This window comes from Atractosteus spatula, chromosome 13 (genome assembly GCF_055471065.1).
Source record: "Atractosteus spatula isolate fAtrSpa1 chromosome 13, fAtrSpa1.hap1, whole genome shotgun sequence".
NCBI classification, from domain to species: domain Eukaryota; kingdom Metazoa; phylum Chordata; class Actinopteri; order Semionotiformes; family Lepisosteidae; genus Atractosteus; species Atractosteus spatula.
Window position 1 is genome coordinate 8,207,146 of NC_142718.1, and position 124,678 is coordinate 8,331,823.

At 40.9% G+C, this 124,678-nt stretch overlaps 3 protein-coding genes across 4 annotated transcripts; 2 read left to right on the forward strand and 1 right to left on the reverse strand.

The window, feature by feature from the left end:
- Nucleotides 1-2,533: 2,533 nt before the first annotated feature.
- On the reverse strand, nt 2,534-42,476 carry map3k2 (mitogen-activated protein kinase kinase kinase 2). 2 transcript variants are annotated; one of them, XM_088931027.1, is made up of 19 exons: nt 42,159-42,476; nt 38,091-38,132; nt 36,419-36,484; nt 34,639-34,711; nt 30,123-30,241; nt 26,759-26,799; nt 26,560-26,659; nt 25,938-26,051; nt 23,690-23,786; nt 22,364-22,494; nt 21,594-21,673; nt 20,843-20,910; nt 20,548-20,640; nt 18,896-19,105; nt 17,079-17,227; nt 16,514-16,645; nt 16,083-16,212; nt 15,005-15,182; nt 2,534-12,570 (listed from the first exon to the last, which is right to left on the reverse strand). In XM_088931027.1, exons 4-19 carry the CDS (start codon nt 34,691-34,693, stop codon nt 12,351-12,353), a joined length of 1,917 nt encoding a protein of 638 aa, XP_088787153.1. In that variant the 5' UTR covers nt 34,694-34,711; nt 36,419-36,484; nt 38,091-38,132; nt 42,159-42,476; the 3' UTR covers nt 2,534-12,350. The 2 variants fall into 2 exon arrangements, with proteins under 2 accessions (XP_088787153.1, XP_088787154.1); XM_088931028.1 differs by lacking the exons at nt 36,419-36,484; nt 38,091-38,132.
- Nucleotides 42,477-44,807: 2,331 nt separating this feature from the next.
- ercc3 (excision repair cross-complementation group 3) lies at nt 44,808-84,102 on the forward strand. The gene is made up of 15 exons (XM_088931206.1): nt 44,808-44,951; nt 52,738-52,940; nt 54,211-54,447; nt 55,186-55,235; nt 59,969-60,104; nt 60,267-60,434; nt 64,976-65,180; nt 69,850-70,164; nt 71,661-71,845; nt 74,195-74,397; nt 76,802-76,898; nt 77,561-77,678; nt 78,245-78,363; nt 79,316-79,465; nt 83,698-84,102. Exons 1-15 carry the CDS (start codon nt 44,924-44,926, stop codon nt 83,830-83,832), a joined length of 2,349 nt encoding a protein of 782 aa, XP_088787332.1. The 5' UTR covers nt 44,808-44,923; the 3' UTR covers nt 83,833-84,102.
- A 10,064-nt stretch (nt 84,103-94,166) lies between these two features.
- On the forward strand, nt 94,167-110,735 carry cyp27c1 (cytochrome P450 family 27 subfamily C member 1). The gene is made up of 9 exons (XM_088931161.1): nt 94,167-94,538; nt 97,629-97,819; nt 99,140-99,339; nt 99,907-100,116; nt 101,006-101,169; nt 104,297-104,463; nt 105,653-105,731; nt 106,550-106,753; nt 108,102-110,735. The coding sequence occupies exons 1-9, from the start codon at nt 94,236-94,238 to the stop codon at nt 108,216-108,218; spliced, it is 1,635 nt and encodes a 544-aa protein (XP_088787287.1). The 5' UTR covers nt 94,167-94,235; the 3' UTR covers nt 108,219-110,735.
- Nucleotides 110,736-124,678: the final 13,943 nt, after the last annotated feature.

Sequence of the window (124,678 nt, forward strand, 5' to 3'; positions counted from 1 at the left end):
TGAACTGACTGACAATGGTCTGTTTTTCTTCGTGTGCTTAGCTGGTACCCTTATCAAGAGTGACTCACAAAATATAGAATAAAGTACAAAGTTAATTCAAAAAGATTTCACTGAAATACAGTAGACATAAGTAAAAAAAAAAACAGCTCAAAAATGACAAAGAAATCAGACACAAGAAAGGCAAAGGGAATTACAGTACGTAACAGAGTGAAAATATTGCTCATTGAGCTTTAAAGATGCAGACAGAAATCATTGATTACAGTAAAGAACTTGCAGGGAACATAGATCAAAAACAGCTGACGGGAAGAAAATAAGGAACTACAACATCATGGAACCATTATTGAAATATAATGTGTACCACATACACATATACACTGAAATAGCTCAAGACATATGGAAGAATTAGAAATATAGAATTAACATCAGAGATGCTGGAATGTCTCAGGCCGCCTACATTTTGGTTACCACTAAGAACAGTCAAGCTGAACAGGATTCCTACTTGTAACATACTGTAGCACAGCAGCAGTTTACATACCTGAGATTAAAAAGGCAATTCGTGCTTGAATCTGCTTATTTGAAAGGTTGCAGTTCAATATTGTCTGCAGGCATGTGTTTTTTTTTGTATACGATTCAAGAACTGGCAAAAAAAGAAGCTTGAGCCCCTGTTGTTTTCGAATTCCAGTGTGTGTGCATTGTTTAACATCTCATGATGTGTCGTACTAAGGTGTAGCTCAGATAGGAATCTCATTGTCAGGTCTGTGAAGAAAAATGTCTTCTTCGCCCTGCCACATTCTAGTTAATATCTGTAACATCTCTTCCGCTGTGCAGAACCTATAGTAAAATAACCGATTAGATAATATATTTCATAAATTTTAATGGCCCTAAAAGTAGCCTACAATGCTATGCAGTAGGAAATACTGTATATCACTGCAAAGTTGAACAAGGTAATGCAGGATCTTAAGAGCTGTTTAGTGGGAAAAGTGTTACATTCAGATGTGCTGGCCTTGCTCTAGTGCAATGCGTTAGTCTGACACATTCTCAGTTTTTGACCGAATACATGCCAATCAGTATTACAGCTAATTTCATACAGGACATTGAATTCAGATGCTAATTACAACCTTCATTATTTATGAAATGAGCACAGTATAAGAAAATATGGGAAAAATGATCAATACCAAAGGCTTAACCCACATCCCTATTCTTAGGGTTTTAGGAAAGATAAGAGTGCAACATTTCTTAGCACATGGAGTACTAGTATTTTAAAAAAATAGGAAACAAAATATGTTCAAATAAGAAAGACAGTGTTAGCACCTGGTTTCAAGAAAATCTGAAGAAATATACCTTGTTTCTTGGACAGAGGTGGCATCATTGAAATCAGTATGGGTTCTAGATACCCCATATCCAATATTGCAAGACTTGTCTTTATGACCTTCACCCTCTTTCTACAGCCTGCGTCTCTGTAGAGTTCAACAGAAGACAACTCTCCACCGAGAACAAAAGGAACGACCTTATGTGTTGTAACTCTAGCCCATAGCACGGATCAAAACTGGGCTAAAAGCAGAGGAGCATTCATTTATTGTGTATATATAATTTCTATACCTAAAGCATTAATTGGTAGTGCAGTTTTACCAATGTTTTTCCACTTCCTTCAACATGATCAAACATACCTATTTCATTCCTTAGTCTTTCCCCAACTTTCTTTGGTCTATTTTCAACAATGCACGTACCAGCTTGTGCCCATACAGTACATCACTGACTCACCGAGGAGATCTACGCTGTCATTATTGATCATGACGTCTGTCTCCTTTTTGTAACTTTGTCCACCCAGTGTCTATTTTTTCAGAAATTACGAACAGAGGTAATAGTGTCAAGTACAGTCTTATGACACATTAACTGGGCCACTGTGACCCTGAATGGGATAAGAGGTTACTGAAAGTGATTGAATGTTGAATGAGTTGGGCCTAAAGGCCTTCTCTCATTTGTAAATGTTATGTTCTCAAGCATGTCAAGCAGACACTTGTAAAAAAAATAAGGCAAGGTACAATCTGGATCAATGTATTATAATGTATATTCTGAGAGATTTGGTGACCTGTTAAATAAAAATATGGAATAATCTATCAGTTTTAAGCGGATCTCTTAATAATACATTATTACAGTAAAGCTAAATGGAAAGCATACTAATTATCCCTTTGCAGTGTGTGGATTAAATCAGGCCAATACAAAACTGAGCTTGTAAGAAAAAAAAATTGATTCCCAATTAAGCAGCCTTTACTATTCAGATGTGTGTGACATAACAAACAGACCTATTGTGCTATTTATATTAAAATGATCATGCACCAGAGGTGAAGAAATTATTAAAAAGCAGGCATTAAGATCAGTCGAATGGAAGAAATTCACTGCTGACATCAGTGAACCTGTGAGACCCCCCCCCCCTGGGCACTGGACTGCTGAAAAGACAGACAAAAACATGACTACTGAGAATAAAAGAAAATAAGGTTTTGATCAAGAAAAAATCTGCGAAGAAGAAGACAAAAGGTGAAATAAATATTTTTATTATTATTTAACACTCTGCAAAGTGCCAGCTATCACAGATGTTCACCAGTCCAGACGGGCTACCTCTTTGAAAGCTTATTTTCTTGAAGTTCCACAAGGGGGGCTTTATCAGAAAAGCAACAGATCTGTTACTTCGACATTTGTGTACTAAATCTTGCAGATTTCGTCATGCATAAAATCAGTCTTAAAAAACAAAACAAAAATAAAATATATATAAAAAAAATATGCGTACCACTGATATACAGATTTGATATAAACAAGCTTATTGGTCACAAACCAAATATAATTATAAACATGGCTTCTTTTACAATAGATACAGAGAACAAAAGTGTGGGATATACATTTCAACTGTACCAGGAAGTGTAATTAAAAAAGTACCTATTCAATTTACACATTTATACATTTTTAAATGTCATAGTGGAAATGTGCACATGGAGTGTAAAACCTATTCGCTAACCATGGTGTTCTTACATGTGGAGTACATCAATTCTCCTAAACAAATTACAGTACAGCCATAGACATTCAACAGTGCATTCAATACTTGGCTGTCAGCAGCCCACCACCCCGAGCTAGCCAGAGCTAGTATAAAACGGTCTTTTTCTCCTAGAGCATGACAAAATTTAGACAACCTCTGGGCTTTAGGATAACCGTGATATTAACAGAAGACAACTACATGCAGAATCTGAGCTGACATCCAAAATGCCCAATTTGTAACGTTATGAAACTTTTCTATTCTTCCAGAGATTTTTGAAGGTGTTATGAATGCACACATAGACGGGTTATTTTGATCCAAGCGCAGAAAAAGCAATATTTGACTGTAATAAAATAGCAGTCTAGTGAAATCACTATTGGCAATTGGCTCTGGAACAAATGCTCAGCCTTAGAAATACATACTTCTGATTTTGCATTGTTGCAAAATCTGAATTAATTTTTAATGTAACCTATTTTGCCATAAGTGGTGTAATAATCTGCACTATAATAAATCTGTAACCCATCAGGGTCAGGTAAGTATGTTCTTTAATACCTGTAAGGTTAAGCCACCCACTGGAAACAAAAGGTTTTGATCATTTATAAAGAATGATTACAACATGTAAAGTAGTACATTAAGTTAATTTTTTTTCTTTGCGCTTATAATGTACCATACGGATTGTATCCATACTTAATTTCTGACTCGTTTTTCAAAACGGACTCTTCCTCTATTTTACGGACCTGCTGAAAGAGATATGTGAACAGCTGCAGATTGGGAAGCTGCTGACTCCAAGGTATCTTTACAACAAAGAAGAAAAATATCCCCAAAAAGGACACAGACATACAGACAGCATTAAAGTGCACACGCATACCCAGATTCCAAACACCCAGCATTAACTGGAAAGAGTATTAAATCAGTGTACAAATTATACAGTTTCAAAAAATGTGCAAAAAATTTGACAATAGAAAAAAAAGTCTGTACATACACTACACTCAATCGACATTGAGTAAAAATACATTTACATAGAATAACCATTAGATCAAATATAGAATTAAAAGCTTTATAAGAAAAAAATGTACAATGTACCCCTTGATACACTAAATATACAATTTGTTTACTGTACCTGGAGACTTTTTTGCACTCCAAATTAATATTTACAAGATTTCATGATCCACTCATTTTGTTCTCCAATAGGAGAAATGATTAAGTGTGTAATTAGCACTTAGTTCCTCAGCAAATCTAAAAACAAGAAATATTACATGTAAAAAAGCAATTGGCACTATTTAAGCACTCGTGAAGGTACAAGATGACAGCACTGGAAGCCGGGTAACCCATAAAAATGAAATTATAACAAGGGTCAATATTCTGTAGAGTGATACTACAAGACATAACATAAAAGAGTGCTTTTGGCATAACTGCAACAGTTTTTAAAATCAGATTTGTAGTGCTACTCTCCAGAATTTTTGCATGATAGAACAGCATCACACTGTATAACAGTAAAACCCACATTTAATGAGGAAAATGTTTTTTTGGGGTGGGGGTTTAATTCTTATTACTGTAAGAACTTTTTCTGACTGGAGAAAGGATAGGTGTCTTGTTGAAAATACAGGAAACGTCAATCACAAATGAAAAATTTGTTCAACACAAAACATTTTTATCTCTGATACATGTATTGTATATTTATCGTGACTTCAGTTTTTAGGATTAACTTTTGCTAATTCTGTTTCTCCCAAAGGGAATGGCCAATTCCCTTTATAGTTTTGCTGTTATGAGACACATATCTGCTAATTCCAGTTGAATCTGTTGGAAAGATAGCTTTTTTTAATCACTACCCAGAGAGTACAAAACTTTGTCTTTTCCAAGTCTGCCTCTAAGAACTGGAAGCACCATTTATTTAGCAATCAAATAGGAATTATTTTGTTGAAAGCCTTAAAACATTCCAACACTGTAGTGATTAAAGCAAGACCACATAAATGAAAAATGTGGTGAAAGTAATTGCTTCTATCTGTGTATTTGCATAGCATACAAAAAGACAAATCGCAATAATCCAATGTTTCACAACAGGCTAATATTAAAACAAAACTGTAAAATTGCATATTGGCTGGAACTTAGTGGATTCAAACATAACCGCAACTGTTAAGTGAGTTTTCTAAGCATTTCCTACTCCCTTCTCAATTAAGATGATATAATGGATACACTCCATATTAACAGGGGTCTACTTAAATTGAGACTACAATCTTTTCACACTCAGGCCAAAAATAATAGCAGATAAGTCCAAACTACAGTATGTAATGCAATACATGCGACAAAGTATTTCAAGCGGAACTACGAGAAGCTTAGAACTCACAAACTGTTGAGATCTGAGTCATAATATATAACAGCCTTTACTACAGTATAGACCAAAGCTAAGAAATTAAGCGACTTGAGTTGAAGCTTAGTCCTCCAAAATCTGGAAATGTAAAAGGAACTTTATGCTAGTGTGGATTTTGGGTAATGAATGTACAAAAGCAATCAGATCTAGTCAATCATTTTTCTTTGCATATGGAAAACTACCAGAAATCAGTGCATGCTTTCTCATGTACTCCATCCCCCGGTTTTACAGCTTGATCAATTCTTGATGGTTCTGAAAACCTCAAACCAATGTTTCTAATCACTGAAGCACTGTAGCCACAATACAAATCTACCCCAAATAGCCTGGGAAGAAAGTTCTTCCTGATTTTGTTTCCTTGGCAGAGACTACTCAGTACTTGGAGTGCTACCAGCCATTAAATATTAAGCAGGAATTTAAAGTACTTTAAATTCCTTGACATGGGACTTACAAAAATGCCCTTCAAGTAACAAAATAGGGATCTGTTGCAAAATGGAACAGCTATTTTCTCAGAGCATTAATTTCTTCATTTTCAGCTTTCGAGCCACATGGAACAGGGGCCAAAAAGATAAAAACACTCAAAAGTTTTAGCTTGGTCAAGACTGCAGTGCCTTGGGAATTTTGTTGAGATTAATTATCTATAGTTTGGTTAAATGCCATAAATTAAAATTATTAGGAATTTGGTAATATGAGAAAAATTCAGATAAACACCTTCATTTCTCACTTCATTTCCAAGGACACTTCTTACACCAGCTAATGTGCAGCTAATGGTAGCTTCACAGAAATTTAAATTGGTGTTTAATCTGCACATTTTCACATATTAGGCACAATGTCAATCGCTTATCTTTTCTTTCACACAAACAGAACAAAAGGTCATATTCGCAGTTCCACAGCTGCAGTGTAAAGACTTCCATCAGCTCGTATCACAGGAAAGAGGATGAGAAATCTGACGGAGGAAATTCTACGACACAAAAGGATCAAATTTAAGTCTTGTGCTCGCCAGTTCATGCAATGTCATCACAAGCGACTGTAAGGACATAAAATGAGCATGCAAGACGAAGAGCAATGACGCACGCAAGCATCTGGCTTTGCTGATGACTACCTGAGACATGCTTCAACCATGCCAAAGAACGACTTTCTTGGAAATGGAAGGTGGGATTCTCTCAACACAGTTAAAGACAAGCCTACATTTTCTCAGGACGATCACAGGAGAAACCTACTGTAAAAATGCTGATGGACTCAGTTTGGCAGCAATCCTATCTTGGCCTTAGTACAATCACAAGATATGAAATGTTTTGTTTTTTTTTAGAGTTTTACATTTTCATTCAATGTATTGTCCTTTTTTAAACGTATTTTACAGATGTGCATTAAGAAAGATTAAATATGACTCTAATAGATGTCTATTAAAATATTTTTACAATATAAATTATTGAACACCTGTTTTTTTTATTTTGACAATAGAAAAAGTTACTGGCATTTTTTAGCAGCATTATTGATTGTTTTTAAAGGTTTTAAGTGTGGTATCCAATAAATACTGCAAATTGAGTTATATAAACAAGTACTACGAAACATAAAACTTAAACACAACTTACTACTGCCCAATGTAAAAGAAGCAGCACGAAGGACATGAAATTTATGTGGATCACTGCAATGTTTTGTGGTTCCTGTACAAATGAAGACTATAGTTTTCTTGCGAACGTACTGGTTTGACAGTAATCATCAACACTTATTTACTGTGTCTCCCTACTGTCTGAATTTTTTTACATTCTTCTGCAATTGCTTTATGGGGGTTGAGCAGTTTTCCTTCATGACCAAATATTGGTAACTGCTCAAGGTACATCATTTGTGACTGCTACGCAAATATCCCATTTCCTAGCAATGATATAGGAAATTAATAGATTTGAAGTTCAAACACTGCGTCAAAAACACAAGTGCTGCCTCCTAATATTGGGGTCTAGGAGTACCAATTATGTTGTTTTACATGAATATTAAACACGAACACTTGGGTTAAATGTATTCGGAACATTGCTAAATTGAACATTAAATCTACTAAAATCCTACAAAATGAATTAAAATACATAAAGTCAGACCAAAGAGCATCTACAGTGAGTTTCGGAACGAAGTCACTTCACTCAAATCCCTTGCCACACGAAACATTTGAACTGAAGTTGGGTCTGCCACAGGAAGCCACATAAACAGCGCCATAAAGACTCATTCGTATATAAATAATTACACCTGTTCTGCAATTTTTACATTGCTTGACTTTTTGGAATGTGTGTATTATAGCAGTTTTACAACATTATAAAATAACAGTAGTAATAACAGTGGGAGGAGCAGTAGTATGGAGTTTATCACCTTGTAATTAGTAAGAGGTGGAAGACGTCATCTTCCCTAAAGCCATGAATTTGGATTTTGAAATCTTTTACTTATTCTCATGAACTCTTGTTTTGCTGGTTTGCCAAAATATCTTTCAAAATCCAGAATAACGAAACCTGGATCCTAATGTATAAATATTGAGGTTGGGTGTGGTATACAAGTGAAAACCCCTGGAGCTATAAAAAAGGCTGGAGGTTACAGGAATCACCACCCCAGACAAACAGTTATCAATAAAGCGATTATTACAAATTTGATTGTAAGTGTCAGTCTACCCCTTACATCTGCTTAGACTTAACATTCTCAGCAGTTCCTGACCTAGGAAATATCACCAGTACACCAACACTGTTGATATTTGGAGCGACTGAAAACTATAGACTTTGTTACGTATAAAATCACACATTATCTCTAGCGGCGACATGGCAAACAAACTCATTTTAAATCTCTTGGCTTGCGAGTAGCCAATATGTCATATGGGTGACAAGTGCTTCTTTTGCATCAATTATTGTTGAGTATCAAAATCAGTATAGAGTACAGTACAACAGACTTTGGCGCAAGACATGAAACAGAAGAACAAGCACTAGGAGACTGGTGTCGATCCGAGTTTTGTGTTGAACTCAAGCAACTCAGCTTTCATTCAGTCATGATCACGAACTAGTGTTCCTGCCAAATCCCCTTAAAAAGGTACATCACATCATTGCCTTGTTTCACACAAGCTCAAACTCCATGATGATTTAAACAACATTTTGAACTACAGCTAGTAATATTTCCTGATGGATTTCGACATTCATACAACTTGAAGGCTTTCGTATCCTTAAATCAGGCCCAAAAGAACAGATACTGACTTTACTGGGGCTGAAGGACTCAAGCCCTTCCCCTCAAATCAAGAAAATGCCATCCCCTATGTAAATAAAACTACAGCAGCAAAAGCAAGATTAAATTTGAACACCTCTCATTTGCAAATAACTTCCTGTATTACCTCACTCTTCTTTATAATTGTATAAGGGCCTTATACAATTTAGATGAATGAATTTGCTGGGTAGATCTTGTCATGTGATGTGTATGTTCAGAAAACTGTACAGCACTGATATTCCATGAGGACACAACTTCAAATATCATGCCTAAGGTCAGTTTTTTAAGATTTGCATTCTGGTTCATGGAAAACAGAAGATGCTAAGTGGGGGAAAAAAAAACAGCCAGGATCAAAATCCAAAATGAAAGAGATTCATCATACAGGTTATCAGGTAGATTGGATTATAACTCCAGGTCAAAAGGTCTTTTCTGGGGGGAGGATTGCTATAATACAAGCACTGGTCTCATCCACCTCTAAAGATAAAGATTCTTCACACAGCTTTTGTTCAAGAATGGTACAGCAATTAGAAAAAGGTAGGTTTGCAGGTAAAGGAAAATCTCCCTATACTAAAGGGGGACTAAAGTGTAATTCTTTTCAGTAAAGTATGTGGCATGTCAGGGTTTCACAACATGAGATGTACTAGAAAAACAGTCAAATCAGACAGCCTTTTAAATCCTAAAGCCAATGACATCCCTCCCAGCATAAATAACTTTAGAGAGAGAGGTTTGAGCCATCTGGTTACGAAAGGACTTAATCTATTTGTAATGAGAACAAAATGCTTTCATTTATGGCACAGAACAAACTGTACTTTGTAAATGAACAAAGGGTGAGCACAGAGCTCTAACTGCACCGCAACTGTTAACAAGAGAGCAAATATAAATGTTAATGGTACTGTATAGTTGAAATACAGGACGTTTATTCTTAATAACAGATTAAGTAGTAGTTAGATGTGTCTTAACTTTCTGTTATTGCTATGTGTAATCGAAAATGCTACAGTGGGTTGGATTCTCCTGGGATTTCATTCAAGTCAGTGCCCATAGCCACTCAGTCACTGAACTAACAGAGGTACTGGAACCACTTTCTGAAACAACAGATCTCATCTAAGGGGAGAAGAGTATCACAACTGTGCTACCATCACGTACCGTTTTTAAGCAGACTAAAAGAAATGCAGCGCAAATCAAGATCCATTTTTACCAGCTGTTCAGAAATTCTGGGTACCTGGTACAGTGCTTCTTTGGCGACTTGATCCAGAATTTAAAACAAAAAAGTAAACTTTAAAACACTGCATCTTTGCATACAATTACCTTTCACCTTTTTACCTTTCAAGAATGCCAACTTTGATTGGAATACATCTACCGGCCTTTGCAAAAATAACTTTGTATATTTATCCCTGGAACGTCTACTGGACATGACTTGACTCAGTTCAGCAAATAACCTTGAGACGTTGGAGCTATGACCTCTGACGATTCAAACTCAACAGCAGCTTTGGAATGCTCTAACCTATCAATGGAATGGACAATCCTGCATCTGTCAGGTGACATACAGCAGGATCTCTGCACGGAACTGGTTATACATCCAAATCGGCTCTTTCGGCTGTAGAGCTGAATGTGGAAAGCCAATATCATAAAGAGCACATACTGTATTTTAGCAAGGAACAGATTACCTCCTAAGATGCATATAAAAAGCATTAAAAAAATCACAACATTCCTGGAAATACAAATATCACAAGGATAGGTGTGCCTGACAAAAAACTCAGGATATGAATATGGCCTCTGACTTTATACTTTTCCTATTACATGTAAAAGAAACATGATAGAAATCGGGCTGGTTTGCTCCAGTCTTTAAACCTTTACTTATGGTACAGCAACTGAGCTCTTTACCAAGGTGCATCTGAAGACCCAAAGCACTGAGCTCTTTTGCTGTATTTCCAACATCTAGATGACTACAAACAGTAGTCAGCAAAGTAGGAAACAATTTGTAAACCTAATATTTCTCAGCGAGATAATAGGCTTCACAATAAATACACATACAATTATGAAAATAAGGGATTTCACAGCAGACACCTTTCCTTTCACCAGTTTTACAAAGTTCACCTGAAACCCTCTGAGAAGTGGATCCATTAGCAAGCTCTAGATAAATTTGTAAACAATTCAAAATGCAAAATGACTTATCTGTACTCTCTAAATGTTTAGTAACAGTAAATGCAGGGCTCGTGTAGCTTCCATGAGCAAATAGATAAATATTGTCATTGAACAAGACATTTCATACCATCTTAAATTGGTTGTGGTTATTATTTTAGAATTACATGTTGAATCCTTTACAAACCCTTTGATGCACATTTGTATACTTAGCATAATGCTGTATAAGGGGTTTTCAATGAAACAGACTAATTTGAAAGATAACAATGCATATATCAATAGGTAAAAGTTTTGCTTTGAACCCTGTCTTTTATTTTCATTTCCCCCTTGTTTGGCACCTGGTTAAAAAGACAAATAATGTTTTGCTACTGGAAGAGAAATTAAGGTCATTGCCACAATATACTGACAGGCACTAAAATCACAACTGTAAGTATTGAACCCAGTGGTATTTGTTGTCTTTTTAATGCCTCCCAGGATATAATATAATGAATAAACCTTAAAATTAGACTTCAATACATGGAATTGATGCCCTTCACACACAACAAGAAGGATACATTTGCTGCTGGCAAAATAGAATTTGTTTGAATATTCAAACATCAATGTCAAGGCTAGTGTCCCTATCCCAAGTTAAACCTGCAGAATGCCAGAAGTATGCAAGGTTACCATGCTGAAACAGAAAACTCTCAATCTGCACTATTATCTTAACTCTCTCTCAAGCCTGACACATTCGCAGACTTCACCGACACGCACTCCTGTTACCAAATGCAACATCTTTAAAGGCTTCATCTGTTGTTTTTGGTTATTAAAGCCAACCATTAAGTGTACAGGATTAACCTACAAAGGCTATCTAGTAACAATGACCGAAAACGCCAAGGACAGAATTAAAAAGACCAGATGCTGAAACAAACAGCAGTACAACAAGCAAATCACAGGTTGCTTTCAGTCAGCCTTAAAATCCATGTACCATCTGAGTTGGCAAACATTTATATGGACTGAAGTTTGGATGCAAAAAACTTGCATACCTTTCCAGTCAAGTTGTACAATAAAAGTAAAGATGTTTATGTCAACTCCTAGTAAGATACATGTTTTCAACTTTTAAGCTAACTAAACAGTCTCCAAAGATATAAAGGCACACAATAAGTAGTTTAAGCAGCAGACCTACGAAAAATAAAGAACGTGGGGGTGGATGCTAGAAAACAGTTTGTTGCTTTGTGTCGAAAAACCGCAGCGCTGATGCTTCAAAATGACATGATTTCTTCGCAGACACTTACAGTACCACATAGTCCCCAGGTTCAACAGACCATGATGAAACACATCAGATTATCAAACCAGCACTCCAGTGCTATCCCATCTCTAGAACTAGACAAGTACACAATGTGTTACAAGTGTTGAAAATACACTTCACAATATTTAGATTTTAGCAGGTGCTTACCCTTTTTTTTATTAAGGTGCAATGTTCCCTAAATCAGGCTGAGTAAAAGCCCCTCTTTGTCTTTTCTTGCAGGTAAAGAGGCTTCTGGGGATGCAAACAAAGAGAAAAGAGAGAAGAAAGTGCAGACGAGACATCTTCCCCCCCCACGCAACGGGGCGAGACTGCTAGTGCACGAAGATGTGGCGGAGGAGATCCTCTGCTGACGGCCGGAGCTTGGTCTCCACAAAGATGCGCTTCAGGAAGTCGCGGCAGTGATCCGAGACGTGAGGCGGCAGCTGGGGGTTCGTGGGCTGGGTGGCGATCTTGAAGATGGCGGCCATGGCCTCAAACTCCGCCCAGGGAGGCCTCTGTGTCAGCATCTCCACTACAGTGCAGCCCACACTCCTGCAACAGCGAGGAAGACATTAATAAAGGAACCGGAGCAGAGTGCCACACAACCACACTACAGAATTACCAGTTCATCTTGGGGTGGGAAAAGCTGCAAAAGGCTACTTGTACTGCAGGTGTTCACCCTTATCGTCATGCATCATCCAGTTTTGTTTCTGCTGTTCATATGCAGATCCCCTTTGGACATGCTCAACATCCCAAATTGCTATGTTAGTTTAGATTTCGAAATATTTAGCATTTCTATGATTAAAAACAGCTGTTTTCAGTTAGATTTAAGATCAATTGTAGGCATTTTATTCATGATCCAAAGTCAAAGAGACAGAAAGCATTCGTTCACAATATATAAGAAACTAAAGGTGAAGCTGTTGGAAGCTGTGCACAATTAAAAATAGACTTTAATTTATAGAATTATTAGAACTGCAATTAAAACAGTACTGATATTTGAATTAATCTGGATCAAAAGGTTTGAAACTTATGTAATCAACTGCATAATATACTGATTTCCAATAACTACCACCCCATGTGCTCTGAATGAAAACCTTACATTTGAAACATAACCCATATAAAGTAACGTATGATACCATGTTAATAGAACTGTGCTTTTTCATTAGAAAGTCTATACACTGACATGATGCTGCTTCGGAAGATCATATAAAGTAAGGTTACCTCAGAAGACCACCTAATTGTAGTCATATAACCAACAGTGCCCTCCAAAAGTATTGAGACAGCAAAGTCAAAACAGTGTAGAATTTTGTAATTGTGATGAGTCTCAATGATAAGTACAATTTAAGTTTTAATTCTGAGCAATTATATGCATACATGGGACCAGTCAAAATAGAAATGTGCTCTACTTTTTTGCTTGATGAGCAACTTGGTAAGACTGACTGTATTTTATGCTGCATGTGTGACCGCCGCGGTTCCGCGCGGGCTCGTGCTCTCGCCGCGAACCCGCGTCTCCGGCGTAACGCAACAGGGAACCAGCCGAGTGGGCTAAAGGAGACCTCCCTCAAGCCAGACGGCTGAGGTCCCTGCTACGCGCAGGGAGGGTGATGACGTCACCGTGGCCAAACTAGCTCCGCTACACGCGGAGAAGTAACACGTGCCAATTAAGTCCTGAAGCATTTTCTCTTCCACATAAACAGAATTCATTCCGCTTCTGATATCGCTTGTTTTAGCATCAATAAAGACAAATGAACTAGTTTCACTGGTGGCCATACGTGACCAGGCATCTTGTTTGTAAAGCACACACAATAGGATGATATTCTTTGGAGGACAGATCCTTTCTTCCTCCACCTTTTAACCTTTCCACCACTTTGGTAAAGATTTAACTGGGTCTCATCTGTTCCTAAAACTTGGTTCCAAATCTTTCCTGATTATTCTTTTTACTTCCAAGCAAATTCTAGTTTGGCTTTTCTGTCCTCGGAGCAGCCGGGTGATTTACATCTTGCAGTGGAGTGTTTGTAATTCTGCCATCTTAGTCTTCTGCCGTGGATTTTAATACCTTCACTCCTGCTCTCTGGAGGTTGTTGGCAATTTCACTGGTATTTATTATTTTAATTTGGTTATTTTAGGGTTTTCCCTGTGAGATTTTTTCTTGTATCAACTGAAGATGTTTTTCTTTACCGACTTGGTCTTTGCTGATTGGTATTTATCCCTTAGGTTTCATGTTTCTTTAGTATATTCTAAATTGTTGATTTTAATATACCCGGTTTCTGCGGTAAGGCGCTGATTTGAATTTTTCAGTTCAGTTCCTGATTATGTGCACTTCTTTTGCAGAAAGGACTTTGATATTCATTTTGGCTTTCACCTACCTGTTGTAAACACTAACATCTCATAAAAGACGAGGACCTAATTACCCAACAACAAACACCTGACCAATAGCATTCATCTGTCAATAATTTGTCCCAATACAATTGCTCCTTCAAAACAAAAAGATTCAACATTTTGCACAATAAAGTAAATTTGAATTGACTTTTTAAAAAATAAAATAAATCTTTCATAACTGCACTTATCCTTATTTTGAAGAGAACTGATTATTACCTCACATTGCAAATCAAAGCTAAGACTTCACTGTTGCATTACTTTAGGATGGCATGAGGGCTGCAATAGAATCAGGCAAAGTCGATGTTTAACCAGCAATCCGAGGAGGTTAAAATGGATTAGAATGAGAAAACTTATGGATTAATTTTTTTTTGTATTTGTGACTGAATAAACAAAGAAAAGTTTGGTGCAAGCTTAAAGAACACCACTAGCTGAAGGCATCGTCTTCCAATCCAATGCCTTCAATATTGCTTACAAATCAAAAGTTGCCTGATAAGACTATTTTGCATAGTCTTCCAACTTTTCAAGTACAATTCATTACCTAACCGTCTCCTCCACTTAGCTACTTTGTGATCAGAAGCTGTAGTAAAATGACAAAACTCCAACTCGCCAGATATCAGCTTTCCTCCCATAGCCCTCTCCACTGATCACTTCTGGGCTCATCCAGTATGGTGTGCCAGTTACTGACTTTATTCCTGTCCCAGATAAACAGATAGTCTGCAGCCGCCGGCTGGCTCCAAAATCTCCAAGCTTCACATTCCCAGCAGAATCCCGGAGGATATTTGCTCCTGATATAGCACAGAGACAAACATTTTAATATTCTTAGTCAACAGCTTATACCAACTTGTGACACTGACGGTTTCAACAGCAGAAGGCTACCGATCTTGATTTCTCCCCCTAACAAATAAGACATTTGGAGAACATTACTTCAAAAGCGACTCAAATGTTTCTAGAACAATCCTTATTCACAAATATAACAGACTTATAAGCCGAGAAATAAAAAACAGAAGTGTAAACTGCGAAGAGATAGAAATAATGTCACATATAAAAACAATACAATTCCATAAACAGTACCAAGTATTAAAATGTTTAAACTTTTCAATTTCAGTGTTAAGTTAATTTGTGAACTGAACAGTTGTAACAGTTAAAATGTATGAATAATGGGTACATTTTTGCATTTATCTTTAATATGAATTATTCTCCCTCATTTCCAAATAAGGAAACACCTTATACGACCTAGTTTATGTGAGAAGGAGAATTCATTTCTACAGAAATTATGAAAGGACAATGCAAAAAAGAAAAAAAAACAGAATGCCATGAAACAATATAAAATATTGGACCTTTGCTTTAAATGTTTGAAAATTATATCTACATGAGCATTTTCTGCTCTCTAGACAAGACTAAAACCACTGAAACCGAGGTTTTCTTTGTTCCAGTACCACTCTATAGAACTTCTTTAATATTTGGGATAAAATTAAAACTTAAACAATTAACTAGTGTTCATTGTTACTGTCGACTTTCATCATCTGCAATCTTAACAATACAGATATGAACGTATCAAGAAGATCTTTAAACATCTAACAGCTTGAAAAAATGAACAAAAAATGACAAAAGAATTAAAATATTAAACTAATTTATAAAACTGATGGCAAGCCCTGGGGAAACAATTCCTGTTTCCTCGCTTTCACCTTTGATATCTCGGTGTACAATCATGTTGCTGTGCAGATAAGACACTCCTTCAAGGATCTGACGGGTGTACTTTCGGGTGACGTTTTCGGTAAGTGCGCCGTATGCCTTCAGCTGGTCTTTTATTGAGCCCTGGAAATTAGGTGGTGAAAACAATCATTTTTACTGCAGTCCAGCAATACGACATGGGGTTGAAGAGCACAACTTTTTTTAAATCATGTTTTTTTTGCAAAACTCCCGTGAGCCTCACACAATATTTCCATCAGCAGGTGGCTTTATTGTACTGACAGATCATGTATCACGTCCAGCACATATATACGCAAGCCTTACAGTCAATTGTCTTTTTTTTTTAACATAAACATTAATATCTGTATTAAGCAACCTCAACCTGGTTTCCACAATGATGGCATACCACAATCAAACTATACATTACCCCTGGCATGTACTCCATGAAAATAGACAGAGTTCTTTCTTGAGTGTCCCGTAGGCATCCATAGTACTGTACGATCCTTTCATGGAAGAGATTCTTCAGCAGCTGGATCTCGCACTCTAGGGCACTCACCTCCTAAACAAAACAAAAAAAAAAACACAACATGTGGTCACAACACTTCGACAATCAGACAAACATTTCCTAAACTGAGAGGGAGAAAGATTAAGTGTCAAAGAAACGTGAAGTAATACTAAAACGTTTTCCGATAAAACTCACCCTAAGGGCACAAAGTCAAAATGCCTATTGATGCTAGGGTACAATCTCAAATTGTAGGTATATCCTTCCTTTACTTGTAACACTGCCTTTAAACAGAAATTTGTAATTGAGCTTTTATAACTCGGAAACAGCAACAATCACAACGCCGTCACCGTGATGCAAGAGAATCACAATATTTATTTTTTCTTTTTTGACCTACTCTCTGAATTTAAAGCTTTCATGCCTCTATGTTATTACTCCCCTTCAATTTGTCCTGAGAGAGCAGAGTTTCAGAAAGAAGTGTGGACCTCACCTTGCTGGTCTCTGGGCTGTCGGGATCGAACTGCACCTGCTTGACTGCCAGCTCGCGGCCAGTGTCGGCATCGTAGCACAGATAGACCCTGCCAAAAGCACCCTGGCCCAGGAGCTTCCCCAGGCGCCAGTTGGTAGGAGCCCGGGGAGCTGAGGCAACAAGAAAAAAAAATATAGGGCTCAAACAAATTCACTGCACAAAACATACATCTTCTAGGCTTTAAGTCACAAAGGCAGAGCTTTGGGAAAAAAAAACTTGAATTGAAACATCAGAACATAAAGGTTACACACGCAAGCAGGCCAGAGGGTTGATCGAGCCCGTTTTTTAATTAATAGTTCATTAAGCCAAGCATTTCATCCAGCCGTTTCTTAAACGGAAGCCAAACAAATGACGTGCCACCAGATGGTACCCTTTTGCAACACAACTGGGGAGCTTGTTCCATACTCCCACTACCCTTTGGCTAAAGCACTGCCTCCTGTTCTTGATTTTAAATGCACTTCCGTGTAGTTTCCATTAGTGCCGTACTGACTCACCCAATCTTGTACTCCAACTTATTTTTCCATATTTTGATATGAAATGTGAATTCCATGAATATGAAGTATTAATACATTAATAAGTAGGAATGTTTAAAAACACAGCAAATTTTAACAGAAATGTGCATCTGTTCTAAATGTTTTCAGTACAGAGCCAAAACACATTGCATGCACGAGACAGATGAAGTAGACGGAAATTTAAATTAAGGATATGATATGTACCCACAAAGTCTGCCAAAACCTCTAGGTGCTTTGGTTTCATCCCACAGTCTAAAACATTTTGACTGATGCTTAGACAGCTGGTAGTTCTGTTTGTTTTTTAGCCAGCAGCCATATCACCTTGCAACTCGCAACAGTCAACCCACTGAAGCTCACCCAGGGAGCCTGGTCAGTACCCGAATGGGAGACCTCCTGGGGAAAACTAAGGTTGCTGCTGGAAGAGGTGTTAGTGTGGCCAGCAGGGGGCGCTCACCCTGTGGTCTGTGCAGGTCCTAATGCCCCAGTATAGTGACCTGTACACTATACTGTAAAAAGGTCTCATGAGACGTAAAACTGAGGTCCTGACTCTCTGTGGTCATTAAAAATCCCAGGGCTTTTCTCAAAAAGAGTAGAGGTGTAACCCCAGCGATTTGCCTAAAAATCCCATTGGCTTTAACAGTAATGGCCTCCTAATAATCCCCATCTCTAAACTGGCTTCTACTCTGTTCTCCCCTCCCACTGATAGCTGGTGTGTGGCGAGTGTTCTGGCGCATCATCCAGATGGGGCAGCACATTTCTGGTGGAGGGGATCCCCATTACCTGTAAAGTGCTTTGAGTGGAGAGTCCAGAAAAGCGCTACATAACTATAAGGTAATATTAAAAACATTCTGGTAGGTTGATTGGCTTCTATGAAAACTGGCCCTAGGTGCGAGTCTGTGTTTGTGCTTGCGTCTGCCCTGTGATGAAGTGGCCTCCCGGGTAGGGGGTACCCCGCCTTGCGCCCACTAATGGCCGGGATAGGCTCCTGCACCCCCCGTCCCTGAATTGGAAGAAGCGGTTAGAAGTTGGATGGATGGATGATGGATGATGGATGATGGATGATGGATGATGGATGATGGATGATGGATGATGAATGGGTGGATGGGTGGATGGGTGGATGGGTGGATGATGGATGATGGATGATGGATGATGGATGATGGATGATGGATGATGGATGATGGATGATGGATGATGGATGGGTGGATGGGTGGATGGGTGGATGGACTCCAGAGTCGCGTGACTCAAGCCCTCCAGAAGAGGACTCACAGCGGCTAGGCGGGCTGATGTCCATGACCGTGAGAGTGGGGTTACTCTCGATGTCACTCCCCCTCCTGCGGCTCCTGCTCTCCTCAAACTCGGGGGTGAAGATGCTGCTGCCGCTGCTGGTGCTCAGGGAGTGGTCGGTGGGACTGAAGCTCACCGGAGAGCGGAAATTGTTACCCTGGGTGCGCCGAGCTCGAGGGAATGTCTTGCGCCCTGAGCAACACAAAAACCTTTGCGTTACATTCCAACACCCCAGGAAGATTCCAGGACTGAAGGATACAGTCTATGCAGGCTAATAAACTAGAGATACGTTTACTAAAAACTTAAAAAACGCTTTTCCTGGAGAAGCTTTTCTGGGGTTTTGAAAAGAATCATCGATCTGCACAGTGATCCATAATATTTTTTAATGGCGATATGATCATGTAAGAGCTTTAATTGCTATAGCTTGATTTCAGAAAAATGCACTGCAGAAGAATAAATGCTAATAGTCACAATGATATGCGATGTAAATACATTACTTGTATATAAAGCACAGTATTAACTTTCCTGTTGTCAATTACCATGCGTAAGGGATGCTTTAAAAGCTGGATGTTTTTCATCAGTTTTTCTGACACTAGAGGCTACGGCTTTTTTCAACAACGTGGCATTCTCCACCTCTGCAGCACTCACTTTTTTTTAAAGGGACGATTAAGTTAAAAGGGTGGAAAATTTAAATGAGGAAAGCTGCAGTCCCTCTTTGTTGACTGTGACAGCTAAATTTAAGAATCTAAGATTTTGTCATTTCTCTTTGATATGACACAGTTTATGATAAATATTTAATTTCAAATTCATTAGTTGTAAATAAAAAGTGAATGAATTATTAAATAATGAATCTGGTATAAACGCATTAACCATAATGAACAAAGACTGCTGAATGGATCACCTATGCCCTTTGCTAGGTTCAATTTGGCCTCGGTATACCATTGAATACAAAAATCAAAGTATGCAGAAAACACAGGCATAACATTGAGGTTTTATAGTAATTACAAGAGATTTGATGAACAGATACAGAATAGACACTAAATGTGTACTGTGACTTTGCTGCAGGTACATTTTAGTTTCTCAAAAATACTTCAGTGCAAAAATTGTTATAAATGTATTTCACAAAACCTTGCAGACTGAGACATTTTTGATCAAATGTGGCTTGTCAGTGTTAATGCAAACCACAAAAATCGACTATGCAATGTCTGAATACAGAGTAGAATATTGTATTTCTGAAAACCTCGCACCAGGCTAGTACTTTATTTTAAATAAAAGCCTTTGGTGAGCTAGAAGTACTGCATCCTACATTTATCAGCAGGTTCACTTGTTTAGAAATCTCACTGCCGTTTTCCTTTGACACCCTCTGCTTCTCACTGAAGTTGCTTCATCTCAGTGTATTTTCAACTTGGAGCACTATTGTCATTGACAAAGGTTTGACATATTCATAAACGCATAAACAGCCATGCATATTTGTTCTCTAGCTAGAAGTAAAAACTGTAATATTAAGATTCCTGCAGCCTCCTTCTATTGTAAATCTCATTATTTAAAGTCTATGCTGCGCCTGTAAATTAACATTTATGGGTTGGATAGCTTATAATGGATAGAATCGCAAGTTTTTTTATAAAGTAACTTGCCATCACTGTAGTCCTGATGATGAAATGAGATGTGGTATCGCCTTGGGTATGTTCCCCCCTTTCCGAATTTCTCAAACACAGGAATGTCGTAATCTGTAAAACAATATTGCAAATTTACAATAAAAAATTGCTCAGTGTGTAAAACTGTCATTATGACCTAAGACAAAACAGCGCATCTCGAAAGTACAGCACAGATCTGTCTACCAAAGAAAACGAAGAAAGGAACATCAAATCTAGATTGATCTGATTCAACTTACAAAGTGTAAAGAGTGGAAAAAAACATAGAAGTACTCACCAGAGAACTCTTGATGGTTATCGGGATAGCTCTGAGCTCTTGGCATACGTGATTTGGGGTAACTGTCACTGAAATAAAGCAAGAAAATGATTTATTTACTGTTCTAGAAAATGTTCCTTTACAGTCACAGTAATATTGTTTGGTCAATGCATGCTTTTTCATCAGGAAAAGCAGGACATGATCTAAACTGTGGCCTAAATAAATCTAAGCTTTACAATGTAGTCCAAACGTCACGACACTCGACAATGCTAAATCACACCACTACCACAGTTCTATGCTGGAGACAGCATACAACAGCAAAGACTACACACAGAAATGGGATTAATATTCCACTGCGGTATTAGTGGGTGTCATAAATACCCATGAGACACAGAAATCTTATTTTAATGACTTAAAGTTAGCTACGTGAGCACAGATTAGTAAATGAAGGAAAAGCTGGTCTGAACAGCATAGCTGGTAGAACATGCCAACCATTTGTTTGGCATGAAAATGCTGCTATAAGAAAAATTATTTAGTATTTGTGATACAACTGTTGTGTTTAAGAAGGGTTTTCTCTCTAGAGAGGTGTCTCAGTGGGTAAAAGGGTTGCATGCCTAAGGTTTATGTAGAAAAACGGCTGAATCACTGAGGTGGAGTTACATAAAACTAGTGCTACAGTATGTCAGCCATTTTTCAAATATGAACTGATTAACCCCAAGGTTACATATTGTTACATATTAATCAAGTCAAGTGATGTGACATAAGCTCTTACCTGTCCAAGGGGCTGTCCAGTGAAGGACAACTGCCCGAGGCAGAGTTTTCTGGGCTGCTCATTGATAATGGATCCAGCATCTACAGACGATGAATGAATATGATGATTAGATAGTGCTGTGGAATCAGTCCAGTGCGCATCACGATTCCAATATCATCTACTGAAAAATCACAGATTTTGTTATAGACAGACAGTGTTATAGAACACAAAGCTAGATGTAGGTTCCAGGATGATATTTTGTAAACAGTACAGAAATCACACAAACATATGGAATGTTACAAAATATAATGCACTTTCACAATATTGCCTTATGCTGTGGTGACTGTAATTTCAGTAAAGAGCTCAGTAAAACACATCCAGAACAATAACCAGAGTATGAAACAGGACATACACAAAAAAAAATGAAAAAGCTGGAACAGTAAGGACTGAGGAACATTAATCGGGGGTTTTAAACTCATGAGAGGATCGAGCCGATCTTCAATCAACTGCTTCCAATTTTGGAAACAAGGAATAGAAAAGGTTCAGAGAACACATGGGAATTATGATTTTTCAAAAAAGAGAACTGGAAGCACTTTTTTTTTTTTTGAGTTGGAAGAAAACCACCGAGCCATGTTGAGAAAGCTGGTTCATTGGTATTCCTCAAAAAGTCTACCGCTGAGGTGCCTGATGGATAAACAGAGAGTAAGCACAGGGAAATGGGCTGACACGTGACATGAGACTTAGCCTTTCTTGCATTCTATTATAGCACGGAGGCTTGAACTATCTATTACCTGGTCCATACTCTCTGGAATGAACTCCCCTTCGCTATTAATGCTGGTGAAGGATCCATTGCGGGCGACTTGCTGCTGGGCATCCGGTATATACCCTGGAGGTGGAGAGCTGCGGTCCGTGGAATGGGAACCTAGTCAACAAGACCACAGTTTTATTCTTTAATTGCATATTGAATACAACTCGCTGTTAAAACACAACAACAACAACAACAACAACACAAGCGCATATGCCACATAAACCCCTTAGTCAATCCTTTTGGAAAAAAAAAGTTTTTTTCATGAAAACAGCAGAATTGCATTGCTGAAACACAGAAAAGTGTGAACCATTTGATAGATGCTTTTAACACATTCTGCAAAACTTTTTTTTTCTTAAAATTGCTAACATTAATCATTTGGATTAGTCTCTTTATTTGCACTGACAGGCATTTCAGAGAAGTCCTGAGTATTATCTAGAACATACAATTGACAGAACACACATAATTAATTTTTGGTTAGATTACAGTGCTGGAAAATTTTGATCAACAATTATTTAGTGTCAAAGTATTTCCAGAATCTGCAGTGCATATTCGGTCTTCCATCTGGAGCTTAAGTGATTTACAGAAATGCAGTCATTTGTAAGAGGTTAGTATCAGTACAATGTAAAAGCTTATTTTTTATGCTCTTAGAAGAGATCCAAAAGGAGTGCTCTTATGTTTTATTTGGGAAACGGACCAATGATTAAATGTTAGCATAGTAGTCAGCTGAAATAAGGAACATAAGTATTACTTTTCAAAATCAATTCCTATTAAGAAACCTAGTTATATTGATTAAGTCTTAAAAGTTATGTTTAGTGTAAAACAGGATGCACCTGTTTTCTAATTCAAGGAACAACAAAAGGAGGCCTTGAAATGTAAGGCCTATTAGTACACATAAAAAAGATGAAACACTTTTTTGTATAAGTGTTCAACAAAGGACTGCAATTATACTATAATGCTTGTAAATGTCTTTTTTCTTTGAAAAGTAAAACGGATTAAAATCTAGTCTATTTTTTGTTGGAGCCAGCTAACCACAAAAAAATTGCTAGATACTCTACAAGGTAAAGGTGTGTGACTATTTGACAAAGGAGCTTATCCTTTTCTTCTTGTGCAAAGAACAGAACTGCAAAACTCAGAAATCTTTTAACTGAAATCATCTTATCTACTGTACTTAAATGTTTAAAAGATGGTAATAAATCTGTCTAGTTTTCAATGTAAAGGCAAACACGTCTCATTAGTTACATGGAAAAGAGTGTGAAATTTACAAAGCTGGAGAGTTAACAGATTTGTGAAATAACAGTGCTAAACTCACCAATTAAAGACAATGTATTTTTCTTTTCTGTCCCTCTAAACGTGGTGTTATCCAAGTCCTCTAACGATGTTAACAGTTCCATGTTATTTGTTGAACTCTGTAAATTAAAAAGGAAGCAAAAATGAAACATTGTGGCCTCCTAATTCTTGAAGTTTCGCTGAATATTTAGGAAACAAGAAGGAACAATAATCATTACTGCTGATTAGTATACAAACACTCAAAAAGATCCAACATCTTAAATGTCGTTTAGGGAGTCATATTTTCTGGAAATTATTTTCACAAATTGACACTGATGTGATCCATTTGTTACGGCCTTCTTCAAAACATTAAGTGACCACATGTACTCTGTGGATCTCCCTCAGGAGAAGAGGATCAATCAGAGCCATTAAGCAGCAATTAGTATTGACCTTGCCTTCTAAAGTAATGAGCGCATTTAAAACAATGTCAGGAAAATCTACCCCATAAATTACTGAACCACCAGAGCTCTTCATTATTGGGATCTCGTACTTAAGGATGTAGAGTTCTGTAAGTTGATGTCACAGGTGCACCAGTCTATTTGTTGAAAACATGGGGAAGGGTCTTTCATGTGAAAGGGTGTTTCATATTTTTCTACTGCTTGGTAGTCCACTGGCTGTGCTCTTTCCATCACTGGACTCACCAACATGTATTGTTAGGTGTTGGGTTTTTTGATGAGCACTTTGTGCACTGCAACACAACTACTGTATCCTGCATTGTGGAGCTCTCAGCAAACTGTTTTTCAAAAAACTTTGCTGTTTGCACCCCAGGTTGAAATCTGCAGCCAACTGATCTGCAGTTACACAGCCGTTCTGTCTCGTATTTTGAATTAATGCAAAGATATCACAATCCTGGAGTCAGTGCTTCAACCCACTTATGTCCTTCGCTGATGATGTCTTTCTCTTAGAGATTCATGCCGGCATCATTTTGAGCTGACAACACTGCTCGTGAAACATCGGCAAAATGAGCTGTCTCGATCACAGACTCACAAAAAGGGCCCCCACAATCGCTCTTCCAAAGACACTGGGATTTCGTCTTGAAGCTATGATTACAGGCAACCAGGCTTGTCCAGAATTTTGTACATGACTCTAAACATGCTGGGATGTTGTTTGTTTAATCAACATGAGCCAAACCTTTGCTTTCCATACACTATGTGCCCCTCATTTACCCAGGTGTTTCCATCTTTGTCTACTAACTGTACATTTTTTCATAATGTTCTCAATGTTATGAGCTGCCTGAGGCACTATACTGACCCAATACTCAACTGCTTTGTAAAATAAAGGGGTTGGTGTTCTTTATGAGAATATAGAGTATATAAGCATACAAATATAGTGCATAACACCAAATTTGTGAAATTCAGTGAAATTGTACCCTATAACCCTTATAAAACCCATCTACTAAGCTCTTATGCTAATTTAAGATATTTCATAAAAGTATTAAAACACTACATAAAAGTAAATAAGACTACAGCATAGGTGCTCTAACTAGCTCTTGTAGGCGTGCTTTACGAATTTGTCAAGAATAAAGCATTTTTTTCCCATATTTTTTATTTTTCGGATCTGGAAGTTTACTGTATATTAAAATTCTATATTTTGGAAAACATGGATCGATATTGACCTTTGCTTAGTTTTGAAGTTTAAGCTGCAGTCAAGTAAAACAATTTCTATTTTTTTGTATTCATTGAGTATTAAGAGTCAGGACTTAACATATGTTATTTAAAACTCATTTAAAATGTAATATCTGAGGTCCTTCTAAATTTCATACTAGAACCACTCTGTAAATACAGCCAGTTTCCATGGGCCACTGATCAGCACGTAAATATTTAATCAGTCACTTTAGAAACTGCAGTAACTGATTTGATAATACTGCTTTACTTTATATTGCTTGGGGATCCTAAGAGATGAAAGTAATGACAAAAAAAGTAATTATAATTATCAATGAAAACAAGCATCCATGTTCATGCAGATTACTTTTATTCCTATTTTTTTTCAGCAATCTGTCATTCATCATGCTCTAAACGACTTCGGATATAAAATCCTGATACAAAACAACTTATACTTATTGGAAGAGAATGAGGAGCTACACAATCTGCACAATGATGGAAGATTAATTGGAAGTGGCGTGGCTGTTTTTATTAACTGGTCCACCACACCTTTTGACAGAACTCCCCACGCTACAAAGGCATGACCTCCAGACCTCTGGAGTAAAACACTTACAGTCTTCTGTCTCGTACCTGATTGTTCCCTTGCAAGACTAACAGTATCTTCAAGCTTTTCATGTGGACGCTGCGATCCAGCAGCTCAATGGCCTTATCCAGGTCATCCTGCGTGGTCAGAGGTATAACCAGCTACAGGAAGAAAAGACGATGTCATAAGTTACGAGAGGCGCAAAGAAAGTCTCACACACATGTTTCGGTACTAAAAGAAATTACCCACAGGGGAATACATAAGACAGAGTGGGGGTATAAAAATATTCTCACATTAAATTTACCATAGTAGCCCCGACTAGCTCTGTTGGTAGAGCACGAGACTCATAATCTCAGGGTAGTGGGTTCCTGTCCCACGTCGGGCGCCAGGTCCTCCATGTTGGAGGTTGGGCACAAGGCTAACAACCCTGTCCCGTAACAACCCAAATGTTACAGAAACAGCAACAGGGAGTTGCTGCCCCTACATGCTGGAAGGCATAGGGTAAACATCCATCCATAGTAAATTGTAATGAAAAATAAACAAAAACAAGTAAAAAGAGATTTTATTAATATGTACTTTAATGTTAAAACTATTAGATGGTATACTTTATGATTATGCATTCTGCTTGAAGTGAGTGTGGGATTGTCGTTAGCTATTAAACTCATTTACCTCATTATTTGTGTAATGGAGGTCCATTGCCTGACCAAAGGCCACCTTTGCTTTAGAAAATAGGTCATCTAGTTTCACGGGGCGAGGAAACTGCAGAATTCTAAAACATAAGAAATGACATATAGAAACTATACTGTGCTCTTCAGGGAAATGTGGAACAAACGTTGCCTGCTTTTTCTGAAATAGATATATTACTTACCTTTTTTCTCCTCTATACTCAAACTTCACTCGGACATCATTCTGGGAATGCAGGACAAGACATGTGTTAATTGTACTGTATAAGTGAAGTCCTGCACCAAACAAAGTTTGATGATTGCTTTTTCAGATTACAGCTGTTTGTGACTCACACAAACTTTCCCACTGAAGCATGAACAGCAGTCCTCTTCAGAGGTTTAACATCACAGTTTTGAACAAAGAGTGAAATAAAAACAGATCAATATTGTCCTGGTACAGGTGTATGCAAAGTTTTGGGCCCCCCTGGTCAAACTGCATGTTGCACTTAATCTCTAAGTGAAAAGAAGTTAACACAACCTCTGCAGTACAACCCTAAACATGACATATTTCTGCACAGTTTAACGCACAATTACTATTTATTTGCTGAATTTAACAGATTGGAGGAACGTTCCAGATGATTCATTAATATATTTTAAGGCCTCAAAACTTGATTGACTCTTTAGGCCTTAAATTAAGTGAGTTGACCCTTCTAACCTCTCAGGATATTGTCTTACTCTCAACAACCATGGGCTCCTCTAAGCAACTGATTAAGGACTGATATCCTGGACTACTGGATCTTTTCTCCAAACTTTTGATGTGTATTAATATAATATGACAGGCTACTAGTTTTCTTTCTTAAAAGAATTAGGATCAACTGTTTTATGTTATAAGCTCACATAGTTTGGAACTGCCAACTGAGTGTTTTTCCAGGAGCTGACTAATTTCAAGACTACCCTTGGTACAGTAGCTGTTATACAGTCTCGTCATTGAAAAGTTTGGAAGCACAGATGGAGCTGAACAATAACGATGGTGTAGCCACAATTGCATAGACGTGCAAAGGTGTTTATTGCGAGGTATTGTGCTCTCAAAAGAGCACACACAACAAAAACACTGAGAAAAATAGCAATTAACCACAGCACTATATAACAAACTACATTTACAAAAATACATAGACTGATTACTTTCAAAAAGTAAATTGTTGCAAACGGCTCCTATTCAGAACTACTACACAAGCTTCCTCCCATCTTGTTCTCACCCTCCTTTCCAGAGGACAGTTCCCAATAAACACCTGTGCACTTCTATGCAACTGTAGCTGTGTCATTATTAGGCACTACTAAACCTTGCCATTATTAAACCTTGGGGGAATATTTGATTCTGGCTTAACATTCGACCCACATGTGCAGCATATAGTCAAAACATCTTTTTCTCACCTCAGAAATATCGCTAGACTACGCCCTATGTTATCAGTAACTGTGGCTGAAAAGCTGATCAACACATTTGTTTTTTCCCAGATTGACTACTGTAATGCTCTACTCGCTGGGGTATCTAAATCTACATTGAACAAACTGTCCAAAATTCAGCAGCCAGAATCCTGACCAGGTCTAGTGCAAGTGATCACATTACTCCTATCCTGGAGTCCTTGCACTGGCTTCCTGTCAAATTCCGCGTGGACTTTAAAATCCTCACGCTCACCTATGAGGCTCTGCATGGCTTGGCACCTCAGTACCTGTCTGAACTATTATCTCCCTACTCCCCACCTCGCAACCTTCGCTCTTTTAATTCTGGCCTCCTAACTGCTCCATCTGTGCTTCCACACCATTTAATAACGAGTCTGTGACATTCATGGTCTCAGCTGTGGGATTGCTCCAAACCTTGACAGCAGCACAATTGTGCACTGTTACTTCAGAAAATTGTGGACACAGTAAATGAGTGACATAACCCAGACTCAAGCCTGTAATTAAAAAAGCTTGTCAATCTAAACTCAATTTACTGGTCGAACCACTGGTGGAGTCCTGTCACTTTTTGTTTTTCAAACAATAGCCCAGAGTTGGAAAAAAAAAATTGTAATTTTGGTGTCTCAATATAAGCAAAGCTCACCTGACGTAAAACATTTTTCCGTTTAGATAATAAACACCAGGAAACTATAAATATTGTGTCGATTCAAATAGTGGTTGCAGTACTAGATTCAACAACAGCAGTTGGAAAAAAAAACACATGTAAACCATAAAACTTTGAATATGGTTGTTTACTTCATATTCAGAAAAACTGTTCTTTTGAGTGTGCAGAGATATTTCAGCGAAGAAAAGAAAAAAGTTTTTTTTTCCTCACAAATTTATTATCACAGAGAGAAAAGTACCAAGAAGCTACTTTTACAAAAACTAGAAAACAAACCTGCGAAGTTTAACTTTGGAAATTTTATTTATACACATCACTCTTTTGATATCACAACAAAATTAAATGCAATCTGGGTGAGGCAAACTTTGGTCAATAAAAAGTTTTTTAAGTGTTTCCAAAACCTTCCAAAACAGTGACACTTATAGTAACTGACTTAATTTTCCTCAGTATTAATGTGGTTCTGAATGGGGTTTGTATGTTCTCCCTGTTTTTGTGTGCAATTTCTCTGGGTACTCCACACAAGACATGCTGACCAGGTGAAAAGACGTTTCTAAAATTGCCCTCACTTGATGGATAGTTAGACTCAAGCTCATTGTGGTCCGCTAAGGCAGTGATGTTAAATCCTAGTCCTGGAGTAAACCTGTCTGCTTGGTTTTTTCCCCCAAATGAACCCTTAATGGTGTTAATTGGTGCCTGTAACAGGTTTGGAGATTACATATATTATTTTGAAGAACTTCAACACAATTTCAACACAGGAAATTGAGGAGAGACTGGATAAAGCGCTAATTGAGAATTTTCTGACCAAACAGCTCTTAAAATGTAATTAATTGATGAGGAACAGGCCCAACTGGGAATAACACAGCATCTGAAAACACCCTCAGCCAGCGTTTTCCTTCTGCTTTAGTCCAATTGGTTATATCTTAGTTAGCACACCTTAAAGAGGGCAGTTCTGAAACTCATTGATTAATACAAATCCCATTCAGCTTTTAAAGAGTTCAGAGCACAGAAGGCCAGAAATAGAAAACTAAAATAAATTAACCTCTGCTTAAGAAGTTGGGCGGGCGTAAAAACCAGAAGAGACTTAGGCAAGTAGTTAGTTTTAGTTTTGAAAGCAATGTTTCAATGCGGAAAGAAACCTAAACAAGAAGCAGTTAGCAATTAGCACAGGTGATTAAACAATCCCAGCAGACACTGGAATACCCCAGACCAGGACTAAGGTGCCTGTAACAGGTATAGAAGACAACTGTAAAGAAATTTACAGTGGTAAAAAAGAAATAGTAAAGAAATTACTAAAAATGGCTAGATGGGACAGAACAGAAATGGAAAACAGAAGCCCTATTTAGTTGTCGTTACATGCAGACCTAGCTCTGAGGCCTGGTATCTTAGGAGAAACAGTGTCTTTTCCTTTCCCAATATGACTGAAAATACCCTAAAGGAATGAAGGACAGGCTTACCTGATTTTTGGGAGATGACGCCTTGGGCTTTGCCAAGTCAGAGAGGGACAAGGCAGGGCGGCTAGCCTTGTGAAGCTCAGCTAGGTCCTGCATGATTGAGTTCAAAGCTTCCTGCTCATCTTGCGGAAAAGAAAAACACAAATGTAAGCAGATGAGCACTGCACAACCAAGTCCTTGTGATCCAAGACCGAGATTCTGTGCACTCACCACAAGAACAATTATACATATAGGACAAACATAGACCCAAACACAGCTTTCAAGAATGGGAAAATGACTGTGAATACAAATTAAATACATAGAATTAGAGCATTTAATAAGTTTTTTGAAGCCTGATATAAAGTACAACTAATACATAAGTCGCTTCTACCCAGATTCTGCACAAACGTTTATTTCACTACACTGCAATAATTATATATTTCAATTATTGATCAAACCAACTTGAAAGCATCACCGCCACCTAAATTGAGTAACGCTGTAAAACAGGTGGCCAATTCCAGTCTAAGAGACATGCAATCCAACAGATTTTTAAGTCTTTTGAAAAGTAAGCAAATAACCTCTATAAAAATAAGATTGGATCCGAGGAGCAGGGAAAAGCTGATAAACCCCATGCAGTTCTGCCAATAATTAGCTCAATTGGCTCATTAAGAGCTCAGATAGAATGAAAACGAGCAGAAACAGCAGTCACGCATAATTGGAGTTGAATAATCCTTCCTTGAAACCTAAAAAAACAGCCTCAAGCTTAGAACTAACACTTAGAATGTGAAATGTTGTCTCAGCTATTACAAAAACATAAGAGAAAAGCAGCACCTAAAATGACTTGATCTGCAGTGCTATCACTTTTATTTTAAAACTTTTAAGTTCTCATGCAAGTTCTTTAAGTTCTGGTTTGCACATTTCAGCTGGATATAGACCATGGTTCAGTGACTCACATTTCTTTTCTGCAAACACCACAACCTTTTAGAATAACACCTAAAAGCATTTTGTTACGCTCAGCCAAAATAATAGTGAACTTATTTTATGTTTCTGTTTATTTTTGTCTCCTCAATTTATTTGTGTATTTGAAGCTTTAAAGAACCATGACTGAAGTCTAACAGCATACTAGGAAGTCTGACGACTAATAGCATACTACAATGCTTACTAACAGCAGCATAAGTTTATTATATAAAAATCTTTATGATATCATTGTGTGTGTAATGTCCTCCTTGCCAAAATCTAAACCTGAAGACTTCTTCTCTCTGAAATAATGAAACTTCACAATAACATTCATTCATGAATTGGTTAAAAATACCAAAAAAATTAGATAGAGTGCTTGTTTTAAGTGTTTTACATTATTTGATTTCTTCATTTTTGATGCGGCTTGATTAATACATCATACAAGGATGCAGCATTGCAATAAGTGACAAATGGAATACAATGAAAGTTTAATTTCCCCAATCACAACTGCGATGTAAATATTTCTCTTCATAAGGTTTAGTCAATTTTGAATTTTGGGGTTAGGTTAGAATATAGTCCGACTTATATGGAGGATAACAGCCTCTCGGGTGAGCCTGAATTAAAATGAGAATGAATCACAAAACAAAATGGAAACACCGACAGCCATCTCTAGCCAGAATGCTGGACCATTTGGGGCACTGATTATGACTGGTGAAAACGAGGCATACTTATTGACAAGAAGCAAAAAACCACCTCAGCAGTCATCAGCAGTGCAATATTATCTTGAGGAACAGACTGAATCAATCTCCATGGGGCTTATTAAAACATTGATATGCTGTAGCAGTGACTGCACATAATGTATTGTACATCAAGGATGCTATCCAAAATGCATCACACAAATTCAGTATAATTTTCAAATGATTTTGCCTGGTTAAACTACAGTAACATTAACCATGATATGTATTCACTGACAAGTGCAGTATGCAATAAACACATCTCCTGGCAGCACTGGCTCATAAATAATTAAGTGGGAAACTATTGTTGTAGCACTTGAACAAACAACTCCAGGGTATTCTAAGATCTCGTTATTAATAACTGATCTGAAATATTACACTTGTCAGTTTATCGACTCGTCAAAAGCTAAAATTAGGGAGCTTGTTACAACTAGCTAATCCATCTGGATTTCCCATTGTTACGGATCATTCCAAATTGTCTGATAAAATAACTAATGTTGGTGAAGTTGTGAGCAACTAAGCCATGATCTAGTTAGGATCACAGTCTTGAAGTCCTGCTTTTACTGGTTTTGGGAAGACATAAAAGTTAAGCAAGAGCTCCATTTTACTAACCACTATCCCAAATCTGAAGCACTGGATACATCTCTGATGGAGCTGTTGCTGTTCCAAAATGCTGCAGAACCTCACTGTACTGAAAAGCCTAATGCTATACAGATTGCAGCTTAGCATGATATTTTATCTTTAATTCATACCAATACAAAGACACAAAGTTTCTAAAAAGATGCTTCCTTTTTATTTTTGTTCAAGTTAACTCCGGGGTCATCAACTTCCGTCTACAAATGTGTGTTTCTGTACACCCACAAACTAAGAACATACACATTTGTTTGCAACACACAAAATTAATAATACGTTTTTATTACGACACAAAGAAGCCTCCATATCCCTTATCCCTGAAATTCAAGAGGAGTTGAATCTTTCAACATTCGATGTTAACATTTGTAAGAACAGACTTTTCAGTAAAGTCAGAAAATGCTTTTCCTGACAACTGGAGATTTTGCACTTTTGCCTCGTTCCATGAAATTGGCCTTCTTACACACTACACCAACAGTGACTTCCAATCCATTTGTGAATAATCTGTCAGCAATGTCACATCCTATGAAAAACAACTTTTATAAAAAAAAAGTGGCTTGGATCTCTTGCATCATTGTAGGGGATCTAAATGCTTTGACTCCTCATAAAACAAAATCCCTAATATTTCAGATACCAAAGCACTAAAGCTGCTTTATTTAGTGACAAAAACAAGCATAAATAGGAAAAAAAAACAATTTTGGAGTCACAATCCATGCTGTTTGTAGGGGCAGCAGCATCACAAGCACTCTTCCCTAGCACAAATTTTCAACTTCCAAAATGGCATGAGATGCATGGGGTTGATAAGGGATTCATGCTTCAAATAAACCTGCTCATGTTATTTACCGTCAGAAACGTTTTAGTTCAAACTTCCTAACTGATTTGTGCAAGGTCGTCTTGTATTTATCTTAAAATCAAAGTTTTAAAAACCGCAAATGGACTCATTGTAACACATCGACATCTTGAAATGATACAAGTAATCGGTTTGTTCCCTGCTGAAAAAAAGAAGAAAGAAAACACAACGTTTCGGCCGTGGAGCCTTCTTCAGGTGTGAGCACCTGAAGAAGCTGGTTGCTCACACCTGAGGAAGGCTCCACGGCCGAGACGTTGTGTTTTCTTTCTTCTTTTTTTCAGCAGGGAACAAACCGATTACTTGTATCATTTCAAGATGTCGATGTGTTACAATGAGTCCATTTCTTTCTTTCTTCTTTCTTCTTTTTTGCAGCAGGGAACAAACTGATTCTTGTTCCTTTGCAGCCTACGCATGCTGACGCAGCTCCCCACCTGAACATCTTGAAATGTCTAATTATTAATAACATTTCTTTTTATTCCAAGTGCACCTTTCATCCCAAAAGCCTCCCAAAGTGCTTTATATACGGTGGAAGAACAGCATCCACCTGGATGAAGCACGGCACGCAACCAACATACACGAACACACAGCACTACACAGCACATTGGACAAGCATGTGAGCTATTTTTTCACCATATTAATGAAGGGAGAACCAGCTTTTGCACGTACAGAGAGATTTAACCAGGACGCCCCTACACTATCCACACTCCTACTCTTTCAAATAACAACATAATATCTTTCATCTTTAATGGACAAACAGTCTAGACTTCATTTCATCTCATCCAAAGGACAGCACCCCCACAGAGGACAGTACAGTGGCCTCGGTGGTCATATCGGAGCACTAACTTTGGAAATTCTGATCCAGAGGAAACAGGGACACTTCCTCCTCCATTAACACAATTTGCAGCAGCAGGCTGGTTTTCCTTACAATATAATGTGTTGATGTGTTTTCAATGAGTGAGGAAAGGAACGCAGGCAGAAAACATCAGGGCACTTTTGTCTACCAGTCAGTTCTTCTCCTTCAAATTCTGGCTTTGGGGAGATCAAACCAAAAAAAGTGTTCAAACAGGTGAACAGCAGAAAATGGATTTCTATCATCCCTTGTCACAACTATTCCTGCTGATAACCTTACGTGCCACTAAGTGAAACAATTCTATTTTCTTATCTTGCAAGTACAGACAACTGAGCTTTTGTCCTTGTTGAAAAGGGCTCCGTGATTTGTCACCCCGTACATGAACAACTGCTTTCAAGTATTTAGTCTCCCAGGTGACTTTTTTTTTAATGTCACTTTTTTATTCTGTGCCAAGAAAGTGCAAGTAATTAGGTCATTTCATGTGAAACGAATTTTTACAAGAATTTTTGTTCCTCTTACCCATCACGACAGAACGCTGAGGGACCCAGGGCTCAAGAAAAGAAGATTCTCCCATCAGCAGTCTCTTTTCTTCCTGAAGAACAGAGCAGTGAAGGTCAGTGAAAAAAAACTGAACCAATTTTAAGAAATGAAATACAAACACCTCAAATGAAACAGTTTCTATTTGAAAGTGCATTACTTTAATTGACGTGCTTTAAGGAATGTTACCTCAACCAAGAGGCCCAATGGAAGCAGGCTGACATTTACAAATAAGGAGGCAATATTTTTTAAGGGGTTGTACGTAGAGCTGGGCGATATGGCCAAAAACATTATCACGATAAAAAGTTTCATATCAGTCGATATCGATAATTATCACGATAAATGTCAAATCATTATTTCTTTCAAGTTTAAAGGCAGATTTTTTCTCCTGAGTGAAAGTTGAAGAAACCAGACAGGTAATTGGTAAATTAAACAACTTTTTATTTTAAGAACACAACAAACACTTGCCAAACAGCAGAAAAATTAAACAAATTTGTTGGCTGCCCGGTCTGCAACACGCACGCGCACTCGTGCAGTATATCATGTATATCATGGCAAACCCAATATATATATCGAACATTTGTTAAAATTATATCTCGGAAAATTATTTCGCGATAATTATCGTTATCGAATTATCGCCCAGCTCTAGTTGTAAGAATCTGGAACGTGCGACCCAGCTATTGTGCTGAGGCCAACACAATAGTTTATTTAAATCTGGAACAGGTCCTTGAATCATGTAGGCTATTAACAACATCCACTCAACCAATTTCTAACCACTTCATCCCCTTCAGGGTCACGGCATGGTCAGCCGCAAGTCACACACAGACATAAACACACCAGGGCCCACTTTCCCAGAAGCCAATTCAACCTAACAGCTAGGGCTGGGCGATATGGCCAAAAACATTATCACGATAAAAATTTTCATATCGGTCGATATCGATAATTATCACGATAAATCTCAAATCATTATTTCTTTTAGTTTAAAGTCTAAAGGTAGATTTTTTTCTCCTGAGTGAAAGTTGAAGAAACAGTTAATTGGAAAATTAAACAACCCTTTATTTTAAGAACACGACAACCACTTGCCAAGCAGCAGAAACATTAAACAAATGAATAGAGAGTATTCAAGTCTTTTTTTATGTCAAAATATGCATGAGTAAAATTTACAAAATAAATATCTTAATAGGGAAAATTAAATACTGCAGTGTGATAAAACACACATAGAAGATGGCTCAGACTGCAAAGTTTAAAGTGCTCTGTTTTATGTCTGATCGTAAAAAGCCAAAATATCTCCAAATTACCGAAGTTGAATGACATTTTCTGTCGACGACGTCATCGTCCTTCGAGCTGGTCGTTGGCAGCACTACATTCGCTTCAGTGTCGCTCATTCCTCCACTCTAACTACAGTCCTGTCAGCCACCACCGTGTGGGTAAACACCACCACGTTAGCGGCCCGGTCTGCAACACGCACTGCGCACTCGCGCAGTATTTTGTGCGCATGCGCATACCATGCGCAAAGCAGAAACATATATCGAGCATTTATCGAACTTTTGTTCAATTTATATCGAGGAAAATTTTATCGCGATAATTATCGTTATCGAATTATCGCCCCAGCCCTACTAACAGCACGGTCTTGGATCGTGGGAGAAAACTAGAGCACCTGAAGGACACTCCATGCAGATAGGCTCCAGGACAGCAGTGCTACCCACTATGCCACCGTGACGCCCACTTGATCTAAATGCACTGAACCTCTTGCTTGCAACACCTTGTAAGTTCTGATGCAGCTGGGTATCTTCTGAACGGGTCCGTGTCCAATCAGTGTTGCACAGTGCTGCAGCAGAAACGGTACTTCATTTGATGTTGTGATAAACACCTATTCATTCTGCTAGGAGGCTATTTCAAAACACTGCTAAACATTTAATAAAAAAAGAACAAAAATCACTCTCAATCGCTTTCAGCGGCTCAGGATCACCATTGTGACGTATGCACTTTGTACCTGCCCATGTTAAATGTCATTTGCCAAGTGCAAACCCAAGTCTTTTTGGAATTCTCTTTCTGCTGTCCTTCCACTTAAATATCTATCTTCTGCAAATGTAATTATGTTGTTAATTAATAATAATAATAATTGCTTACACTTATATAGTGCTTTTCTGGACACTCCACTCAAAGCGCTTTAGAGGTAATGGGGACTCCCCTCCACCACCACCAATGTGCAGCCCCCACCTGGATGATGCGACGGCAGCCATAGTGCGCCAGAACGCTCACCACACGCCAGCTCTCAGTGGGGAGGAGAGCAGAGTAATGAAGCCAATTCATAGATGGGGATTATTAGGGGGCCATGATTGGAAAAGGCAAGGGGGAAATTTGGCCAGGACGCCGGGGTTACACCCCTCCTCTTCTCGAGAAACACCCTGGGATTTTTAATGACCACAGAGAGTCAGGACCTTGGTTTTACGTCTCATCCGAAGGATGAAGTTAACTATACCAGAATCTAAACTGTTGATACAAATCTGCAAGAGCAATAATCCTAAAACATATTCCTACTTAAACTACTTTAACCTGCCCATTTACATGTTACAACACTAAGGGAACTTGTGGTTTGTTATTTGTTAACTAGTTTTCAATCCACCCTATTAGTTAACCTTGGTTCCCTAGGTAGCTTTTAACCCAAGAATTAACCTTTCACCCTTTTACCTTTCACCCTTAATAGGGTATACTATTCCAGTATCATTTGTAAAAACAGTACATTTAAATGATGACTTTTTGTTGTTGTTGTATGTGCTCAGCAGACAACAGGTATGAACGAAAAAATGAGTTCTGATGGATTTGATCAGAAAACAGCTTATGCTTGGAATACACAATTAAGGGCAGGTTTAGATGTATTTTACTTACGTTTTTGTTCGACTCACTTGCTTAACATACAGCAACATTTGGAACCATGTGGGTCAAAGTCCACATCTATGTTATTCAAGTATAAAACACTTAAAACTCCCAATTAATCCGCACATTAAAAATGTTACTCTCAAATACCTTTAACTTCTCAGCTGTTTAAAATAGTGAATTCACGGAAACACTTCAAGTATCCTGAAGATCTATATCTACCCTTCAGATTGCGCCTTCCTCAAGCATAGACTATCCCTACGGACTGCTTGTGAACGAAAATATACGGGGTTTTAAATGATCTAAAGCCACCTTATTTTGAAAGGCAATGACGATTCATGACAATAGGCTACTGTGTTTTTACTGAAACGTACAAGGTATCCAAAGTAGTTCACTTGGAGAGGCAGATAAATTATGACGGGGCTAACTTGCTTCTTGAGTTTTAACCCAGAAAAGCCAGCAGCCCCTCGTGTGAAGAAATAAATGTTTTTTATCCAAATGAGTGTTTTATTTTTAATGTTTAGGCCTTAAAACGGTCGGAAATAGATGCATCTTACCTGGAGAGACAAACTATTTGGCACAACATTATGCAGGAATGTCTAAAGGGAAGAGAAAAGATGACCGATGTATGCATACTTCATGACAGTTGCTCAGATTTTTGACAAGCCGAATGCGTAGCTATTTCGTTTTTTGGCAGTGACAATTTTGTATTAAGTTGTTCAACACTGTTCTTCTAAATTGGCTTCAATAATCTAAATCCACAAAGAATCTAATAATCCAATGTGCACGTGTTTGCTACATAATGCTTCTTTGAAACCATTCAGAACATAGTAAGAGATTTATTTATATAGCACACTTTGTTTTGTAAAGTCTCAGTCAGCAAACATATATATACAGTATAGGCTTGCACCCAATCACTCAGAACAAGCTGCAAAATAGTCACAGGGTAAACAGTATATTCTAATCCATGAGTGCATGAAGCTCTGCTTTTTCTCACTTGTGCATTAAAAAGTGAAAATCTATTGACTAAAGCACTAAAACGCTATACCTGAATTCAAATCATGCCAGTCCCAATCTCCATACTTTACTGCAACAACTCGATTTTTCCTCGTAATCACTGCATTCGCATTCACAGGGATAAGATGTGATTTTTTTTTCAACAAAGCAACATTTCTCTGGTGTACTGGAATCCAGATTTTGTGGGCTACCTGACAAAATGCCAGTGAAGTTAAAAGCCCTGAGCTGAAAGACAAGTTCAAAAACCACAATTCATAACATAACATCACTGTATTAGGCCTATACAAATTCTTGCATTAGGAATTTGTCTTTTCGCATACTCCAGCTTGCTCTCCATGAGACACACAGACAAGGAGAGAGAAGCTTGGGGTCAGAACGCAGGGTCAGCCACTGCACAGCGCCCCTGGAGCAGCTGGGGTTAAGAGCCATGCTCAGGGGCCCAACGGAGTAGGATTCCTCTGCCGGCTACGGGATTTGAACCGGCAACCTTCCAGCCACAGGCACAGATCCTTAGCCACAGAGCCACTGCTCCGCCCAAAGTAGTTCATTTGGAGAGACAGATAAATTATGACAGGGCTAACTTGTGTCTTGAGTTTTAACCCAGAAAAGCCAGCAGCACCTCATGTGAAGAAATAAATGTTTCTTATCCAAATGAATGTTTTACTTTTAATGTTTGGGCCTTAAAATGGTTGGAAATGGATGCATCTTACCTGGAGAGACAAACTATTTGGCACAACATTATTCAATCCCAAAATGTAGGACGTTCATGTTCTGGCACTGTCATTAATGAGAAGAAAGCAAATCTTTGCTCAAAATGTGTTCTAAACAGCACCAGCTGCATTGTGCCAAGTGAAAGTAAGTGTCTTATGTGCTCCGTTGGAAAGTGGGGGTAATTCTAATTGCCTGTAGAATTGTATTTGTAGCATCTGTCCATAAAAAGGATGACAAAACAAAATCAAATAATTACAGAAGAACAATACTTGCTTCTGGGTGGCACAGTAATGCAATGGCTCTCATTATTGCCTCGCAGAGCTAGGGACCCTGGGCTGCATTCTATACCTGGGGTACTTTCTGTGTGGAGTTGATATGTTCACGTGGGTTTCCTCCAGGGGCTCCGGACTGCTCACACAGTCCAAAAACATACATGAAGGTCAACTGGCCCCTGGGAAAACTGGCCCTGGTGCAAGTGTGTGCGTGTCTCTGTGGGTGTACCTTGCCTTGCGCCCATTGCTTGCTAATAATGCTCTGACTCCCCCGTGACCCTGAACTGGTTGAAGAATTATGGAAAGAAGACTTGCTTCTAGAACATGTAAAGGCTATGGAAAATAGAACTTAACTAGACCATCATTTGTAACAAGATTCTACGCAACAGAAAACTGATTTAGAAAACGTGGGCCTCGCTTAACTAAATTGTTAGAGCTCTTCCAATAAGAATCAATAATTGAGAAAAGCAGAGCACATGATATAATAATTAATAATTGCTTGCACTTATATAGCACTTTTTTGGACACTTCACTCAAAGCTCCCCTCCACCACCACCAATGTGCAGCTCCCACCTGGATGATGTGACAGCAGCCATAGTGCGCCAGTACTCTCACTCTCAGAGCAGAGTAATGAAGCCAATTCATAGAGGGGAATTATTAGGAGGCCATGATTGGTGAGGGCCAACGGGAAATTTGGCCAGGAAACCGGGGTAACACCCCTACTCTTCTCGAGAAACGCCCTGGGATTTTTAATGACCACATAGAGACAGGACCTCGGTTTTACGTCTGATCCGAAGGACAGCGCTTGTTTACGGTATAGTGTCCCCCTCACTATACTGGTTTATTAGGACCCACATGGACTGTAGGGTGAGCGCCCCCTGCTGGCCCCACTAACACCTCTTCCAGCAGCAACCTTAGTTTTTCCCAGGAGGTCTCCCATCCAGGTACTGACCAGGCTCACACCTGCTTAGCTTCAGTGGGTGGCCAGTTGTGAGGTGCAGGGTGATATGGCTGCTGGCCATATATGAATATTTAGATATTCAGAAGACATCTGCTAAACTTTGACATAGGCTAATTCTCAACTTGCAGTAAGCATTCATGGAAAGGCATGCATTTTGACTGAGAACTGGTTCTTAGGATGAGAAACAGTAAAGATAATGGGGAAAAGCTCAGATTGGGGTGATATTAGCGGAGTACTACGAGGATGTTGCTAACTTAAATCAACAGTTTAGGTTCTGCTGTAATTTGTAAACGTGTCCAGTTCTCGGGTGGTACTGAACATTTGAACATGCAGGATTGGCAAACACTGTTTAAGATGTAAAATGGATTTAAGATGACTTAGACAGAGGAACATGCAATTGCAGATGTGCAGAGTGTTACATGTAGACAGCAAATCCTACGCATATAATTAAACGAAGGGCTGTAATGTTAAAATTGTACAATGTGGTAGCAAGACCTCACTGACAATAGGGTACGATTGTGGTCGTCCTTCTACAAAAACAAAATTGCTGCACTAGAATCAGTCCAGCAAAGTGCAACCAGATATTTTCTTAGGCCCAGAAGAATGTTTTATACACCAAAGAACTGAATCTGTTCAATCTTAAACAACTCGGATTTGGGTTGATCCAGAAATTCAAAATGGTCAAAGGCATCGATAAAGCCAGCACTATGTGGTGTTTTACACAAAGGGAAGCGGGGGGCTGAAACGGGCCATCCAGCCCTGTCGTCCAAGCTGACACCCTGCCTTCTGTCGAGAAAGGGCTAGATAAAATCCTAGGATTAATTAGCTACTAAAAAAAAAACAAAATTAGGCCTAGATGGGCCAAATTGACTCCTCTTCGCTCATAGCCTCCTCGTAGTCTGAAAACTCTCGCTCTTTGAGATGTGTATGTAGGTACAGTTTAAAAGAGTACGACTAATAATTTATTTTCCTCTTACTTTAAGCTTTCAAATTGTTATCCTAGACCTTGCAATGCCAACTAAATAAACACTGTGATTTAACAACGAGGTGCGCGTTCTACGCTTTTTCCAAAGGGCTGCGTTTCATCCAATTCATGCAATTAACATTAGAATTAAAAAAAAAGGCATTTGCACAGAGCCACTACGTGACTTCGCAATGTCAATTTCCCAATGTTTCGCACATATTGAAAATACGGGACGACAATACGTCGAGTAAATGGTAAAATTACGGACAACTTTACAGCAAGGCGATACGTCAAAACGACAGCTGATGGTGCGAAATAACATTTCGGCAACCATTGTAATGTGCCAACAACACTTAAGTTGCAATCGCACTGTTCCAAATAAAACCGTAACCGCTTTTAACGATCCACTACGATTGTCTGTCTTTATGTCTCCGAAACGATTTACATAGATCCAGCAATCATTGAATCGCTCATCAAATGGACTGGTTCACAAGTTGACGTACAAAATCAGCAATCCCCGTTTTGACATTCTGGCAATGTAACTGAATTACAGCGAAGCCCACAGACCACGAATTTCTTCCATTTAGTTCTCCTCCACGTTCCAGCGTTTCTACCGAAACAGGCTCTCGCATATTTCACATTGAAGTGAATTAAATCTAAAACAGGGAGTAAAAGGTAGGCAATGTAGTCCTTTTATTACCTGGGGATCTTTGGTACCACTTCCTCATTCACAGGACCGGCTGGGAGAGCCTGGGCCCCGCTGATAGGCGAGTCCGCAGACGCCGAGGGTTCAGGAGTCCCGTGTTAACCTCCACTCGAGTCCGAGGCTGAAGCGCCTCCCCTCCTTTTTGGAACAGGCCGCGCTTCCTCCTATTTACTTGTTACTGTAAGAACCGTGATGAAACCGTTTTTTTTTTCCCACCGAGGAAGATAGCCTTCTAAATTATTAGCGCTGCAACGACATGACGAGCTTTTTATTCCATTAACTTTTCTTTAATTGATTTCTTTCAATGCTCACAACATAGCACGTTCTTGAGCAAATTCGCCGCCAGGTAACAGCAACACAAGAGTTTGAAGAATTTGCAGCACAAATCTTGTGATGTCAGAGGTAGTTTGTGTTCCGAGTTGGATTTCGTCATTGAAATTATGTGGGGTTCAGGAAAAGACGTTTTAGTCAAAATGGCACCTGTTTTAGGAAAATCTATTGGTTGTATTTACAATTTTAAGTGCTTTTCGCGTAATTTACTGTACATTGTTAATTATAAGACTAGCTTTTGGTACCGTGTGTATTATTTTACACTATAGGATGTTAATTCAATATACGACCTCGGAATATGAAACACAACCTAAATCTACAGCTAATAAGCCTCAATTATTCTACACTCTTAGGAAAGTCACGAATTCATCACATTCTACAAAACCAGTGGTACTCACAAAATAATTTACCCACCGCGGTTTTAAGATGTATTAACATTGTATTTTCAATGGTGCAGAATTTTTTCCATAAGAGATCGCATCAAAGGGAAAAAAATAATCTGAGAATCATATTATACTTCAAATACTTCGCACTACTTAAAATAATAGTAATTATTACCTGTATGTATAGAGAGATGTCATGTTGAGGTACTGATGTGACTTCTAAGATCTGATAACTCATCACTGGCAATCCACTGAAGCTCAGCAGGTGTGAGCCTGGGCAGTACCTGGATGGGAGACCTCCTGGGAAAAAACTAAGGTTGCTGCTGGAAGAGGTGTTAGCGGGACCAAGAGAGCTCTCACTTTGTGGTCTGTGTGGTCCTGATGCCCTTGTGTAGTGACGGGGATGCTATACTGTAAACAGGCGCCGTCCTTCAGATGAGACGTAAAACCGAGGTCCTAGCTCTTTGTGGTCATTAAAAGTGCCAGAGCTCTTCTCAGAAAAAAAGTAGGTGTGTAATCCCAGCATCCTAATCAAATTTTCCTTACGTATACGTATATAATTGCAGACCTGCATACCTAACCCAAGTCTCAGTGGAGAAGTGAAAACCCCAATTCGCTGGATCATACACACCCAGAGCAGATTTTAAACCCTGACGCCTACCCTTGGGATAAGCACCAAGAGGCCAGGATCTTGGTTTAATGTTTCATTCAGTGGTACACAGTGTCCCAAGTCACTATTCTGGGGGGCATTGGTTTGGAAATTCTGGTCCAGAGGGAAGAGCACCACCTACTGGTCCACCAACACCACTGCAGGGGCGAGATGGTCTTACTCAACAGGCCTCAGCTCTGAGACCTCTGAGACTCGGCTCAATAGTTGTAATAATCGCACATCTTTCTTTTTGCCAGGTCAAATTTCTGCCTTTTTTAAAACGATATCATTCGGAATGATTAGGAATTAATTTCCGTTTTTTACCATTTTAGTTCTGAATGCAACAGTAGAAAAAGAACATCACGTCCTAGAATGAAGGAAGGACCCTAGAAATGTTCTCCTATAAAGCATTGCCTTGAACTGTAGCAGAGAATATATACTAAAATATTCTAATGCTACTCCGCCCTTTAATGCTTATGAAAATAGAAATGCAGTATTACTTAAACGCCATTAAAAACCTGAAAATAACTAGGCAAAAAGCACAACGGATGTGTGTAAACGTTTTAACTTCTGATTGTAATTCGGGCAGTGTATAATTTGTTGTTGTTGTTGTTGTTGTTTTTTGTTCACATCTTTTTTCGGATGCACATTTCTCCTTTGTAATATTTGACGTTCAATAAGTAAGTTTGAAAAAAAAAACTGACTGCCGCAGCGGGAAAAAAAAACTGCAGTTCCTACATTTCTGGTTAGTGTCTAGGTCCGCTGACTTCAGAAATGAAAGAACAAGTTTGTAATTTTACCAGAAAACCTTGCATCATCTATAAATCTATAATATCTGTCCATGCAGAATTGAGACAGCTGTCTATTTTAATATCGATGGCTGAAAACACACCATTTTGGCGTGTGGCTGACGTTAAATGTATCAGAATAAGAACAGCAATTAGGTATTCGTTAGTAACAGTATTGCCTTAGAATGTGCTGTCGCTTTAAGAATAATATATTACTGTATGCATGCCCCGGTTATTAATTGACAGTAGCAAAAAAACTTTATACTTGGGATGATGCAATAAAACTTAATAATAGTATAAACACTAATTCCAGCACCTCAAATGCCACACTGTTGACAAGAACCACCAGAAGGTTTCCTTTTTTAAAAAACAGTTTCAAAGCAGTTTTCAAATACATATCTAACCTACAATCGACAGTCATTTCCCGGATTTGCTGAGGGACTTGAACTAACCGAGCATGCGCAATTCATTTAACAAATATGGCAGCCTCCGTTGTCGGATGTGTTGTGTGGCGTCTGTAGCGAATCGGCAGCAAAAGTCTTCAAGAATTTAAATGAAGAAAACCGAGTCGTCGTAATTAATCAATTGTAGTTGTGTAAGTCTAACATTATGGTGAAGAAGGACAAGGGAGGTCGAGGTGAGTTGTTGTCATTGAAGTTGCTATCTCTTCTGGTTATCATCATTGTTGTTGGTAGTACAGTAAACTCCCTCGGATCTGGTAATGACGCATAGCAATGACCTGTAGCAATCGGGGGGAAAATACTGATAACAAGCCATAAAAAATAAACTAGTTTGCTTCCTGCACGCACGCGATGTTTTGCTTACCTAAAGTACGACCGGGACAGTCGTTGGTCTTCATTCTCCCTTAAGTGAACGTTTCCCCGGTGCGATCCGTACTGTTTTTACGAGTGAGCCAAGTTGATCGACATCTTTCTGTTCTCATATCCGACCCCCAAACGAAGGTTTTGGTGAAGGAGCTTTATGGCGGGTTTGCAATCGGATCAGAGTACGTCTGATTTTGATCAAAACGAAGGGAGTCTTTCGTAAAGCCTGAGATCTCCCGTGACGGATGAGAGAAGGCTTACCCTCTATCGGGTTAAGTTGGGAGGACGTGGATTAGGTGCTTCACGAATGGTTTGCCCTGCTATCTCAGGGGCTGTGCTGCAGGGGAAGGCGAGAGATTTTCATGAAAAGCTGGAGATGCCGGCTGAATGCAGTTTCTCTTCGGGATGGCTGTCTAGGTTTGAGATGCGCCACAGAGGGCGCAAGTCGGATGTGCCCGGCGAACAGAAGTTTGCAGATATCAATGCTGCCGAAGGCTTTTGCTCTATTTTTAAGAAACCCGTGGACGAGCATGACCTAACCCCTGACCAAAATTACAGTGCAGGTGAGACAGGGCTTCTGTGGCGCTGTCTTCCATCAGTTCGGCAGCCAGAATCCTGACCAGGTTGTGTGCATGTGATCACATTACTCCTGTCCTGGAGTCCTTGCACTGGCTTCCTGTCAGATTTCTGCCCCCACCTTGCAACCCTTCTTATGTCTAATTCTGGTCTCCTATCTGTCCCCCAAGCCCAGCTACACTCTTTGGGTTCCTGTTATGCCCCAGAGCTCTGGAACTCTACCCTCAGGATATCGGAGAGTCACATTCCCTGAACTCTTTCAAATCTAGACTCAAAACCTTCTTTAGGAGGGCTTTCATTTAACCCATTCCATTATGTTACGTGACTTAATTTCACGTAAACAAATTTTTTCAGTTTTTTTAATTCTATCCAAGAAATCCTTGTACCCGGAACCCTTCTCCACATTTCTTCCTGATACAGTTCACTGTAATTAATAATTGCTTAAACTTATATAGCGCTTTTCTGGACACTCCACTCAAAGCGCTTTACAGGTAATGGGGACTCCCCTCCACCACCACCAATGTGCAGCATCCACCTGGCAACGGCAGCCATAGTGCGCCAGAACGCTCACCATACACCAGCTATCAGTGGGGAGGAGAGCAGAGTGATGAAGCCAATTCAGAGAGGGGGATTATTAGATTGGTAATCACTTACATGATTGGTAAGGGCCATCTGGAAATTTGGCCAGGACACCGGGGTTACACCCCTACTCTTTTCGAGAAACGCCCTGGGTCCACAGAGACGGCACCTGTTTACAGTATAGCGTCCCCATCACTATACTGGGGCATTAGGACCCACATGGACTGCAGGGTGAGCACCCCCTGCTGGCCCCACTAACACCTCTTCCAGCAGCAACCTTAGTTTTTCCCAGGAGGTCTCCCATCCGGGTACTGACCAGGCTCACACCTGCTGAGCTTCAGTGGGTTGCCAGAGTGATATGGCTGCTGGCTGTAGGTGTGATATATTAGCAGCAACAGTACCTGTACTAGTTATGGTAATAGCAGTAGTTAATTCTGTACTTAAATGTGTTTTAAAGGTCGTGTCAGAGAGCTATAACATTGTGATGGGTATACGGCAGGCATTTCCAATCTTATATTTTATGTCTCCATCCAAATGTTTATCAGTACAAAGATCCTGGATTTGAACATAAAACTGTAAATCTTTGGAAATATTGTAAAAATCACCATATGGAATTTTGACTTTTACAGTACTGCATGTACATCTGCCTACGTGTGTGTGTCCAGTATTCATAGTAACAAGTAAAGGTTTATTCCATGCTGAAAAGAGAAGAAAAACGCAACGTTTCGGTTGTTAACGTTGTGTTTCTATTCTTCTCTTTCCAGCCTGGAATAAACCTTTACTTGTTTCTTTGCAGCCTACGCATGCTGACGCAAGTAAGCAGCTACTTACTTGAACAGTATTCATAGTGCTTATCTACTACATAAATGTAACTGAAATGTGTGTTTAGCAAAATGGAGCCTGTAATGTAACCTTTTAAATGTGTATAACATTTATCATGAAATTTGCTTGCATTTGAATTGCACCTTCTCGGAGTGCATTAGATGTAGGACGGTACCTACTTCACCTAGGCTGCTTTTTGTTTGTATGCTTCTAAATTATGGAACTCACTACCACTTTTTATTAGGCAGTCAAGCTCGGTACATTGTTTTAAAAAACATATCTTTTTAATTTAGCTTTTAGTTAAAATGGTTCTCTTTCTCTTTTTTATGTATCTTTTATTGTGCTTTTTTTATGACGACTCTCCTAATTTCTATTTATTTCTTTTTCAAGCATAAACTTGACATTTATGTTGCTTTACTGTATTACTGTGTTTTCCTTTCACAACTGAAAGTATAGCTCTGAATTTGAAGATTTTATTTTTACACTTGGTGTGTAAAGCACTTTGAGCTGCTATTTGTATGAAAGGTGCTCTATAAATAACGTTTGTTATTATAATTACTGTAACGCTGCACCCACCTGGTTGATAAGTGTCAGCCAGCATTCTCCCTGCACATCAGATTAATTCAGGAATTAGCCACGGCACCAGGATTAATGCCCCTACTTTTGCCATGGGATTTTCAACAGTCAGCTGTTAGTCAAGACCGTAATTTTAGGTCTTACCCAAATGACTGCAGCTATCTACAGTACAGTGTCCATTGTCAAATACTATAGTTTGAAAGTTCTGGTCCAGAGCAAATAGTGCTACATACTGAGACACAGCACCACTTCAAGCAGCAACCAAGTTTTCCTTAACGATCTTAGTGACCATGTCTAGACTTGCATAGCTTCTGAGATCTGTTGAGATCAAGTTACGAGATGGTTTAAACCTGATATGGATGTAATATTTTTGAACAAGTCATTATTTATATTGATATGTTTCTGATGCATTACTGTCAGCACTGATGAAGATTATCATCTGGTGTCCGGTTAGTAAAATAATAACAGTAGCTTCAAGCAGTTGTGAAGACTTCCAGGAGAGTCCCAGTGTCGTGAAATGCTGAAGTGAAGTAATGTAGGATTAACAGAGTTGTGAACAGTAGCTGTTTGCAGTTCAGGCCACGTATTAATAGGCCAAACACTTGTTGTGTAGGGCCAGGTTGTGTTACAGGCCCTGTTTTGCTAAGAACAAAAGTCCAGCAAGTACCGCTTACTGGACAACCTGAATTTTCAGACAAGCTGATGTAGAGGAGTTTATTGACATATGTACATTGGAATTCTTTTTCGGGCTGATTTCTCGGGACATGCACAGTACACTAGACAACGCCTTACAATGTAGACAATACATTACACACATAAGAAGTAATAAAAACAGGAACAGTAAGTGTGTTGTGGGACAATAAATATGGAGTAGTGTGAGAAAAATAAACATGGTGGACCATGCAAATAGTGCATTGAGCAGCACTATGAGCCTGAGGCAGTGCAGTTAGCTGTTGAAGATGGGCATTGCAGTAAGATGGAAACTGTTAGTAAGTCTAGTGGTCTGCGCTTTAATATTGCGGTACCACTTTGTGAACAATTTGTGGCCGGGATGGCTGGGATCCTGAATGGTGTTTTGGGCTTTATTCCGACGGCGGATGGTGTGAATCTCAATGATTGATGGTAAATCAGATCCGATAATCCTCTGTGCCGTTGCTGTAACACTTTTTATCGCATCTCTGTCACGCGCTGTAGTATTGCTGTTGCACACAGTGATGCCACTAGTGAGGACACTTTCTATGGTGCTGCGGTAAAAGTTCACGAGGAACTGCTTCCCCATTCGGCATTTCTTTAGGCACCGCAAAAAGTGCAAGCGCTGTTGTGCCTTTTCCAGACTGGCTACAGTGTTGCGAGACCAAGCCAAGTCGGTGGAGATCTGCAGGCCGGGGAACCTGAAGCAGTTGACAGTTTCCACTGTTGAGCCATTGATGCCGACTGGGGCGTGACTCCCTATGGGTGTCCTGAAGTCCACAATGAGTTCCTTTGTCTTGTTGACAGTCAGGGCCAGATTGTTGTCAAGGCACCATCTTGTAAGATGCTCCACCTCACTCCTGTATGCGCGCTCATCGTTGTTGTTGATCAGCCCCAATAACAGTGGTGTCATCTGCAAACTTAATAATGTGTTTGCTGCTGTAGGTGTCTGTACAATCGTAGGTGAACAAGGAGTATAGCCTAGGACTGAGACAGCAGCTCTGGGGAGCTCCAGTGTTTAGCTCCACTGTAGAGGAGATATTGTTGCCAGTTGTCACCACCTGAGGTCTGGCCTTCAGGAGATCTACTATCCAGTTATAGGTAGAGTTGCATAAGCCCAGATTCCTAAGTTTTGGGACCAGCGTGGTGAGAACTATTGTGTTAAACACCAAGCTGTAATATATAAACAGCATCCTAACATAGGTGCCTCACCTGTCTAAATGTTTTAGGGCAGTATCTAGTGCTAGAGATATGGCATCATCAACTGACCTATTTGGGCAGTAAGCAAATGGAAGTGGGTCAAGGGACGATGACAATACTAGGTTTTCCAGGCATTTCATGATCATTGAAGTGAGTGTTACTGGACAGTAATCGTTCAAACAAGTTACCCTGGTCTTCTTGGGCAGTGGCACAATTGTGGTTTTCTTAAAGCACTCTGGTACAACTGAGAGGGGCAGGGAGAGGTTAAAAATGTCTCTATGGACAGGAGATAGCTGACCTGCTCAGGTTTTAAAGACACGAGGGGAGACACAATCTGGGCCGGCTGCTGTTCAGGTTTACACTCTGATGTTTAAGCAGCTGTCCGAATTTTTCCGTGTTAATTCCATCACTAGTACGATACTGTAGGGAAGTGAGAATTGTCTTGGTATTGGCCGTTTAATGAATGAGTGTATAAGGTTGAAAAGAGTATTATCTTCAAGCTTCTGGCCTCGGTGGACAATCTTTCTTTTATGTTGAGGCAGCACACTGTCTAAGCTAGGTCCATTTTGTCATTCTGTCTGATAAGGTTTCCTAGCAGCTGCCTTCAGAATTGATTCAGTATATGAGCATGCAAGAGGAACATGTTTCTGTAGCTGTTCGTATGGTGTGGCTGCTGATCGACTAACCAAACCAGGGGCTTTAAAACTTTAGATAGTGTTTCTATGTCTAGTCAGGTAAGGCAGTATGTATGCTTTTGCTCAGACCTATACTGTCTCTAGGAGTTCTTGGGGGGGGGAGTTATTTCAATACTGGTGCAGTTCTGCCTTTTTGTGGGCAAGAAGATTTTTCTTTTATGCTGGACAATACGTACAAAGAAATGTATTGTCGGAGTAGTCTTTCGTCAAGAACCGTTTGCAGACCAAGAATGATATCGGCAGTGGAACAGTCAGGACGGTTTCCATCAGAAGCCTGTTTGCTGTAGGCTGTTTTGTTAAGAATGCAACTCGGCAAATTAGGGTTCCTTGGCCAAAGAAGTTTTGAAGAAGGGCTTTTAATTTGCAGGGAGTGCTTTCCAAGTTTACTTTTAATCAGGCTAAATTTCATCATAATAATAATGAAAAGCTTTATTTTATATAGCGCCTTTAAAGGTGGCTTCTCAAAGCGCTTTACAGAATGACAACAACAATAAATAAAAAGAATACACAAGATAAAACACAATTGCAATATACAGAGGAGACCGTGGATGGTAGTACTAGATAGGAAAAGCAGAGGGGTGAAGAATGGAACCAGTAAAGGCTTTTCTAAAGAAGAAGGTTTTGAGTCTGGATTTGAAGGAGTTTAGAGAAGGTGACTCTCTGATATCCTTGGGCAGAGAGTTCCAGAGCTTGGGGGCATAACAGGAGAAGGCCCTGTCACCCATACAATGTAGACGGGCTTGGGGGGGACAGTTAGGAGACCAGAATTTGAAGAGCGAAGGTTGCGAGGTGGGGAGTAGGACGATAATAGTTCAGACAGGTACTGAGGTGCCAAGCCACGCAGAGCCGTATAGGTGAGCATGAGGATTTTAAAGTCCACACGGAATTTGATGTTCTGCGTGTTAACAGTCACTTTTTGGTTCTGACTCTGCAACTTTGTTCACCTTTCAGTTGATCCTTTCTGAAAGGATGGCGAACTAGTTTCTTTGGTGCCACTAGAAATGGCAAGAGGGCATTAGGAGCAGGCAATCTGGACGCGTTCTCGGGATTTGTTGTAATGTTTGCCCTGCATTGATGTGAATTGCCTCTTGTAATGAACAGTGCCCACCAGAAGTAAAGCACGGCTAATTTAAATATGCTCTCTATTTTATACACTTCTAATCTGGAATCTCCAGTTTATCTCCTTGGTCTTTTATTACATCCCCTTTAGATGAACTGAAAACGACCGAACTGCATTGAGATCTTAATTTAAAGCTATTTTTTATTAACGTAAGTGTTGTTTTCATTACGACTGTAGATGCCACCTGTGGCTGTCTTGCATGATTTTCATAGCAGAGTTCAACATTTGTAATCTGCGCTTCTCAGCTGCACTCAGGTTGATTGAGGTGGTATCTTTATACTGTGAGGGACACCCATTGTACGTTATGGCTTATAGTGGAGCACAGTTTTATTCATTGTATGTTTGATGAAAAATATTCTGGTAAAAATGTTTGTACCTCCTCTATAATTCATAAAGTGGGAGGAAGGGGGTGAATACTTTTCGCAAGGCACTGTGGGTTATTCTGATTGTATATCGTTTGGTGGTGTTTAAAATAAAGTCGGAGCTAAGAAACAGAGGATATTTTTCCAAATTGTAAATCTATTTTTTTATGTGAGTGAATAGTAGATTCTCACTTTTTTAAACACATTTCACTCTAAAACCTTAATGCTCCTCTTCAGGAAATATGGTTTTGTTAAGGACTTACAAAATACAGTAGGAATTGATTTTGATGGTGATTCAAAATGCCCAGTTTTGCCTTTCACAAGCAAAGTCTGTAACAGTCTGTAACATGAGCATAGCCTACTGGCTGGTGAGTTGTTTTTTAATGCTGCTCAAAATTAATTTGCCTGCGACACTGGTGGGGGTGGAGGAGGGGGGTCCCCATTACCTGTAAAGCACTTTGAGGTAAAAGCGCTCCAGAAAAGCGCTATATACGGGTAAGTGTAAGGATATTATTAAGATGAAGATGATGGAACAGGTGAAGGTTTATTCCATGATGAGTTTCGGCTGTGGAGCCTTCTTCGGGTGTGAGCGGAAAGGGAGACCTGCAGTTGATAAAGCATGGGAGAGCAAAAAAAAAAAGTTTAGTAACAGGGGAGAAAAGAGTATCAACAGCTCTGGGAGAACTGGAAGAGAGGTGTGAAGTCAAAACCTGCAAATGAATAGAGAGGTGAGTCTGTCATTAAGAGAAGAAGGAAGGTGTGATCCTAGTTTCAGGATATCTTTGGTTTTGGGACGCTGATGCATAATAAGTAGGTAGCTGATGCATCTACCTGCTTATTATTACTTATTATTATTATTATTATTATTAGATTTGCTCGATGCAGTTAGTTATCGTGGCTAGGAAGTTGACAGCCGGTTCCATCTCCCAAGTGGAGCGTGCTTGCAGCGTGTCCGATGCGTGTGAAACTGCTCTTTCAGAGAAAAAGAAATCTAAGAAGCGTCCTCACGATGAAGACGAGGAAGAGGAAGAGCCCATGGGCAGCGAGTCCCAGGAAGGCGTCCCAGCAGCGGCCGGGAAACAGGTGGACGAGTCCGGGACCAGGACAGACGAATATGGAGCCAAAGACTATCGCTCGCAGATGAATTTAAAAGCGGACCACCCCTCTCGCCCCATTTGGGTGGTAAGTTTTTAGGGAGATGATTGTATCCGGGCCTTAGACGCTCATCGCACCAGGTCATGGCAATTCGTAACAATTTATTTTATTCGTAACTTTTTTTTTTAAAAAAAAGAAGCCGTAAAACAAGACAGTGGTTGCTTTCAGATTTATAATATTGCCAATTCTCAGTATTTTTTTGTTTCTATTAGATAGTTGGGGCGGAGAAGCACATTCTCCACTGCTTAACACTCTCACCTGGTCACAGTTTATCGGCCTAAGGGTTACACCCTCATTGATCAACTGGCTTATCTCGGCCTACTGTGGAAAGCCACACAGAGAAGCAGTGTCTATGTGAGATGAGATCCGGGCTGGCTCGGGCAGCTATTGAGAATATAGCTCTTTAGATTGCTGGTCTTATGTCTCACTTGGTCTTAGGAAAGCAAGGATAAAGTGGTAACTCCAAGTAAGAAGGAGATGATCACCAATTTAGTGTCTGCTACTACTCCACAGGACTAGACAAGGTTGGTGTAGATAGACTCAGATGGCAGGGCAAAGTGGAAAAAGCCAGTGCAGCAATACATGATACAACACTCGATTAATCCCCCAGGGGGAAATTCACTTGCCAGCTCATACGCTTAAAAGATCATAAAAACACTACACAGACATGACAGTTCCTCTGCTGCAGTACGTTGACGCAGCTGATCGAACTACGCAAGCGCACTTTCCCCTCAACAAGAAAAGTCCCAAGTCCAAGGTAAAAAGTCTGAAAGTGCTTTGGAGCTATTCAGCGCAGGGATAGCAAAAAGGATCTCCTGAAGCTCTCTGTGGTGTGTCAGGGAGCTAAAAGCTGACCACTGAAGACGCTTTTTTGATCCAAAAAACTGCATAGAGAGGGTGCCACACATTTCCCACTGTAAGTGTGGCCTTTCTCAAGATCCTCTTTAGGGCTGTGTCCTCCGCAGACCTGCAGGTAAGTAATAGTAAAACCGCAACTCTAAAAACCTACATTAAGTTCCATAGTACTTAATTACAGGACCAAATGCATTGACAGAGCTGAGCAACATCACCAATTCCTTCCATACTTCCATGTTTTTCAGTCGGAAATCCACCTGGACGTCATTTGCATTTGTTTCTGTTCTTTTCAGCTTTGTGGTTTGATCGTCTTGACAGGTTTTAATTTTTCCTGCCTGTTCGTCGTCGTTTGACGTGCATAAAAGGGTTATGCGCTGCTCCGCTTGAAAGGGATGGGGGGGGAAGCTGAATCAGTGGGATGACTTTGTATATCTCTTCACAGGCTCCAGACGGACATATCTTCCTGGAGGCTTTCTCTCCAGTGTACAGATATGCCCAGGACTTTCTGGTGGCTATCGCTGAGCCAGTGTGCCGGCCCACTCACATTCATGAGTACAAGCTGACTGCCTACTCTCTGTACGCTGCCGTGAGTGTGGGGCTGCAGACGACAGACATCATTGAGTACCTGCAGAAGCTCAGCAAGACGTCCGTCCCCGATGGCATCATTCAGTTCATCAAGGTGAGAGGGAACTGGCCCCACTCCGATGTCCTCTTTTAGTTGGCAGGGACTTCTCTGATTTGAAGATGAGTCATGCAGTCTATTGAAGTTCTAATACGGATGTGTGGTTAGACAAAAAGAGCCTAACTGTATACTATGTTTAGTGTCCTAAAGATAAATGTTAAGGGGAACCCTGTGTCAGTGATTATTGCAATTCAGTGTTGCACCTGGATATTATAAGTTGTTGGTGAGATAAAGGAAACATCATAATTGCAATAGAAATAAAAAGTGGCCCTATGTAGTATGTAGGCCCTGCTAAATTTCCTTAATAAGGCCAACTTTCATACAGGATTATTTGCTACAGCTTAAGAAAACCACAGCAGTGTAGAATCTCGTATTTAATGAAAAAACAGCTGTTGCCTAGGAGATTACATTTAATTTTCACGGCTATCACACATTAACTAAAGTTTGAATTTCCTGCGATGTCTTTGCAAGTTTTTTACGTTCTTGAGTTGAATTTTGAATGACGTAAGGTGTGTGTCCCTGATTCCTGTTCTTTTCTTACTTCTGTCACTGCCATGAGACGTGAGTTTGCGCTTTCAGATCACAGGTAGATTATTTATTCTTCAAAACCGGATGGCAAAAAAAAAGGTGATTTTAAAGAAGCTGCAGCAGCAGCAGCAGCAGCACATCTGTTTGATATATTGAACTGAAGAATATTTTGGTAACATTTGGTCCATTTTTCTGTCTTCCTCCTAGCTCTGCACAGTGAGCTATGGCAAAGTCAAACTGGTGCTGAAACACAACAGGTATGTACTGTGATGCTAGACAGGTTGTAAATTAAAAGTTTTTTTTTCTCCAAAACTGTGTCTGTGATTAAGCCATGGAAAGTGGATAATTCAGAAACTGTCAAAAAAATGTTGCTCTTAGTTATTTGTGCTGAATAGTCACACATGCATAGAATGTTTTTCAGATGACTGTAGAAAACAGATAAATAGAAAACTTATGTGTTCATAAATTGAGCATTTATTCATATGATTACAGGTGAATAGGGTAGAAAAAAGTCCTATGAACTGTGTAAATAAGGGAATTCGAATGCTTTCTGACACTACCTACATTCACAAAGCAAAAAGTTTAGTCTATAAAGAAATCTTTGTAATTATTTCACTTGTGATCTGATAGATGTACTGCATATATGGTTTCAACATGACAGTTGTGAAGTTATGTGCAGTTTGTGCTGAGTGCCAATACCTTTTCAAAACCAGGGAAATTTTGGTTCATGGAGATGGATTAATGGAGAAGTCTATTATTACAGGTCTTCTTGGAATAAGAACCAAATACTCTCATAATAAGATCCAGTATTTAAAGTTACTATAGTGAAATTTATTTTATGTCTTTTTGGGGGAAAAAAAAGAATAAAGTTTAGCTGTAAGCTTTAACAATTTACACGCTCTGTAAAAACCCATTTCGGAATACATTAGGTTATGCAAATTGTCTTTCGTTTTGATTTAACAAAGGAAATAAAATATATGTAATGTTTATACTTCAATGAAAGGAATTTCACGTTTTTCGGCATTAAAAATTAAAAAGCGAATGTTTTTCAGTTTTTTCAGGCAGTCCTACAAAATGCGAACATGTCATTAGTGCCATAGAAACGAGCGTTGTGCTGCTTTGGTTTTCAGATATATGAAGCATTACTTTTGAAGAGTTAGATCACTCAGCCCCTTACAACAGCGCAAATGATGGAAACTCATTTCATTTGCTTGTGCTGCATGCTTGTGCAGCATTTTGCTGGTTTGAGCCCGTTGCCAAAAATACCCCCGTAGTATTTGTGTTGCTTTGGCTTCTGAGATTCTTTTTCTGGAGAGCGACATCACTTCGCCCCCTCATAAAGCAGCTTCATGGTTAAATTGGAGTGGAGAAAGGTTCTTACAGACCCCAAACTGTGGCAGCAAAATGAGTATTGCATTGCTGATCATTACAATGCAAATGTGGCATGAAACAGGAGTCAATGTAGAGCCCCAATTATCGTCTGCGTCTGGCTTTTAAGGGGGAACTGAAAAGGGGCTGGAATAAGGAACAGGTGCGGAGAATGAGGCAGAACGAGGAAGGGCTGGAGCGCCCTTAAGAGGAGGGGCTTGCGATCGTGACAGTTGTAACAAAATATTGTAGACTTCAGAACAGAATTCATTCTGCTGCTGCCATCATCTCATCTGTTTCATCGTTTATAAAGACGGTGAGCCGGTTCCAGAGGTGACCGAGGTTTTTAACCATGCTTTTGGCAGTAAAAAGGTGGGGAGTTGCAGTTGCTCTAAAGAACAGCACCACATCTGTGAAGCAAAGCAGGTTCAGTTATTCCACAAAGCATTTGGCTAGTGTTTGGTTAGGTCAGTGGATCATGAACATCATGCATCTGTTGTCCCAAAGGAATACAGAGTTTTGATCTCTGAAATTATGGTGAAGTTACTTATAAAAACCTAAAGATAATATTATGGGGAAGTGTACACCTATAAATGTATCACATTTCCCCATAGTGCTAAATATGGGTCTTAGTAGCCTGGTTACATTTTGCACAGAGAGCCAACCCAACCTGTCCCAACCCGCATGACCTTAAGATGATCCATTGGACATACAGCTCCAATAAATAAAATCGATTTTTAAATATTCTGGTGATGTTCAAAATAACTGCCTTTTTGTTTTTGCACTCTAAAAAGAAATATCTTCCTCTTTGCAGCTCAAAGGTTGGTTTAAACAGCAGAAACCGGCAGAAACGAATGAGATCAGTTTGGTTCACTTGCCTAGATGTGGGGTCTGAGTTTAAAAAAAAAAATTCTTAATACGTCAGAAACCAAAGTAGCACAGATGCTGGTTCGAGCAGCACTGACACAGTAGATCTTTGTTTGAAGGAATGTTTTTATCAGCTGTTACAAATTTTACCCGGCTGCATAACCTGTTGTGGACCAGACAAATTAGAGGCTTCACATTTTTTAAATACCATGCACACAGTACTTCCATTTCTGCTGTGGCTTTCTGAAGTGAGTAGATAGTGCAGGCGGTCTGTTCTGAGAATTAATCCAGCCTGTCAGTGGTATATGCTGACCTAACACTGCAGAGAATGAGAAGGGGTGGTAAATACTGGCCTTTTCTTTTAAAAAAAAATAGCACATATGCAAAAATGACTGTGGTCCTTAGAGTGAAAAGAAGAACAAACTGTATCTGACATCAAGCCATGAAAGTTTTGTTCTTGTAGTGTGTGTAAACCAAAAACTGTTTGAAAAGGCAGGTTTTTGTTTTCTGTAGTTCTGGGATTCCTGTTGAGAATTATGCTAATTGAGACTCGCTGCAGAATTCAGGGAGAAAATGATGTCATTTTCCCCAGTCTCCCGAATGTTCGGGAAGGTGAAGTCTCCCATGATATGGGAGAAGAGATCAGTTTCTCCTGTTTTGTAACCTATTATGAGTTGTAGTCTGCATCATAAAATCCCTGTGGATCTCATTGAACATGCTGATCAGCGTCAGAGACTGCATTTGTAGCTGCCATGTAAAACATCTCCTTCAGTGCGATGCTTCATCTGCGTAAGATCCAGCAGCACAGTGATCAGGTTGTGCTGTAGTCTTCCAACACAGCAGTCCAGTAAGGACAAAAAAAACTGTGATTAAAAAAAAAAGACTTTAATACTTAATTGGCTTTGAGAAACAAAAGCTCTTCTCTTGTTCCTTTTTTCTTCCATCACTTTGCTCTCATCACATTATCCCCAAATTTCCTCCAGCCTGTCATCTCCCCTACACTGTACAAACCTGATTAGCCATCTCAGTATAACTCTCTTTCCGAAAATCATTTCATGCCCCTCACGTGTGTTTACTCTGATGTTTATTTGGGGCTGTGTTCTTTTTTTAAATATATAACAGAAAATCAGTCCCGTTTTCATTTTTTACAAGCTGCTATTTAAATGATTAAAGAAGTCATCATGACAAGATAACTGCAATCCCAGTTTCTCAGACTAGTTATTAAATCTCAATGAGAAAAGGTCATTGACGGTATAGGAGTACTTTACAATTTCAAATTAAGCACAAAATCGCAAACTTAGTGAAAATACAGTACGTTGACATGTTGCAAACCGCTAGTCTGGCCACGGGTGAGAGCGATAGTTCCCATGGATTGCATGAATCGCAGTGTGGAACGGCCCTTCCTGCTCACTAGTCACTGTAATGACTAATGTCATGTATAAGTACAGGTTGTGCAGCAGATATTTCACCACAGAAATGTTCCAAGGTCATCTGCGTGCAGAATTGACAAGTAAAATTATCATTTATCAGCAAATCGTCTCCTTCCAAAATATTTTAATCCAGTATTTCTGTTGGATTAAAAGAGATGTTTTCACAATACAATTGTAATACAACGTAATTTGCAATTACATTACAATGTAATACAATAAGGCCACATCATGTGGCAGTGATATGGATTCCTTGTTTTGGATCACAGAACATGGTGCTGTGTATACCTGGAAATTTTGCTTATTTTGTAAAGTAAATTGAAGGTTTTAGATGTTTATGCGTACATTTTACTTTCATTCTGGTTTGAAATCTATTCATCAGTACTGATTTTTTCTAACCCAGAAATATAAAAATAATGTTGCAGGGTCCTCTTTAAATTTGTAGCTTTTCCACAACACACTAGTCCCTCTATCCAGGAAATCAGCTTATTTTTTTTCCTGACGTGTTCTGCTTTGGTTTAGGAGCTTAAAAGTGTAAATGATGTCTTTAGAGATTATAGGGCACAATATTAAAGCTAACACAATCTGGTCATTTCTAAAGATCAGTATTAATCTTGAATGGCAATTCTGCCTAGAAAGACTTTAATACTTTTTGCTTTCGAGTAAATAAGCCTTATATTTGATGTATAAATCATTTTTGGTCATTTCAAATAAGTAGTTGTAAAGAGATTCAGTTTGATTAATGTAAATATTCCATATTATAAAATATTCCATTTGACAATGCTTGTCAACTGTTGAAACTTTGAGTAGTTGTCAAAGTGAGTAGGGTAGCAGTCCTATAGAGCTTTTAACATCACCTAACCTTATCAGTGAAGTTCAGCACCGAATTGGATGACGTGAGCTGGCACCAAAACAAGCATATCATGTGCTGAAGCGAGACATTTCTTCACCTGTTGAATTAAGGGAGAACCTTAGGCCAGATTATGCAAGAGCAGTGTGGATTTTGGAATCACACCTCTTCTGCGGGTGAACCCTGCTGTCAGACCCTTACTGACCAAGCTTGCAGGGCCTCTGTTTAATGCCAAAATAAACTGCACCTCCTACACAGGGAGCATTGTTTTTTGGTAACAGAGGAAAGAGCACCACATAGTGGTCCGCCAAAACACTACTTGGAGCAGGAGCCTGGTTTTCATGGGAGGTATTCCATTCTAGTACTGACCAGTCCCAACCTTGCTCTGTTGAGATTAGGCGAAATGGGGGCAAAAGCTGCTGTCGGGAGCGATTGGGGCTGCATTTTTCATTTCTCAATGGCTCCGTGTTGAACACAGGTACTTTGTGGAAAGCGCTTTCCCTGAGGTCATACAGAAGCTGCTCCAGGATGAAGTGATCCGAGAGTGCAGGCTGAGGACGGCCGAGGGCGAGGACCCGGAGCTCATCACTGAGGTGATCTCCAGCAAATCTGCGGTACGTGCTGTCCTCGTCAGGTACATTCCCACGAAAAAATTACACTTCCTGTAACAGCTCGTCTGTCCGCCTGCACTACTGCTCTATACATCTTGTACCAACAGTTGTATGTTTGAGATGATGGTGTGTTTGTTAGCAGTGGCTTCATTTTCTGTTTTGCAGATCTCAAAGTCTGCTCAGGATAATGGGGCTCCATCCACCTCCCAAGGTCCAGAGCAGAGTCGCGCTGGCACTGAGGTCCCTGAGGACATATTCAGCTACTATGAGCAGATGGACAAAGAGGAGGAAGAAGAGGAGGAGACGCAGACCGTGTCCTTTGAGATCAGGCAGGTAAAGTCGAGCCCTCTCTCCTAACGAGCTTGTTCTGGGAACGACAGTTTCCAGCCTTCCAGAATGTTCCTCAGACTATCATTTTGCCACACTGGGGATAATAGTTTGTTTTTTTGTTCTTTGTTTTTTTCCCTCTCTAACATGTCTGGGCTCTGGGCTCTGGGCTCTGGGCTCTGGGCTCTGGGCTCTGGGCTCTGGGCTCTGGGCTCTGGGCTCTGGGCTCTGGGCTCAACCCCCTTTCAATGATATCTCTTAATGAGCCTTTTCAACCCCACGTTTGTGTTGTTGTTGTTGTTATTAATATTAAATCAACTGAATTAAAGGAAAATAATATTCTTCTTGTTTAATCTTGATTACGGTGAAATTGTAAGATTCTGTGGAATAATGAGAAAAGTTTGTACTGGGATACAGCATTTGTTTTTGATGGTTGACGGTTCCTATATTGGTGTTTTTGTTAGCTAGAAATTGTGCCATTATCTGAGCTCACGTTTCTGTTCTACATTATACCAATTCCTCTGGGATTTGCTTAGTGCAAAACACCAAACAAGTCCAACATATTAACTGCAGTTCAAAATATATTATGCATTGTGTAATGGTGTGATCTAAAACATCTTGTGGCTAAAGTACTGCCAATCACAGAAAACCTGTGCCTTCAGCATAGTTTTCCACCTCACAAAAGGTGCTTAACTTTAGTAATAATAATTGCATTTGTATGTGCCTTGTGATGTGCTAGCATTGGGTGCAGGTTGTACTGACCCTGTTGCTTGCTGAGATAGACTCGGGCTCCCCCATGACCCTGTTTTGGATAAAGCGGTTCAAAATGGATGGATGGGTTTTTATTCCTCTTTTTAACCCGTTTGAAAGTTGGTAGCTAATTCATACAAGGAGCTCATCCACTGTGTCGGGTCAACATGGACATCGGCTTCAACATGGCTGGGTAGCTTGTTCCCTCCACCCACAACCCTTGGGTCTTTGAGTATCAAATACATCTATAATTGGTCACGTACCAATTGAAGCTAGCTGTACAGTATTTTCCAGTCTAGGATCTAAAACCCAGATATGTTTAATGAATGTGAAATATCACCTATGCTGTGCTGTTTTCAGTTCACACTCCTGTATGAGGAATGTGTGCATGATTTTCTTTTTTAGTTTTACCGTGCATGTAATGTCATACATATAAAGGTCGGATATATAATAATTCTTTACACCTGCTTAGTGCTTTTCTGGACATTCCACTCAAAGCACTTTACAGGTAATGGAGACTCATCTCCAGTACCACTATAGCATAGCCCCCACCTGGATGTTGCGATGGCAGCCAAAGTGCACCAGTACACTCACCACACATCAGCTATCAGAGGGGAGGAGAACAGAGTGATGAAGCCAGTTCATAGATGGGGATTATTAAGAGCCCATGATTGGTAAAGGCAAGGAGGGAATTTGGTCAGGACGCCAGGGTGACACCCCTATAGTTTTTGAGAAACGCCCTGGGACTTATAATGACCACAGGGAGTAAGAACCTCGGTTTTATGTCTTTTTTACAGTAAGGTGTCCACATCACTATACTGGGGCATTAGGACCCACACAGACTGCAGAGAGAGCTGCAACCTTAGATTTCCCCAGAGGTCTAACATCCAGATACTGGCAGGCTCAAATCTGCTTTCAGTTTCAGTTAGCTGCTGGCTAAATATAAGTTTTTAATTTAACTTTTAACATTTAGGTATGCTTTAACATGAGCACATGCCACGTTATTCAGGAAATCCACAGCCGGTCTTGTTATTTATTGTTGTTTGTGTCATAACTAATATACCATAACCAGAAATACAGAGCCATGTGGTTTGCATTCATGAATCGGGGCTAAGGTCATGCCATCACACATTCACAGAACTGTGTAAGGAATAAGGCATAAAAATAAGGTAGAAAATAATGAGCCCCAAGCAATTAAGTGAGCAGGACAAGTTGCAGCTGAGTTATTGCGCTACAAACTAATTAAGGGTTTCATTTATAGTGACTTTTCATAGTGACTCCATTGTCTCGTCCATATTTTTTGGCTGCAACAAAAGAAACTTGGAAATAATATGCAATGAAATTATTTTTATGAATGCAAAATTGCATTTTCTTTTGCATACCAGGATACTGGTGTGTTAAGATGTTTTAAACGTATTTATTAGGATGATTTGTGGGAATATTATTTTTAGTGATGAATCATATCCTGTAAAGGAATACTGTTCACATTAAAAGCATTATCATTGGGGAAAAATAAAACTCTTAAAATTAATTGAGACCCTAATATAAGCCATTTAATCTTTTGTGTTCTAACAACTACTAACCAATCATTAAGTTTGTTTGTTATCACCTTAATTGTCGACTAAACCATGTTGTTGTTTTTGCTGATTAATATTTACCATAGATGATGCAGCCATATTACGGCAGTACAAAATTTGCATGCGTGTCTTCAACTAGTCAGAATAAAAAATTAGTTTCTTGTCTTTTAGTTTCTTTGTGTCTGGAACTTACGTCTGACCCCACTCACCCCAGTCATAACTTGTTTGTTCCCCTACCATCTGGCAGAAGGTTCCGGTCACTCCAGTCGCACACAACTAGACTCCAAAATAGCTTCTTGCCCAGAGCCGTCAAGTTGGTGACGCCCCCACTCCCTCCCATCATGTTATGATCTCTCCTAACGTCTTCCTATACCCACAAGGACTGTACTCTATCACCACTACACACACATGTAAGCCGAAATTGTACTGTCCCTTCGATAGCTCAGTAAAACTGTATCAGTCGTAATATTTATTAATCACCATACTATTTTTGCACCGTTCCAAGAATTACCTTGCACTGTTTTTGTCCTGTTATATTTTCTCTGTTTGCGGAATTTTGCACAGTTTTGATTACTTGTTTACATATTATTTATGTTGTTATTACACGTTACTGTTATTGTTATTGTGTTACTGTCTATTGTCTTATCTTCTGTCCTATTTATATACTGCACCTGAGTGACTAATGAGAAACACTTTTCATTATACTGTGCACCTGTTTAAGTATAATGACAATAAAGTTGAATTGAATTGAATTTAATCGAACTTAAGGGATGCTTAGCTGACGACTGCTTCCACTAGGTGGCTCTCAAAGCATCTATTTAAACAACTCTGGAAATACAAATGAAGCCATGAACTTGACAAACTGACATTTCACAGGGCTAACACAGTGCTGTCTTTGTTCCAAACTAATCTTTTAACTCCAAGATGTAGATTAAGACGTTTAAAGATCATTTCCCATTGTAAAAAAAAAGCCATCCAAAATCCCAGTTTGTAATTTCTTATACAAGTTATTTTTTTCCTCTAATTCCATAATCAGCTGTAAAATTACGGGTTAACAAGAAAGGGGAAAAAAAACATCCACAACTTAGTGAAGTCCACAACTTTTGGTAAGGCTTTTTTTAATGTTGCTGCAGAACGGCTTCATAATCCCTTCATAACTGCTTCAGAAGACGTTATAATCACGTACATAATGCTTCACAGAAACGTGTGCAAATGGCATAGTGTGCATAAGAGGTCATGGCATTTGTTTTAGCATCGCAAGTTAAACGTAACAAGCGTTATTAAAGGATCTGATGCAATTTGCACATGTCTCAGTAAAGCATTATGTATGTGATTATAACATCTTGTGAATCAGTTATGAAGGGGTTATGCAGCAATGTTCAAATAAAACCTTACAATTTTTTTTTACTTAACATGCAGAGTGCAGTCTGCATCACGACTGGTGCCTTATAACTTATTAGCATGGCATATACTGCAAAACCTAACAGGATTATATTTTGCAAATAACCCATCAGAGACTGAGTGGTATCTTTGTTATAAGAATTGCCAGTTATTTTTCTATTAATTTGGCCTCCTAAATTCAGATTAAGGAACATAACTAAAATTGACTCACTTTTACAATCCCAGGGAATAAGGGGTGTGCACTGCAGTGTGGGAAGGCTGAAAACAGCAATGTGACTGTGATAGGCCAGACTTTCCTCAGGTGGATCATGAGGCCTGAGCACAGGGTCAAACTCCAATGGAAAAAAGAAATTCAAATGCTTTTTATTTATTTATTTCAAGCCAGGTTCTTCCATACGCCAAAGAAAGCACCTACACTAGTAACCCAACACCAGCTACCACTGTGAAGTCTTTTACATGCTCCATCTAGACTAAAAGACACCCATGTGAGAATGTGACTCTCACCTTTCACCAATTATCGAATTAATTAACCAATTCACACCTTGTGAATCTATGTGTACTTGACTGAGGCCTGAACAACCTCTAGTGGATAGGTCAGCATCAGTAATATATTTGTTTCAGCTAACCTGCCACAGTACTGAGCTGTCATAAGCTTGTTTAGAAATCCAGGCTGCCTTGCAGCTTAGAAAAATGGGCCCACTTCAACGGTTTTTGCCGTGTTTTAACCAAGAGACAGAAAAAAAGCAGTTCATATTAAAACTGTGGCCATTCCTCCTCATAATATACCGTTGACGCTGGTGAATGGCGTTTTGGTTGCAGGAGATGATCGAGGAGCTCCAGAAGCGCTGTATCCAGTTGGAGTATCCCCTCCTGGCAGAGTACGACTTCCGAAATGACACCGTCAACCCCGACATCAACATCGATCTCAAGCCCACGGCTGTGCTGCGGCCCTACCAGGAGAAGAGCCTGCGAAAAATGTTTGGGAACGGTCGTGCCCGCTCGGGGGTGATCGTCCTCCCTTGTGGTGAGTCTTGCTCTCTTGACAAGCAAGTTGCGGCTCCCAAAATGCCGTTTGTTTCCCCCCCCCCCTGCCCCTCTGGTTTGCTGGCTCGATAACATTCAAAAAGGTTCGGCTATACTCGCATGCAGAAGTATGCAGCCGCGTGCAGGCGGTGTACCATTCCGTGAAACTGCAAACTGGCGTGCGCACTTGGGTTTTAAACCTAAAACTTTACCCAAAGCAGGAATGCTCAAATTGAAGACGTCTGAGGGTTGAAAAGATAATGGTGAATGTTGGCAAAAAATTAAATGTTGATTGCATTCGTACTCAAACCCATGAACTCAGTATTTGGTGGAACCGCCATTGATAGCAGTTTTAAGCCATTTTAGATAAGTACCGACTTTGCACATTGGTGTGGCGCAATGTTTGCCCATTCTTTGCCGATTTGCTCAAACTCAGATTTTGGGGGGGAACACTTACAGACAGAAGTTCTTAATTGTTTCAGTTTTTTCCAGGCTACTCAAGGACATGTGCTTTCTTTTTCTCAAGCCACCCCAGTGTAGCTTTGGCCTTGTGCTTTGGGTCACTCTCCTGCTGAATGGCGAATATTCATCCCAGATTTACGTCGTTAGCGAGCTAAAGCAGATTTTCCTCTTGGATTTGCCTGCCCATCTATAGTATGTTCCTAAAAGTTTTGACAAGCTTCCCAGCCCCTGCTGATGAGAATTATAATGCAATGCTGTATTTGTGTCAAATGTCACACTTCGCGTTTCCACTGAAACGTTCCAATTTTGGTTTACCTGACCACCAACATTTTGCTACATGTTTGCACTTTGCTGCAAGCCCAGTGCAAGATTTGGGATGTTTCTTTTTTCAGTTCTGTCAAAAATATTCTAGTCACAAAGCCGGCCTGCGTCACAATTTCTCCCATCTCAGCCATCGAACTATGGAGCTTTCAAAGTTGTCGTTGGTCTTAATAGAGGCGTTCCTAACTAGTATCTTCCTTGCCTGGTCGCTCAGTTTGGATTGACAGCCTGATCTAGACAATGTCCAAATCCCTCCACTTCCTTGGTGATTGACTTGAACATGCCTAAAGAGATATTAAGGGTCTTCAGAATGCTTTCATATCGCTTTTCCTGATCTATGCCTTGATGCAACTGCAATCCTGAGATCCTTGAAAGATCCCTGGTCTTCATGGTTGAATCTTTGCACTACCTGATCAAGGAAACTCACAGAGACAGGAAGTTTTATTTTGAAATCATGCGAACCATATACTTGTGCACAACGTCCATTCGACCAATTGTGCGGCTCATTAAGGTTAATATTGTGCCCCTAAATTGTTTGCCACGGCAAAGGGTTTGAAAGTCAATCAATCCAATCATGACCTTTCTATTTTCGTTCTGTGGTGTCTCCGGGGGAAAGTTTATGTAAATTGAAAGTAGTACTCACACCACACTTTTCTTTCCTGAGTTTCGTGGCGTTTCTTCCTCCAACTATCTTCCAAATACAGTCCGTAATCCGTTCCCTTAATCCTGATCCGATCCGAGTTCCAAAAGTCCGTAATAAAGCCAATCCGCGATGTATCCTTATCCAGTGTCCGTAATCCAAAAACCATAAACCTTTTCTCCTTTCAGTAGTCCGTTATTCTTTAGCCCGATCTTTAACACACACCTCTTTCCTCTCTTTTCCTCCAAACTGCATTCACCTTATCGGCTTCCGCCCTGTTCACTGTCTCCGGGGCACTTATATTTCGGTTCCTAATGCGGCTCAGCTGTGTCTCATTGTTTCTCAGGGTAGACCCTTTCCATTTACCGGTCAGCTGATTCTTCTTGGCCGCCATTTTGCTAAGGTCCATATCTAGTATTTTAAGTAGGTCATTCCGAAAGTACCTGTTATGAATGACCCTTCCCCTGGTCATGTTACACTTCATAATATCTTCCTTTCTTTTTTAATTTTGCTTTGTGGAGATTTAGGTCATGTGTATAAGAAATATGAGCTGCTGCTGTCAAATGTCGTGGAGCTGATTTAAAATTGACCGCAAGCTTTAACGAAAGAAAATGTGAAAACCGTGCAAGGGTCGGAACTGTGTTATGGAGAAATATAATTAATCATGTAACGATCAGACTTGATAAATGTCTTCTTATTCATAGGCATTTCAGGAATGGGCAGGAAACAGAACCGTAACAGGGTTTGCAGACTTTCAGTCAACAAAGAATCATTGAATTACACTAAAAAAAAAAAGCAACTCTGAAAACAAATCGACTAAACTCCTATCCCTGCCTTGGTAGATGATTTCATTTTTTCCTTTGTAGGCAGCTCTGCTTTTCAAGGTAGGTCACAAGGCACAGTCTTGCCTTTCCTAAGATAGCAGCAGGAAGAAATCAAAACGGAAAACGGTACCTTTCCAAATAAAGTTGGATGCATCGAGGTTCTGATTAATTCCTGCTTCCACAAATACAAGATTGGTTTGTACTCAATCCAAAGTTTAGCTCAAGGGAAAGACGGTCGAGGGTGGATCCCGCATAAGAAATCACAGCAGTCTTTTTACCTCCCATTACAAATCTTTATTCAGCTGAAACAGTATACAGCGAAAGGACTTTTGTTGATTTTTAGGTCTGTAGAATTCAGCATGTTGCTTTACCAAAGTGGAGATTGAAGCCTGGCCAGTACCTGGATGGGAGACCTCCTGGGAAAAACTAAGGTTGCTGCTGGAAGAGGTGTTAGTAGGGACCGGTAGGGGGCGCTCACCCTGCGGTCTGTGTCAGTCCTAATGCCCCAGTATAGCGATAGGAAAACTATACTGTAAACAGACGCTGTCCTTTGGATGAGATATAAGGTCCTGACTCTCTGTGGTCATTAAAAATCCCAGGGCGTTTTTCTCTAAAAGAGTAGGGGTGGCCGGTGTCCTGGCCAAATTTCCCATTGGCCCTTACCAATCATGGTCTCCTAATAATCCCCATCTATGAATTGGCTACATTACTCTGCTCTCCATCCCACTGATAGCTGATGTGTGGTGAGCGTTCTGGGAGGGGAGTCCCTATTACCTGTAAAGCGCTTTGAGTGGAGTGTCCAGAAAAGCGCTATATAAGTGTAAGCAATTATTATTATTATTATTATTAAAGGCCCTGATGAACAGAGGACTCACCATTTTAAAGGGGTGGCTGATTAGACCTTAAAGGACAGGGGAACAAAAAGTTATAACTAAAGAACCAAGAGTTATGCAAGATGATTAACACTGGAGCTTTATTGCTGTTTGCCTGGACAGTCTTACATCTGTGCATCTAAGCACCGCTGACAGCGTGCTTCCTGTGTCATTGATTTGGGGTTATTGCCATAACCATTGGATCAAACCATCACTTGTCCATTGCTCTGTACTGTGTATTGTATCTAAAGTGAGTCTGTCATTTAATTTGAGCTGTTTGTTATCTGAGATGATTGGGTTAGTTCAGTTGACATGGAATGTCTTGCTTTTGCCAGGCCAGCTAGTGGTGGTGTTCTTTGGACTCTTGCCAGCTTTTTGGACTTTAATTGAGATCGCTGAAATGATTATGCTTGGCCGCTAATCGGATTAAAACCTACGTGAGCAAAGGTTCAAACGTTTTTAGAGCTGTGGAAGAAAAGCTGTCCCAAGTTTATCAACTGGATGAAGTTATGCATTGTGTTAAAAGCGGCGTGATTAATTTAATCCTTGATTCAACTGTAGTTCTGTTCCCGAGGATGAGAGGCACTGATCTGAGTCAGTAGTGTGTATGCAGCTCAAATTTAACAATTGGTAATTGTTTGCATTTCTGTTGAGAGAGTTTCACATATAGGAGGACACACAGCACATTCTACACTGAAGTCCTGTACCTAATTGTGGGTGCTCTTATTCTGTGCCATCACTACACTAGTAAAGGAAGTGGAGAAGTTGCTTCTGCAGTTGAATTAAGGGGGAGCTAATTAAGGAGGCCAGATTTTACAAACCTACATTCCACCCTTTCTTTTCTAATCAATGCTATAAGATCTTTACTGTCTTTAAGTGCTAAAACCCTTTGTTTAATGCGTCATGGAAGGAGTCAGTCCTGGTTGCCATAGTGGGGCGCCGGTTTGGAAATTCTGGTTACCCAATAATACTCACAGAAACGTCCTTAGAAGACTCCCTGGTCAGTACCGAGATGCTTCTGAGATCGGACGAGGTCAGGCTACAAGGTTTTACCATTGCCGGATGAATAGAGCAGTTTTTGTTCCGTGCACTTGAGGTCTGACTAAGGTCACACCAGGGAGTACAGCTCCAGTTCCCAGTCCCGGTCCTGGGGACCCAGACAGCAGCTGGTCGGCATTCTGTCCCACCGTCATTAGATAATCAAATCCTTAATGGGTCTAAGAAGTTGCTTCATTGGAATAATCGTTTTTGTTTCTAGTCACACATTTGGGATTTTATTTCACTTACAAAATACAGTGGTTAAAGCTCCAGCATGTTTAAGAGCTGGGAACAAACAGTTCATATTAATCTTTTTATTATTGAGTCTGATTATGTAACCGAGGGGCTCGGCTGGAACAGAAATCAAGAGGTGTGTGCGGGTCACCAGAACCTGGTGTGGGGAAACACTGGAGCACAAGGAGATACTGTGCAAATCGAGGGCTGCTTGATGGGTTTACTGGTCAGATTCCCCTTGGTGCTTGAAACCGTCCTGCTTTTTTTGACTGGTTCCAGGGGCAGGCAAGTCCCTGGTGGGGGTGACGGCGGCGTGCACGGTGAGGAAGCGCTGCCTGGTCCTGGGCAACTCCTCGGTGTCGGTGGAGCAGTGGAAGGCCCAGTTCAAGATGTGGTCCACCATCGATGACAGCCAGATCTGTCGCTTCACCTCGGATGCCAAGGACAAGCCCATCGGCTGCTCCGTGGCAATCAGCACCTACTCCATGCTGGGGCACACCACCAAACGCTCCTGGGAGGCCGAGCGGGTCATGGAATGGATGAGGAGCCAGGAGTGGGGGCTTATCATTCTGGACGAGGTGCACACCATACCAGGTAGCCTTCCGCTCCTTCTAAACGAACGCGTTTCCCCTCCGCCCCCAATGGGACGAGCCAGCTTTGGAAGTGAAAATAAATACAAGAATGACTCTTTCTGACTGACCGATCTGACCATCCTGCCTTGAAGAAAAGCTTCGCTGGTTTTCTGCTGCTGCCTTTAAGCAGGTTACAGAAGCGTGTTCTTCACTTCACAACAGTTGGTTGCTCCATGCACCGGTGCTGAAGAAAATCATTTCAGAAATCGAGGATCTCCCGGTGGTTTTATTAAATAGCTTGGTTTCGGTTTTCCCAGCATTTACCAGAATCCGCAGTTTGCAAAATGCGTTTATGACAGATATCAGAAACGGAAAAGCAGGAACAGCTGAGTATAAAATGCCATCTACGTTGAAATGACCATGATGGTTCTTTATTAATGGAAATGTTATTAATGTACAGTAGAACACCATATGGAGTTCTATGGGAATTGTTATTAACTGCAATAGATAGTGACAAAGGTACCGGATTTTACGTAATCCATCTTGGTCTTGAGCCCACTATATACACTGCCCTTCATAACATACAGAGCATGATTTCTCACATGTACGCTTCCATCGTGAAGTGAAGAACACACTTCTGTACTCTGTTTAAGGCAACAGCTGAAAACCAGCAAAGCTTTGCTTCATGACAGGATTGTCAGATCATCAGTCAGAAAGACTGAAAAGTTGTTCTCGTATTTGTTTTTAGTTCCGATACACATTGGGTTCAAAGTGAAACACCTATCCCGCCCTAAATTCTAAAAATGATGGTTTTAAGCTTGTGTAATGGGATACTTAGGGCGGTGGGGTGGCTCTGTGGTTAAGGATCTGTGCCTGTGGCTGGAAGGTTGCGTGGCCAGCAAAGGAATCCTACTCCATTGGGCCCCCGAGCAAGGCCCTTAACCCCAACTGCTCTAGGGGCGCCGTATAAATGGCTGACCCTGCGCTCTGACCCCAAGCTTCTCTCTCCCTGTCTGTGTGTCTCATGGAGAGCAAGATGGGGTATGCGAAAAAGACAAATTCCTAATACAAAAAATTGTATATGATCTTATCATCAGATTTCTAGGTGCCGCAGTAAAAGTATAAATATGACAAATGTACAATGTGAAATAGGATCTCTGCAAGAATGTTTTTAATGTAAAATGTGCGATTGTTTTTTTATTTTTATAGTACTTTTTTTAGTACTTATAGTACATTGAAATGAAAGCAGGGCTGTTTCACAACGGAAGGGAATATTAAAGCTGAATGCGCAGTTAAAATGAGTGGGTTGAGGGCTAGAACAATATAACTTATGTTACACATAGTGGCTCTCAGTGCCTTTTGCAAACACATGAATTTCTAAACGAATCTAAATCTTAATTACTTGTTCCTTTCCACCCATTTTAGAAACTCCCCCCTTTGCGTTATATGCGAAGTTGAGAAGGCACGCAGTCACTTTCCCCCTGTAAATCATCTCGACTCCATTTCTTCTGTCCCCAGCCAGAATGTTCAGACGGGTGCTGACGATTGTACAGGCTCACTGCAAGCTGGGGCTCACTGCCACCTTGGTCAGAGAGGACGATAAGATTGTTGACCTCAACTTCCTCATTGGGCCCAAGCTGTACGAGGCCAACTGGATGGAGCTGCAGAATAACGGTTACATTGCCAAGGTTCAGTGTGCAGAGGTGAGGCTTTTTACATATCGGGGGGGGGTTAACTTTGTAGAATTGCTTGTACACATTATGTAGCGGAGCTAGTTCGGATACGGTGACGTCATCGCCTTCACTGCGCGTAGCAGGGACCTCAGCTGCCTGGGCTGAGGGAGGTCTCCTTTAGCTCATGTGGCTGGTTCCCTGTTGCGTTACGCCAGAGACCCGGGTTCGCGCCCCAGGTGTCACGGGACGAAACGGGTGGCGGAGGGCACGAGCCCGCGCGGAACCGCGACGGTCACGATTACACAGCATAAACAGTTTTTTATATGAAAGTGTGGTTAGGTTTTAGCATGAAAGTGCTGATCGAGACAGCATGAGAGTACAGAAAACTGCAGCTGTTTAGAAATTGAGTTTGTTGTTGACTGAAGAAGTACAGGGTGAGAGTGTGAGAGATGGTGCTCTGTATATTATAGCAGCAGCCATATCACTCTGCAACTCACCACTGGCAGCCCACTGAAGCTCAGCAGGTGTGAGCCTGGTCAGTACCTGGATGGGAGACCTCCTGGGAAAAACTAAGGTTGCTGCTGGAAGAGGTGTTAGTGGGGCCAGCAGGGGGTGCTGTCCACATGGACCACCATGTTGTCCATGTGGGTCCTAATGCCCCAGTATAGTGACGGGGACACTATACTGTAAACAGGCGCCGTCCTTCAGATGAGATGTAAAACCGAGGTCCTGACTCTCTGTGGTCATTAAAAATCCCAGGGCGTTTCTCGAAAAGAGTAGGGGTGTAACCCCGGCATCCTGGCCAAATTTCCCATTGGCCCTTACCTAATAATCCCCATCTATGAATTGGCTTCATCACTCTGCTCTCCTCCCCACTGATAGCTGATGTGTGGGGAGCATCCTGGCGCACTATGGCTGCCGTCACATCATCCAGGTGGGGCTGCACGTTGGTGGTGGTGGTGGAGGGGAGTCCCCATTACCTGTGAAGCGCTTTGAGTGGAGTGTCCAGAAAAGCGCAATATAAGCAATTATTATTATTATGAAGGACAGTGTATACAGTAGGCTGAAGACATATTGACACACTTGATAAAAATGAACAAAAAAGACGTCTAAAATAAACAGCTCAGATTATGAGCTATGTTTTATATCCCCAGAAATGGGAAAAGCACAGGCTTTTATTCTAATACCATTGTTTCAAAACAAACATTCTTAAGTAATACTATTTATTTTCTCAAAAACATAGGTGTCAAAATTATTGGCTCCCCTGTTTCTAATACTTGGTACAGCCTCCTCTGGTGTTGATAAAAGCGCAAAGCCTTTTTGTATAACATTTAATAAGTTGGAGAGCACATTGTGAGGGATCATGGACCATTTCTCAAGGCAGAAAACAGATTCAGGTCTGGGACAACTCAAGTTCATGCATAAAGGTGATTGCTTGATCAGGGCCAGTCACAAATGGGGGAGAAACTCCTCATTTGCTTCTGAATGTTGAAATATTCAGGCATTTCAACAAAAGCCCAGCCGTGTTGATCCAGCGGTCAGGCAGATGCACGTTGGTAGACAGCAGGCTAGACCTCGGACAGAGTTCTGTCTTACATAGGGCATTCTGTAATTCAGGCAAAAGGCCTCAGGCTTAAGCAACAGTAGTGGCAGTCACAGGGTGCTTTTGTCAGCAGGCCAGGTTGGTTCAATGGAGAGAAGTGAAGTTAGGAGAGCCGTGCAGTGCTTTTTAACCAGAGAACATACGGCTGGTGATTAGCTGAGAGGTGACCAGGTGGAGTGGGTCTCCATGCCCTACAGGTCCCTGATTGGTTGGCCATCTTTTGGCTGCTTGACCACCACCTGTGACTTCTAGATGTTCCCTCTTGCTCTTTGCTAGACGTCCAGGCTCCAGGAGTGGGCATCCATCATGGGAGGCACTGTCCTGGGTTGTGTCACTGTCCCAAGAGGTGCTCCTTATCAGTCAAGCTCATCTTCTCATGCCATTCCAGCACTCAAGGATCAATAGGCTACTCTGGTAGCTCAGACCCCAGAGAGAGGCCTCATTAAAATCCACAGCAGCACTTCATTTTGAGCTTTACTAACAGACATTATTGTTAATGAATGCATTATTGGTACAAGTCTGAAGTAAGGAAAAGAGAGACTCAGTTCCATGTCGTAATTCACAAGCTGGAACCTGCTAAATGGAAGAATAACAAAGACATTGTGAGAAATGTGATGAACTTCTTTGTGAGTGAAGCACTCAAATTGGCAATTAACCTTCACGTCGGCCGCCGTCCTCCTCCCTTATCAGCTATTGTGTCCCGTGCATTTCCTTCCTACGCGGCAGCGCCTCGAGTGCATCGCTGGCAAATAGGTTTTTACGCGTTCTGTCGCCAGGTGTGGTGCCCCATGTCCCCGGAGTTCTACCGCGAGTACGTGGCCATCAAGACTAAGAAGCGCATCCTGCTGTACACCATGAACCCCAACAAGTTCCGCGCCTGCCAGTTCCTCATCCGCTTCCATGAGCGCCGCAACGACAAGATCATCGTCTTCGCCGACAATGTCTTCGCTCTCAAAGAGTACGCCATCCGCCTGAACAAGTAGGTATCGCCGAATCACAGGGGCGTTTTTACGGAGCCCAATGTTAGCGTGCCCAAAGGGGTTGGGCAGCCAGTTGACCTTGGACCCCTAGAGGGTTTTTTTTCTCCTTACTAAGGAGTTTTTGGTTCCTCTCCTCCGTTGTCTTCTGGCCTTTTCTGTTCTGTATTCGCAACATGTATGGTCACTTGCATTGTTAAGCGCCTTGTTGTGAAAGGCGCTATATAAAAATAAATTGAATTGAAAGGCTACCCGCCCCTTTCTGAAGATAGCGCATTCTGTGGCCTAAGAGCCTGAAATCAAGACGCATTCACTCAGAACTGATCTTACCTTTGTTTACACATCGTAACTCAATCTCGAAGTGGAGAGAAACGTCCTGGAAAGTAATTACAAGTGAAAACCTAGAAAAATGTGTTGGATAGGTGGACACGCCTCTGATTTAGTACTTGGTGGAAGCACCTTGAGCTTGTATTAGAGCCGTAATTTTGTTTGGATAGGACAGATCCACACAGCACACTTTTAATTGGCAATTTTAGCCCATTCCTCCTTACAGAACCGTTCGGGTTCAGTCAAACTGCGAGGGGACCGTTAATTTTCAATTGGTCAAGAGGTCAGTCCTCCGACACAAATCCACCTTTTTGTGGTTTCTTGATTTCAGGCTATAAGGCTATAAAATGTGCTGCTTTGGAATGGGTTTGTAGACTTTCAATACACACTGTGAAAAACACCATTCTGCAGCTGCCCCCTTCTTATGGGGCAGTGTTTAGAAGGAACTGTGAATTTATAATTAGCAAGCATTCATACTGTCATTACAACTGTAGTGTCTTAAAGGATGCAGACATCATGATTAAATCTCATTTGAACACTATGCTATCAGAGAGATTTCAGAAGTGTACAGGGCAAAATATGACATGGTTCATGTCAGTATGGTAGAGTCTATTGAATATAGATCTTTATAATTGCATTTTGAAGTTAAGAATTATGAAAAAAGCCTTCTCTCTACTGCTATGTTTTTTTTAGGAGCCTACAAATATCTATGTTTTTCAATGCATTCACTTAAAAATAATGGTTGTCTTTTACCGTGTTATATAAATAATAATTTTGGAGTTATTGTTTTAGACATGTTTTACAAGATACATTTTGTTCTCGTTTTCATAGATGTATAACATAGCACAAACTTGTCCATTTTGACTTGGAAGTTAATTCAATTCAAAATTAAACAGCTTGTACTAATGTAATACATTCCCATGCTTACATGCTTGAAGCATAATTAGATTTAACTCACTGAGGTGAGCTGAAACAATTTCACAGAATTCCCATAGTATAACAGCTTTTGAAGCGTCAAGTTGATTTTGCAATAAACATTTATCTCATTAATCATTACTACGTTTGTTGTCCCAGTGAATTGTCATTTTACTTTTGGTTTTATGTTTTTTAAACACTGCGAGCCTAGTTAGTAATTCCTGGAACCAAGTTAATGTTCATTACTGGACATGATCTCATATAAAGATCGAAGCTATATATGGAGAAGTAATGTGTTTCAGCACAGTTGGAGAAACAGAGATGTTATCAATGCTTTGTGCATTATCCTGAACCTATGTGGCTATCAGACTTTAGCATAAAAGTGATATTAACGAATATAAACTCTTGGTCAATGATAATGGTACATGATTGTGAAGGTTATTTTGATTAATTTTATGCCCGGCTTTAATTGATAAATAAATAATACAATATCTTGAATAACTTTCCCAGCTGGGTACTTGAGGAGTTCCAAAATCTTAGCTCCTTCAAGAATGGTTGGGATGAAATTTTAGACTCACTTATAGTAGCTGACTAAACTGCCAAATGAGCAAGGTGGCTAAATTGCTTGCTCTCATTGGCAGCCTTTCTGTTTTGTGATCTTATGTTTTTGAATATGGTGAATGTGTTTTAAATATGAGTCCAAATAGATACAATGCATGAAAACGAAAAGGTTGGTTCCATAAGTCCTGAACATCTCAACGGTGAACTGACTTGGGCTAGTGTCTTTATAGGAGAACCAGTTGCTTTTTTTTATGCCAGTCGCTTGGTGGGGAACAAGATTTTCTCTGAAAACACAAAAAGGCCAGTTTTAAGCTCTGATTGTTCCAAGGCAAAATATGCATACACTTCGTCTGAAAGTAAATATCAAAACTTTAAAATCTTGTGTTATGACACAAGGCCGCATTTGTGGACTGAAGAAAAGAAAATGTCATTTTTCCCTTGTTCTGTTAGAGAAATGACTAACACGTCACTGAATCTACAGGAATGTTCCACAGATGGGGGCTGAATTGTATTAGTGAATTTCACCGGCTTACAGAAAGCACAGTGGCTGTCATGGCAAAGTACTTATTAGACATTTGAGCCTGTGATTTGTTTTTTCAACAGACCCTATATTTATGGACCCACATCACAAGGAGAGAGGATGCAAATTCTGCAGAACTTTAAGCACAACCCAAAGATCAACACAATCTTCATATCCAAAGTAAGGAATCACATCTTTTGATATTTATTCCTTGAAAGGTTTAAGGTTTAAAATCAGTTAAATGTAAAGCATTATTGTTGTTACAAAGTTCTCACCTGTCTGCTATAACTTAACGGGGCAGGAAATAATACCATTACAACAATATACTGTATCACACTTCATTTAAAAGTGTTTTTTTAGGATAGTGTTATGGCAAAAGTGCATTTAGATTGAAATACTGTACCACCTTTGTGTATAACGTGCACAATTGGAAAGAAAATCCAGGTAGTTTAATATTTGGGTTATGGGACTTTTTCTTCATTGTAATGCATAGTCTTTTTGAATTAGCTTACAAGTAAAATTGGAGTTTCTCCCAAAAAACAGTTAACTAATACCACTTGAAAAGGAAGAGAATTGGTTAAATCCTCATAATTGTAAGTAGAAGATTTCTCCCTCTCCTGTGTTCACCTCTGATATATGCTGTCTGGGTTAGCTAATGCATCTGAATTGTCCTAGGGCTTGAATGTGCTCTGCCAAACCAGGCACTCTGGGTCATGTGTAGTTTGTTAGAAACAGCTGTATTCTCTTGAAGCGCAGTGCGTGGGCTGAGCCGTTCACATTTCCTCCCTCGCCCATCATCTCCATGCTTTTCTCTTGACGCCTCCCCGGCCCTCTGCGAATAGGTGGGAGACACGTCCTTTGACCTCCCCGAAGCCAACGTCTTGATTCAGATCTCCTCTCACGGCGGCTCCAGAAGGCAGGAGGCCCAGAGATTGGGTCGCGTACTTCGAGCCAAGAAGGGTTCGTCTCGTCTTCTTGTTATTCAGCTTTTTCTCTGTGCCTTTGTTGGTATGAAATTGCAAAGCTCGCAGGTCTGAGACTATCGGTTTGTTATTTTTTTTTAACAATTTCAGCAGAACGGTTTGGGAAATGTTTTTTGTTTCCCGTTTCTCAGAACTCGCGGCGGGTTCCCATGCGACAGCTTTGTTACTGTATTTTCGTTTGTTTCATCGGTTAAAGAGAAGTGTGTCTGAAATGAAAGATGGTTAAGGCCTGGATCAAACAAAAAGCTTCCCCCATTCCACCTCTCATAAACTGCAAACCCAGAATATAATGATCTCTTGGTAGAGGGCAGGATGGACGAGAAAAAAGTAATTTGATGAATGTCCAAATGTAAATGACCAAAATTTTTCTTATCATTCCCCTTATTCCCTCATAACTCTACTCTCTCCTCTGCCCTCCACACTCCTCAGCTGATACATTTATTTACACTTCGTTTTTTACTTTAAATGGAATTCTTCCTTGGTGTTTCTTCACAATAACAGTGGTACGCCTACATCGAAGCTCTTTCGCCGTTTCTTTTTCAGGCATGGTGGCAGAAGAGTACAATGCCTACTTCTACTCGTTGGTGTCGCAAGACACTCAGGAGATGGCCTACTCTACAAAGAGGCAGCGCTTTCTGGTAGACCAGGGATATAGTTTCAAGGTATTTTTTTGTCAATCTTTAACGTTTTGATAAAAAAATGTGTTTATTTTAAATATGCAAAATGAATGCTAGCACCGTGCTTGAAAAGAAGACTGGAACATTAACCAAACCATCTCGCGCTTCAAAATTGGGGAAAAAACGTATAATGTGAGGGTAACTTTTGTGCTCTATTTCTAACAGAACAGTATTCAGTTTTACACATCATTTAGTGTCACTGAGCCTTTCATTCAGTATCCTGCATCATGATATGCGTTTATGTACTCTAACACTCTCTTAGCATTTCAGGAATTCGCTTGTCAAAGCTTGTTTTCAGAGAAGCGTGTCCAGTCCTTTTGGTTGTCATCCTCATCATATAAACTTATATAGTGCCTTTGAAGGTATCCACACAAAGCGTTTTACAGGAAACGGAAAATGAAGCAGTTGAAACAAATGAAAACCATAACAAAGATAGGAGATGACAGAATTTGCACAGAGAAATACAAGGGATTAGAAATGTAGTAGAAGGGGCACAGATACCAATTACATAAAAACTTTTCTGAAGGTTTTGAGTCTGGATTTCGTTGTGCTCAGGGTAGGTGATTCTCTTTTATCCTTGGTGATAGTATTCCAGAGCTTTTGTGGCATAAAAAAGAGAAGGCAAAATCACCCAGCAAAATTTGCGAGGTGGGGAGTAGGAAGATAAAAAGTCAGTAGGGTCCTGAGGTGCCAAGCCATTTAGAGCCTATATATAGAGAGCGTTAAAGGTGAGCATCAACATTTTGAAGTCGACACAGAAGAATGACGTTTTTCACAATATTTTGCTCATGTGGGTCAGAGGTCAAGCCTGGATCAAATATCACCCCCCGAAAGGCTTCAGTTTAGCTTGAAATCCAAGTGGAGAGCCATCCACACCCACAGATAGCTGTTCTGATGCTGGCTCCTGCACTTTCCAATGAGGTCTTTTCTCCTGCAGGTGATCACACGTCTGGCCGGGATGGAGGAGGAGGACTTGATGTTCTCTGCCCGGGAAGAACAGCATCAGCTTCTGCAGAAGGTCTTGGCTGCTTCTGACCTGGACGCCGAGGAGGAGGTGGTGCAGGGAGAGATGGGTGGCCGAATTCAGGTACGTGTCGTAGGCAGGCCATCTTTAGAAAAAGGTGACCTGTGTGCAGGAGATTCCTTTAAAATTTCCCTTGAGGTTTTTTCCCCCAAAATATTGCCTTAAGACTAGAATGTTTAATTCTAAGGCCTAAAGGATTAGAGCAGGTCATTAACAGTTCCATTTTTGAGAGATGAGTTGGGTGGCGCAGTATTGCCATTGCTGGCCTGGGGTTGTGGGTTCAGTTCCAAACCTGTGTCTGCCCCTTTGTGGTCCGGTGTCCCGTTCGGGGTGTACCCCACCTTGCACCTTGCTTACCGGGATAGGCTCCAGCACCCCCCCAACCCTGAATCGACAGAAGCCGCTCGAAAAATGGATGGATGGATTTTACAGTAAACAGGAAATGTGCCGAGGTGAGCGTCAAAGTTCAGATTTTTCTCAACATTGTCTGCATGGCAATGAAACAGTGCTTTAACTTGGAAATGTACAAACTCGTAGATTTCTAGACTTCCTGAAATCTGAACGGGGTTTATAAAATCTGAAAAAAAATTGACATGAGCTACACGCCATGAGTGCCTGACTTACATGGAAAAGGGGGATGGAGGTCAAAGGGAATGAAAATGTACTGGCCATGGAAAAGTATTTTTTTTTCTCCTTATTTTTTAAAAATAGTTTCACGGCACAGTAGTGCAGTAGTTAAGATAAGATCACTTTATTAGCCATATACAATTTGCATTAGGAATTTGTCTTTTCGCATACCCCAGCTTGCTCTCCATGAGACACACAGGCACACAGACAGGGAGAGAGAAGCTTGGGGTCAGAGCGCAGGGTCAGCCATTGTACAGCGCCCCTGAAGCAGCTGGGTTTAAGGGCCTTGCTCAGGGTCCCATTGGAGTAGGATTCCTCTGCCGGCCGCGGGATTTGAACCAGCAACCTTCCCTCCACAGGTGCAGATCCTGAGCCACAGAGCCACCGCACTGCCCACTGCTGGTTAGCACTGCTGTCTCACAGCGGAAATAATTTTTATTTGTGTGGCTCATTATGGGTGTGAGCAGATAGTCGTTGTATGGCACTATGTTTGCTTATTTAATTTTTGAATACCAACAGCTTAGGCATCCAATTCATGTGAGAGATGGTGCTCTGTATATTATAGCAGCACCCATATCACTCTGCAACTCACAACTGGCAGCCCACTGAAGCTCAGCAAGTGTGAGCCTGGTCAGTACCTGGATGGGAGACCTCCTGGGAAAGCTAAGGTTGCTGCTGAAAAAGGTGTTAGTAGGGACAAGTAGGGGGCGCTCACCCTGCGGTTTGTGGCAGTCCTAATGCCCCAGTATTGTGATAGGAAAACTATACTGTAGAAAAATTCGGATGCTTCGGCTGAGATGTAAAGCTGAGGTCCTGACTGTCTGTGATCATTATTATTATTCCAAGATTATTATTATTATTATTATTATTATTATTATTATTATTATGTGCAAGACCTACATTATTATTATCATGTGCACTTAACATCATTTAAGTGCGTAGGTATTTAGAAACCATTTCTCTCTCTTAATGAACACTATACATTCAGGCCGTAGGTCATTTTAGGTCTCAGGAAATTAACCTGTAGATTTTGGCATAGTGGCAGAGATTAGACTTTTTTGCGTTGGTCATTTTAGGTTTCACGTAATACTCCTTGAGACTTTACTTTGTAATTGGTAGATTTCTGAAAAACTGCAATGATCTACCCACGATTGAGCTGTTTCATGGAACTTTTAAGCATATACGTAATCAGTATTTCAGGACAAGAAACAATACACAAGTTCCTAATCCCAAGTAATTAAAAGGCTTTGTAAGATTTTTCACTTATTCCTGACGTTTGCTGAAAGGCATCAGTTTGCTCCTCACGTGTTCCCTTTCTCAAACAGGAACAAGTGATAGATTCAGAAACACTCGATTTGTGCACAGAATAGTGTAAAGCCTTCTAACACCCTTTGTTAATGAATTGGGGCTGTATGTTAAGAAGTACATGTCACGCGTGCTGTTCTTGCAGAAATGCAAAAGAGAACATGGCTCGTGAGTGGTTCCTCCTGTAAATGCCCTCTTTCGGAGTTTAGTCCTACAGTCAAGACTTGGTGCAATTCTGGGCAATATTATTAGCCGGGTGACACAGGGTTTTGCAATACATAGGTGCACAGCACACCAGATCCTTCTGATGCTGTATGGGCTTGAGTCTGCCAGGGTGTCTTCTGCCTGATTAGACTAGAAAACCTTCTTGGGTATGAAAAGATGCCAGGTGGCTTTATAGTGCACATTGAATTCTTCTTACTTGTGGCAGTACAACCCTCGTAGCCCTATTTGTATTGGCCATCTTGGGATTTGCTCAGAATTTACAGCCTCAAACTGCTCATGCGACCCTCTTTTCCATGCTTATTTAATTCTCTCCCACGAAAGGACCATCGCAAAAGAAGCGAGACCCACCAAACAAGCAGATCTTGTTCTTTGATTCCAGCAAATTTGACTCAACCGCCAGGCTTTCCCAGTTTCTCTTTTCCTGCTAATCACCTCAGTCAGCCTCAGTTCAATAAGAATTAATAGGTAGTTATGCACCAATGTAAAGATGCAGTAACCAAGACCCAACTGAACTTGATGATGTTTCACAAGCAAAGATGGCTGTGGTGTCACCATGGAAATCCACTTTATATCCTCATGCACTCTCGTCCTTTATCATGATCTCGACAAACAGACAAGTGCATTTGGTGCCAGCCTAAAGAACTCAACAGAGCTCTTGGTTCCAGCAGTATAAGGGTCTGGTGGTTCCATCATATGGGGCGTATTTTCCTGGCGCTGATCGGGTCCACTCATTCACTTTGAAGGCAAGGTCATCTTCATCCCACATTGCAGCATTGCCCACATTTCCTTCCTGCTGGGAGGGGCGTTTTTCATTTCCCCTCATCCACAGAGTGTGCTTGGCCACCCAGTGGTTGGACGAGCATGATACCGATGTCATTCATATGTCATGGCCTTCTCAGCCACTAATGCTGAACCCAATTGAGATGTCTATGTTCTCCATATTCATCAGTTAAGCTTCTTCGTAAAAGAGTGGTGCCACATCTCTCACCTGCAATATTCCTCGCTGGTAGACACTGTGCCACAGCTCTTACAGGCTATATTGGACCCAGGCACATGGTGGCCCATTCCCCTTATTAAGTGACTACATTGCTGTTTTCATTTTTTCCATCCACTACCTGTACGTCTTCTCAATCAATGTTTATTCTCCCACAGAATCATGTTGCCATTCTGTAGTTAAGAGTCTAGTTTAGTAGACTTCTTGATCTTGTTTCAAGTGGGTCATTTCAGGCTTTACATAATCTAGCTGTAGAATGTGCCACAGAGGCAGCAAACAAAAGGAGTATGATTTTTTTTTTCCCCATAGGGTCATTTTAGGTCTCAGATGATCCACCTCGAGAGTTCGATCTATAGCTGATTACCGAAGAACTGAAATGAACTCACCTCAACCGTGACTTAGAAATATACAATGCGTGTGTGAATTTTCAGTGATACATGGTTTTTATTTTCAATTTCCATCTTTCATCTTTCAGTTAACAATAAAGCAGCTGTCATTTTATTTATTTAGTAATATCCATGTTCCAACCGACAATGGAATTAGGCCCTTGGAGTATACATGTGTAGTATTGTACACAGATTTAGTGTATATTCCCTGAATGTGTGTTGTGAATATATTCTCATAATAATATCAGTCAGTCACTTACTGTATGTTTCTGTATTATATAAACATTTAGCACTGTACATAACTTCTGTGGTTAATTCTGAGCATTACTCTTCCATGTGCTGGTGAAGTGATATAATGTATGAATTTATTTTACCAATATTATAAACCAATTAATATGTGATTTGGTGATGCATCCACCATCCATCTTCTGGAGCCTATCATAACAAGCAATGGGGGCAAGGCTGGGTACACCCCAGACAGGATACCAGTCCACTGCAGGGCACACACAGACGCTAACACCAGGGCCAATTTTCCCAGATGCCAGTTGACCTCCCAGCATGTCTTTGGACTGTGGGAAGAAACCAGAGCCCCAGGAGGAAACCCACGCCAACACAGAGAAAACATACAAACTCAGTGTAGATCGTAGACAGAACCCCAAGAATTAAACCCCAGAGTTCCAGTGCTGCAAGGTAGCAGTGCTAACCTCTGCACCACTGTGCGGCACAGTATACTAATTATGAATTTGCCTTTTCTCTAGTTTTCACGACGCACTGGCACAATGAGCTCAATGTCTGGTGCTGATGATGCAGTCTACATGGAGTACCAGGCCTCTCGGAGCAAGTCGTCTATGATGAAGAATGTTCACCCACTGTTCAAGCGATTCCGAAAGTGAGCTACCTGCACCTGCACCATGATCTAGGAACCTCCAGGAGTGTGTGATTCCAACTGGAATCCAAGAGGGAGCCTTGATTCTGCTGACAGTCTCGGAAAACTGTTGAGCTGAGTGGACGGATCAGGTTTTTGAGTGTGTTAAAGGACCCCCTGGTTGTGTGACTGTAACATATTCTTAACATCCAGATAGGTAAGTTCTGTTGTTTTGTGCCATTCCTGCAATTTGTTTTAAGAAAACAGCGGTGTAAACAATAAAACAATTTATACAAAACTGACCTGTGAAAAAACTGTTTGGTGCATTTCAGTTTTGAAGGCGTCTTATTCACATAACTCTGATTGTGATCACATAACGCAAGTGCACCAGGCTGTACTGTAAATGTTCACGTAGTTGCATCTTTTTAATAGTTAAATTAATATCTACCATCCTCAAAGTGGTACTTTCAAAAGCTCCGTTTGGGATTATTGGTAAATTGGAGATATGTGTCACCAGTCAAGGTCATTGTGGTTGAACATACAGTTCAACATTATATATATATATATTGCATCTTTGACTGATCTCTTCTCTACATTCAAAAGAGTAATCAAATGGCATTAGAAGAACCCAGACCTCAACATAGAATACATAGATTACTGCTTTGGATGTATGGTACAATTTAGGTGCTTGTGTTTATAATAATACCAAATGGTCTAGTTTAACGCTGGAGTGAAAGGTAAAAAGAGTACTTTAAACACTGTAAGACATACTATTCCTATCACCAGTTATGTTCTATTTTTACAGTACTTTCTTTTTCCTTTATGCTTTTACTATTGCTACACCCTGAATACATGAAAGATCTGACCAAGATTATTTGGTCTCGTAGGACCCTGAAATTATCTGTGGCTGTTTTTGCCAGAGGTTTTTTTTTTCGTTCTGTGGGATTTCACTGCTTTCAAGAGCATTGGAAGTTTTGAGTCACATCACACAGTGTGTTATTTTGGGTTCTAAAGCCACACCCTTTTTCTGGAATGGGATCAGATGTGCCGCTGGGTCACATCATTTGCAGCACCACAGGGGAGGACATCGGAGGAACAGGACTTGCCATTCATGGGGGTAAAAGTATAGTACAATTGTCGAGGCTGACGGGCAGGTTTTGGGGTTTTACCCCTGGGTAAACATCCTGGGTAATGATGTTTCATGTCCCCGAGATAGCAAAACTGCAGGTATTCGGAACTGCCCTCCGGCTGCCAAGGAATGACTACAATCCTACAATTCCTTGGGCTGGTAAGCCGATACAGAAAGTTTATTCCTTGTTTTGCTGAGCTCACACCTCCTTTCCACTCAGCTGGGGCTCACAAAAGTGCTGGAATCCTAGAGAAATGTGGCCAGGGAAGTCTTTCCAACAGCTAAAACCTCTCGTTCACAGAGATTTTAGAAATCCTGACTCCACTAAACCCTTCGTCACATGCGAGATGAAGGCCATGTCCAAATGTTTGTTCTGTTACGTGCTCTGATATTGCAATTACCTTTTGCTTAGAAAGAGTGTGTCCTGGTGTGTCCCTTATACCACCAGGCACATTATTCTGTTTGTTTTTTTAAATCAACAAAGATAAAAGCTGGCAGTCATGCAACTTTGAAGCAGGAAGAAATGTTTTGTGATTTGTACCACCTGCTCCAGATGTTCAAAGCAAGAAACGGAAGGAATATAGATAATAAATGTGAAAGATACATGGAAAAGTCATAATTGCCTAAGTATTCGAACCCTTTGCTGTGGCAGACCTAAATTAATTGTTCCCACAATTACCTGCAGCAGTTACTCAATTAGATGAGTGCCTTCTGTCTGTGTTCAATTCTCCAGATTCGTCTCACTCATCCCCGTCACCTGACTGGCATCACACCCGGTCCTCATTCTTAATCTTGTGGGTGGTGAGCCCACGTGGCGGCCATTTTGGGCTAAGCACTACCTGTGAATACTTGCCACACCGGGCTTGGCTCAATGGTGGGTCCCAGTGTCGCTGAACCGGTTTTCTCAGCTCTTAATGGAACCAGCGTGGGAGTCTGCTTTGGGAGTCTTGATTGGACTGATCTTGGTCTGGCCCCTCTCCTTCGTCCTTAGACCAGTTTCCCGAGGGTAACCCTACCTGGAGCGAAAAGCTCCCGACAAAATAACTCCAACCCTTCCACCACGACAAGGTCACGCTCCCAGGACCGCAGGACGGTACCTCTGGATTGGCAGACCGCAGTGGAGGTCGATACTTTTAAAAAGAGAGACCAGGGAGTGTGGTCCAGCCACAGAGGGATCACACTCCACAGCCTTCCCGGGAAAGCCTATGCCAGGGTACTAGAAGATGTGAGTCTTGGATACAGGAAGAAAGGCGAAAATGTCCTGGCCGTGGAACAGCAGACCAACTCTACGTTTGCACAGATATTTGAGCGGGTGTGGGAGTTTACCGGCCCTGTGTACCCATTTTGTGGACTTGGAGACTTGCAGAAGGCTTACGACTGTGTACCCCGGAGTATTCTTGTGGGAGGTCCCTGTATTTGATTTGTGTCTGCATTCTCTGCATTACGCGGAGCCCCTTCAAGGTGAGCATCAGATGCCAGGGGTGCATCTTGTCTCCTTTGTTGTTTGTGATTTTCATGGGCGGGGATATCAAGGTGCAGCTGAAGGCTTGGAGCGGTAATCCTCAGGTCCAGACGTCTCTTCTGTTTGCGGACGAAGTCGTCCTCGCCTTGTCTGACTGTGGTCTCAGCGGAGCACCGGAAAAAAAGGTTTGCCCCCGAGTGTGAAGTGGTCAGGGTGAAGGTGAAAGCACTTCCAAATCTACAGTCAGGGTTCTCTCCTGGAAAACAGTGGCTTGCTGTCTCCAGGTGGGGGACGCCTGTCCCACGTGCAAGTAGGGGGAGTTCAAGTACCTAGGGGTCTTGTTCACGAGGGAGGGTAGAGGGAATTCTGAGTTTGACCAGCAGGGACGGTAAGTGCAACAGTTGCAGTAATGCTGACACTGTACCAGACCATGGTGGCAAAGTGGAAGCTGAGTTTTCGCCCGAAGCTCTCTGGTTTTCTGGTCAATCTGTGTCCCCATCCCCATCTGTGGTTCCAAGCTCTGGGTAGTGACTGAAATTATTTGTATTATTGTATTTCCTGCTCCCATCCATTTGTAACAATATCTTTGTCAGAAGCACCTACGAGAGAGAATACCTGCATTGATCTGGTTTTTTCAGACAATCAAGATGGGCTCTGTGGTTAGCATTGGCGCCTTGCTCCGTGGGCCCTGGGTTCGACTCGTGAGGTGCTATCTGCATGGAGTTGACATGTTCGACTTGTCTGTGCGCAGGTTTCCTCCAGCTGTTCTGGTTTCCTCCCGCAGTCCATACTGGTAGTTAACTGGCTGGCTAGTTAATTGGGAACACTGGGCCTAGGTGTGTGTGTGTGTGTGTCCGCCCTGACTTGCACCCATTGCTTTCCAGTAATGGCTCCAGCTCCCCCACAACCTTGAAGATTTAGTTAGAAAATGGGTGGCTGTGAGTGAGGGAAAGAACAGATCAATTAGAGAACTGTATATTTGAGGGAACTGTCTTAAGGAATACTTACATACAGTTACCAACAATCATAGAATTGTATGTAGGAACACAATAGGGTATGCTTTGAAGTATACAGTATTTTGAAGCTGTAAAGGCTAGTTTCCACTACTAAGAAAGTAAGGAAACATGACTGTGAAGGAATGAGCCAGAGTTTAAGAGTCCATATTGATTGATTTCGAAGTCTGAAATTGGACTATATCAGTGGTTCCCAGTCCCAGTCCTGGAGGAACAATGAATGTAATTGTTTTCAACCCCTTTTCAGTTTCAGATCGTCCTTCACTTAGGTGTGTCCCCTGACAAGTAACCGATTGGACCTCTGCAGAAAAAAAATGTAGGAGAGTCTGATAAAGTATCACTCCCACCTTTCTCCACCATTAAGTGTGACGTGCAATGCTGTTTTTATATTAGGGGGTTAGAAAGAATCAGCATTGATGGGTGAATTTCAAACCACAATAAAAGTCAAATGTACACAGTCAATCATAAAACACCCAGTTTACATCACAAAACAGACAGAATTCCCAGGTACGTGCAGCACCATGTTCTGTGATTCGGAACAAGGCAGCAAAACACCTGCTGAGGAGAAACTGCATTATTACATTGTAAACAGTCAGGCTTGTGAAGACATCTCTTTTAATCCAATAGAAATATTACTCTTAACTTTGAGACGGTTTTGCAAAAAAATACACCTTACTTGTTAACGCTTGTTAAAATGCAGATCATGTTGGGACATTTCTGCGGTGAAATGTCTGCTGCACAACCTGTACTTATTCACTCGTACGTCACACTACATTAGTCATTACAGTGACTAGTGAGCAGGAAGGGCGCATCACAATTCTCGTAAACTCCCGCTCTCGTCCATGGTGAGAGCAGCAGTTTGTGACAACACGGCAACTTACAGTGCTGTACTTTCACAAAGTTCTACATTTTTGTGCTTAATTCGAAATTGGTGAAAATGTTCTATACCTTCAATGAATTTAGTTTGTTGCCGAGACTTAATAACCAGTCTGAGAAACTGGGACAGCAGTTCCCCTTTAACTAGTAAGAGCTGTTTATGCAGAAATGATAGCAAGCAGAATGAGGAGAGGTTGCGTGAACTTCTGTTTGCTGAACAGTACATTTGAAGTGGTATGTTTGAGACCCGGCACTGACTGAAGAAATAAGTTAATAAAGATCTAAACAAGCAGATCAATTAGAATATCATTTTCTTATTTAATGCTGGCATTAAGCAAGAAAATAAAACAAAATCTACAATATATACTTATAAAGATATTAATCCAAAATAACTCGAAAGAATAATTTCCTTTGTCAATCTCACAGCAATGATACGTGATCATGAGACTCCCCCTCTAAGGTAAACCTTAAGGTTTTATCCATATTCAACATAGTCCTCTATGTCAGGTCTCCCTCTAAACATGTGGCTCTTAAGTGGAATTCACAATGGACAGCCAAAATATTCTCTGAAACTTTGGTGAGCAGTGGAACTGTGTTTACCATTGCTGCCACCTGATGTCGGTTAGACTTTGTTCAGCAAAAAGCTAAACGGCGAGCACAACAACAGCTACCACTGTCAGCCCCTTTACAAACCAAACTAGTCTAAACTAACCACGTGTGAAAATATGTCTCTCAGCCCTTCACCAGTTAACTCATTCGTCAGTTGATGGACAATGTGAACCTACAATATGTAAAGACATCTTCAGATGCACTTTCATGTGTTCCTAGATTTTAATATGTGAAAAAATAAATCCAGCTCTTTTAATGCTCTTGTTTGGTTTGCCTAGTCTCGCTGTGTTTGTATAATCATCCTTCACTTTCTGATGTTGATTCAGGAGTTTATCCTCATCATTTAGAGGAGATGCCTGTCTGGGGAATAGCTCTCTTGAATAAGATTTAAAAAGTGAACACAGTTCATTCAGACTTGCTCTTTTCCATCCTCTAATCGGATCAACAGTATTACCCCAATGCACAATGCATAGTGGGTTTAATGCGCTTTTGTGATTATCAGTTATTACGTGAAGATTTTGCTTTAGAACTAATGATTAGATTTTCATTTGAAAGGAGGTAGAACAGACGTTCTTTGGCGTTCTGAGGAAAACATTGCTCTTGCCTACATCAACTCTGTTGTATTAAAACTTATTCCGGGTGTTGTATAAAAACACAAAATATGCTTTACAGGTGCGGCTGTACCAGCTGTTTTGGTAAGATGTAGGTTTAAAAAAAAAAAACTTGTAGCAAAGTAATTTGCAGAAACAATTTATGAAGACAAATGTTATATTTTGAGTTTGAGAGTAAGCCAGGCTTGTTGTTTAAGCACAGTCCACTCAATCAGTGAACCAAGAGATCACGTAATTAATGTGTATCTTATATATTGTCTACTGACTGGCGATCAGAATCTCAAAGTGATTAAAACTATTTTTTATTTTTTTTGCAAAAAACTCAGATTAAAATCCTGTAAGGTTTGTGTTTTGTCTCGGAGCGTATGGGGTCGGTAGGGCCGTAGTTGCAAAGAGATATATTTTGGTGAACAATCTGAAGTCAAATGAAAAACCGAGATGGATAGTCGGTAGGAACAACAGGCAGAATGAATGAAACTGAACGATTTTTAATTTTCCCTGAAAGTTCTTGTCTGGGTCTCTCTTTCTGATGGACCTCATGGGAAATAATCTTTAAATACTCACACAACTGTATAGCACATGTGCCATGTCCACCTACGTTCTAGATAATCAAGAAATTTGAATTACAAACTGTTAACTTTATACTTAAAGTATAAAGAGTGGATCAATGGACCAAAACTAACTAAAAATAAACAACACTGTGCAAAACTAATAGTCACTACATTGTTCTACTCTTTGCTCTTGGTGGTTTTTCTTCCTTATGGTGAAACACTAGTCAATAACTGGTTAACAGACAGGAACCACTTTAAGGTGCATGACCTCTGAGTAAGGTAATGTTACATGTAACATAATGTAATTATTAAATTCATTTTTGAGTAACTTTACACCCATCTCAGGTCGTTTCTAGCTGGTGTCCTTAATTATGAAGATTTCTTCATAAGGTTGCAGAATTTGCCAATGTGATTCCAAAGATTAAGATGAGTCAAAGTTGCTTTTTGATCTGAGGCTCCATGAAACACTACTCACATAGGCTAGTTTGTCTGCAGTGCCTAATTGAAATCAAGATTTAAGACCTGTTTCTATAAATTAGTAGGCTGATTTAAAATGGATTTTGTATTGTTTCTTTTTGTTTTTATTTTTGTATTCCTAATTGTTTTTTGGGGTCATTTTTACTTTGTTATATACCTCCTTATGTTAGCTCTGAGTGAAACGCATCAGAGACTCTGCATGAATCTAGTGATTGTGGTTTGCATATACACTTTGCATTGTCAGATACCTCCACATTGCAGACGGGCTGCCGGTTAAGACAAGATAACAGCTCTTGTCTGAACTACATTTCCCAGTAACCTAGGAAATGTCCTGACATCCTCAGATCCTCTGTCACCTGACCCCCTGCTCCACTGAGGCCTCCACTGCGCAGTGTGCTGGCTGGAGACAGAGGGCAGATCCTCTGGCATGTGACTCTGTGGGAGGAGAGAGAGAATGAATCATCCAAACTCTGAGTTTTGTTCATGAGTTTCTGGAGGGGTCTCTGCGGGAGACTTTGTTTTGGAGCCAGTAAGCAGCTTGGCGGCCTGCTGGCCGAGTTTATAGAGAGGGCTCATGAAAAGATATAGTTACAAACTCAAAGAGGAGCTCAGACTTTTTTTTTGGTCTCCAGTGAATTTTGGAACTTCAGTGGCCCTGTTTCATACTGTGAATAAAAAAAACACTGTCTTTTCAAATTACAGCTGATTGCATCTGTTTTACCTATAAATGAGCTTGTTTATGACACTACACCCCAACCCAAGGCATGTCACGCATGTCTTTAAATTTCTTGCCGATATGTGGATCAGGATCTGCGCCTGTGGCTGGGAGGTTGCTGGTTCAAATCCCACGGCCGGCGGAGGTATCCTACTCCGTTGGGCCCCTGAGCAAGGCCCTTAACCCCAGCTGCTCCAGGGGCGCCGTATAAATGGCTGACCCTGCGCTCTGACCCCAAGCTTCTCTCTCCCCGTCTGTGTGTTTCATGGAGAGCAAGCTGGGGTATGCGAAAAGAGAAATTCCTAATGCAAGAAATTGTATATGGCTCATAAAGTGGTCTTATATATATACACAAGTAATTTCCTGTGCTATCCAATCAGACAATGGAGATCTTCTTGTTGCAGTTAACGGTGCTATTTTCACTCAGTTTCTTTTTTTTTTCAAACCAAGGCAGTGATGTCTTTGGCCTATGGTTTGTTGCAGACCGTGCGGGGGTACACCGTCACACATTTTATAAAACTCAGCTTAAACAAAGTAGATATGTCAAATTAAACATTTTAGAACCTTGATCTGGGCAAAGGGCAAAATTAAGAACTCTGACTTGAAGTTTGATCCATGTCTTGTCAACCTTCAATTTCAGCAGAGCTGTAGGAGCTACAGTAGATATAAAGAGTCAGTTGCTCACACCTGAAGAAGGCTCCACGGCCGAAACGTTGTGTTTTCTTTCTTCTCTTTTCAGCATGGAAGAAACCCATTACTTGTTCCTTTGCAGCCTATGCGTGCTGACGCAGCCACCCACCTGAACTATTATAAAGAGTCAGTTGTGATGAGCATAGACATGACTGGCCCTACTGCACCAATCCTCCACACCCTGACATACAGGCCATCCTGCTCAGAGACAGGCCTGTGGTGAGACCACAATGCCTCAAGAAAATCCTAGATGTGGAGGACCAATGTACAGTGAACAAAGAAGAAGTGTGAGTGGTGCACAACGCAACCCCAGTGTGCCCTCAGCTCAGGCACATCTTAGTGAATTCCTTTAGACGTCAGACCACAGAAGCCCAGCAGGTGTGAGCCTGGCCAGTACCTGGATGGGAGAGACCTCCTGGGAAAAGCTAAGGTTGCCGCAGGAAGAGGTGTTAGTGGGACCAGTAGGGTCTGTGTGGGTCCTAATGCCCCAGTATAGTGACGGGGACACTATACTGCAAAAAGGCGCCGTCCTTCGGATGAGACATAAAACTGAGGTCCGGACTCTTTGTGGTCATTAAAAATCCCAGGGTGCTTCTCAAAAAGAGTAGGGGTGTAACCCCAGCATCTTGGACAAATTTCCCGGTGGACTTTACCAGTCATGGTCTCCTAATAATCCCCATCTCTGAACTGGCTTCATCACTCTGCTCTCCTCCCCACTGAAAGCTGGTGTGTGGTGATCGTTCTGGCGCACTATGGCTGCCGTCGCATCATCCAGGTGGATGCTGCACATTGGTGGTGATGGAGGGGAGTCCCCATTACCTGTAAAGCGCTTTGAGCGGAGTGTCCAGAAAAGCGCTGTATAAGTGTGAGGATATTAGAAAGGGAAGAAGACTGAAAGGAAAGTTGCAAAGCTGAAGCTGGCTGCAGGAGCCCAGATGAAGCCCACGAGACTACAGCTCCTCTGGAAGCTGCTGGGAGACCAGCAGGACTCTCTGCAGTCATTTTTGAGACTCCTTCCCCACGAGCGCCAAGTGCCCGGAGAGCCAGGCACACTTCCTGAGCTGGGAAAATGGCGCCAAAAGGGAGAGTCAGACTGACTCCCGTGTTGAAGGAGAAGAGTGAGCTCCTTCAGGCTACCGAACCTCCAAGAAACAGGAGTCCCAGGAGGCTGCCTGGGAGACACAGGTCCACAGGGTGGAGAACGAAGGCACACATGTGAAACAACTACAAGAGGTGAGATGAGCTGGGACAACTGGCCCCAGGTGTGAGTGCGCGTGTCTGTGTTTAACTGTGTGCCTGCCCTGTGAGGGACTGGCGTCTTTTCCGGGCTGTACCCTGTCTTCCGGTGGCCCTGAATTGGAGGAAGCTGTTAAAGAGGGACAGGAGCTGGGGGAGTCTGAGATGCAGCCACAGCCTTCAGCCAGAATAAGAAGTTGATGTCAAGAGTGACCAAAAGTGGCCTGCGGGCTGAGGGAATAGTTTGGCCCTGTAGGTTAATCAGAACTGAGAAAGAGCCTGGAGCCCCAGAGTGCGACACTGTGGCTCAGGAGGTTGCTGGTTCAAATCCCGCGGCCGGCAGAGGAATCCTACTCCGTTGGGCCCCTGAGCAAGGCCCTTAACCCCAACTGCTCCAGGGGCGCCGTGTAAATGGCTGACCCTGCGCTCTGACCCCAAGCTTCTCTCTCCCTGTCTGTGTGTCTCATGGAGAGCGAGCTGGGGTATGTGAAAAGACAAATTCCTAATGCAAGAAATTCACCTCTGCCCCAGGTGAATGGTTGTTTACTTGGTCTTAACTGTTTTTAGAGTCCTTTCAATTCAATTGACAATTTTTACTTCAGTAAAAGCAAACCAAAGAACGCGTTGTTAAGCAATCTCCTTCTGATTTAACTACATTGGTGCTTTTTAATAAGATGTAAGGTTCCTGACTAAGAAAACCACAACTGTAATAAGACAAAATGGTAACTATACAATATATGGTAAAGAAGAATATGGAGATTGAGCAGATAAAATCTAAATCCCTAGAAACTTTTTTTTTAATCCGGTGTTATTCGACCAGTGCCAAGATCTAGTTTGCGTTGCAAAATCTTCTGCCAACTTCTTTTTTTCAGGCGGACAGTAATATTCTCAAGAGCTGTAGCCCTGCCCACAAATGTCGTGATCCCCCCCGTGATTCCCTGCATTTAAAAAGGCTGATGGGAGGACTGCGAGTATCTTCCCAGGCAGGGTAGAGCCCAGTGTCTGGAGCAAGAGAAGTTCATACAGTACCAAACTCGCGAAAGAAACATTTTAATTACAATAATGTCGCTTTTGACAAATGTGCTTCACGGCTATGGTAGAAAAAGGGCGCTGGAGCGAGAGAGCATTCATCTTTTGCTCCGGGCAGCCGGTTTTCACAAACTTTCCAAGTTGTCTGCGAGTCAGTCACTGGAAGTGCCGGCTGCGGACGAACGGGTCTTGCCAGAGATGTTTACCCCACCTCAAGACGCCGCCGAGAAACAAACTCGGGTTAAGGCTCTGCGGGAAATGCCGGGACCAAGCACCATTAGTAACCTCATTGAATTTTTCTATCGGGACGGGTTCAGTCGAATTCACGAGATCCAGGTAGGTCTAACGTATAAAAGCGATTAACAAGATGTGAATTATGAAAATACACTACTATTACATTAGAATTGCAGTGGACAGTTATGCTTCTCAAACGCACACTCCGTAGTAACGATCGTTTACTCTAAATCTGTTCTAAGGATGCTTAACAACTCTTTTTTAAATTAAAAATCCTATTTTCCATGCGTTTGTTTTTAAAATTCTAGTCAGTGGAGGCATTGTGAAAGAGACACGTAATTCATTACCTTACTGAATGTACTGGCCTGGGCATGTTTTACTTATATACAAAACCTGTATAAAGTTTTGGCAAAAAATACTTAAAGGATCAGACTGCTTTCTGAAAGTCTTTTAACACAGTGTACACAGGATTCATATTTGTGCCTTTTGCCTTTTTGGCACTCGAGAGTTTGGATTAAAATACAGTTGATTACATCAACGGTGCTCTCCAATTTCCAAGCACATAGTAAAGATTTGAAATAACAGCCCATTCGACCTATTTCGCGTTTAGTAGTACTGATTGATCCAAGGATCTAATCGAGAGCTTCTTTAACAACTTCGACGACGGCGCTATTTGTTGCCGACTCCCACAACCCTTCATGTAAAGTAGCACGTCTTTTCGGGCAGAAAACTGTAGAGCCAGAAAGCTAGTAAATATCAATATATTTTGTTTTTGTCTACGGATCGGTTCGTATGATCTATATCATAAAAGTAATCCGTGCACAATTTGAACAGAAAAACCGGTTCAATTCTAATCAGATGTATGTTAAATATTATAATTCAGTTTTTATAATCATACAATCATGTTTAAGCGGAATCGTACCGCTCTTTGTTTTGTATATTGCAGCCTGCTATAAATGAAGATAATGCCACAATGTCACTTAAACGTGCTGCACGTTTGAAAACGCTAAAATTCTTTTTGCAAATGCCCCGTTTTCAGATATCTGTTCCGGCTGCTGGGTTTGTTCCAAGCGTTACGCAATTCAACACAAGTGAAAAGTGAGGAGTGTATTAGCTTGTCTATTTTAAACGTTTTTTTTATGGGGGGGAAAGGAGACGAGTCCTAATACAATGATTCTTTATCTGTTACCATATATTAAAAATACATTTCGGGTGTATCCTCCGCTATGGATGGTTTTTTTTTTTCAAATAATTTTTAAAAGATATATTTTTGCGGCTTTATCTAGCAGCTACAGGTTTTTAGAGAATAAAATCAGTGCAGACAAGAAGTGAGGTCTTGATTTTTAATGAACACTTTCTTCACGGCAGATTAGATATCTGCTTTTAGTCCTCCTCAGACACGTGGGTAGGATGAGACCGTGTGCATATTGCCCCCATCGAACACGCCCCCTATTTCTAAGTAAACAAATGGGTGCCTTTGGTCCTGCCCGGCATTCGCTTATTGGTCAGTTGTGTGGGCAAGGGCGTTTGTTTTTTTTAATATTAGCCCCTCGTGTAGCTCAAATTCTCCTTACCCCTTGCAGTTATAAAATGCAGCACGCAGGGCGGACTGGGCCAGTGCCAGACCCGTGAGAATCCGCTTTTGTTCTGTTTAACGAAAACGAGCAACGGTTACGCAAGCTCTTAACAATTACTACAAATCTTTAATGAAGGAAATGAGTATTGCAAAGCCAGGTTACAGATTCGTTTTAAGCACAACTCCCCTGAATTTAAATTCTAACACTTTTAACTAACATTACTTTCAGTCAAGCGGACCTTGTGCTTAACAGTTAAAAGTTAATCACTTTTATCTAACATCGTCAACCTTTTTACTGTTCAGGTGGGTAGCTGTGTCAGCATGCGTAGTCAGCAAAGGAGCAAGTAATCGTTTTTTTCCATGCTGAAAAGATAAGAGAGAAAACGCAATGTTTCGGCTGTGAAGCTTTCTTCAGCCGAAACGTTGTGTTTTCTTTCGTCTCTTTTCAGCATGGAATAAACCGATTACTTGTTCCTTTTTATTGTTAGGTCGAAAAGTTCAATTTTTGAGCACAAAACCTTTTGCCACTTGTTTGCAGTTTCACTTGAAGTACTTTGTGCTTTTTTTTCAAGCAGCTTTGTGGAGAGACCGGAATGTGTTTTGACTCCTGGACATTTTCTCACAGTGATCTCACTCTGCTCTAAGCTGTCTGGGTGGTGTGATACACCTTTGGTAATGATCTACTGTACATACTCAAAAGGATATTCAGTGTACATTTTTTTTTCTACCCTTCTCCTGACCTCGTCTTCCTATTGTGTAACATTATCCCTGAGATACGGCGAAAGCCCCTTAGTCTTTATTGTTCTCTGCTTGAAATATACTACCTGACTGAGGGACTACAGGCTCATTTTGTGTGCTGAGGATTTCTGTCCGGAGACTTTATTGTAGAGTGGCTAAGCTGAAAGGCATAATACCACAGGTGTGTTCAATTTTGGAATTCATTTCTACATTTACACTCATATCAGTGGTTAAATTACATGATTGACCAGTTACTGCTACCTCACCAGGGTTTCAAAGCATGTCTGCTCGAGATGGTTCTCGGAACCCATACTGTAAACCTCACATTCCTACAGCTCTAATATCTTGGGTGTGCTGCCTTGAGAGTCTTTCAAAACTGTTATTTTTGACTGGGACTCAAGGCATTCACACAGATTTCCAATGCCTCAGGCCAAAACAGTGTATACTTGCCTAGTCCAAACCTGAAGGATATATCCATATCCATCCTTTTTCTTAACCCACCTTGCACCTGAAACCAGTCCATTAACCTACCAGTATGTCTTTAGACTGTGGGAGGAAACCGGAGCACCTGGAGGAAACCCACACAAATGCAGGGAGAACATACAAACTCCACACAGACAGCACCCCAGGCCCCAAATTGAACCCAGGGCCCCAGTGCTGCGAGGCAGCAATGCTAACCACTGTGTCCTCCGGTAGAAAACAGTTTTTAATTGCCCCGCTATGGAAATAGGACATTTTGATTCTTTTCCAAGCCTGCGCTGTTGGGTGTTTTTATAAAGTCGGCGAAAGGGGATAGCGAATTGTCTCTTCTAACCTGGCGGCATCGGGTTTTCCCCGCTATTCCAGTGGCAAATGTCGTGCGTCTGTCTTCTCTCCAGCTGAAACACACGCAGCAGTATGGCAAGATCTTCAAGTCCCGGTTTGGCCCCCAGCTGGTGGTGTCCATCGCAGACAAGGACATGGTGGCTCAGGTGTTGAGGGCCGAAGGGCGGGCACCTCAGAGAGCCAATATGGAATCCTGGAAAGAATATCGGGATATGAGGGGCCGGGCTACCGGCCTCATTTCTGCGTGAGTATCTAGAAATCGGACCTGCGGACAGGGCTGTCTCATGGGGCAGATTTTCTGGTTTAATGAAGCCTTGTTTTCTTTTCCATCCATCTGTTTTCAAACCGCCTTATCCAGTACAAGGTCGTGGGGGGTGGGGTGCCGGAGCTTATCCTGACAATCAAGGGGCGCAAGGCCAGATGTACCCCCAGAAGGGGTTCCAGTTCATCAGCCCCCAAAACAAACCAAAAACACCCCCCACTCACACCAGGGCTGGTTTTTCCCTGAAACCTGTTCACCTACCAATATGTCTTTGGACTGTGGTGGGGTGGGGAGAAACTAGAGCACCTAGAGGAAACCCATGTGAACAAGGGGAGAACATACAAACTCCACACGTACAGCACCCCATGAATAAAACGCAGGCCCCCGGCGTTATGAGGCAGCAATGCTCACCACCGTGCTGTCCATGTTTTTTTTTTTTTCCATTCGGAAAAAAACTAGCTCTGTACTGTATCAGAACTGTTGTCCAGGGTCTTTGATATTTTACTTTCTTGACTTTTTCTAGCCCAACTTATTTTCCTGTCGCCCCTTGTGTAGTGTTATGGTGTTAATTTGAGACTGGCAAAGCTCCTCAGCCGCACAGTGTAATCTGACGTCCGAGGCCATGCCTAGAAAAGAATTTAGGATGATTTGGAAATGTACTTTTTTTAAATGCCCCCAGCCATATCACCCTGCAGCTCTCAACTGGCTACCCACTGAAGCTAAGCAGGGTTGAGCCTGGTCAGTACCTGGATGGGAGATCTCCTGGGAAGCTATGGTTGCTGCTGGAATTAGTGTTAGTGGGACCAGCGGGGGGCGCCCACCCTGTGTGGGTCTGTGTGGGTCCTAATGCCCCAGTATGGTGGCGGGGACACTATACTGTAGTGGGCGCCATCTTTCGGATGAGACGTTAAACCGAGGTCCTGACTCTCAGTGGTCATTAAATATCCCCGGGCATTTTCTCGATAAGAGTAGGGAGTTATCCCACTGTCCGGGCCAAATTTCCCCCCCCTTGGCCTTTACCGTTGCCTCCAAATTGTCCCCAGGTATGATTGTCTTGCACTTGCCCTGCAATGGACTGGTGTCCCATCCAGGGGGTAGCCTGCCTTGCGCTCATTGGTTGCTGGGTAGGCTCAGGCTTCCCGCGACACCGTAAGGTATAAAGCGGTTTGGTGAATGCCATGACTTTTTGAAAAATGACCTTTAATTTATAAGTCTTGACCGAAAAGCTTGCGACGATTTGTCAGCCTTGTGATTTGCAGAGATCCAGACGTTCTCGCGGACTTGTGTGTGTGTGTGACCCAGGGAGGGTGAGGACTGGCTGAAGATGCGCAGCGCTCTGCGGCAGAGGATCATGCGCCCCCGCGATGTCGCCGTCTTCTCCGATGACGTCAACGGGGTGGTGGCGGACCTGATCAAGAGGATCCACGCTCTGCGCAGCCAGGACGGCGCCGGGCAGACCGTGATGAATGTCAACGATCTCTATTTCAAGTACGCCATGGAAGGTGAGACCAAGTGCCCTGCGTGTTGTCGCCCGAGGGCAGTAACTCTAGTTAAACGGCCAAACCGAGCGCTGTCAAGTTTTATTTAATGTTTCAAAAATATTGCTCTGACACCGAATATTTGTTCATCTGATGTTCGACAGATCATACTATTAGAGAATACTTTTATCAGAAGTATAAACTCCGAATATGCTGACACTCCTTTAAGACCTGTTTCTGATTTTTTAAAATTTCTCCTTTTTCCCTTTTCTGTGTAATGCAGTACAGTATTTAGTCCCCTATAGGTTAGAAAGGAACTTAGTTAACTGCACAAAAAAAAACTCTATTAATAAATATGTAAGCAACAAACAAATGTAATCATTATAGCAACATTCCAGTTGCTCTTGTCTGATTTAGTTTAAACAAGAAATCCTCATGATTTGGGTTCATCACAATACCCAACGTTTTGTGTGTGAATAAAATAACATATGAGATTTTAGACTATTTTGCTGTTCCTTGAGGTCTGTTGCATGCTGTGATGGTAAAGGTTTGACCCAGGCAAGCTCTGACCCCATTGTGTACCTCCTACAGGTGTGGCCTGTATTCTGTACGAGACGAGACTGGGCTGCCTGCAAGAGGAGATTCCTAAACAGAGTCTGGAGTACATTGCAGCCCTACACCTGATGTTCAGCATGTTCAAGACCACCATGTATGCAGGTGCCATTCCCAAGTGGCTTCGCCCCATCATTCCTAAGCCCTGGAACGAGTTCTGCAGGTCCTGGGATGGCCTCTTCAAATTCAGTAAGGATTTTGATGGATTAAATCGCTGAGCGGTGTAAAATCCAGCCGCACCAAGACTACACCCCAGATCCTTCTTTTATTTTAAAACCCACCTTTTTCTTCCAGCCATTTCCTCAAGGTTTTTGTAAACATCGGAGTAAAACCAGAATCTACAATTCTGTGCAAAATATTGGGGAAACTAAAGACACTGGCCTAATCATAGGACAAGCTGCGGCACGAGAAGAATTGTGGAATAACCTTTGGTTAGATAGAAATACATTTTCAAGAATAAACTCGCAATGTTCTGATGGATCTTTTGAACTCCATTTTAACTTCGTTGATCTTTCTTCTTTAAAATAGACTAATTTTGTGAGCTTTTCCGTAGTGTTATTAAAACAGATCAAGCAGTGCATGGTGGGAACATGCATAGTACACAGTTTGAAACGCGATCTGTGTGTTTCAGGCAGTGATATCACCTTGCAGCCTGTAGCCTAGCAGTGTGTGTCTCTAAACTAAACTAGTTAATCTTTGGCTGGACAGAAGTGGTGGAAGAGTTCATCCTTTATGCGTTGTGAAGACACTTTAAAAACAGGGGAAAAAAAACATAAACCTGAAGGATAAATGTGAAGCAGAAGCAGGATGTTTGACATTTTATTGGATGAATGTTTAAAAAAAACCCCAAAGAACTAGGCTTCTGTCTTGGGCAAATTAAATACTCCCTCTTAGCAGAGAAAATCACAACTTGGAGAGCCCAGATTTAATTTTTATTAGGCACACTTGATGCATTGTGGTCATTATGGGATTAAAAGTAACTGATATCTTTTTTTTATTTGTTCTGGAGAATTACAAAATGACAAACGTGGTAGCTGAGGCCAGGGGGTTTCAATGGCGGCTTTTGTCTGTTTTGCAGGTCAGATTCATGTGGACAAAAAACTGTCTGAAATAAAGTCGCAGCTTGCTACTGGCAAAGAGGTGAAAGGAGGCCTGCTAACGCAGCTACTGGTTGGCAAGGAGATGACCCTGGAGGAGATCTATGCCAACATGACGGAGATGCTGCTTGCGGGAGTTGACACGGTATAACAGCGCTCTGGCTCATACCGAGAGACGCGCTCGGATCTGTAGGGTCCTGCAGGGGCCATTTCACAGCAGTCTGGGCCCTCGGTTTCACCCTGCACATTTTTCTCCTCTGCTGTTCTGCATCTCCCTCGCTGCTTAAACAGCACAGCTGTTGGTAAAAGGTCGAACGCAAACAGATTTTAAAGCTGAAGTCCATAACTGGCCTACGGTAGTATGAGCATTATAGAGAGAGATGGCATTGATGACTCGCTATAGTTAGGGGCGGAGCGCTGGCTCTGTGGCTAAGGATCTGCGCCTGTGGCTAGAGGGTTGCCGGTTCAAATCCCACAGCTGGCAGAGGAATCCTACTCCGTTGGGCTCCTGAGCAAGGCCCTTAACCCCAACTGCTCCGGGGGCGCCGTATAATGGCAGACCCAGTGCTCTGACCCCAGGCTCTCTCCCTATCTGTGTGTCTCATGGAGAGCAAGCTGGGGTATACGAAAAGATCATTCATAATGCAAGAAATTGTAAGGGTTAATAAAGTGATGTTAAGTTAAACATTTAAGGTAAGATAAGCTTGGCTTTCAATCGGTATGTCTTGGCATCATGCAAAGGGACTGCTTACGGAACTAGGGGTTCAGAGAACTGGCCTTCAGACCCCGTTTACTTTTGCTAGTTTGATTTTTGTACAAAGGTGAATGAAGGCTGAAAATGTCATTGCACTAGTTGGTTTAATAATTCTGCCAAAAAAAAAAAGCTCTTTATCTCCGCTGAAATCAGGACAATTTGATACGGCACTTATTCCAGTCATTTCATTTTCCCATGTTAAGTTCCACACCGTTTTTTTAAAACACCCTTGAATTTGGAGCTATCGTTTTTAAAAAAAAAATCAAACTTGCTTGCTGCTGTAAGTTGTGCGTGCAAAAGAGAGGATGAGAATTGTGTAGTGGATTTTTTTGTCTAGCACTTCATGAGCTGTATTCCAAATATCTGAATGCATTCAGTGAATAACTTTGCTTTTTATTTTTTCTTTTTTAGCCTGTTGTCTTCACTATATACAGTTGCAATTTTTAACTTTTTGGATTTGGTTCCTACCGATTTGTAGGTGAGAGCAGGGATATTTCATTGTGAACTTTTAAGGTTGCTTCCTCTGTTTAATTACAAGTCATTGCATGTTTATACTATGCCTTTACAGTCCAATACCTAGTGCTGATTTATCTATGCAAAACAGGGGTCAGGGCTCTGTGAAAATACTCCCATTATGTAAATTGATTCTATGTTTTTTTTTTCCCAGCACAATTTTGAGTCGCTTTCAGTGCTGTTATATTGTGTGAAAAACCTCCACCCTCCACATACCAATACATATTCCTGTTTTTGTGGGTAATTCCTATTGATCTACCTTTCTGCTTGTATTTACTGTTTCATGCTCTATGGAAATAGAACTGCAAACAAAAAAAATTGTTCCAAAAACTTAAACCATAGGCAATTTTAGATTTAAAAGAAATGATGGTTTAGAAAAAAAAGGTTTCCTCTGTGGTGATGTCCCACATTGTCAATTAGGTTTAAGTATGCAGTGACTTTGGCTCAAATTGTGACCCACATTGAAAGTAATGCAGCCACCTTCCACAAACACACCACCACACCACACAGTTTAAGTTGGTATAGTTATAATTCTGAATTGGGAACAGTAGTAATCTGAAAGTGCATTTCTGTGGTACTCCTCTACTCTGTGTGCTTAACTGCAGCTTATTTCTGTCCTTAGGGGTGCTTGCAGATCGTGGTGGATTAAGTGCACCTTTGTGACTTCATTTTAAACGTTTCTCGGCGTAAACCCAATTCAAAAAAAAGAAAAAAAATCTTTCCCTCGACACATAATATCATAAAAATATCCATTCTCCCCTCCCTCTCCATAGCCGGTACCAATAAATAAAGTGAATTTATCATTGCCAGCTCTCCATCCCCCTCCTGGGGCTGGAGCAGTGTGTAGAAACATGGATATATTTCCTGTTATTCTTACCGAATTTATACATTCAGCACAGAAAGTTTCCAACTTTATAAAGGATCTTCCGAAAGTTGAAATAGCCATCCGTTTTCCAACCACTTCTTCCAATTTAGGGTCGCAGGGAGCTGGAGCCTGGCAAATGTGCTTAGGACTGGGTACCCCCAGGGTGGGACGGCAGTTTACCACAGTGCACGGACACATGTACGCACGACACCGGGCGCCAGTGTTCCCCGAAGATAGTTAACCCATCACTGTTTTTGGACAGTGGGAACAAACTAGGGCTGGGCGATGTGGCCAAAAACATTATCACGATAAAAATTTTCATATCAGTCGATATTGATAATTACACAATAAATGTCAGATCATTATTTCTTTCAATTTTAAAGGCAGATTTTTTATCCTGAGTGAAAGTTGAAGAAACCAGACAGTTAATTGGTAAATTAAACAACTCTTTATTTTAAGAACACAACAAACACTTGCCAAACAGCAGAAACATTAAACTCAGTTTACACTGAGTTTAAACATGGCTCAGACAGACTGCAAAGTTTAAAGTGCTCTGTTTTATGTCTGATTGTAAAAAGCTAAAATATCTCCAAATTAGTTGTTGAATGACCTTTTCTGTCGACGATGTCATCGTCCTTCGAGCTGGTCGTTGGCAGCACTACATTCGCTTCAGTGTCGCTCATTCCTCCACTCTAACTACAATCCTGTCAGCCACCACCATGTGGGTAAACACCACCACGTTAGCGGCCCGGTCTGCAACACGCACGCGCACTCGCGCAGTATTTTGTGCGCATGCAGCATAAACATATATATCGAACATTTATCGAACTTTTGTTAAAATTATATAGAGGAAAAGTATATCGCGATAATTATCGTTATCGAATTATCGCCCAGCCCTAGAAGAAACCTACATGAACATGGGGAGAACATACAAACTCCACACAAGTGGCGTCCTAGGAATTGAACCCAGGGCCCCAGCGCTGTGCCACCCTGCCACCCCAACTTTAAACATATCATTTTGTGGGTAATATCTTTTGCAGTTCTTGTTTAAGGACAAGGCAGTTGCCGGTTCTAAAACCCCATGGTATGGCAGGTATGCAGTCTTCCCTGACTGATCTTCCCATGTGTCTCCGTCCTCAGACGTCCTTCACATTGTCCTGGAGCACCTACCTGCTAGCCAAACACCCCCATGTCCAGCAGGCTGTTTACGAAGAGGTGGTGAATAACCTAGGGCACGACCAGGTGCCTGTTGCCGAAGATATTACCCACCTGCCTCTCATCAGAGGACTTGTAAAAGAGACTTTGAGGTTTGTGCTATGGCCACCCAACTTCAGACTCTTCGTTTCCTAGTGCCTTTAGCATTTTATTTAATGTTGTTCATTGATAAATTAGGGACATTGACATAAAATCCAGTGATTTAGTGGGATTCCCTTTTAAATGCTGCAGATTATTTATTAAATACGTTATCTGAGCAGCCAGTTTGGTAGAAAATGTTTGTTTATCTTATTTTTTTAAGAGTGGGTGAAGAGATTACAAGCTGAAAATGTTCTCTTTGCTGTGAAGAGACAAACACGGTGGTGCAACACTGAAATATTTCAAACTGTTGAGGGGAAAAAAGGAAGCAATCTTCCTGTTTTACCTCAGAGCCGTGTGTACAGAACTGCCTGGTGGAGCCAATGTTGACTGATCGTACTAAGTCTCTTTTCAAATGGTCCCTCTGTACTTGTGAACTGAGAAAAGGAGCTGATCCTGTAAGAAATGTTTTAAACATCCCTATTAATCAATTCAGATGGGTTTTTGATTTATTTATGTGGAATTGGCTAAGTTCATGTCACCTCTGTTTTGTATTCGATTTTCCTGCAATGACTTTCAAGTGTCATTTTAATGACATCAGTTTTAATGGTGATAAATAATACAGATGTGCTCATCCGATTTTAGATCTCAATTCTGTTGAATTCCCAAATCATTCTATCCAGTTAATGCTATGGTAGTTTTAGAGGTCATTTGGTTGGTTCACCTTATACACTGCATTTTAAATCTACGCAGTCATGAATAAGAAGTTTACATATGGTTTGGATTTCCTTGTTTCATATTTGACTAGTCTTTTAATTCAATATATTTTTGCATATATCTGTACTGTTCCAAGGTGTGTAAAGAAATGGCAAAATCAATTAATTAAACAGAATCCAATTTATATGAAGAAGGCTAATGCATTGTAACTCTCAACTGCTCGAATACACTTCCTTTAAAAAATCTGTACTATGGTATATTGTTTTTAATTCAGTTGTCCATTGATTTTTGGACTATCAGCTTGGATTATACAGTGCAATTTGAATAGAAATATTTCATTTAACATTGGAGGCTGTATTTTTAAGTCTAGTTTTATTTGGATATGTTCCAAAGCTTTGGATGGTGGGGAAATTAATCTCAATCGACTGCTACAAGTGCTCGGAGATCTTACTCATGGTGGTGTTAACACCTCATTTTTCTCTGCAGGCTGTTCCCAGTGCTGCCCGGTAATGGGAGGGTGACCCAGCAGGACCTGGTGGTAGGAGGCTACCACATTCCCAAAGGGGTGAGTTAAGGTTTTAAAATGCGGACAGAAACTGCAGGAAAGTGGTTACTTTCAACTCTTCATTTCTGTTTTTTTTACCAAACAACGTTTCCCCCCCAAAAAAAATGGTTGTGACGGGATGTTTTAAAATGTATTTCCATCCATTTAATATCAGAAAGCTGCTCGTCCTGATCAGGGTCACGGCAAGCAGGAGTCTAGTACTGCGCAAAGCAGGGTTGAGGGCACATGCCAGCCAACCGGGGCAAACTAAAGTTGCTACTGGAAGAGGTGTTAGTGGGGCCAGCAAAGGGCGCTCACCCTGCGGTCCATGTGGGTCCTAATGCCCCAGTATAGTGACGGGGACCCTATACTGTAAACAGGCGCCGTCCTTCGGATGAGACGTAAAACCGAGGTCCTGACTCTCTGTGGTCATTAAAAATCCCAGGGTGTTTCTCGAAAAGAGTAGGGGTGTTACCCCGGCATCCTGGCCAAATTTCCCATTGGCCCTTACCTATCATGGCCTCCTAATAATCCCCATCTATGAATTGGCTTCATTACTCTGCTCTCCTCCCCACTGATAGCTGGTGTGTGGTGAGCGTTCTGGCGCACTATGGCTGCCGTCGCATCATCCAGGTGGGGCTGCACATTGGTGGTGGTGGAGGGGAGTCCCCATTACCTGTAAAGCGCTTTGAGTGGAGTGTCCAGAAAAGCGCTATATAAGTGTAAGCAATTATTAATTATTATTATCAGCCAGCCAAGCCAGCGCTTCAGAAGCAGTCGTAGTACTGGTGCCCAAAGAATCCCTGATTTAACATAAGCCCTTTCTCTCTGGCTCCCAGACCCAGCTGGCCTTGTGCCACTACTCCACGTCGCTGGATGACGAATGCTTTCCCTCTTCCACCGAGTTCCATCCCGCGCGCTGGGTGCGGAAGGACAGCAGTGACCACGTGGACAACTTTGGTTCCATCCCCTTCGGCTACGGAATTCGCAGCTGTATAGGCAAGAGGATTGCCGAGCTGGAGATGCATCTTGCGCTCGCTCAGGTGAGAGGCGGCACCAGAAAGGCCGTGACCGGGCTGTTGCCATGGAGGCAGTCAAGTCAAGTACTTGCAGCTCACTGACTAGCATCTACGTAGCTTGTACTGGCTGGAAGACAGTGGGAAGTGCCATTTTGCTTGACTTTGTGCTGTTGCTAATCTAAGACGTGTGCATGAAAGGGGACCTGCCATCCCGGTTTCTCAGACCGGGTATTCCATCTCGGTAACAAAGTAAATTTTGGTGGATTTTGCACATTTTTTGTAAAATGGATAACTTTGTGAAAGTACTGTAAGTCGCCGTGTCGTTGCAAAGCTCTGGTCTCGCCACGGGCAAAGGGAAGAGACTGCACAAATTGATGTGGCCCTTCCTGCTCACTAGTCGCTGTCATGACTGCGATGTACGGGCGAGTACGTACAGCTGGGGCAGCAGACATTTCACTGCAGAAATGTTCCAAGGTGATCTGCACGCAGAGTTAACAAGTAAGGCCAAGCCATCTTGGTAGAGCAGTATTTCTGTTGGATTACAAGAGATGTATCCACGGGCCTGCTTCCTTGGAATGTAATAAGGTTGCAACGTGTCGCGTTTTCTTACCTCGTTCTGAATCATGGAACACGGCGCAGCGCATACCTGGAAATTGTCTATTTTAGATGTCAAATCTCCAATTTACAAGTTACTGTGCACCTTACTTTTATTGTGGTTTGACAGGCACTCATCAATACTGGTTCTTTCTAATCCCCAAAATATAACAATAGCATTGAAGTCAATTGTACCACGTTGGTATTGTGCATGAAGCAAAGACATTGATTAGAAATAGACTTAAATAACTTAGTATTCCAGTATAATAGTATTACTGCTAAGAATGTCCACTTACTTACTGTTCATTCCAAAGGGTTCTGAAGCACTTGACGCATAGGAGGGGATACCCCTTCTTTATAATAACTGCTTGTACCAGCAGCTTCACTATAGAACTGCTATTCTTTACTACAGCAGAACAGGTGGAGCAATGAGAAATTGTTGCACCAGTTGAACTTTAGTTTGGCCAGACTGGATTTTATCCAGGACACTTGGTTTGATTCTCCTGCTCTTACTAATTGTACCACAGGGAGTAACAAGAGACATACAAAACAAAACCAACAAAAAATGGCAGTATGGACCTAAAGAAGAGCAAATAACATTTCACAAAAACTGGCACTGTTTTGAAAAAGACAGTGGTTTGCACTAGAGACAATATCGTGATTTATTTAATAATGAAATAGATTATTTCGCTAAGCATGTACAAAAATAAACTCGTAAGGAAACTGAAAATTGGCACAATACAGATTTTTTTATTTCCTGTCGTCCTTGTCCTTTCAGCTGCTCCAAAAGTTCCGGATCGAGGAGTCACCGTATACCAAAACGGTTACTGCCAAGACCCACGGCCTACTGACGCCCGCAGCCCCTATCAACATCAGGTTTGTTGACAGGCAGTAGCAACAGGAACATTCATATCGGTGGAGAAGATTTGTGGCTTTCTCCAAGCCCTTCGTGGATCGACATAGGTGGACATGACCTCTTTTCAGCACTTTTCAAATTGGCAGAAATCAGTGGTCAAAGGTTTTACAGCCAGGTGCTTCCTGGTGGTTCTTGGAGTCTTGGAGAGCGACCTTCTCTTTTATTCCCGAATCCGTGTAGAGAGAGGTCCGTTCCAAACAGACTTTATTGTATACTTTCTGTATCTCAGCTTGTAGAAGACTCTGCCGGTTGCATAATTGACACTATACAACAAGCAGAGCAGAGTTTTTATTTTTCCAGTTTGTAAGTCTTTTAAAGTCTTTGTAATCCTTGGTTGATTTAACACGTGCGGAAATAGTGAACATGAACTATAAACATACAGTTACATTAAAAAAACTGCTTTATTTTTCACATTTTGAGACAATTTAGATACTAATGTAAAAAACCAAGAAAGTACACTTTACTAAGTGACTTAAAGGTACAGTACTTCTAAAGAAATTAGAATGAAATGAAAGTCTCAAAGGACCAAGTCCTTTGTTGTGATTTTGTGGTTTTAAAAATGTAATGACTCCTTTATTAAAAAGGAGCAAACGACCACAGTACTCACATTAATTCTAACAAAAGTATAACAGCTTCAAGACCAAGTAGACTTTGGTTACTGAATCCAGATTTTAAATTTGCAGCTAGAGATTGGTGTTCTGTTTCTCCTAGAGTTCACAGAACACAAACATTTAGAGTTTAAATATTATGAGCAAAAAAGCTCTGAATTTTGGGAAGCTCTTTGGGTGTAATATAGTGGAAGGGCTCAAAGAATGTTAAAATTCAGACCTTCTGAATGTAGCAGGACCTTAATATTGTGGTGTCCATTCAGTCCTACCAAGATTCCTATGCTTATTTAGTACTGGGAAGATTTCTGCCCTCATTCTTATCTAAACTGAATGAAAATGTGTTCTGTGGTATTTCTGTATCCTGTTGCCTTGGTAAGTTTTTATTCAGTTCTGATCGTTTATTTTTTGTCTCAACTGCCAAACCATAACCTTGGTTTACATTGCTTGGGGGAAAATTAGTTTTTTGTGAGATTAATATTGACCCTTTGTAGTTTAAACAGATTTTCTTTAGAACGCCTGCTCTTTCCCTAAACACTGTGCTGTTAAGGGAAAATGGAGAGGGAGTAACACTTACATTCGCATGCAGTGGGAAGCTACAGAACATCCGTGTATGAGCTGAAAAGGAAAAAGAGGTGGCTAAGAGCACACTGAAAAGTGAAAAGACTGCCGAAAAATACAACAATTCTGTGAATTCTGAGTGTGAAAGGGAGGTGCGTGCGTTTAAAACACAAATTTGTTGTGTTTTTCTTTCGTTGTGGCATTAACATTTCAATCGACCATATAAATGGTGCACTTGGAGTTTTGTGTTTATTATTAAGGTCCCAAAAATTCTATTGACATATGCAGAAAACTGTTTCAGGGGAGATAGTTATTAGGTATGTTGTGCTGTAAGGTAAATAAAGCTCTGATAGAGTACGTCTGTGTTTTAATACTCTGTTAAAGTGCTGTTATCTAGACTGATTTTCAAACGTATGTGGGATGGTAGTTTTGGGAAAGATTACTTAAAATAACCTATTTTAAAGGCTGATCAAGTGACTCCAAATGCTGAACATTTTAACACCCAAATATAGAATTCGTAAGGTTCTGTTTTAATTTGACATAGATTGTGTTTTTTTTTTTTCATATTGCCACCGCAGGAATGTGAAAATGAGGGAAGTGGTTGAAACTTTTAAGATGAGCTAGGTAATATTTTAATATTTTTGAAAAGAGGTTAAAAACGAAACATTGTACTCTTCAGTCAGTGGTATTGTTACAGTTATTGGAACTGGCTCTTCAGGCATCTTAAGAATATACAGGCAATAGCTAACGTCTGGCTAGAGCCAACATTATGGTTATCAGGGGCTTCGGAACAAGAAAGGAACTGCTTACTGAGTTGTATGGGGCATGAGAGACAGTGATCAAAGGAGTTTTCTTGTTTACCTTGGTCAATTAAATTCTGGGTAAATGATTAAGGATCATCAGAAGTCCAGGAATTGGGATAGTACAGGCAGGCGGGGAGGGAGAGAGAAGGACATGGGAGAAAGAACAAGAATACTCACAGACAGGGGGTTCTTGTTCTTATTCCCTTAAAACAATTAATTAAAAACAATTTCTCCTGGTTAATGGAAGGATTTTTGGAATAGGGAGATAGGTTCCCATTTATTTTGTAGCTTCAGGGTTTATGGAGAGAGAGATGTAACTCGAAGCTGTGTACTGTTTGGTCCAAAGGCAGGTTTGTCTCTATTTTGGGGCCTGTTAGGTGTTGCATAGGATTTGAATACCAGTAGCAGGCTGGGGTTTTTTCTGGTTGGAACATGTCTTTGAGATGCCTTGTTTGTAAATAGTGTAACTTGTATGTTCTGTGTTTAGTGTGTGTATCATAGTTATCAATAAATATTTACTTAACCCAGTGTGTCTGATTTATTACTCTTTTCATCAAAGCTCTGCTAGAGAACAAAGGACTCAAGTTCTTTTATTTATACCGACCAATCAGGTATATTCCTGAATTATCTTTACAATTTAGGGGTTATGATTATTTTAATTATTGATTTAATCTGCCTATTTCTCACATTCTCCATGTTCATAACCCCCTGTTAATGACAATATGTTTAATAATAACATTAGCAAACACATAGTCCTTTTGAATACGGAAAAAACATGTGGGTTACGAACTATTTTAGTCTGATAAACTACTGCAAATACTAAATTAAATGAGCAGCTGCAATCTGTAGTCTTACATAAGAATGTATTATTATACTTAAATAGTCTTTAATGTTTTGATGTAAATTGGTTTACCTTAGTAAGATGGTGTATTAACAGTATGTTTAACAAGCATTTCCCCAAATCTTTGTTTGAAAATGAGTTTTTTTTCATGATTTTTTCTCTTGCTCAATGCCCATTAATATGTGAAAGATCACACATGCAAACTGGCCCATTGAGATCCTGCCTCAAACTATTCTGCTTTTTCTAAATTGTAGTAACGCTTAGTAAAGGTAAAATAATTTGAATGCATACTGTAGATTTGAGTCCGCTTGTTAGCCTTAATGCTCATAGTTTCTTTATTTACTTTATTTTAAAATGTGTTTTCTTGTACATTTCGTATTGCTCGTTTGTAGTGTAACATATTGTAACATCACTTTGTAAAACATACTAGTATGCAGCACTGCATACAAATGTGAAAACTTGAAATATTTCGATCTTTTATCAAACTACTTTTTACACATTCTGAAATATCTTGTGCATCTAAAAAAAAGTTTGTGTGGTATATAGTGTATGGAAAATTAAACTTTTTTTGCTATTTTTCTGCAGTGTATCTTTGGTCAACAACTTTCTGATCAAATGATGTTGTTCAGTGCTGATTTTAAACTGGTACAGCTCGCAATCTGTTCACAATTACAGTATTAATCTCACGCAGTATAATTGCTTTTGAATCCAGTTTCATGGGAACTAAATAAATTACTTTCGGCAGGAGAAAATGTCAGAATTTGCAGCAGTCAAACACAATGAGAATATGTAAGTATAGCAGTTGCAACTGAAGTTAAACAGCAGTAACACCACACCCTGTTGGCTTGTGTTCCATGACCACAGTGAATCAATTGCCTCTAGTGAATTACATTACCAAACATTGAACTGAAAACAGTTGTGAAATATAGTGCTGAAGAGTCAGTGAAGGATGTAGATCAGAACTGAGACATCATGGGTAGTTACTGTCTAAACAGATGAGTTTTAAGCAGCAACTGCCAAGCAGTTGGAGGACCAAGCTTTCCTGCTTTGTGTAGATATTTTAGTCCACCACTGAGGAGTGAGAGTGGAGAATGAATGTGTTGTGTTTCAAAGTGGGAGAAGAGAGATGGAGTACAGAGAGTACTCCAGAGCAATAGAGAGGGCAAGGGTGTAGTGAAAAAACAAGAGCTTCATGAAGTGGAGACAACCCTGCAGCCTCTTCATACAGAGGGGGAGACTGCCTGACCGCTAAGAGACAAAATGAGCAAATCCAAGACCTCAGATAAAGAACTCGGGACACAAGCAAGAAAGAGTTGTAGCAGGACGACAAAAAGCTGCAGACCCAAGTAGCTGAGCTGAGAGAGGAGCTGCCGTTCACAGGGAGGACAAAGGCCTGAAAGAGAAGCAGTGCTAGTAACAGAGGAGACCTGAGACCAAGGACACAGCAAAACAACACACAGCACTACCCACGATGTCTAAAAGTGGAGACAGACTCAAGCTTAATAACTACCAGGGCATCTGTGCGAACAGTGACCTGAGGAAGGTATTTTGCAGGATCACGGATGCCTGAATACTCACCTTCGTTACTTAGCACAGTGTCCTGAGCAAAAGGACAAACAAACATTTAAAAGTGAAAGGAAAAAAAGCTGAAAGGAGAAAAAAGAGACACAGCGTTTCAGCTGTGGAGCCTTCTTCAGGTGTCACACTTGAAGAAAGGTTCACACCCGAAGGGTTGTGTCTCTTCTCTTTTCAGCATGGAATAAACCTTTACCTGTTCCTTTGCATCCTATGCCTGCTGACGCAGCTCCCTACTTGAACCTCTTAGACACAAACATGTCCATAAAAAAAAACAAAGGAAAAACATTCACCTGCTTTAGTAATTTGATTTGACCAAATTGTTTTACAAATCTCAAAGTGGTGTAGGAGATAAAATCTATGACATAAATCAATGTGCTCAGAGAACAGGTGTGCAGTGAAAACAGGAGACAGAAGAACAGTGTCCTTCACACAGGGTAATAGGTAAGACAGGCCTGTAGCCTGAGCCCAGCATTGTTAAATATCTGCATCAATGTGCTATCAGTCTGCAGGGCCTGGTCTCGCACTACATGACACAGAGATCAAGTTCCTGCTCTACACTGATGACCTGGTCCTGCTGTCACCCACAAAACAGGAGCTGCAGCAGAGCCTGGCACTTCTGGAGTAGTACTGTCAGACCTGGACACTGATAGTCAATCTGGAATTTTGTTCTATGAAAAAGCACCAGTTTCATGACCCGGGAGTTTTACAAACAGCACTTGGTGAAATGGAATATAGGCTGAGTCATGTGCTAGCCTTCATTAGATAAACTAGCTTGATACCGTTCAGTTGTGGTACTCTTCCTTCTGCACCTGTAATTCTAAACCAGTGTCCCACTGTGGTGATGACTGATTAATTACAGTATTGCCAAAGTATATACATTCAATACAACATCTGCAGAGATGTACTATATAAATGCATTTTAGGACATTTACATACAATATACAACACATTGGGAAACGGGCTCACTCTCCATTCCTCAAGCTGTGACAGGAGATCACGTACTGAGCTGCCAGCTCAATCGAGTTCCCTCTCCCCTCTCCAAGGAGCACTGGGAGTTGTTCCGACTCCAGCAGGGGTGAGACTTCTGGGATTACCTTTGTTATTGGAGCGAAAAACATTAGTCTCATGAATGTTTGTCCAATAAATCAAAAGGAATCTTCTGGAAACGTCTCGGTAAATCATCAAGAGTCTTCATCAGTGAGAAACCCAGGATAAAAGACTGGTAGGCAGAAGCTGGAGAGACACGTGGAAAAAAGAAGGAAGAGACAGAGAGAGGACGACGTGGACAGAGAGGACCTTGTTCAAATAAACTTTAGAGACCAGTATTTAAACCCTGTTTAAAAGAGCTTGCCATTCAGTATATACTCCTAAGCCATTCTATATAACTGTGCTATAACCTTTATGCCTTTAAATGGTAAACTCTGATATAGCTGTGACTGTACCTGTTGTTTTTTGTCTTTTTTTCCTCCTTTCCTCTTTCACCCTTTTATTTTTTTCCCTTAATTCCATTCTTCATTTCTTTTTCTTACATTCACTGTTATTCTCTTTAAAAAAAATGTAAAAGTGTCAAAATTGATGTCTCTGCTGTGATATTTAATAAACAGAATTGGGAAAAAAAAGAGCTTGCCATTCTGTTATTTTAAAAATCCGCCTTCCTTTTTAAAAGAGTCCCCAGGTTAAAAATAATCTCTCCTGGTTAGTGATATATTTTTATAATAGGGAACTAGATTCACATTCACTTGGGAGCATCCGGGTGTAAAGAAAGAGAGATTTAACTCTGGGTCCTATTCTTTTTAATTTTGGTTAATCTCTCTTGTAGGCCTGTTAGGCAATACAGTATATAGGTTTTTTGAGTACTGGTCAGCAGTCTAGGTTTCTCTGATGAGGACATAGGCCTCTGAGGCTCCTTGTTCGCAAATAGGGTAACTTGGCTGTTGCTTGTTAAGTTCTTTACTGTTTAGTTCATGTTATTGTCCTGGTTAACAAATAGTTTTGTTTCAGTTTGCCTCTCATTTATTACTCTTTTGCCAGAGCTGTGCCAAAGAATAAAGAACTCTGGTGCCTCAAACTACAGTATGTCAATCACGTGGGCATATTCTTGACATATCTTTTACAATTCTGGGGCTATGAGTATTTATTTTAATGATTAATTACCCCCCTCTCTATTATACAGAGGTTATAATAAAAGTTCATTAGGAATGACAACAGCCGAGTTCAATGAGACTCAGCTGTCGGTAATTCACAATCACTCCTGACATCTTTTCCTCACCTAAAACATTATCCATACCATATCCCTTTATCCCCCTCTCTCCCTTTCTGCATCCCACCTCCAGCCAGGAGGTAAGCTCTCAGCCAAGCAGGTTAAACCAAATTTTGACTAAAGCGCTCCATCGTCCTTTCAGTACATGAGTTCGTGGGCGTTGTTATTCCTAATCGGCTATATTTCCTTAGCCTCCTGCATGTAAAAATATTGAAAAATATTATCTCAGATGTCACAGAAGAAGGAGAAATGATTCACATATTAGGTGCACTTAAAATAATCTGATTAGGCACTTTTGTTACTCAGTTAGCAAAGGCCCTCACCTGAGAGCATATTGAGCTCTACGATGACAGATGCGAGCCTGGGTCATGTTACTAGCCGACTGTAACTGGGATTCCCCAAGATGCCGTGCCCGGAGTTCTAAGTGCTGCCAGGGGTAGGGTGGAATTAGTCAGATTGGGCCTGCAGAGCACATGCAGATATGTGGTGCTGTCCTTCGGTTGGTGCTAACCCTCCAGTAGGGCCTGTGACACGTTAAAATATGATTGGCTCTTAAGGTGGATGGGACAGAGACGTCTTCATACACTTTCTCCTCCTCTGCTTGTGGTTGTGGGCTTTGTATTTGTGACTGGGTAGAGGGATGATAACACATTACTGACTGTACCAGATCAGGTGAGCGAAAGGGAAATAATTGAAGATATATCCCCCTGGGCCTCATGGTGATCTCTCAATTTTAGGAAACAAGACATGTTATTCACAGGTTATTAGAAAAATCCACGTCATAGGTGATACTCATTAACAGGAAAATTACTAACGTAGATCTCCATTGATAAAAAAAAGGTGACAGAACTGAACCGCATATTTATAGATCACATGTAAGTTAACGTAAACAGATTCTCCACTTCCATTATTTCCCGGATTTAATTATTTTTTTCTCTTCCTCCTCCAGGCTGTCTGGTTTATTTTTCCTTTCTCTGGATCTCTGTCCCAAGCAAATAGTTGCATAAAGTTGCGAGGAGGGGCCATCGCACATGCATTGTACAAACTCCAGCACGCAAATCACATGGTATCTGTTTTCCTACATCAGTAACAGCATCTGGTGGGTCTGGATCAAGAAAAGGCAATACCCATAGCCGATAGGTGACGTAATGTACTGTAAAGTGGATATTGTCACGCCTGACATCCCTCCCTAGGGGGCGCTCCACTACTCCTGTTATTGTTCTTGTGATTAAACTCCCCAGGTGTACCTTGTTAGGTGTATTATTTAAAGACTAGCTCCTCCAGTCCTCGGGGCTCAACATTAGGGTAAGGATGTGGCGAGGCTCGCCTGGCACCAGGAAACCCTACGTCCGTCTCCTGAGGGCATAGGTCTCATCCCCGACACCTCCCGCTTCCTGAGCCCGGTGTCTGGAGGATCTCGCCCCGTCACCCTTGGACCTCCATGTTTTGTCTCTCTGTGTGTTCCCCCTTCCGGGGATTTTAACCTTGTCGCGTCCCAGGATGGATTCCTCGCTGATGGACTCTCGGACTGTCCCCTGACCTGCCTTTGGACTTGTTTGGATTTGGATGCCGTTCTTTGTCTCCCTTGTTCACTGTCTCACAGATTGTCACTATTATTTTGTGCACTATTAAACCCCTGTGTGGTTCTTTACCACGCCTCCTGTTTTCTCCAGCTCTTACTGCATCGCATAGGGTCTACTACAATACCTGACGCGGATCTCAGTCCGTGGTCGTAACAGATATTTTTCATTTGCACCGCAGAATCTATATTTTCCTTTATGATATTTTCTAACAAGGCCCAGACATGGACGTGCTCCTCTCTACTTCCCCTTGCACTAAAGCGCCATCTACTGGCTATGAGGGAAGCTGGCCTTCCTTCCAAACACATGAACGTGTTCAAAGCAACACTGAAAAGAAATCGTAGCACTTTAGAATAAGGCTTTCTAAATGCTTTATTAATAAGGAACTAAAAAGAATTTATAGTTTATTGAAAATGAACTAAAGTATTAATTAAGGATTTATGGAAGTGTACCTGTGCCTTTGTTAACTTTGATTTTTAGGCTTTGTAAAGTTTTTTTAAATGGAATAAATACCAAAATAGTTTTTTTTTTGCCATCAAGTGTGATCTTCTAGTTAGTTATGCTTTCAATGTGTTCAAAAGGTGTTCTATAATGCACTTCAGGTAAACCAGAGACAGTGTTGCTCTGATATAGAGCACAGATTTCAAGTTTAGCAAAAGAAAAACCGACATCTCTTAATATCTTTTATAATCTATGATTCTGTGTTTATTCCATTAAAAAACTTTACAAAGCATGAATATCAAAGTTAAGAAAGACATAAGAACACTCCTGTGGATCCTTAATTAATATTTAGTTCATTTTCAAAAATCTATTAATCCTTTTTATTCCCTTATTAATAAAGCATTTGTAAGCCCTTAATATTGGAGCCTTATTCTGAATTGCTACCAAAGAGCATTAAAACACATCTGTGTGCTGGCATATAGATATCCCAATTGTAAATGTATTGTTAACCAATTGACTGGGGTGTTCTCTGTGGAAAGGGTATCTATTTCTTGTATTATTTAGGCATTGCAAAAAAGCACCATATGTGTTTAAAAGGTAAAATATTAACAAGGAGCAAGGGAGGAATTTATCACTTATAATAATAGATTGACTTTAGGGGAGCAGGAAGAGGCTGTTGCCCTCCCAAACTGTGTGCATATGTTATTGTTTTTTCTGGTGTCCATACTGCGCATTCAGAAAAAATCTGTGTCTCTATGATTTCTGATTTCTGCTCTTCACAGCAGGTAAGTGGAATTGCAGCCACATCTGTTAACTGTAGACTTTATTGTTTCCTATTTTACATTTGAGTGAACGCTACTAAAAATGTTTGAAATGACCTGTTTATACTTGTAACGATGTAATGGAACTCAATTGGCCTTACTACATCTGACAAAACCTAAAACGGTAATTTGGAAGTTATTTTTTGTGGAAATGCTGAACATTTCATGTCAGCAGTTAGATCAGTAGAGTTGAATTCACTATGATGTCAAGACACTGTCACTGCCTGGTCTGGCTACACAAGAAGGTACTTTATCATCACAATTACAACCTGAGACCAGTAAGTCTGAGCAGAGGGGAAAAATTGATAAAAAAAAACAAGTTCAAGAAATCAATTCGCCTAGATTTTCAGGAGGCAAAATCATCAATTACATCTTCATACGATAGTACCCGACCCACTGCATGACTGATGCTCATGATGGCCAGCCCACTGAGACGGTTTTGTGCCAGGGCTGAACTCCAGTGTGTTTTAATCAGCTCGAAATCTGAAAAGCTTCTCTCTGGTCCTGCCACTGTCACTGGGAGAGTGACTGCAATCCAAAGGGCTTTGGATTGGGTTTACAACATGCCCATTTAATGAAATACAGGAGAAACCACAAGGAAAACCATTTGTTTTATGTATAATTGCGGAACAGTCTTTTGTATTGCATATTTGCTTTCACAATTTTGTTAGGCCAGGCAGGGCTGATTTCTAGCCTGGCAACCCACACTGCTGGAAACGTGTTAATGTCTAGTAAAACACCTCCAGCAGTCAAGCCAAGCTTGAAAATGTGGTTTATCTACCGTTTTATGTGGGTCTGACAGACGCATAACCAAATTAAATACAACTGCGTAATTGCAGTGACTTTATTTAGCGGACCTCTGTTTTGAGATCGCTTAACCCACTCTTCTTTTCTGCACTTCAGAAAAATATGACATGCTCGACTTATGATTTATTTTTGACTGGGCGTTCATTAGGATCATCCACAGCAGCAACAGAAAGAGACGCTATACAGGGAATTTTCCACTCACCCTTGAATGCGATGATTAAAAAAAGTGTTGTGCATTGAGGGGCCCCCTGGTGACCTTGGGGCCCTAGGCAGTCACCTAGTTCACCTATGTCAGGGGCCAGACCTGTCTGGGGGTCCTGGCCTAATGTCACAACCACCCACAATCAGAACCCAACCCTTCACAACTCCTGCAAAAGACCCCGCAGTGTTCCCAATCAGACTCCAGACCTCTCCAATTCCAACAAACGCCGTCACATGAATTCATCAACCAATCAGACCTTTCTTTCATCACCACCCCCACTGCATCCCGGAATACTTAAGCCCTCACCACCATCGCCACAGGACTCAGTATTGGTTTTCACCCAGTGGAGCCCCTCATCTCTGTGTCGAGATTTCTCTGCAAATTTCCGGGCTTCTGAACCTTTGGCTTCCTGACCAACGAACCTGTCTTTGACCACTGTGATTCGGATAAGTACACTCAGATTTTTCTTCTAATTCTCCTAGTTCTCTCAAGATCCAGTGCCGTGACACCTAATGGCTGCCACCCCCTCCAGGCAGCAAGGTGTATCAGACCATGGAGACCCCTTTTTCACTCGCACTGGCGTTCTGTAACTAGGAAGATACTGTACTGATCCAGAAGGAGAAGCTTAGAACTCCTTTTCCACCTCCTCCTCAGCACCCAGTGCTGCCTGGGAAAGGCTCCAGGCCACAGTGTCCCTGAACTGGACAAGCAGTTATTGAAGGTGAGGTGATGTGATAAAAAATATCACTGCTCTTGACCATGGGGCGGTGTGGTGGCTCTGTGGCTAAGGATCTGCGCCTGTGGCCGGAAGGTTGCCGATTCATATCCTGCAGCCGGCAGAGGAATCCTACTCTGCTGGAAACCCTGAGGAAGGCCCTTAACCCCAGCTCCTCCAGGGGTGCTGTATAAATGGCGGACCCTGTGCTCTGACCCCAGGCTTCTCTCTCTGTCTGGGTACCTGTGTCTCATGGAGAGCAAGCTGGAGTATGCGAGAAAGACAAATTCCTAATACAAGGAATTGTATATGCCCAATAAAGTGATCTTATCTTTGCTCAGAGAAAAGCAACCAGACGCATTTGCAGTCTTACACAGAGAAAACTCTGAGGGGTCCTGATCAAAATATTCATCGAACGCATTGATGAATTCAGCCCAGTAAACTTCTTCAGAATCAACAGTGAGATGTGAATCAGAGCAGCTAAGGGAAAAGTACATTTAAAACCAAAAGCCTGAGGCACAGCTTTGTAAGGAGGGTTCAGCCAGTATGGAACACATTACCCTGCCATGTTTTTTGAGTCCAGTACCTGGTTTCTCTCAAAAAACAGTTGGGAGAGATCATTTGATTAGCTACTGTCAAACTGTTTAAATGGCCTGGGTGGGGCTGCATTTGTAAATCTCCTTATGCTTTAATGTGCTGGTACTGTAGCTACTGCACCTAAAAAAAACAAAAAAAAAACGTACAGGGTTTTAAACCATGAAAATGTTTTTCAAACCATATCTAATTTCCATTTTCTTGTGGAAAAAAATAGAACACACTGTAGCAGTAAAACTGAGTAGTCATGTCATTGTATAAAAATCTTTTCAGACCTTTTGCTTCTGGTTTTATACAATTCTGTAGCGCTGCGACAATTCTGCACTATGGTTCAGGTGCAACAGGTAACTTACTGTAATTCTCTTATATCTCAGTGCAGCACCCTTGGTTGTGGAGTTTGTCTGGAATCCTTGGTACTGCATTAAAACTTTCATTTCACCTTAATTGGTTATTTGGGGTATTCCCCATAATAATGGGCCCCCTGCTATTTAGGTTTTGTGTTAAGCTTGCATGAAGGAATACTGTGGGAGTATCTTTCTTAGATGCCTCTAGAAGACTCTATATGAATCTTGTTATGACAAGTGGTCTTCCATCTAGACAACACTGTCTTCCACACTTTCAATTTGCACTACTGGAGCATTCAGTACCCTTTTCTGTTCCTTTTGTTCACCGAAAATCGGAGACCTGTTGTTGAATAGTTGATATATGATAGTAAAGTCCACACCTGTAGAGGCAATCTGCAAATTCAACAGCAGCCATCTCAGTTTTAACAAGCACTGCCAGCTAACAAAAGCAAAGTACCCATTGTAGTTAGTTCGGATGAGGAATTTGCTTTCTTCTGGTGTAGATATAAATGACAAACACCAAGTCCAGCTAACAGTACAGTGAGCAGAAAAATGCTAGCCCTCCCCCAGTCAAGTGCCTTTAGATATCCTCCTTGAACTTGGTCCAGAGTCTGAGGAAGGAGTGCCTGCTCCTCTTTCTTTGTGGTCCTTACATATCGATTTACATTTCAGTTCACATGAATTATTAATCAAGTTGAATTCTATTTTTACTTAATTATGTTTACGCTTCAAAGTGAAGGAGGCACAGGGATGAAAATTGTCCTTCTCCAATGGACGAACACCCAGTTTCTATTCATTGCAGAAACGTTTCATCCTGGGGTGACTGTTTAAGCCATTTCAGAGCTAACTTAATGTGTCTGTTAATACTTTCTGTGCACCATCTGTGACACTTCTGCCTGACGTGAACGAGAGGCAACCAGAGATAATATAATGATGAAAAATGTCCGTATCTCTAGCCGCAAGGTTAGGAACCATGTTAAATGGGTCAGCATATTTCTACAAGACTAACATAGGTTTTTTGTCACACCTTAACAAAGAATCAGCAATGGTCATTTGTGAAACTATAAAAAGAAAGGAGGAAGGTTGAATCCTATTCTGGCCTGCATATACAGTATATACAGGACTTCCCATGGTGCATTCTCTTGTACGAGCATTCTGCGACTCACTATGCAGACAGAAGTCTCGCGCTCAGCATTGCCAAAACCTTTCATTGCATTCATTCAGAACTGGAGCTGCTCTCGCCTCCTCAGCCTCAGTGCTTCACTCAAAAGGGCGCGCTCACCAGACCATCTGCGATTTTTGGTCGGTAAAGCGGCCAGAATTTCCGAGCTGCCCGCGTGGCTGTGTTTTTCCTCCCCTTCTCCCTCCCTTCCTACTCTGTCCCACTCCATTCTCCTCCCTCCACTCTTCTGTGTCTGTTTCTGGTCGAATGTCCAACCCTTCGCACCTATGGCCAAAGACTGTATATGTATTATATAAGTAGGATATTTGGTCTGTATCCTATCCCCATTGGTGCAATTTCCTATTCACTGCAGGAGCCTCCGGTCACAGACTCCCACTAGCGCTCGGGCCCAGGCAGCTACAGTACAGCAATGGTTTCCCCCCTCATTTTAGTTTGCGTCCCACTGGACGGTACCACCTCTTCCCTCTCCCATGCCTCTAGTCGCATACGTTAGAAATATTCCTTCTTTTTCGAAGATTCAGCTTGAAATTCCTTCCTAACGAGTTAACCGTGTTCTGCCTCAAGTCACAGTTCCAGGCTAGCGGTTCTGCAGGTCGCCAGCAGCTCCCGCTTCAACAACAGAGTTTCAACCGCGGACTAGCTAGTAACCAGCGGCTCTCCCGTTGCCTATCTCCAGGCTCGTCGCCATGGCGACTGACACAAAGACAAAGCCGCCATTATCGGACCTCGCTCGTGTGGCACCGGCTGGAAAGCGGACAACCGAGAAAATAACATCCCGCTCTCCTGTCTGCATCAGCAAGTGGTTCCTAATCCACGTCCGCCTCCCCAACTTCCACACTTGGAGTTCAAGTGCCAAGAGGTCTTGTTCATGAGCAAGGGGAGAGGGGGTAGTGAGACTGACCAGTGGTTTAGTGCAACGCCTGCAGTGATGCAGATGCTGTAGCAGTCCATGGTGGCAATGTCTGTGTTTCTGGACAAAGCTCTTGGGTTTTCCAGTCAATCTACGTCCCTCACCTACAGTATGAAGTCCGCGCCTATGGTTACAAATTTTGTGTAGCGACTGAAAGAATGAGATTGTGGGTACAAGTGATGGAAATGAGGTTTCTCTGTAGGGCTGGTTGCAGGGTGAGGAGCTCAGCGATCTGTGTGGACTTTGGAGCAGAATTGCTGCTCCTTTTGGGCCGAGAGGAGACAGTTGAGGTGTTTCGAGCACCTGATGATGCTGCCCTCCGGAAAAAGTCTTTCAGTGGTGTAGCAGGCATGACCCACTGGGAAGAGGAGACACCAGGTCAGACCCAGGACACGCTGGAGGGATTATATCTCTCAGCAGGCCTGGGAGCACATGGGAGTCCCTCAGGAGGAGCTGGGATTATTGTTGGAGAAAGGGAAGACTGGTCTGCCCTGCTCAGCCTATTACCATTACAGGAGTAAACAGTTAGAAACTGAGATGAGATTTCATACAGTTCTTGCCTCTAAAGCAAATGCAACCAAGTACCAACTTTGCACTACGAAATTTAATTACAGTAATTGTGTCCCAATTTTTATGGTTACTGCAATTCGCTGTGCTGAATAAAAAGTATGTTTTTGTTTTAAGATGATCAAATCTATTCATGGTATTACCAAAATTTGCGACTTTTCTGTCTCAATACTATTGTGAGCACTGAACTTGTCATCAATAGCCTTTTGTTTATCCTGTACATATACTGTTGTTTACGTTCATCATACTTTTTAACATGATATTGTTTATTGATTTATAATTGTTCATAGACACAGCAGGTACAGGTTTATAAAGCCTCTGTTATCTACAGAGTTTGTGCTTATTTTCTGGGACCTTGAAATACATTATGAACAATGCGCTAGCTAAAGATTCTATGTGATTGACTTAGTATTATTTATTAAAAATAGTCAATATCCACAGATGAACACACTGCTGAAACCTCACATAGCAGAATCTAAAATCATGAAGGTATCTTTTTCAATATAGTAGTACATAATATTGTTTGAAGATAATATTACTCTCAAATTATTGCAGAAACTGATGCTTTCTAATGCACAAATTAGTGAGCTAACTAAATATTTGCACAAAAAGTGAACTATGGATCTGTCAGTGCTTGTGATAATTTCCATCTGTTTTGTGGTGATGTTTTACTGGTTTTTAACATTAGAACACCTTTTACTTTTGTACTTCAGTGCCCTTACACCTGCATGTATCATAGTTGATATCTTTAGTAAATATTAATACTTTATTCTTTATATTTCTTTTGTTAGCTATGTTTGCAGAAACAGTATTTAACTGAGATATTGGGACAAAAAATATAACACATCATATACTTGAGCAATGCACATAGTGTTGCACTGCAGATTTGTTAATTTTTCAGTTACAAAGTTCGGATTAATATAGGGTCACTTATTTAGAATGCAGCTAGGGAATGTGAGCATAGTTGAGAGAAAATTAAATCAGAATCTTGCTAGAAAATCACAGACAAATCATAAAACATCATAGCAAAGACAATGAATCTTCAATTTTGAGTACCATCTGAGCTAATTGTGGGCAAGCACCTCTGAACCTACCAAATTACATTTAGAAACCTCACAATGATAACCAGGCTTCACCAGACAAGAATAAATTTAAGAAAAATGTGCAATTAGGACATTTTCCAAGAATAGAAATCTCTGTAAGAATTATGTTTTTGTGTGGCACAGTAATGGAGATTGCTGCCTCACAGCTCTACAGGTCTGGGTTCAGTTTCTTATAAGATCACTTTATTGACCATATACAATTTCTTGTATCAAATCAAAGTTGATTTATCAAATGCACAACAATACATCGTGCAGCAGTAGTTGCTGGCAATGAAATGTCTTTTTCTGCGAGCTCACAAAAATCACAAAAATCACAAAATTGAGGTTACATTTTTTAAATTGAATAAAACTCAATATGAGAAGAGCTGTTATGTGTCCATGGTGTATGCAATATATACAGTACATGTACTGCAGTTATGCTGAATACAGTGAAAACTGTGTGTCCATGTAGCCATTACAGGTGATTTATAAGGAATTGTATTAGGAATTTGTCTTTTTTCACATACCCCAACTTGCTCTCCATG

Excerpts from the sequence above, each read along its gene's own strand:
- map3k2 (XM_088931028.1), bottom strand. The coding sequence starts at position 34,693 with ATGGGAGAATCTTCTTTTCTTGAGCCCTGGGTCCCTCAGCGTTCTGTC. Across the intron at positions 22,495-23,689 it reads AAATACATTGTCTTTAATTG|GTTCCCATTCCACGGACCGC; the intron begins GTGAGTTTAGCA and ends CTTGTTGACTAG. Across the intron at positions 21,674-22,363 it reads TTCCAGAGAGTATGGACCAG|ATGCTGGATCCATTATCAAT; the intron begins GTAATAGATAGT and ends CATCGTCTGTAG.
- ercc3 (XM_088931206.1), top strand. The coding sequence starts at position 44,924 with ATGGTGAAGAAGGACAAGGGAGGTCGAG. Across the intron at positions 60,105-60,266 it reads TGATCTCCAGCAAATCTGCG|ATCTCAAAGTCTGCTCAGGA; the intron begins GTACGTGCTGTC and ends TCTGTTTTGCAG. Across the intron at positions 60,435-64,975 it reads TGTCCTTTGAGATCAGGCAG|GAGATGATCGAGGAGCTCCA; the intron begins GTAAAGTCGAGC and ends TTTTGGTTGCAG.
- cyp27c1 (XM_088931161.1), top strand. The coding sequence starts at position 94,236 with ATGTCGCTTTTGACAAATGTGCTTCACGGCTATGGTAGAAAAAGGGCG. Across the intron at positions 100,117-101,005 it reads GGATGGCCTCTTCAAATTCA|GTCAGATTCATGTGGACAAA; the intron begins GTAAGGATTTTG and ends TCTGTTTTGCAG. Across the intron at positions 104,464-105,652 it reads CTTGTAAAAGAGACTTTGAG|GCTGTTCCCAGTGCTGCCCG; the intron begins GTTTGTGCTATG and ends TTTTCTCTGCAG.